The following is a 144,179-nucleotide window of genomic DNA, read 5'->3' as shown; positions in this document are numbered from 1 at the left end:
TTAGCCACCAACGGAGTGAATCTCTGGTCCTTTGATCTACTTGAATCGTCGGAGACAAGTCTGTATAATCCCCATTCCACTGTCTGAGCATGCACAGTTGTAATGGTCTTAGATGAATTTGTGCAAAAGGAACTATGTCCATTGCTGCAACCATCAATCTAATTACTTCCATGCACTGCGCTATGGAAGGACGAAGAACAGAATGAAGAACTTGACAAGAGCTTAGAAGTTTTGATTTTCTGACCTCTGTCAGAAAAATTCTCATTTCTAAGGAGTCTATTATTGTTCCCAAGAAGGGAACTCTTGTTGACGGGGAAAGAGAACTTTTTTCTATGTTTACTTTCCATCCGTGAGATCTGAGAAAGGCTAGGACGATGTCCGTATGAGCCTTTGCCTTTGACAGAGACGACGCTTGAATCAGGATGTCGTCCAAGTACGGTACTACTGCAATGCCCCTTGGTCTTAGAACCGCCAGAAGGGACCCTAGTACCTTTGTGAAAATTCTCGGAGCAGTGGCTAACCCGAATGGAAGTGCCACAAACTGGAAATGCTTGTCCAGAAAAGCGAACCTTAGGAACTGATAATGTTCCTTGTGGATAGGAATATGGAGGTACGCATCCTTTAAATCCACCGTGGTCATGAATTGACCTTCCTGGATGGTAGGAAGGATCGTTCGAATGGTTTCCATTTTGAACGATGGAACCCTGAGAAATTTGTTTAGGATCTTGAGATCTAGAATTGGTCTGAACGTTCCCTCTTTTTTGGGAACTATGAACAGGTTGGAGTAAAACCCCATCCCTTGTTCTCTTATTGGAACTGGATGAATTACTCCCATCCTTAACAGGTCTTCTACACAATGTAAGAATGCCTGTCTTTTTATTTGGTTTGAAGATAATTGAGACCTGTGGAACCTTCCCCTTGGGGGTAGTTCCTTGAATTCCAGGGGATAACCTTGAGAAACTATTTCTAGTGCCCAAGGATCCTGAACATCTCTTGCCCAGGCCTGAGCAAAGAGAGAAAGTCTGCCCCCCACCAGATCCGGTCCCGGATCAGGGGCCATCCCTTCATGCTGTTTTGGTAGCAGTGGCAGGCTTCTTGGCCTGCTTACCCTTGTTCCAGCCTTGCATCGGTCTCCAGGCTGGTTTGGGGTTGAGAAGTATTACCCTCTTGCTTAGAGGATGTAGAAGTAGAGGCTGGTCCGTTTCTGCGAAAGGGACGAAAATTAGGCTTATTTCTAGCCTTAAAAGACCTATCCTGAGGAAGGGCGTGGCCCTTTCCTCCGGTGATGTCTGAAATAATCTCTTTCAAATCAGGCCCAAACAGTGTTTTGCCCTTGAAAGGGATGTTAAGTAATTTTGTCTTGGAAGACACATCCGCTGACCAAGACTTCAGCCAGAGCGCTCTGCGCGCCACGATAGCAAACCCTGATTTTCCGCCGCTAATCTCGCTAATTGCAAAGCGGCATCTAGAATAAAAGAGTTAGCCAGTTTAAGTGCATGAACTCTGTCCATAATCTCCTCATACGAAGATTCTTTATCGAGCGACTTTTCTAGTTCTTCGAACCAGAAACACGCTGCCGTAGTGACAGGAACAATGCATGAAATTGGTTGAAGAAGGTAACCTTGCTGAACAAACATTTTTTTAAGCAAACCCTCTAATTTTTTATCCATAGGATCTTTAAAAGCACAACTATCTTCTATGGGAATGGTAGTGCGTTTGTTTAGAGTAGAGACCGCCCCCTCGACCTTAGGGACTGTCTGCCATAAGTCCTTTCTGGGGTCGACTATAGGAAATAATTTCTTAAATATAGGGGGAGGCACAAAAGGTATGCCGGGCCTTTCCCATTCCTTGTTTACTATATCCGCCACCCGCTTGGGTATAGGAAAAAACATCGGGGGGCACCGGAACCTCTAGGAACTTATCCATCTTACATAATTTCTCTGGAATGACCAAATTGTCACAATCATCCAGAGTAGATAATACCTCCTTAAGCAGTGCGCGGAGATGTTCTAATTTAAATTTAAATGTTACAACATCAGGTTCAGCTTGTTGAGAAATTTTCCCTGAATCTGAAATTTCTCCCTCAGACAAAACCTCCCTCCTTGCCCCTTCAGATTGGTGTGAGGGTATGTCAGAAGCGTTATCATCAGCGTCCTCTTGCTCTTCAGTGTTTAAAACAGAGCAATCGCGCTTTCTTTGATAAGTAGGCATTTTAGATAAAATATTTGCAATAGAATTATCCATAACAGCCGTTAATTGTTGCATAGTAATAAGTATTGGCGCACTAGATGTACTAGGGGCCTCTTGTGTGGGCAAAACTGGTGTAGACACAGAAGGGGGTGATGCAGTACCATGCTTACTCCCCTCATCTGAAGAATCATCTTGGGCACTATTATTATCTGTGGCATCATTGTCCCTACTTTGTTTGGACACCATGTCACAATTATCACATATATTTAAATGGGGAGACACATTGGCTTTCATACATATAGAACATCGTTTATCTGATGGTTCAGACATGTTAAAAAGGCTTAAACTTGTCAACAAAGCACAAAAAACGTTTTAAAATAAAACCGTTACTGTCACTTTAAATTTTAAACAGAACACACTTTATTACTGAATATGCGAAAAAGTATGAAGCAATTGTTCAAAATTTACCAAAATTTCACCACAGTGTCTTAAAGCCTTAAAAGTATTGCACACCAAATTTGAAAGCTTTAACCCTTAAAATAACGGAACCGGAGCCGTTTTTACATTTAACCCCTATACAGTCCCAGGAATCTGCTTTGCTGAGACCCAACCAAGCCCAGAGGGGAATACGATACCAAATGACGCCTTCTATAAGCTTTTTCAGTGGATCTTAGCTCCTCACACATGCATCTGCATGCCTTGCCTTCAAAAACAACTGCGCATTAGTGGCGCGAAAATGAGGCTCTGCCTATGACTAGAGAAGGCCCCCATCTGAAAAAGGTGTCCATACAGTGCCTGCCGTTTTTTTAACAACAATCCCCAAGATTATAATAACTATAAAGCGCTATAATCTGTCAAATATGCTTAGCAAGTAATCGTTTTAGCCCAGAAAAATGTCTACCAGTTTTTTAAGCCCTTATAAAGCCTTTATTCTTATACTTAATCTAAGAAAATGGCTTACCGGTCCCCATAGGGAAAATGACAGCCTTCCAGCATTACCAAGTCGTGTTAGAAATGTGGCCATCATACCTCAGGCAGAAAAGTCTGCCAACTGCTTCCCCCAACTGAAGTTACTTCATCTCAACAGTCCTGTGTGGAAACAGCAATCGATTTTAGTAACGTTTGCTAAAATCATCTTCCTCTCACAAACAGAAATCTTCTTCTCTTTTCTGTTTCAGAGTAAATAGTACATACCAGCACTATTTTAAAATAACAAACACTTGATTGAAGAATAAAAACTACATTTAACACCAAAAAACTCTTAGCCATCTCCGTGGAGATGTTGCCTGTGCAACGGCAAAGAGAATGACTGGGGTAGGCGGAGCCTAGGAGGGATCATATGACCAGCTTTGCTGGGCTCTTTGCCATTTCCTGTTGGGGAATAGAATATCCCACAAGTAAGGATGACGCCGTGGACCGGACACACCTATGTTGGAGAAAACTGTTTTAATTCAAAACAAACGACAGCCATGTGGAAAATAACGCCCAAAACAATTTTTTCACCAAGTACCTCAGATAATTAAACGATTTAACATGCCAGCAAACGTTTAAAATCTAATTTATGAAATGTCATTAAAAAGCCTGCTGCTAGTCGCTCCCACTACAGATTAGGCTAAAAGTTATATGCATACAGTATTTTCCCAGTGAAGTGCCATTCCCCAGAAATACTTAAGTGTAAACATACATACATATCAGCCTGATACCAGTTGCTACTACTGCATTTAAGGCTGTACTTACATTATATCGGTATTAGCAGTATTTTCTCAGTCAATTCCATTCCTTAGAAAATAATATACTGCAACATACCTCTTTGCAGGTGAACCTGCCCGCTGTCCCCTGTTCTGAAGTTACCTCACTCCTCAGAATGGCTGAGAACAGCAAATGGATCTTAGTTACGTCCGCTAAGATCATACACAAAACTCAGGTAGATTCTTCTTCAAATGCTGCCTGAGAAAAAACAACACACTCCGGTGCAGTTTAAAATAACAAACTTTTGATTGAAGAAATAAAAACTAAGTTTAATAACCACAGTCCTCTCACACATCCTATCTATTAGTTGGGTGCAAGAGAATGACTGGGTATGACGTAGAGGGGAGGAGCTATATAGCAGCTCTGCTTGGGTGATCCTCTTGCACTTCCTGTTGGGGAGGAGTTAATATCCCATAAGTAATGGATGACCCGTGGACTGACTACACTTAACAGGAGAAATAGAGCATCACGCTTTATTTTTCCTTCATTTCTCGCATCAGACTTGAAGTTTAAGAGCTGGCTCAAACTCAAGTTTGCTGAATATCTCTCTTATAACCAACATTATATAGATTCTCCTCTGCTTTTCTGGGAGGCCGCAAAGGCTGTTCTTAGGGGGGAAATAATAGCCTATACCGCCATGAGAACGAGGAAAATAAGATTAAGAGAAAAGGAAGTCACTAACTCAGTAATCAACTTCTACAATTCCTATCTCTTGGAAAATTCTCCAAGAAACTGGGCGAAATACATCAGAGCTAAGAATGTCAGACACCTTTGCGGTCTTCCAGGAAACACAGAGAGATTTAAAACTCCAAGCCAGACTATACAGATTTGGGAACAAATCTGGCAAACTTCTTGCAAATTTGGTCAAAAAAGAAAAAAAAAACATCTTTTATCGAGCATATACAACAGGACGGTGTTTCTTTAGAAAAACCTGAAGAGATAGCACAAGCATTTGTTAACTACTATCAGGATCTCTATTCTTATAGAAGCTCGGACCCTCTACAGAAAAGGCAATTTTGGGATGAAATCTCCTACCCTAAAATCTCAGCTGAATTGCTCCAAACGCTCAATGCCCCACTATTAGAGAACGAGATCACAAAGGTCATCCTTAGAAACATAGATATTGACGGCAGATAAGAGCCATAGGCCCAGCAAGTCTGCCCGACCTTACCTAACAGTATAAATTTATCTAGTTCGTAGGATAGCCCTATGCTTGTCCCATGCATTTTTAAAGTCCCCCACAGTGTTTGTTGCTACTACCTCTTGAGGAAGTTTATTCCATAAATCAATCACTCTTTCTGTAAAGAAGTGCTTCCTCAAATTACTCCTGAATCTACTACCCTTTAGCTTGAGCTCATGACCCCTTGTTCTTGAATTTTCCATTTTATGTAAAATACCCACAGCCTCAGTTTTACTAAACCCTTTAATGTACTTGAAAGTTGCTATCATATCACCTCTTTCCCTTCTCTCCTCTAAGCTATACATATTTAGGTCATTGAGCCTATCCTGGTAAGTTTTATTTTTTAGACCATGTACCATTTTGGTAGCCCTCCTTTGCACAGATTCAAGTTTGTTAATATCCTTCTGAAGATATGGCCTCCAGAACTGCACACAATACTCAAGATGAGGCCTAACTAATGATCTATAAAGTGGCATAAGAACCTTACTATTTCTGCTGCAAATACCTCTACCAATACATCCAAGCATTCTGCTAGCCTTACTCGCTGCATTACTACATTGTTTACTAAGTTTTAAATCATCTGAAATAATAATTCCCAAGTCCTGTTCCTCGTCTGTAACAGTCAGTAAAGTGTCATTGAGTCTGTAATTAACATTTGGATTTTTCTTCCCTAAATGCATTATTTTTAAAATAGAAATCCTGCCTGATCTGGATGGATCCTTGATCTTCCTGCCAATAAATCACCAGGCCCAGATGGCATGCCGAATGAATTCTTTAAAATTATGAACATGGAGATAGCACCCTATCTTAACAACCTATATAACAGCATTTATGCTAAGGGTGAGCCAGTAGCTACTTCCTTCTCCGCTTCTAATACGATCCTGATCTTGAAGGGAGGGAAGGATCCTACATTAAAGGAATCTTATAGACCAATAGCCCTCCTAAACGTGGATTACAAAATTCTCTGTTCTATTCTTGCCAGGCGCCTACAGCTATCATTGGCTAATATTATCCATCCAGATCAGGCAGGATTTCTATTTAAAAGAAATTCCTCCGCAAAAATCAGAGAGGCATTAGTCACAACAGAATACTTTGAAGCGATGTCGTGGAGCCGGGGGGAGGGGGACACACCTGATCTGGCCATTGTCTCAATAGATGCTGAAAAAGCCTTTGATTCAATTCACTTTGATCACCTCTTTACATCGCTAGATAAGTTTGGGTTCAAGGGAGAATTTCTAAGATTTATCACCAATTTATATAAAGAACCACACACAAGATTGATTGTGAACAATATTATCTCTCCACAAATAACTCTCGGAAGAGGGACCAGGCAGGGCTGCCCCCTCTCTCCCCTGCTCTTCGACATCGCAATAGAACCCCTGGCGATTATGATTAGGCATCACCTCTCGGGAATCAAAATTGGAAATCAGATTATAAAAATAGCTCTCTATGCGGACGATGTCCTATTATACTTATCTGACACCCGAACTAGCATACCAAAATTTTTAGACATTGCCACTAGGTTTGGATCTTTTTCAGGTTATAAAATTAACCAAGCAAAATCTGAATTATTATGGCTTAGAAAAAATAAACACTCTCCTGCTAACATTCCTTTTAGCTTGGCAATAAATTCTTTTAAATATCTAGGAATTTTTATCTCCTCTAACTCGGCAGAGCTGTATGATCTCAACATCACCCCAATCTTAAAAACCATAAGGGAAAAATTGAAGAATTGGCAGGGTCTTCCAATATCTATCCCTGGTCGGATAGCCCTATTTAAAATGATATTGTTACCAAAACTCCTTTACGTACTCCAGAACACCCCCTTAATTATGTTAGAAAGGGATATTCGCTCACTTAATAGTGCACTTAATAAATTTATTTGGCAAGAGAAGAAACCAAGGATTTCGCTAAAGAAACTCTCTCTTTCTAAAGAGCACGGAGGTCTTGCCTTGCCCAACATTCGCTTCTATAATTATGCATTCCTTGTGCGAATAGTTGCTGACTGGATTTTCCGGAGCAATTATGTAACAAATAATTTATTAGAGGAATCTATATCTTATCCGTATACCCCCTTAGCACTAATTCACTGTCCACTTAAATAATTACCAAGGGAAATTAAACTATGTAAATCTATCATGAGCCCATTAAAGGCATGGTGGAAAGTAGGGGAACTTTTATCCCTAAACTGTAAAGTTTCGCAATTTTTGCCACTTTTAGGAAATCCGAAATTTCCGGCAGGGCTAAGTTCACCACTTTTTAAGACCTGGAACATCCAGGGCTTGGATAGGGTGGTATGTCTGATCGATCAAGAGAGAAAATGCATTAAAGCTTTTGAAGAATTAAAAACAGAATTTAAAATTAATAATAAGGATTTCTATGCATATTTACAAAGTAGACACTTTGTTACAGGGCTTATGAAAGAAACAGATTGGACTTGGTCCCTGGGAAAATTGGAAAGCTGGTTAAAACTCTTCGAAAATGGGCAGAGGTCAATCTCTTTATGTTATCAACTGATCAATTCTAGTAAAGGGAACCTGGAATTAGAGAAAATTAGTATACTATGGAACCAGATGATCCCTCACTCCAACATTGATACTGAATTCATTCAACTATCAATTCAGAAAGTGACTCAGGCTACTTTGTCAGCCACCTGGCGAGAATCACATATTAGACTAATACATAACTCTTACTTTACTCCCAAAAAAGGCAGTAAAATCCGCAACCATTGCTTTAGTCACTGCCCAAAATGTTCATTGCCGGCAGCAGATCTAATGCACATGGTTTGGGACTGCCCTAAAATAAAACACTTCTGGTGGAAGTTAGAGTTCTGGCTTACCAAAACACTTAAAATCTCTCTATCAGCAATAACACAGTTACAAGTAATATTTGGGCTACCGAATCGTAATTCACATCAAATAAACGATAAGTTAACTCTTCTGTCCATATTGGCATCTAGATATCTTATATTTAAAAAATGGAAGCTTAAGACACCACCATCTATTCCAGAGATTAAGCATCGTCTAAAGAAACAATGCCTGTTAGAACAAAGAGACACTAACTTAGATAAAGAAGAGGACATTAGACAATTTTTTAGTAAATGGTCAGTATTTATCAAATCTCTGTCAGACACAGAGATGAATGATATAATCTTCCCGTTTAGAAATTCTGAACTGATACTCCTAGGAGTTTGGTAACAATTTAGCAGAGAGTACCAATCCACCAGGATGCATTGGCATCTACTCTGTGAGGTCCTGCTAAAACATAGTACCCTGGGTGGATGGGGGGAGTGAGGGGGGACTGGAGGGGAAACTTTTTCCGTTTCCCCCCCTTTTTTTTCCCCTCTTTCTTCTTTTCTTCTCTCTCTCTTGTTGTTTATTTCAGTTGTTAGGTTTAGGATTAAAATCATTGGGAATAAAATACAAACCCCAATAGTGTCCATGTAACTGAAGTTAGGTTGAATTGTCAAGATGTATGCAAATTGCAGGACAATTGTCTAATTGTATTTCATTTGATACTTGGCCCAGAGTTTTTTTTCTTTTGTCCCTTCTTTTGTTTTTGTTTTGAAATTTTGTACACTACTGGATATAAATAAAATTAAAAAAAAAAAAAAAAAAAGAACACGGCAAGAGTCTAGAAGTTTTGACAATCTGGCCTTCGTTAGGTAAATCTTCATTTCTACCGAATCTATCAGAGTCCCTAGGAATGAAACTTTTGTTAGAGGTGAGAGCTCTTTTCTTCGTTCACCTTCCACCCATGGGACCTCAGAAATGCCAGAACAATGTCCGTGTGGGACCTGGCGACTTGAAAAGTCGACGCCTGTATCAGAATGTCGTTTAGGTAAGGGGCTACTGCTATACCCCGCGGCCTTAGGACCGCTAGAAGGGACCCTAGAACCTTTGTAAAGATTCTTGGTGCCGTGGCCAACCCGAAGGGAAGAGCCACAAACTGGTAGTGCCTGTCTAGAAAGGCAAACCTGAGAAAACGATGATGATCTTTGATCTCCTGGATCATAGGAAGGATGGTTCGAATAGTCTCCATCTTGAAGGATGGAACTCTGAGAAATTTGTTTAAGATCTTGAGATCTAAGATTGGTCTGAATGTTCCCTCTTTCTTGGGAACTACAAACAGATTTGAATAGAATCCCTGACCCTGTTCCTCCTGCGGAACTGGGTGGATCACTCCCATAATTAGAAGGTCTTGAACACAATGTAACAATGCCTCTCTTTTTATCTGGTTTGCAGATAAAAGTGAGAGATGAAATCTCCCTTTTGGGGGAGAGGTTTTGAATTCCAGAAGATAACCCTTGGACACAATTTCCAATGCCCAGGGATCCTGGACATCTCTTGCCCAAGCCTGGGCAAAGAGAGAGAGTCTGCCCCCTACTAGATCTGTTTCCGGATCGGGGGCTGCTCCTTCATGCTGTCTTAGAGGCAGCAGCATGCTTTTTGGCCTGTTTCCCCTTGTTCCAAGCGTGGTTAGGTCTCCAGACCGGCTTAGACTGGGCAAAAGTTCCCTCTTGTTTTGTGTTAGAGGAAGTTGAAGCTGCGCCACTCTTGAAGTTTCGAAAGGGCCGAAAACTAGACTGTTTGGTCCTTAATTTGTTGGACCTGTCTTGAGGAAGGGCGTGACCTTTTCCTCCAGTGATGTCAGAAATGATCTCCTTCAGTCCAGGCCCGAATAGGGTCTGTCATTTCAAATGTTGAGAAGTTTAGACTTTGAAGTCACGTCAGCTGACCAGGATTTAAGCCATAGCGCCCTGCGCGCCTTATTAGCAAAACCTGAATTTTTAGCTGTTAGCTTGGTTAAATGAACAACGGCATCACAAACAAATGAATTGGCTAGCTTAAGAGCCCTAAGCTTGTCAATAATATCTTCCAACGGGGTTTCAACCTGTAGAGCCTCCTCTAGGGACTCAAACCAGAAAGCCACAGCAGCAGTGATTGGGGCAATGCATGCAAGAGGCTGGAGAATAAAACCTTGTTGAAGAAAAATTTTCTTAAGGTAACCCTCTAATTTTTTTATTCATTGGATCTAGAAAAGCACAACTGTCCTCGACAGGGATAGTGGTACGCTTAGCTCCCTCCACCTTAGGGACCGTCTGCCATAAGTCCCGTGTAGCGGCGTCTATAGGAAACATCTTTTTAAAAACAGGAGGGGGAGAGAACGGTACACCTGGTCTGTCTCATTCCTTAGTAATAATTTCAGAAAACCTTTTAGGGATTGGAAAAACATCAGTGTAAGTAGGTACTGCATAGTATTTATCCAATCTACATAATTTCTCTGGGACTACAATAGTGTCACAGTCGTCCAGAGTTGCTAAAACCTCCCTGAGCAATACGCGGAGATGTTCAAGCTTAAATTTAAACGTAGACATATCAGAATCAGATTGAAGTATCTTCCCTGAAACAGAAAATTCACCCACAGATTGAAGCTCCCCTGCTTCAGCTTCAGTATAACGTGAGGGTGTATCAGACATAGCTACTAAAGCGTCAGAGAGCTCTGTATTTATTCTAGTCCCAGAGCTGTCTCGCTTTCCTTGCAATCCTGGCAGTTTAGATAATACCTCTGTAAGGGTATGATTCATAACTGCCGCCATGTCTTGCAAGGTATACGCAATGGGCGCGCTAGATGTACTAGGCGTCCCCTGAGCGGGATTTATAGGATCTGACACGTGGGGAGAGTTAGACGGCATAACTTCCTCCTTGTCAATTTCTTCTGGTGATAAATTTTTTAAAGCCAGAATATGGTCTTTGTAATCTATAGTAAAATCAGTGCATTTGGTACACATTCTAAGAGGGGGTTCCACAATGGCTTCTAAACATAATGAACAATGAGTTTCCTCTATGTTAGACATTTTTAAACAGACTAGTAATAAGACCAGCAAGCTTGGAAAACACTTTAATAACAGTGAACAAGCAGAAAATAAAAATGGTACTGTGCCTTTAAGAGAAAAAAACAATCACAGAAACTGCAAAACAGTGAAAAAAGCAGTAAATCTTACAAAATTTTTATAGTGTGTATAATAGGCTAAAAGAGCATTGCAGCCATTTGCAAATGGATGATTAACCCCTTAGTTTCAAAACCGGATAAAAAAAACGATAAACGTTTTTAAACAGTCACACCAAACTGCCACAGCTCTACTGTGGCCCTACCTGCCCACACGACGACTTTGGAAGGCACAAAAACCCTTTAGAGAGAGGTCCTAAATGTTCAGGGGACTCCTTCAGGGAAGCTGGATGTCTCAAACTGCAAAAACTAATGCACAATTTAGGCCGAAAATAGGCCCCTCCCAACATGTACTCACAGTGAGAGGGCCTTAAAAAACTATCCCTAGGCAAAATCTAGTCAGCCATGTGGAAAAAACTGGGCCCCAAAATAAAGTTTTATCACCAATATGTAATAAACGTTCATACACCTTCAAGCAAACATATCTATTCAGTAATGTGAGTAAATAATAAAAATATTACCCTTTACAGCAAGCATGATACCAGTCGTTATTAAATCACTGTAATCAGGTTTAAATAAATCCGGAATTGTCAGCATTTTCTAGCATATTCATTTCTCTAGAAAAATTTAAAACTGCACATACCTCAGAGCAGGAGACCCTGCACGCTATTCCCCCAGCTGAAGTTACCTCATCTCTTCAGTTATGTGTGAGAACAGCAATGGATCTTAGTTACAACCTGCTAAGATCATCAAAGACCACAGGCAGACTCTTCTTCAACTTTCTGCCTGAGGTTAAAAATAGTACAACTCCGGTACCATTTGAAAAACAGAATTTATGCTTACCTGATAAATTACTTTCTCCAACGGTGTGTCCGGTCCACGGCGTCATCCTTACTTGTGGGAATATCTCTTCCCCAACAGGAAATGGCAAAGAGTCCCAGCAAAGCTGGCCATATAGTCCCTTCTAGGCTCCGCCCACCCCAGTCATTCGACCGACGGACAGGAGGAAAAAATAGGAGAAACCATAGGGTACCGTGGTGACTGTAGTTAGAGAAAATAATTCATCAAACCTGATTAAAAAACCAGGGCGGGGGGCGTGTCCAAGCAGTGTCCTGAACAGAACGCATATTCTGAGAGCTCCAAGCAGAAGCCTTAATAATCCGCCGATTATTAAACAATAGCAGCAAGATTGAATATATATTGTTTGAAGACATCACAATCTTGTTAATTGTGACCCCACATTTATTTTCTTTGCTGTTTGAATGACGCTGGGGACCCAGATTGGTACATAAAGGCCTATGGCGGCGGCCTACTACTAGGCAACCCCCCCCCCCCCCCCGGGAAGAGCCGGGTCATCAGTGCCGTCAGGTAAACTGGCTTACTGAACCTCTTCACATTCTATCACTCAGTCATCAAGCTCAAATATATCTGCCCCATATTACTATCATTTCACACAACACAACCCTTTATCACAAAAATATTGTATGCACGACCAGTCCGTTATGATGACCACGTGGGAAATAGATCTTGCAAGAGACCTGGACCAGCGTTTCTCTAGATTAGAGAACTTACTTCTCAAAATCTACAACAGGTCGCTACCTCTAGACCATGTGGAGAACACTTCAATACTGCTGAAACATACAAGTACTGGGGACTCATCGCAAAAAATTGCAAAACACGTTGCCAAAGAAGGAGACTGGAGAGAAAAAAGGAAGGAGGACAAGCTTCTACATGAAACATACCCTCAGACGCAGCCGGAGGAGCTAGACTCTGCTAAAAAAATCACCAAACAACCCACACAGCAGAAAAACTGCCCCGTCTGACTTTAACTCACAGGCTGTGCCATCTTGGTCGAAGAACCCCGGCATGGCTGACAAATTACTACACTTCACCGGGCAGTCGGATGAGAAAGTACTTGATCACTTGGACCCCATACCGCAGTCAGATGAAAGGGGAAATCTCTCTAAAAACATATCACAGTGCCTACAAAGCCCAGAACGACCTAAACTACTGAACACCTGCCTTGTGAAAATTTATGGTGTCAAACCCTCTTGCGGCAGTACCTGGCTTGATAAGCTGGATCGTTACATAGCTGCATACTGCACGGCCATGCAGGAGTCTCGGCCACTCAATCCCAGCACTGCAGCGCCCATTACACGACCTGCAAACAACTCAAAACCTCTGTCTCTAAATGAGGCCGATGGAGCCAATTTTTGCATACTCAGGACTCCCGGTACCCCACAGGCTCACCAAGAACTCTGTAACATCAAAAAGGGACACAAAATATATTCTTCGATTAAGGATACCTATTGCTCCCACAGTGATGGACGCTTCCCAGCCACAGGAGAGGGGTAGTCGGCAGATACCCCTCCCAAGCAGATCACACCTGACTGAGCTCACTGGGGTAAACCGCTAACTATCTGCTAGCTTAGATTTTACTTTCCCCATGGACTCTCTGGAGGAACGTCTCTTGCCAATTTATATAGTTAAGCCTCCCTTTCTTTTACTTTATGTTTTGTTATATATTTAAAAGTTGACTGGTTATTACATGTATTGATGCGATGGCAAATTTTTTTTATAATAATACCAAATACCGGCGGGTAGTAACTGGCGATAGATAAATGTACTGATCGCTCCTAATTGCAACATTACCAAATGGACGCTGATAATTCACTTTAAATCTTGAGAGCCCAGGTATTGTAACATGATTCACTTTAAATCTTGAGAGCCCAGGTATTGTAACATGTTAAGGCTAATTCTGTTTATCACACACACTTTAGCAGTCCTGGACACATTGAAAGTGCTGACCCACTCGCAATTAGAAACACCGGTAGAATGTAACCCTTTATCTGCCGAATGTCTCATCTCCTCAGTTTCCAATATTAGGCTTAGCTGAATAGCATAGTGGCACTTTGGCCTCTTACACAACACTGACTCGTATTATTTTTATTATTATCTTTTGTTTTCTTTACGCTCCCCAGCTGGGTCCCTGTGTCACTAATTGTATTTGCATATAGATTTTAAAGACATGGATCGGTCTTTCTCACACTGAGGGGCGAACATGGTAATGAAGTAATTTCCCTTAAGCATAACTGCGCATACCAAATATCTCTTAAATATAGATTGACCTTATAATTCTTAGTTATCCCCAATTATGGCCAATACAGCTGTCTCCTATATCTGATCAATTTTAATATAATTTCTATCAGGGATGCATATGCCAGTGTATGTGTATTCTGCCATGACTCCTGAATAACATGACTTATCAATATAAGAGCATTTTCAAGCACATTAATGGTTTGTCAATTATTTTATGATATTGTACAACCCTGTGCATCAAATATGACATGAATATTTGAGCTCTAACCTGTACCCTACATTTCGTTACCCAGTTTTGTGTATGTTCTGTTTATGCTTATTTATCCCTACATGTTTCCTATATATTATAAATAAGGATCCAAGAGCGGTCCATAATATGTTTTAAAGGGACTAAAATGAGGAAAATCAACCAAGAACCACCAGAATGTTTTCCATACCGCTCAATACATAATTTTTGTCTTTATTTATTTGTTTTCTTATATATGTATTTTCTCCCCATTTTGATGTCCCAAACCACTGTATTATGCAACTCCTCAATAAAAATGTTTTTTAAAAAAAAAAAACCAGGGCGGGCCGTGGACCGGACACACCATTGGAGAAAGTAATTTATCAGGTAAGCATAAATTCTGTTTTCTCCAACATTGGTGTGTCCGGTCCACGGCATCATCCTTACTTGTGGGAACCAATACCAAAGCTTTAGGACACAGATGAAGGGAGGGAGCAAATCAGGTTACCTAAACGGAAGGCACCACGGCTTGCAAAACCTTTCTCCCAAAAATAGCCTCCGAAGAAGCAAAAGTATCAAATTTGTAGAATTTGGCAAAAGTGTGCAGTGAAGACCAAGTCGCTGCCTTACATATCTGATCAACAGAAGCCTCGTTCTTGAAGGCCCATGTGGAAGTCACAGCCCTAGTGGAGTGAGCTGTGATTCTTTCAGGAGGCTGCCGTCTGGCAGTCTCGTAAGCCAATCTGATGATGCTTTTAAGCCAAAAGGAAAGAGAGGTAGAAGTCACTTTTTGACCTCTCCTTTTACCAGAAGAGACAACAAACAGAGAAGATGTTTGTCTGAAATCTTTTGTAGCTTCTAAATAGAATTTTAGAGCACGGACTACGTCCAAATTGTGTAACAAACGTTCCTTCTTTAAAACTGGATTCGGACACAAAGAAGGTACAACTATCTCCTGGTTAATATTCTTATTAGAAACAACCTTTGGAAGAAAACCAGGCTTAGTACGCAAAACCACCTTATCTGCATGGAACACCAGATAGGGCGGAGAACACTGCAGAGCAGATAACTCTGAAACTCTTCTAGCAGAAGAAATAGCAACCAAAAACAAAACTTTCCAAGATAACAACTTAATATCTATGGAATGTAGAGGTTCAAACGGAACCCCTTGAAGAACTGAAAGAACTAGATTTAAACTCCAGGGAGGAGTCAAAGGTCTGTAAACAGGCTTGATCCTAACCAGAGCCTGAACAAATGCTTGAACATCTGGCACAGCTGCCAGTCGTTTGTGTAGTAAGACAGATAAGGCAGAAATCTGTCCCTTTAGAGAACTCGCAGATAATCCTTTATCCAAACCTTCTTGTAGAAAGGAAAGGATCTTAGGAATCTTTATCTTATTCCATGGGAATCCCTTGGATTCACACCAGCAGATATATCTTTTCAATATTTTATGGTAAATTTTTCTAGTTACCGGTTTTCTGGCTTGAACCAGAGTATCTATCACAGAATCTGAAAACCCACGCTTTGATAGAATCAAGCGTTCAATCTCCAAGCCGTCAGCTGGAGGGAAACCAGATTTGGATGTTCGAATGGACCCTGAACAAGAAGGTCCTGTCTCAAAGGTAGCTTCCATGGTGGAGCCGATGACATATTCACCAGGTCTGCATACCAAGTCCTGCGTGGCCACGCAGGAGCTATCAAGATCACCGAGGTCCTCTCCTGCTTGATCCTGGCTACCAGCCTGGGAATGAAAGGAAACGGTGGAAACACATAAGCTAGGTTGAAGGTCCAAGGCGCTACTAGTGCATCCACTAGAGTCGCCTTGGGATCCCTGGATCTGGACCCGTAGCAAGGAACCTTGAAGTTCTGACGAGACGCCATCAGATCCATGTCTGGAATGCCCCATAATTGGGTCAACTGGGCAAATATCTCCGGGTGGAGTTCCCACTCCCCCGGATGGAAAGTCCGACGACTCAGATAATCCGCCCCCCAGTTTTCCACTCCTGGGATGTGGATCGCAGATAGGTGGCAGGAGTGATCCTCCGCCCATTGTATTATTTTGGTCACTTCTTTCATCGCCAGGGAACTCCTTGTTCCCCCCTGATGATTGATATAAGCAACAGTCATGTTGTCTGATTGGAATCTTATGAATCTGGCCTTTGCTAGCTGAGGCCAAGCCCTGAGAGCATTGAAAATCGCTCTTAGTTCCAGAAAGTTTATCGGGAGAAGAGACTCTTCCCGAGACCATAGTCCCTGAGCTTTCAGGGATTCCCAGACCGCGCCCCAGCCCACTAGACTGGCGTCGGTCGTGACGATGACCCACTCTGGTCTGCGGAAGCTCATTCCCTGGGATAAGTGGTCCAGGGTTAGCCACCAACGGAGTGAATCTCTGGTCTTTTGATCTACTTGAATCACTGGAGACAAGTCTGTATAGTCCCCATTCCACTGTTTCAGCATGCACAGTTGTAATGGTCTTAGATGAATTCGCGCAAAAGGAACTATGTCCATTGCTGCAACCATCAACCCTACTACTTCCATGCACTGAGCTATGGAAGGACGTGGAACTGAATGAAGAACTTGACAAGCGCTTAGAAGTTTTGACTTTCTGACATCTGTCAGAAAAATACTCATTTCTAAAGAATCTATTATTGTTCCCAAGAAGGGAACTCTTGTCGACGGAGACAGAGAACTTTTTTCTATGTTCACCTTCCATCCGTGAGATCTGAGAAAGGCCAGAACGATGTCTGTATGAGCCTTTGAAAGGGACGACGCGTGTATTAGAATGTCGTCCAAGTATGGTACTACTGCAATGCCCCTCGGTCTTAGAACCACTAGAAGGGACCCGAGTACCTTTGTGAAAATCCTTGGAGCAGTGGCTAACCCGAATGGGAGGGCCACAAACTGGTAATGTTTGTCCAGAAAGGCGAACCTTAGGAACTGATGATGTTCTTTGTGGATAGGAATATGTAGGTATGCATCCTTTAGATCCACGGTAGTCATAAATTGACCTTCATGGATTGTAGGTAGAATCGTTCGAATGGTTTCCATTTTGAACGATGGTACACTGAGAAATTTGTTTAGGATTTTAAATTCAGAATTGGTCTGAAGGTTCCCTCTTTTTTGGAAACTACGAACAGATTTGAGTAAAATCCCATTCCTTGTTCCGCCATTGGAACTGGGTGTATCACTCCCATCTTTAACAGGTCTTCTACACAATGTAAGAATGCCTGTCTCTTTATTTGGTTTGAGGATAAATGAGATATGTGAAACCTTCCCCCCTTGGGGGTAGTTCCTTGAATTCCAGAAGATAACCCTGAAAAACTATTTCTAGCGTCCAGGGATCCTGAACATCTCTTGCCCAAGCCTGAGCAAAGAGAGAGAGTCTGCCCCCCACTAGATCCGGTCCCGGATCGGGGGCTACTCCTTCATGCTGTTTTGTTAGCAGTAGCAGGCTTCTTGGCCTGCTTACCCTTGTTCCAGCCTTGCATCGGTTTCCAGGCTGGTTTGGTCTGTGAAGCATTACCCTCTTGCTTAGTGGATGCAGAATTAGAGGCCGGTCCATTCCTGAAATTACGAAAGGAACGAAAAACATAATTTATGCTTACCTGATAAATTTATTTCTCTTGTAGTGTATCCAGTCCACGGATCATCCATTACTTATGGGATATTAACTCCTCCCCAACAGGAAGTGCAAGAGGATTCACCCAGCAGAGCTGCTATATAGCTCCTCCCCTAACTGCCATTACCAGTCATTCGACCGAAAACATGCAGAGAAAGGAAAACCATAGGGTGCAGTGGTGACTGTAGTTTAATGGAAAAATTACCTGCCTTAAAGTGACAGGGCGGGCCGTGGACTGGATACACTACAAGAGAAATAAATTTATCAGGTAAGCATAAATTATGTTTTCTCTTGTTAAGTGTATCCAGTCCACGGATCATCCATTACTTATGTGATACCAATACCAAAGCTAAAGTACAAGGATGACGGGAGGGACAGGCAGGCTCTTTATACGGAAGGAACCACTGCCTGAAGAACCTTTCTCCCAAAAACAGCCTCCGAAGAAGCAAAAGTGTCAAATTTGTCAAATTTGGAAAAAGTATGAAGAGAAGACCAAGTTGCAGCCTTGCAAATCTGTTCAACAGAAGCCTCATTCTTAAAGGCCCAAGTGGAAGCCACAGCTCTAGTAGAATGTGCTGTAATTCTTTCAGGAGGCTGCTGTCCAGCAGTCTCATAGGCTAACTGCATTATGCTACGAAGCCAAAAGGAGAGAGAGGTAGCCGAAGCTTTTTGACCTCTCCTCTGACCAGAATAAACGACAAACAGGGAAGACGTTTGTCGAAAATCCTTAGTTGCCTGTAGATAAAATTTCAGGGCACGGACTACATCTAGATTGTGTAGCAGACGTTCCTTTTTCGAAGAAGGATTAGGACACAAAGATGGAACCACAATCTCTTGATTGATATTCCTGTTAGTGACCACCTTAGGTAGGAACCCAGGTTTAGTACGCAGAACTACCTTGTCTGAATGAAAAATCAGATAAGGAGAATCACAATGTAAGGCAGATAACTCAGAGACTCTTCGAGCCGAGGAAATCGCCATTAAAAACAGAACTTTCCAAGATAACAACTTGATATCAATGAAATGAAGGGGTTCAAACGGAACCCCCTGTAAAACATTAAGAACTAAGTTCAAACTCCATGGTGGAGCAACAGTTTTAAACACAGGCTTGATCCTAGCTAAAGCCTGACAAAAAGCTTGAACGTCCGGAACTTCTGACAGACGTTTGTGTAAAAGAATGGACAGAGCTGAAATCTGTCCCTTTAAGGAACTAGCGGATAAACCCTTTTCTAAACCTTCTTGTAGAAAAGACAATATCCTCGGAATCCTAACCTTACTCCATGAGTAACTCTTGGATTCGCACCAATATAAGTATTTGCGCCATATCTTATGGTAAATCTTTCTGGCAACAGGCTTCCTAGCCTGTATTAAGGTATCAATAACTGACTCAGAAAAACCACGTTTTGATAAAATCAAGCGTTCAATTTCCAAGCAGTCAGCTTCAGAGAAATTAGATTTTGATGTTTGAAGGGACCCTGGATCAGAAGGTCCTGTTTCAGAGGTAGCGACCAAGGTGGACAGGATGACATGTCCACTAGATCTGCATACCAAGTCCTGCGTGGCCATACAGGTGCTATTAGAATCACTGATGCTCTCTCCTGTTTGATTCTGGCAATCAATCGAGGAAGCATCGGGAAGGGTGGAAACACATAAGCCATCCCGAAGGTCCAAGGTGCTGTCAAAGCATCTATCAGAACCGCTCCCGGATCCCTGGATCTGGACCCGTAACAAGGAAGCTTGGCGTTCTGTCGAGACGCCATGAGATCTATCTCTGGTTTGCCCCAACGTCGAAGTATTTGGGCAAAGACCTCTGGATGAAGTTCCCACTCCCCCGGATGAAAAGTCTGACGACTTAAGAAATCCGCCTCCCAGTTCTCCACTCCCGGGATGTGGATTGCTGACAGGTGGCAAGAGTGAGACTCAGCCCAGCGAATTATCTTTGATACTTCCATCATTGCTAGGGAGCTTCTTGTCCCTCCCTGATGGTTGATGTAAGCTACAGTCGTGATGTTGTCCGACTGAAACCTGATGAACCCCCGAGTTGTTAACTGGGGCCAAGCCAGAAGGGCATTGAGAACTGCTCTCAATTCCAGAATGTTTATTGGTAGGAGACTCTCCTCCTGATTCCATTGTCCCTGAGCCTTCAGAGAATTCCAGACAGCGCCCCAACCTAGTAGGCTGGCGTCTGTTGTTACAATTGTCCAGTCCGGCCTGCTGAATGGCACCCCCCTGGACAGATGTGGCCGAGAAAGCCACCATAGAAGAGAATTTCTGGTCTCTTGATCCAGATTCAGAGTAGGGGACAAGTCTGAGTAATCCCCATTCCACTGACTTAGCGTGCAAAGGGTACTATGTCCATTGCTGCTACCATTAAGCCGATCACCTCCATGCATTGAGCTACTGACGGGTGTTGAATGGAATGAAGGACACGGCATGCATTCTGAAGCTTTGTTAACCTGTCTTCTGTCAGGTAAATCTTCATTTCTACAGAATCTATAAGAGTCCCCAAGAAGGGAACTCTTGTGAGTGGAAAGAGAGAACTCTTCTTTTCGTTCACCTTCCATCCATGCGACCTTAGAAATGCCAGTACTAACTCTGTATGAGACTTGGCAGTTTGAAAGCTTGAAGCTTGTATCAGAATGTCGTCTAGGTACGGAGCTACCGCAATTCCTCGCGGTCTTAGTACCGCCAGAAGAGCACCCAGAACCTTTGTGAAGATTCTCGGAGCCGTAGCCAATCCGAATGGAAGAGCTACAAACTGGTAATGCCTGTCTAGAAAGCCAAACCTTAGATACCGGTAATGATCTTTGTGAATCGGTATGTGAAGGTAAGCATCCTTTAAATCCACTGTGGTCATGTACTGACCCTTTTGGATCATGGGTAAAATTGTCCGAATAGTTTCCATTTTGAACGATGGAACTCTTAGGAATTTGTTTAGGATCTTTAAATCCAAGATTGGCCTGAAAGTTCCCTCTTTTTTGGGAACCACAAACAGATTTGAGTAAAACCCTTGTCCTTGTTCCGACCGCGGAACCGGATGGATCACTCCCATTAATAAAAGATCTTGTACGCAGCGTAGAAACGCCTTTTTCTTTATTTGGTTTGTTGACAACCTTGACAGATGAAATCTCCCTCTTGTATCTCCCTGAGATATGATCTCTAACGCCCAGGGATCCTGGACATCTCTTGCCCAAGCCTGGGCGAAGAGAGAAAGTCTGCCCCCCACTAGATCCGTTCCCGGATCGGGGGCCCTCGATTCATGCTGTCTTAGGGGCAGCAGCAGGTTTCCTGGCCTGCTTGCCCTTGTTCCAGGACTGGTTAGGTCTCCAGCCTTGTCTGTAGCGAGCAACAGCTCCTTCCTGTTTTGGTGCAGAGGAAGTTGATGCTGCTCCTGCTTTGAAATTACAAAAGGAACGAAAATTAGACTGTCTAGCCTTAGGTTTGGCTCTGTCTTGAGGCAGGGCATGGCCTTTACCTCCTGTAATGTCAGCGATAATTTCTTTCAACCCGGGCCCGAATAAGGTCTGCCCTTTGAAAGGTATATTAAGCAATTTAGATTTAGAAGTAACGTCAGCTGACCAGGATTTTAGCCACAGTGCTCTGCGTGCCTGAATGGCGAATCCGGAATTCTTAGCCGTAAGTTTAGTTAAATGTACTACGGCATCTGAAATAAATGAGTTAGCTAACTTAAGGGCTTTAAGCTTGTGTGTAATCTCATCTAATGGAGCTGATTCAAGTGTCTCTTCCAGAGACTCAAACCAAAATGCTGCTGCAGCCGTGACAGGCGCAATGCATGCAAGAGGTTGCAATATAAAACCTTGTTGAACAAACATTTTCTTAAGGTAACCCTCTAACTTTTTATCCATTGGATCTGAAAAGGCACAGCTATCCTCCACCGGGATAGTGGTACGCTTAGCTAAAGTAGAAACTGCTCCCTCCACCTTAGGGACCGTTTGCCATAAGTCCCGTGTGGTGGCGTCTATTGGAAACATCTTTCTAAATATCGGAGGGGGTGAGAACGGCACACCGGGTCTATCCCACTCCTTAATAACAATTTCAGTAAGTCTCTTAGGTATAGGAAAAACGTCAGTACTCGCCGGTACCGCAAAATATTTATCCAACCTACACATTTTCTCTGGTATTGCAACTGTGTTACAATCATTCAGAGCCGCTAACACCTCCCCTAGTAATACACGGAGGTTTTCCAGCTTAAATTTAAAATATCTGAATCCAGTTTGTTTGGATCAGAACCGTCACCCGCAGAATGAAGCTCTCCGTCCTCATGTTCTGCAAATTGTGACGCAGTGTCCGACATGGCCCTAATATTATCAGCGCACTCTGTTCTCACCCCAGAGTGATCACGCTTACCTCTTAGTTCTGGTAATTTAGCCAAAACTTCAGTCATAACAGTAGCCATATCCTGTAATGTGATTTGTAATGGCCGCCCAGATGTACTCGGCGCTACAATATCACGCACCTCCCGAGCGGGAGATGCAGGTACTGACACGTGAGGCGAGTTAGTCGGCATAACTCTCCCCTCGTTGTTTGGTGAAATATGTTCAATTTGTACAGATTGACTTTTATTTAAAGTAGCATCAATACAGTTAGTACATAAATTTCTATTGGGCTCCACTTTGGCTTTAGCACATATAGCACAGATATCTTCCTCTGAATCAGACATGTTTAACACACTAGCAAATAAACTAGCAACTTGGAAATACTTTTCTAGTAATTTACTATAATATGAAAACGTACTGTGCCTATAAGAAGCACAGAAAAAGTTATGACAGTTGAAAATTAATAAACTGAAAAGTTATAGCATCAAATCTTTGTAAAAAAACACAATTTTAGCAAAGGATAACTAACCCTGATATCAGAAAAAAAAAATACAGAAATAAACGTTTTTTTTTTATCACAGTCAACTACAATCTCACAGCTCTGCTGTGAGTGATTACCTCCCTCAAAACAAGTTTTGAAGACCCCTGAGTTCTGTAGAGATGAACCGGATCATGCAGGGAAGACAAACTTCTGACTGAATTTTTTGATGCGTAGCAAAAGCGCCAAAAAAGGCCCCTCTCCCTCACACATAACAGTGAGAGAGATCAGTAAACTGTCATAAATTAAATAAAACGACTGCCAAGTGGAAAAAAATAGTGCCCAAAACATTTTTTCACCCAGTACCTCAGAAAATTAAACGATTTTACATGCCAGCAAAAAACGTTTAACATTAAATAAATTAAGTGTTATTAAAAAGCCTGTTGCTAGTCCCTGCAAATTAGGCTAAAGTCTTATGCATACAGTATAATTCCAGTGAAGTGCCATTCCCCAGAATACTGAAGTGTAAAAACAGAATTTATGTTTACCTGATAAATTACTTTCTCCAACGGTGTGTCCGGTCCACGGCGTCATCCTTACTTGTGGGATATTCTCTTCCCCAACAGGAAATGGCAAAGAGCCCAGCAAAGCTGGTCACATGATCCCTCCTAGGCTCCGCCTACCCCAGTCATTCGACCGACGTTAAGGAGGAATATTTGCATAGGAGAAACCATATGTTACCGTGGTGACTGTAGTTAAAGAAAATAAATTATCAGACCTGATTAAAAAAACCAGGGCGGGCCGTGGACCGGACACACCGTTGGAGAAAGTAATTTATCAGGTAAACATAAATTCTGTTTTCTCCAACATAGGTGTGTCCGGTCCACGGCGTCATCCTTACTTGTGGGAACCAATACCAAAGCTTTAGGACACGGATGAAGGGAGGGAGCAAATCAGGTCACCTAAATGGAAGGCACCACGGCTTGCAAAACCTTTCTCCCAAAAATAGCCTCAGAAGAAGCAAAAGTATCAAATTTGTAAAATTTAGTAAAAGTGTGCAGTGAAGACCAAGTCGCTGCCTAACATATCTGATCAACAGAAGCCTCGTTCTTGAAGGCCCATGTGGAAGCCACAGCCCTAGTGGAGTGAGCTGTGATTCTTTCAGGAGGCTGCCGTCCGGCAGTCTCATAAGCCAATCGGATAATGCTTTTAATCCAGAAGGAGAGAGAGGTAGAATTTGCTTTTTAACCTCTCCGTTTACCAGAATAAACAACAAACAAAGACGAAGTTTGTCTGAAATCCTTAGTAGCTGCTAAGTAAAATTTGAGAGCACGAACTACATCCAAGTTGTGCAACAAACGTTCCATCTTTGAAACTGGATTAGGACACAAAGAAGGCACAACTATCTCCTGGTTAATGTTTTTGTTAGAAACAACTTTTGGAAGAAAACCAGGTTTAGTACGCAAAACCACCTTATCTGCATGGAACCCCAGATAAGGAGAAGAACACTGCAGAGCAGATAATTCTGAAACTCTTCTAGCAGAAGAAATTGCAACCAAAAACAAAACTTTCCAAGATAATAACTTAATATCAACGGAATGTAAGGGTTCAAACGGAACCCCCTGAAGAACTGAAAGAACTAGGTTGAGACTCCAAGGAGGAGTCAAAGGTTTGTAAACAGGCTTGATTCTAACCAGAGCCTGAACAAAGGCTAGAACATCTGGCACAGCTGCCAGCTTTTTGTGAAGTAACACAGACAAGGCAGAAATCTGTCCCATCAAGGAGCTTGCAGATAATCCTTTTTCCAATCCTTCTCGAAGGAAGGATAGACTCTTAGGAATCTTAACCTTGTCCCAAGGGAATCCTGTAGATTCACACCAACAGATATATTTTTCCCAAAATATGTGGTAAATTTTTCTGGTTACAGGCTTTCAGGCCTGAACAAGAGTATCAATAACAGAATCTGAGAACCCTCGCTTTGATAAGATCAAGCGTTCAATCTCCAAGCAGTCAGCTGGAGTGGGTCGAACGGACCTAGAACAAGAAGGTCTCGTCTCAAAGGTAGCTTCCATGGTGGAGCCGATGACATATTCACCAGATCTGCATACCAAGTCCTGCGTGGCCACGCAGGAGCTATCAAGATCACCGACGCCCTCTCCTTTGATCCTGGCTACCAGCCTGGGGATGAGAGGAAACGGCGGGAACACATAAGCTAGTTTGAAGGTCCAAGGTGCTACTAGTGCATCCACTAGAGCCGCCTTGGGATCCCTGGATCTGGACCCGTAGTAAGGAACTCTGAAGTTCTGACGAGAGGCCATCAGATCCACGTCTGGAATGCCCCACGGTTGAGTGACTTGGGAAAAGATTTCCGGATGGAGTTCCCACTCCCCCGGATGCAATGTCTGACGACTCAGAAAAACCGCTTCCCCACTTTCCACTCCTGGGATGTGGATAGCAGACAGGTGGCAGGAGTGAGACTCCGCCCATAGAATGATTTTGGTCACTTCTTCCATCGCTAGGGAACTCCTTGTTCCCCCCTGATGGTTGATGTACGCAACAGTTGTCATGTCGTCTTGATCGAAACCGTATGAACTTGGCCCTCGCTAGCTGAGGCCAAGCTTTGAGAGCATTGAATATCGCTCTCAGTTCCAGAATATTTATCGGTAGAAGAGATTCTACCCGAGACCAAAGACCCTGAGCTTTCAGGGATCCCCAGACCGCGCCCCAGCCCATCAGACTGGCGTCGGTCGTGACAATGACCCACTCTGGTCTGCGGAAGGTCATCCCTTGTGACAGGTTGTCCAGGGACAGCCACCAACGGAGTGAGTCTCTGGTCTTCTGATTTACTTGTATCTTCGGAGACAAGTCTGAATAGTCCCCATTCCACTGACTGAGCATGAACAGTTGTAATGGTCTTAGATGAATGCGCACAAAAGGAACTATGTCCATTGCCGCTACCATCAAACCTATCACTTCCATGCACTGCGCTATGGAAGGAAGAGGAACGGAATGAAGTATCCGACAAGAGTCTAGAAGTTTTGTTTTTCTGGCTTCTGTCAGAAAAATCCTCATTTCTAAGGAGTCTATTATAGTTCCCAAGAAGGGAACCCTTGTTGACGGAGATAGAGAACTCTTTTCCACGTTCACTTACCATCCGTGAGATCTGAGAAAGGCCAGGACAATGTCCGTGTGAGCCTTTGCTTGAAGAAGGGACGACGCTCGAATCAGAATGTCGTCCAAGTAAGGTACTACAGCAATGCCCCTTGGTCTTAGCACCGCCAGAAGGGACCCTAGTACCTATGAGAAAATCCTAGGAGCAGTGGCTAATCCGAAAGAAAACGCCACGAACTGGAAATGCTTGTCCAGGAATGCAAACCTTAGGAACCGATGATGTTCCTTGTGGATAGGAATATGTAGATACGCATCCTTTAAATCCACCGTGGTCATGAATTGACCGTCCTGGAAGGAAGGAATTGTTCGAATGGTTTCCATCTTGAACGATGGAACCTTGAGAAACTTGTTCAAGATCTTGAGATCTAAGATTGGTCAGAACGTTCCCTCTTTTTTGGGAACTATGAACAGATTGGAGTAGAACCCCATCCCTTGTTCTCCTAATGGAACAGGATGAATCACTCCCGTTTTTAGCAGGTCTTCTACACAATGTAAGAATGCCTGTCTTTTTATGTGGTCTGAAGACAACTGAGACCTGTGGAACCTCCCCCTTGGAGGAAGCCCCTTGAACTCCAGAGAATAATCTTGGGAGACTATTTCTAGCGCCCAAGGATCCAGAACATCTCTTGCCCAAGCCTGAGCGAAGAGAGAGAGTCTGCCCCCCACCAGATCCGGTCCCGGATCGGGGGCCCGCATTTCATGCTGTCTTGGTAGCAGTGGCAGGTTTCCTGGCCTGCTTTCCTTTGTTCCAGCCTTGCATAGGTCTCCAGGCTGGATTGGCTTGAGAAGAATTACCTTCCTGCTTAGAGGACGTAGCCCTTGGGGCTGGTCCGTTTCTGCGAAAGGGACGAAACTTAGGTTTATTTTTGGTCTTGAAAAGACCTATCCTGAGGAAGGGCGTGGCCCTTGCCCCCAGTGATATCAGAGATAATCTCTTTCAAGTCAGGGCCAAACAGTGTTTTCCCCTTGAAAGGAATGTCAAGCAATTTGTTCTTGGAAGACGCATCCGCTGACCAAGATTTTAACCAAAGCGCTCTGCGCCACAATAGCAAACCCAGAATTTTTCGCCGCTAACCTAGCCAATTGCAAGGTGGCGTCTAGGGTGAAAGAATTAGCCAATTTAAGAGCACGAATTCTGTCCATAATCTCCTCATAAGAAGAAGAATTACTAATAATCGCCTTTTCTAGCTCATCAAACCAGAAACACGCGGCTGTAGTGACAGGGACAATGCATGCAATTGGTTGTAGAAGGTAACCTTGCTGAACAAACATCTTTTTTAGCAAACCTTCTAATTTTTTATCCATAGGATCTTGAAAAGCACAACTATCTTCTATGGGTATAGTGGCGCGCTTGTGTAGAGTAGAAACCGCCCCCTCGACCTTGGGGACTGTCTGCCATAAGTCCTTTCTGGGGTCGACTATAGGAAAACAATTTTTTAAATATGGGGGGAGGTACTAAAGGTATACCGGGCCTGTCCCATTCTTTATTAACAATGTACGCCACCCGCTTGGATATAGGAAAAGCTTCGGGGGGCCCCGGGGCCTCTAAGAACTTTTCCATTTTACATAGTGGTTCTGGAATGACCAGATAATCACAATCATCCAAATTGGATAACACCTCCTTTAAGCAGAGCGCGGAGATGTTCCAACTTAAATTTAAAAGTAATCACATCAGGTTCAGCTTGTTGAGAAATTTTTCCTGAATCTGAAATTTCTCCCTCAGACAAAACCTCCCTGGCCCCCTCAGACTGGTGTAGGGGCCCTTCAGAAACCATATCATCAGCGTTCTCATGCTCTACAGAATTTTCTAAAACAGAGCAGTCACGCTTTCGCTGATAAGTGGGCATATTGGCTAAAATGTTTTTGATAGAATTATCCATTACAGCCGTTAAATGTTGCATAGTAAGGAGTATTGGCGCACTAGATGTACTAGGGGCCTCCTGTATGGGCAAGAGTGGTGTAGACGAAGGAGGGGATGATGCAGTACCATGCTTACTCCCCTCACTTGAGGAATCATCTTGGGCATCATTTTTACTAAATTTTTTATGACATAAAATACATATAGTTAAACGAGAAGGAACCTTGGTTTCCCCACAGTCAGAACACAATCTATCTGGTAGTTCAGACATGTTAAACAGGCATAAACTTGATAACAAAGCACAAAAAACGTTTTAAAATAAAACCGTTACTGTCACTTTAAATTTTAAACTAAACACACTTTATTACTGCAATTGCGAAAAAGTATGAAGGAATTGTTCAAAATTCACCAAAATTTCACCACAGTATCTTAAAGCCTTAAAAGTATTGCACACCAAATTTTGAAGCTTTAACCCTTAAAATAACGGAACCGGAGCCGTTTTTATATTTAACCCCTTTACAGTCCCTGGAATCTGCTTTGCTGAGACCCAACCAAGCCCAAAGGGGAATACGATACCAAATGATGCCTTCAGAAAGACTTTTCTATGTATCAGAGCTCCACACACATGCAGCTGCATGCCATGCTGTTCTCAAAAACAAGTGCGCCATACCGGCGCGAAAATGATTAGGGAAAGTCCCTAAAGAATAAGGTGTCTAAAACAGTGCCTGCCGATATAATCTTATCAAAATACCCAGATTAAATGATTCCTCAAGGCTAAATATGTGTTAATAATGAATCGATTTAGCCCAGAAAAAGTCTACAGTCTTAATAAGCCCTTGTGAAGCCCTTATTTACTATCTTAATAAACATGGCTTACCGGATCCCATAGGGAAAATGACAGCTTCCAGCATTACATCGTCTTGTTAGAATGTGTCATACCTCAAGCAGTAAGAGACTGCACACTGTTCCCCCAACTGAAGTTAATTGCTCTCAACAGTCCTGTGTGGAACAGCCATGGATTTTAGTTACGGTGCTAAAATCATTTTCCTCATACAAACAGAAATCTTCATCTCTTTTCTGTTTCTGAGTAAATAGTACATACCAGCACTATTTTAAAATAACAAACTCTTGATTGAATAATAAAAACTACAGTTAAACACTAAAAAACTCTAAGCCATCTCCGTGGAGATGTTGCCTGTACAACGGCAAAGAGAATGACTGGGGTAGGCAGAGCCTAGGAGGGATCATGTGACCAGCTTTGCTGGGCTCTTTGCCATTTCCTGTTGGGGAAGAGAATATCCCACAAGTAAGGATGACGCCGTGGACCGGACACACCTATGTTGGAGAAATATACATACATGACAGCCTGATACCAGTTGCTGCTACTGCATTTAAGGCGGAGTTTACATTATATCGGTATGGCAGAATTTTCTCATCAATTCCATTGTCAGAAAATAATAAGCTGCTACATACCTCTTTGCAGATTAATCTGCCCGCTGTCCCCTGATCTGAAGTTTACCTCTCCTCAGATGGCCGAGAAACAGCAATATGATCTTAACTACTCCGGCTAAAATCATAGAAAAACTCAGGTAGATTCTTCTTCAAATTCTACCAGAGAAGGAATAACACACTCCGGTGCTATTATAAAATAACAAACTTTTGATTGAAGGTATGAAACTAAGTATAATCACCAAAGTCCTCTCACACATCCTATCTATTCGTTGGGTGCAAGAGAATGACTGGTAATGGCAGTTAGGGGAGGAGCTATATAGCAGCTCTGCTGGGTGAATCCTCTTGCACTTCCTGTTGGGGAGGAGTTAATATCCCATAAGTAATGGATGATCCGTGGACTGGATACACTTAACAAGAGAAACTACAACTAAACACCACATACTCTTAACCATCTCCGTGGAGATGTTGCCTGTGCAACGGCAAAGAGAATGACTGGGATGGGCGGAGCCTAGGAGGGACTATATGGCCAGCTTTGCTGGGACTCTTTGCCATTTCCTGTTGGGGAAGAGATATTCCCACAAGTAAGGATGACGCCGTGGACCGGACACACCAATGTTGGAGAAATAAACTTTTGATTGAAGATAAACTACATTAGTGCACCACATCTCTCTAGCTACTTCCCTTGTCGAGAGCTGCAAGAGAATGACTGGGAGGTGGCAGTTAGGGGAGGAGCTATATAGTCAGCTCTGCTGTGGGTGATCCTCTTGCAGCTTCCTGTTGGGAAGGAGAATATCCCACAAGTAATGGATGAATCCGTGGACTGGATACACCTTACAAGAGAAAACAAAACAGCGTTTAAAGGTTAACGTTTTTTTTTTTTTTTTTTTGCAAAAGCAGTGCTCAGTTGTGGCTTTCTATTACACATGCAAAACCTATTGTGCTATTAAAAGTTATTTTAGCAAGCTTTGAAACATTTGCATGTGTCTCCCAGTTGTATTTAAAAGGAAACGAACACTGCTGTATGACACAGTAAATGTATATATATGCCCAGCTAATCCCAGAGAGCGGCTGTCAATTTTGTACTTTAGCCCAGTGAAAATGCCAACATTACTAAAACAAAATGTAATATCAGAAATGAATACATCTGAATTGCTTTTTTTTTACCACACCCTTAAAAGTTATATTCATATAATGCACAATCCGATCATCGTAACATACATCATAAATTGTGCAAGGTGATGAATTAACTATTTCTACCATATATATGAATAATAGATTTGAAGCTAAAGTTGTTGAAAATTGAGAATGAAAATGTTGGCTATGCTGAACAAGCTCAATTTTCCATATGCCTGGTTGAACAATAGCTTACTCAGACTGAAATTAATTTGCAATGTAAGAATGCATTACTTTATGATCTAGAACATATTTAAACTTTTACCAGTCCAACCACCAGAGGTTAATGTCCCACAGTTATCTGCTAATTCATAGTAGCCCGGTGACAGCAGTAAATCATATAGTGCACGAATTTGTAATATATAATCCTGGTGGTTCTTGTCAGCGTATGTGTATGCTTTATTTTAATACGCATTCTCAACAGAATATTAGTATCCAACATGTTATGTTCACTCCACATTACTGTCTACATTGTCATTGTAAGTAAGCATGTAATTGTAAACATTTGATCTGTTGTACCTGTGCTTTCTTAATAAAAAGAATTAAAAAAAAAAATTGAGAATGAACATGTCTGTCTTTATAGCACTTTTTTTTGTTTTTACTAGTGTCCCTTTTAGCTCTGAGTATTACTGCAGTTTCCAGTGTAATGCAATTTCCCAACTATAAACATTTACAAAGGGTTTTCAAAAGATGTAGCCAATGACAGAAAAAGGCACATTTTTTTTTTTTTTTTTTTAAAGTGATTGGTTTGTATTTCTTACCAAAATGCATAGATAGAACTAACACTTTTGTAGATTTAATGCAAACAATATGCACTAGACAAAAACACATCATGAAGACAAAACTCCACTTTTAGATCAGTATTTCCTAAACGGACACATCAATGGAATCCTTTTAGAGATTCAAACACAATGACAAAACCCCCAGTACCCATGAACAATCCATGAGCCCTCTCAAGCAGCATTAAAAAACAGTCACAACTTTACTGTCTCATACAGTTTCCTAAACAGTGCTTGGAGCTTTTAAACTACAGCTGTTCCGTTCATTCTCATTTGCACAAAGAATTATTTTGGTTTTAGTTCCTTGTGGAACAACCTATCTATAACTATATAGAACAGGGTTTAACAGAATAGTTTAGGAAACACTGTTTTACAAATATTATACATATGCAATAAAAACCTGTCTAAATTTCAGTAGGGCAGAGTATAACATTAGTTACAATTTGGACAATCACAAGGCTTGAACTCACATACATTAAAATAAGTTACATACCAGAAAAAGGAAGCTACTTTTAACCAGTTAACATGATCACTTCAAGCTTTCATTTTAAATTATTTTAAATTACATAAAAAACCTAAAGCCAGAAGAACTTAATCACCAGGCACCTAAAATGTAAACATATCTGTTCTGAGAAGCCGCCCAAAGAAAACAGTTTAAGACATCTTAAAATACACACATATCCAGCAAGCAAGTCAACTAATTGCTAAAAATGTTTTTAAAATAGTCAGTTTACCTAATGAACTATTTTTTCTTGGATGATAATCTAGCAAGCGATGAAAAGTTACTTTCAAATTTTCCAGCCAACTGTAAAATCTGTTTCATGTAAAATCTATAGTGTCAGTCTGTACAGTATACATCATGTAGGCTAAATAGCAAGCTCCAGGCTTGTTCTTCAAGTTGCAAGTCAAGCAGATGGTTCAGTTTTAATGAATGAAAGGATTTACAAGTGGCTGAACATTTTAGAAATAGCACGATTTGCATACTTTTTTTCCATTGTTTAAAATCATAAATTATTCATGAGCATTAAAAAAAAAAAATGTTTAACCATTTTAACTCCAGATTATTTCTTCAGGAATTCTAAACTGCCTCTAGGCATAGGCATCAATAACTGAAGGCAGTATTGAAAAGCTATTGTATGTGTAAACCGATATAGTCTAAGTACATTATTATGAAACAAAGTACAGGAGATCAAAGCTCCACTGGCTTAGTAGATGGTAAGAAGACTACTCTAGCTATTGGGTTTCTTGGAGAGCCCTTATAACGAATGCGCTCTCGCTCTGATACCCTACCTAATACACCAACATCAGGTGCACTTGTAGTGAAACCTGGTTTCTTGCAGGAAGTGCCTGATAGTTCCTGATTTGTTAGGTCTTCGAATACAGATTTCATGGAGTTTGCAGTCTTTGAGGTGGACCATCCACGTCTCCTGAAGGCCTGCTTGCAAACTTTGGGATCTGCAAGAGATTCATGGGATACAGAAAGTTCCTCATTGTTTGAAGAAATGGACTTATGACTAGAATGTTTCAAGAGATCAGAGGACAGAGATCCATTGTAACTTAAAGATTTAACAATTGGCCCTATAATTGTACCTGATTTAATTTGAGTGCTAGTCACTTGACTCTTAAGCCCAGAAAGAGAATTAATTCTCCTAACAGACTGACGTACGGGAGTTCGTTGAAGTTTAATGGGTGACTTTGTCTTCTGGAGTGAATTGCAGTCATTTAAAGAGAGTTTATTGAAGTGATTAATATGGTCAGAAACTCTGCTCTGTCTACGTGTTGTGGAGGATATAGATCTAAGCTCAATTGAAGAGCTAACCGAAGTACATTCTTTGTTACACTTTGGAAGAATGAGAACTTCTGGAGAAGGCTGCAAGTTGGACATGTGTCGTTCTGAAAATGCTTCTTCAGAAGGCCAGGAATCTGACACACTGGGCAACTCACAGTTGTCAAATGTATTTGACCCGGACTGTGCAGCACACATTTGATTGCTTGCAAGGCGTTCAAAAATGTCCCCCGAAGACGTACATTGATGCACGTTCTCACAGTTTGCCAAACCCTCTTGAGGGATGCTTTTCAGTGTGCATGTTTCTAAGGCCATTTCCTCTTTTCTTTGTGAAAGGGACTCTTTATTTAAACCTTTATTTGTGTTGTCTGTCTGTACTTTTCCGTCTGTGAAATGGACTTGACTATTTGCTTGATTGTCTGCTCCAGTGTTAGAAACAGACTTTAAAGCATCCACCTCTGAAAGTTTACTCTCAGCAACCATATGAAGGTTACTTCCAGATTCTGCAAAAGCCTGAGCAATTCTCAGTACAGTGCACTGTGCCTTACTTTCCTCTTCCTCACAAAGGGACTCATTTTCCCGATTTCTCTGTATGTTATCTCCACTGAAAGACTTCTGATCTTTAGGCATCACTGGAGGTTTTCCAAATACAATAAGAGACTCAGAGCAGCAGTTTTCAGATCTGCAATAATCAGTTACCGGTGTTCCTTCGTCACATTTTCTTTCCAGCTCAAGGGGGCGTGGGCCAGTCCAGGACATACGGTAACTTGATTCAACAGTTAGTTTTGGAGTCAGCAGATTATCTTCTGACTTGCTAATGTTCTTAGTCCCTACAAGAAAAAATGGGAACAATTATCACTTTTATGATGTGTACTAGCTTACTTTTTAAAAATATATAAAATATACATACAATTAAGGTCTGCACATAAATACATAATTTATGCTTACCAGATAAATTCCTTTCCGGATAGGGAGAGTCCACGGCTTCATTCCTTACTGTTGGGAAATATAACACCTGGCCACCAGGAGGAGACCAAGACACCCCAGCCAAAGGCTTAAATATTCCACTTCCTTATTACCCCAGTCATTCTGCTGAGGGAACAAGGAAAAGTAGGAAAAACAGAGTATAAAAAAAGGTGCCAGAAGAATAAAATAGGGGACCGTCCATAGACAAGAAAAAAAAAAAAAACCGGCGGGGGTGGGTGGGGGGGGGGGGGTTTGGGGTTTAGTGGACTTGATCTGGTAATCATAAATTAGGTTTTCCTTCTTAAGATAGGGAGAGTCCACGGCTTCATTCCATACTTTTGGGAAAACTATACCCAAGTTCCAGAGGACACTGAATGAACGGGAGGAAACAAAAAGGAAGAGGCGGACCCTATTCTGAGGTACCACAGCCTGCAAAACTTTTCTCCCGAAAGCTGATTCAGCTGAAGCAAAAATATCAAACTTGGGAAGCCACTGCTCTAGTGGAATAAGCCGTTATCCTCTCAGGGGGACGATGTCCCACTGTCTCGTAAGCTAAGCGGATGACACTTCTTAACCAAAAAGATTGGGAAGTCGAAGTAACCTTCTGCCCTTTAGGCTTCCCCGTATAGACAACAAGCAAAGAGGAAGATTGTCTAAACTCCTTAGTAGCCTGAAGATAGAACTTCAACGCGCAAACCACATCCAAATTGTGAAGTAAGCGTTCCTTCAATGAAAAAAGGATTAGGACACAAGGAAGGAACCACAATCCACTGATTGATGTTGTGATCTGACAGCCTTAGGAAGAAAACCTAAATTAGTACATAAAACTGCCTTATCTACATGAAAAATCAGAAAAGGGGGCTCACATTGCAAAGCAGAGATCTCAGAAACTCTGCATGCAGAGGCAATAGCAAATAAAGAGAGAACCTTCCAAGATAATTATTTAATGTCAACGGAATGCAGAGGCTCAAATAGAACCTGTTGCAAAACCTGAAGAACAAGATTTAGGCTCCAAGGAGGAGCCCCAAATCTAAACACAGGTCTGATCCTAATCAGAGCCTTAACAAAGGACTGCACGTCTGGAAGCTCAGCCAGTCTCTTGTGCAATAAAACCTACAGGGCCGAAATCTGTCCCCTCCGGGAACTAGCAGAAAGGCCCTTCTCCAGCCCATACTGGAGAAAAGATAAGATCCTGGCAACCTTAACTCGGTGCCAGGAAAAACCACGCACTTCACACCAGAATAAGTAGGTCCTCCACACCTTGTGGTAGATACGCCAAGTAACTGGTTTACGAGCTTGAATAAGAGTATCAATGACACTCTCAGAGAAACCTCTCTTGGCTAAGACTAAGCCCTCAATCTCCATGTAGTCAGCCTTAGAGAATCTAGATTTTGATGAACAAATGGACCTTGTATCAGTAGGACTCTGCGACAAGGTAACTTCCACAGAGGAGATGAGGACATCCCCACGATGGAGCAATCAGGATTACTGATACCCGCTCGAGAAAGAAGCGGTAATGGAGAAGAAAAAAAAAAAGATATGAGCTAGTGCATCTATTAGATCTGCTTGGGGATCCCTCGACCCGTACCTGGGTAGCTTGGTATTGAGACGAGACGCCATGAGATCAATCTCCGGTATCACCCACTTGCTGCATATATCTGCAAACACCTCAGGATGGAGGCACCAATCCCCTGGATGGAAGTTGTCCATACCCGGAATGTGGATCGCTGACAGCTAACAACTGTGGGCCTCCGTCTACTCCACAATCGGAGAGTCTACTCCACAATCGGAGATACTTCCGTCATCGCCAAGGAACTTCTCGTTCCCCCCGATGGTCGATGTAAGCCACCGAGGTTATATTGTCTAATTGTAATCTGATAAACTGGGACGAACCCAGAAGAGGCAAAGCCTTCAAGGCCTTGAAGATTGCCCGTAGTTCAAAATATTGATTGGGAGGGAGGACTCCTGAGTCCACAACCCCTGTGCCTTCCTGGCACCTCAAACATCTCCCCATCCGGATAGGCTTGCGTCTAGTCACAATCTCCCAGGATGGTCTTAAGAAGCATGTCCCACGAAACAGATGATCTGGACAGAGCCACCAAGAGAGCGATTCTCTCGACCGGCTGTCTAATACAATCTGTTGAGAAAGATCTGAATGATCGCTGTTGCACTGCCTCAGCATGCACAGTTTTAAAGGTCTGAGACAGAACCTGGCAAAAGGAATTATGTCCATGCAGGACACCAGGAGACCAATCACATCCATACATTGAGCCACAGAGGGACTCAAGGAGATCCGGAGGGCAAGACATGCCGAAGTTAGCTTGTAACGTCTCTGGTCTGTTAGAAAACAAATTATGCTTACCTGATAATTTCCTTTCCTTCTGATGGAAAGAGTCCACAGCTGCATTCATTACTTGGGAATAAGAACCTGGCCACCAGGAGGAGGCAAAGACAAACCAGCCAAAGGCTTAAATACTCCTCCCACTCCCCTCATTCCCCAGTCATTCTGCCGAGGAACAAGGAACAGTAGAAGAAATATCAGGGTGAAAGGTGCCAGAAGAATAATAAGGATGACCCACATAAAATTACAGGTGGGGAGCTGTGGACTCTTTCGATCAGAAGAAAAATAAAATTATCAGGTAAGCATAATTTATGTTTTTCTTCTTAAATGGAAAGAGTCTACAGCTGCATTAATTACTTTTGGGAAAAAAAACCCCAAGCTATAGAGGACACTAAATGCCAAGATGGGAGGGTACAACAGGCGACCAAAACTGAAGGCACCAGGCCTGAACCTCTACCCAAAGAAAAACCCAACTTCGCCCGAAGCCAAGAAAAATTTGAAGAATAAAAGCTCCAATGACACTGACTCGCAGTTAGTCCAGAAGCCAAAATTAGAGACTGCAAACGGACTTGACTGAGCCAACAGTCCTCCAGGAGACACCCTCGCCGAATAAACAGTCCCCCACCACTCATCTCCACAAATGAAGGAGACACCAGCCGAAACCCCCAAGGGAACGAGGCAAAGGAGAACCAAGGAAACAGAAAGGTCCCCTAATACAAAAAAGAACACCTCCAAGAGTGAGCCCTTGTCACAGAGATCCAAAAGGGCCCAAACAGGGAAAGGAGGCCACACCTATACCAAGCGAAAGCCGAGATAAGACAGGGCACAGAGACAGAACAGACGTCTCTCCAACATCCTGCAAGCACGGAATGTAACTGAAGAGGCAAAGTCCTCCCAGTGTCTGACCATAGAATACCAAAGCATTCAACCATGAAAAAGTGTAATATCCCCAGGTGAAAAACCCCAAGTTTGAGAACACAGAGTCCATAAGAGGACAACACAGAGGGTACTTGCGAGGAAGAGAAGCAGTCAAGCAAGAAACAGACCGCAAAAGCAATCCCCAGAAAGAGGGCACGCACCAGGCAACCTAAGTCATCAGACCTACACACAGGTCCCTAAAAAGGGGAACATAAAAACCTCAATCGAAGCCCCCCGAGATGGAGAGTATACCCACAGAACCCGAAGGAAGAGTAAACCCTCTTCTGAAATCAATGGAGCAAGATGAAAGGAAAATCTATACCCTAGCAGACTGAGCTAACAGGATAGACTCAACAAGCTCACACATCCAGAGAAGACTGCGACCCGAACGCAACGTTTTAGACCGCTCGGCCATCCTGACCTGCAGACCCACACTCAGCTGGACCAACCCAGCCTCAGGTATCCAAGACAGGGGAACAAAAGAATCCAGAAACAGGAACGAGCGTAAGGATAGCACAGCCATCCCCACAGAGTACAAGTAGAACCAGACTCTGAAAACAGACAAGGCCATAGACCTAAGGATCTATCAAAATAAAGGCCCAACAAGTCTGCTTGGAGCCAGCAAGATACCAGGGGGAACCAATCCCACCTTTCCGCCTGCCATCCAGGAGAAGCCCCAAGCAAGGACTCAATCTCCCTAGGGAGGAGAATATCCCCTAAAGAAAATGGATGATGCCGGAAGCGCAACAACTGTCCTCAAGGCCCGAAGTCACTGGCTAATGGGAAGAGAAATTCCCCAACACAGATGTCCTAGAAAAGGACCCCCTACAAGTAGCTTGCCAAGCAGAGGCACAGCCAACAAATTCGCCTGCAGAGCAGGGAATCCATGGGAACACTGGCAAGCTGATCAGGGGAACGCAACCCTAAGGCGCACCAGAAATTGGACATCCAGCTCCAGCAGCTGGGTATGAACCAACAACCCTTGAGGCTCAAGCCACACAGCTAACCACCAGATGACATGGACAACTCTGTGGCAAAGAGTAAAAAATACTCTGAAAACTTGGCCAACCATGACCAGGTTAGGTAGAAGGAGCAAGGACATAGCCCAAGTTCCCACTACCGTGGAACACCCCAACCAGCCCTGAGATTCAAGACCCCAAAACCCCCCAAGACTGGGTCAGGAAAAGGCCAAGCGAAGCTTCAGCAACCGGAAGTCTCAGGAAGAAAAACAGGTCCGGGCACCTAATATTTCAGGCAAACATTACCCTAGAACTAAACACCCCAACTGGCCAAAAGGCCCGACACAAGGGATATGGATGCATATCCAGAGAATCCAGATAGCGAGAAGAACTCGAAAGCCCCAAGCAAAGGAAGAAACCACCCTTAGCTAAAGTCCAACGCTCTAAGGAGCAAGGCTAGAAGTCGTATGAAGATACTTCTCAAAGCCTCAGGACAACCAAGGGATACCTTGAGGTAAAAAAAATCCTATCAGGACTAGTCTCCCTATCACCTCCACACAAGCAGAGGACACAAGGAAGAGAAAGGCACTAAGCCCTTACAGCTCCGGAAAACCCAGAGCTAAACAAAGTCCCCGCAGGGAACCACCATCACCCAGAAACACAGATCCCTAAAAGGAGATCCAACTCACCCGGAGACAATGGAAGAAGACCCAAAGGTCTCTTATAACTCAGACAGACAGTACACGTCAAAGAGTAAGAGCTGCATCTAGATACACTATAAACAGAGTACACGTACACCTGCAAGGTGTCAAGAGCTGCAACTGGTCTCAAACTGCAAACCTTCCACATGCTAGACAGCTAGCCTGTACAAGCTGTTGAATCAAGCCCAAAAGGACAAATCCATAGGCCTAAAAATGAAGGTCAAAACGCTCAACTGCGGTAAGGGGCGTTAAGACCTCCACCCCATGGGGAAGGAAAAGGTTCTGATGAAATTAGATGTTAGATAGAATGACGCAGTGGAAAACTTCCCTGCCCGGCCATCTATGACTGAAGGCTAGAAGGACTGAAACAATCTGTCCCACCTCACGGACCCACAGGACCTCTCAAATGCTTAGTTGAACATGAAAAACAATGAGAACCTGAGCATTTGGCGCTTCTACCGAACCAGCCGAGCAGAACAGTGCCCCGTGTCTGAAAAGCCGCCAAACCGAAAAAATGGGACAGGACCAGCCTGCACCTAGGGTCTTAACCAGCAAGCTGCATAAATTCTCCCTCATAGGGGAAAAAAACCCCAGAAAACAGACATTTTTAACATAGGACTAACATGTTCAAAACAACTTCCGAAGTAATACAGAGTATCAATCCCAGAAGGTTCCCGAAGAAAACAAAAAACAAATAAAGAAATCCCATCGGATATAAATAAAATATAAGGCAACCCGGAGGTTAATGCCCAAAAAGACACAGGCCTACACGCAGGACCAGCCAAACTGAGCACCATCTTTCAAAACTGGGAAAGATCTCAAACAAATGACAATCAGGAGATTACTTCATCCCCACATGTCTAATGAGGTGCACCATTCGAATGAGCAGATTGAAAATCCCCGTATCTGGTAATGATAGGGTCATTCAATAACTGAAAAACGATGTCTGAGCAATACACAAAGACGCGCAATCCCGTAACGAAAGGCACAACACTCAGGGACAGTTACACCCGCGGGGTACTGTAGAGGCCCTCCCCAGGATGGAAGGCCCTGGACAATAGGGCACGAGCACATTCTCAAATAAACGTCTGGACTCTGCAGACGAACAATCGCCAACATTATGTGGAAGCGAAAACATGCTGCAACCTCCGGGGGGGGGGGGGGAACACGCCACCCTGCATGGAGGAATCAGAAACTGAGTTACCCACATGTGTAGAAGTATGAATTGGTAGGGAACTGTCCAATTGGACAGGACCAGGACCCCCAGAGGCGGATGGCACAGCAGTCCCTTAATTCTCCGAGCCCGAGGAACCAGGTGCTCTGAAATGGCATACGGAACAAAACTGGTTGACATGTGTCAACGAGGCCAATCCTGATTCTTCACCGGACACAGAATCTGAAATCAAAATAGTCTCAGTATCAGAATCCTCCGTAACTGAATCTGAAATTAGCACAGTCTCAACATCAGAATCCTCCATAACTGGATAGATCTAAAAATATGGACTAAAGTAGTAAAAACAAAAACGGCACCTGACACACCCAATGGCAGGGACACTCACCACCTCCTATGACCAGACACCTGCGGACTAGAAAATTTCCATCGCCACACGGTCGGGAATGCGGAAATGGAAAACGGAAAGTAACCACGCCCGAAAACAAGGTGAACCGTACAGTCCAAAAAAGCCAAGTCACTTCCAAAGGCCTCAATCTTCCAAACCATGAGTCCATAAACATCACACATAAGCAGGTTGAATCACATAAACATGATTATAAACCCCCCTGTTCAATAACCCCCCTCAGGAGATATTAACCCTTGATTCCAATATACTGCAAGAGACTCACTGAGACGCTTATGGTAAGTTAAATACGCAAGGTGGTAGCCTCTCAGGAAAACTTTCACATTACAGTACTTTGATGAATAAAGTAAAACTAAACGATCTTACCGGAATCGGTAAGAACAGGAACACGGCCTTTCAAGTGTGACAAATAGTAGCATTGCCTCCGCCATGGACTTGAGAGAAGAAAGCAGGCAGCGGAGCGAAGTTAGACAACAATGATTGCTTGAGGAGCTGTTAATCTGAGTCGGGATGGTTTCACAGAAAGACACTACCTGCATCTCCAGACTAACTTTCATCCAAGCCCTCACTGAGAGACTGACAGGACTACTTAAAACTCTTGTCCCATGCCGAAGAGTACTACCCTCCAAAAGAGACAAAAACAAAAATTCTGACACTTCTCTGCCAACCTCCTGGGACGAAAGGCAAAGAATGACTGGGGGATGAGGGGAGTGGGAGGAGTATTTAAGCCTTTGGCTGGGTGATCTTTGCCTCCTCCTGGTGGCCAGGTTCTTATTACCAAAAGTAATGAATGAATGCATGCAGCTGTGGACTCGGACTCCCCCCCCCCAAGAAAATATCCTCATGGATATGGAGTCTATCCAGGAATTCCACCCTGGTACTTGGGATAAGAGAACTGTTTTCCAAGTTTATCTTCCATACATGTGATCGAAGAAGACCGAGAAGGGACTCCGAGAATTCTTCCACAAGACGAAAAGATGGTGCTTGCACCAGCATATCTTCCAAGTATGGGGCTACTGCAATACCCTGAGTTCTGGCAACGGCTAGAAGAGCCCCCAGAACCTTCGTAAAGATTCTTGGAGCAGTAGCTAGGCCAAACGGAAGGGCAATGAACTGGAAGTGCTGTTCCAGGAATGCAAACCTCAGGAACTGAAAGTGTTCCCTGTGGATTGGAAAATGAAGGTAAGCGTCCTTCAGATCTATAGTGGTCATAAACTGGCCTTACTGAATTAAAGGAAGGATGGACCTTATCGTCTCCATCTTGAAGGAAGGAACACTGAGAAATTTGTTTAACCACTTTAGGTCCAGAATTGGGAAGAAAGCTTCCTCCTTCTTTGGGAAAAGGTTTGAATAAATCCCCAAACCTTTCTTCGATAGGCACCAGGACAACAACTCCTGAGAAGGATAGATCCCGAACGCACCCTAGAAAGGCATTCTTCTTTTCTGGTCTAGTAGACAGATTTGAGAGAAGGAATCCGACCCTTGGCGGATGAGATTTGAAGCCTATCTTGTATCCCTGAGATACCACCTCCAGGACCCACGGATCCTGTACATCCTTGAACCAGGTGACTGAAAAAAAGAGAGACAGTCTGCCCCCTACACGATCCCGGATCGGGGGCCGCCCCTTCATGCTGATTAGTTTTTGGCAGGCTTCTAATTCTGCTTGGATTTATTCCAGGACTGAGCCGGCTTCCAAGTACTCTTGGGTTGCTCTGGCTTGGAGGATTGTTGTTGTTGGGATTTATCAGAACGAAAATTAGAAGATTGTCGTCCCTTAGACTTGTTCTTATCTTGCGTTAGGAAGGCACCCTTGCCTCCGGTAACTGTAGAAATAATGGAGTCCAGGCCTGGACCAAATAAATCTTTCCCTTGAAAGGAAGAGAAAGGACTCTAAACTTGGAAGTCATATCCGCAGACCAAGACTTCAACCAGAGCGCCTGGCGAGCTAGGACCGCAATTGCATTTAGGCAAATAATTTGCATGTTCGCATGCCATCTAAAATAATTAGCAATTCTCAGGGCTTTAATTCTGTCTTGAATATCCTCTAGGGGAGATTCCACCTCAGTGAGTTCCAACAAAGTCACACCAGTAGGTAGCTGCTCTGGCAACCGCAGCTGCCGGTTGAAACAAAAATCCTGTATGTTGAAACATCTTTCTCAGAAAGGTCTCTATTTTCTTATCCATCGGCTCTCTGAACGAAGAACTATCCTCAAGAGGTATAGCAGTACGTTTAGCAAGCCTAGAGATAGCACCATCCACCTTAGAAATGGAGTCCCACAAATCCTGTTGAGAGTCCGGGACCGGGAACAACTTTTTAAAAAGTAGACGAGGGGGAATGACTCTGGGTCAGGAGAGCTATGTTTAACCTTTCTCTTGCGTTTGATAGAGCAAGGTAATGCACTGAGAGCCGCAGACACCGCCGTTTGTAACTGCACAGCAAAGTTCGCAGGAAGAAGGCCCCCTCCGGATGGAGGATTAGATGTGCTACGGGCATGTGGAGTGGACAATGTAGCAAGGGTAGTAATCTCACGGGACGCCGAGTCCTGAGGGGTAGACGGCTCAGAGGGACTAAGAGCCTTAGCAGGCTTGTCTCCCCTTTTTAGACTTTATAATGGTGTTTAAGGCATGTGGAACATAATTGAGTGGGCGGGAAAACCACGGCCTTCTCACAATATACAGGTATGATTTAGTACAGAAGGAGTACCTTCTAACATGTCAGAGTCCTCCATAGCTCAGGTTATACCCACAGAAGTACACAAATAAAAATGTTTTTTTATTATAGAAAACTGCACCTTTATACTCCCAATGGCTGGGGCACTCACCTCCTCCTAGACTCAGAAAGTTAACAGAGGAAATTTTTAAAAAGTATGCAAAGACCACCAAGTTGCAGTCTTGCAAATCTGTTCCACAGAAGCTTCATTTTTGAAAGCCCAAGCAGAGGAAACTGCTCTTGTGGAATGAGCCGTAATTCTCTCAGGAGGCTGCTGACCAGACAAAAAGATTGCACGTCTGCTAGCTGCTTGTGTAGTAAAATAGACAATGCAGAAATCGGACCCTTCAGAATACTGACAGACAAACCCTTATCCAGACCTTCCTGGAGAAAGGACACAATCCAAGGAATCCTGACCCTACTCCAAAGAGTAGACCTTGGATTCATACCAATAAAGATATTTACGCCATATCTTATGGTAAATCTTTCTGGTAACTGGCTTGCGAGAGCCTGAATCATGGGCTCAATGACTCAAAAAAAAACATAATTTAAGTAAGAACTTACCTGATAAATTCATTTCTTTCATATTGGCAAGAGTCCATGAGCTAGTGGCATATGGGATATAATACCCAAGACGTGGAAATCCACAGAGTCACTAGAGAGGGAGGGATAAAATAAAAACAGCCATTTCTGCTGAAAATAATTAAGTTTTCTTAAAATTTCAAAAACTCAAATACGCCCACTCGTTCACCCCTGATGATTGATGTAAACCACCGAGGTTATGTTGTCTGATAAACTGGGATGCACCCAGAAGAGGCCAAGCCTTCAGAGCATTGAAGATTGCCCGAAGTTCCAGAATGTTGATTGGGAGGAAGGATTCCTCTCAAGTCCACAGGCCCTGTGTGCCTTCCTGGCACCCCAAACAGCTCCCCATTCTGATAAGACACGTCAGTCACAATCTCAGAGGATGGTCTCAAGAAGGATGTCCCTTGGCACAGGTGACCTGGACAGAGCCACCAGGAGAGCGACCGGTTGTCCAGAGAACTCTGTTGAGACAGATCCAAATGATCGCTGCTCCACTGTCACAGCATGCACAGCTGTAGTGGTCTGAGATGGAATCTGGCAAAAGGAATGATGTCCATGCTGGACAACATGAGAGCAATCACCTCCATACACCGAGCCACAGAGGGCCTTAAGGAGGTCTGGAGGGCAAGACATGCGGAAGTTAGCTTGTAATGTCTCTGGTCCGTAAGGAGTATCCTCATGGATATAGAGTCTATTATAGTACCCAGGAATTCCACCCTTGTACTGGGAATAAGAGAACTCTTTTCTAAATTTATCTTCCATCCATGAGATCGAAGAAGAAACAGAAGAGATTTCGAATGGTCTTTTGCCAGACGACAAGATGGTGCTTTAACCAGAATATCGTCCATGCATGGAGCTACTGTTATACCTCTGGTTCTGGCAAATGCAAGCAGAGCCCCTAGAACCTTCGTAAAAAATCTTGGAGCAGTAGCTAGACCAAACGGAAGTGCAATAAACTGGAAGTGCTGGTCCAGGAACGCAAACTGTTCCTTGTGTATTGGAACGTGAAGGTAAGCATCCTTCAGATCTATAGTTGTCATGAACTGTCCTTCCTAAACTAAGAGAAGGATGGACCTCATCGTCTCCATCTTGAACGAGGGGACAAATAGGAATTTGTTTAAGCACTTTAGGTCCAGAATCATGTGTAAAGTTCCCCCATTCTCCCAAACCTTTTTCTGTGAGAGGTTCCGGGACAATGACTCCTAGGGAGGATAGATCCCTCACGCACCCCAGAAAGGCTTCTCTCTTTTCTGGCCTGGGAGACAGGTTTGACTTGAAACCTATATTGTATCCCTGAGCGATGACCTCCAGGACCTACGGGTCCTGCACGTTCCCAAACCAAGTGTCCCTACTGTCTTGACAGGCTTCTTGCTCTGCTTGGATTTATTCCAGGACTGAGCCGGCTTCCAAATACTCCTTTACATTGTAACCAGGAGCTAGTAGCCTTTTTTGTATTGGGTAACTGTTAGGGAAAGTAGTGTTCTGGTTTTCATGTATGAGTACCTGCACCCCATTTCCATTCTCATTAGCTCATGGTTGTCTGCAGTAAGACAGGAGAGATGTCTATGCACAATATAGCAAATCTCCTGATTTTCATCACTGTATTGTGTTATAAAGTTCACTCCTTTCCAGTCAGTTGCCTTCCTAGTGTTTTTTAATAAGGTCCCTTCTATCTATGGTGTCCACCCATGATTTGGCTTCTCTTATTAAACTTTTTTTAAATAACCCCTCTCACTGAGCCATTCAGAAATATCAATAGCTTGTTTCCGATAGCTGATCTCTTGGGAATTATTCCTTTCAGTCCTTATAAACTAGCCCTTGGTCACTGCTCTAAATAAACTTTTGGGTTGAGAACTATGTTCATGCAACAAAGTATTCCCTGTGATGGGTTTCCTAAATAATTCTACTTGAACTGACCCTTAATCCACGGATAATCCATTGACTCGTCACTGAATTCCCAGGTAAACTCTAATCCCATTTGGTTATCATTCAAATACTGTACAAAAATAGATGCTTCCAATTTACTACCTTCCCAGACCAACAACATTCTAAAGGGATGTAGACCTCAATAGATGTGAGACAGCTCCCACCAACCCATTACTAGGTTGGCATAGGAGGGAGCAAACTTTGCCCCCATAGCTGTCCATCATCTCTGTAGGTACAACACCCCCACAAATTGGAAGAAGTTATGCGTAAGCAAAAAAAAAAAAATCAGTGACCCCAAGTACATATCCGCAAAACTCAATCAAACTGGGAACTTCTCTTTATAAAGCGATGCCATAGAGGGATTTTCAATATATTTTTTGATGTTTGTCACTAAGGACAGTTGAATGCCTCTTGCACGTAGGTGATGCTGGGGCACAATAAAGGGAGTTTATCTCAAGACAGGCTCCATATGATTAAGGAGAAATGTGTATATACTAGCACCCATTTGGGAATATTTACAAGTATCAGAGCGTTGCATCCACTAGGTTTAATACAGAGTGGTGCCCAAAACACACTTGACTTTTTATATAAGTGTTAACTTCAGAAACAAAGTGTGCAATATTTAAAATATACAATTTTAACTGCAATAAAAAACACAGAATTTGGCAGTTCATTTAATAGGAACTAGCAGTATTCAGAATCTGTATAGCCAAACTCACCTGCACTTACAGATGGGCTTTTTGCCAAAGGGGACGACAGATTCAGTTTACCATCAGGAGTTACATTCAGCTCTTGAGAGTTTGCAAGCCGCCAACCAATATTTTGGGATCGGCTGCTGGAGGGAAATCCACTCAATACACTCTAGAGAAAGAAAACATCAAACATAAAAGGAAATTAAAACCATGTCATTTAAAAAATTGCAACCAGGTAATGCTATGTGTAATTCAAGCAAATGGGTTAAACACAGTTAAAAGTATCACTTGGGAGCTGCAGAGAACTGCTGATCAAATGGAATAAGATTGCTGTCAAAAAGGAAATAAAAATATTTGTATTCAAAAGAAAAAAAATATTGTAATTATAAATACAATTTTTTTTTCGGAAGTACAATCTTTTTTGGAAATACAATTCAAATATGGAAATACAATTCAAATATATTTTGGAAGTACAATTTGTTTTTTGCAGCACATGTCAAAACACTAGTTCCAATTTAGCTAAAGGATTTGTGATTTGACAGCAGTCATTTCAGTAACTTGCCTCCTGGAAACTAGTTACTGTTTTTTTTCCACATTTAATTGAAACCAAAGGAAAAAAATGACAACCCCAGCATATATTAGAATCTCAGGAAAACTTTAACATTTATCATGCAACATACAACATTGCTCAACATGTCAAATGATTAATCTCATTTGCATAATACATTATTTAAAACATCAAAATCAATATTCTTTTGTATAGTAAAGTTCTGATGGCAGCAACAAAACTCCTAGCATGTGGTCTTTCAGAATATGTTACCATACAACATGCCTAAAGTGCTTATTCTGCTTGTTTTCTACAATAATGTACTTAGGAATATTGATTTTTATAGCAATTTCTCCACATTTAATTGACTGCAGTGACATCACAGGCCTTTTAGCAAAACTAGCATTTAACTTATTTTACAGTGTTTTGACACATACTGAAAGTGTAATTCCCCCCCTCCAAAAAAAATAAAATAAAAAAAGTGGTATTGTATTGGTGCTGAACCAAAAATGGGCCAGATCCTAAGCTTAGAGTCCTGCTTTTAAAATAAAGATAGCAAGAGAACAACGAAAAATTGATAATAGGAGAAAACATTTGGGTTTAGTATCTCTTTAAAGACCAACACTGAAAAGCCCTGTATTCTATGCACAGTTCTAAGATGTTGACTGAGGACCTGGAGGTACCTGACTTGAGACACTGAGGAGGAGGATCTTTGGGTCTTGGAATGAAGAAAGGAGTGAAAACGTCCAGTGGACTTAAAAGGTACATGAGAAACAACATTTTTCTTACACTACTTTCAAATTTACTTCTATTATCTATTTTGCTTAGTTCTTTTAGTATCCTTTGTTGAAAAGCCAAAACATCACATCAAATATCACAATCACTCATTGCTGGAGGCAAAAAATATTGACTGAGGGACCATGGAAAATTATTAAAAACATACATTATGCTTACCTGATAATTTCATTTCCTTTTGTATGAGGAGAGTCCACGGCTTCATTCCTTACCGATGGGAAATACTGAACCTGGCCACCAGGAGGAGGCAAAGACACCCCAGCCAAAGGCTTAAATACTCCCCCTACTTCCCTCATATCCCAGTCATTCTGCCAAGGGAACAAGGAACAGTAGGAGAAATATCAGGGTATAAATGGTACCGGAAGAGAAAAACAAATTTTGGTCCGCCTATCTAAGTTTACGGACGGGGGCCATGGACTGTCCTCATACAGAAGGAAATGAAATCAGGTAAACATAATTTATGTTTACCTTTTTAATATGAGGAGAGTCCATGGCATCATTCCTTTCTGTTGGGAAAAACTATACCCAAGCTCTAGAGGACACTGAATGATAACGGGAGGGGTAAAAGAAAGGAGGAACCTAATCTGAGGGCACCACAGCCTGCAAAACTATTTCTCCCAAAAGCTACTTCAGCCGAAGAAAAAATAAAAAATTTGTAGAACTTGGAAAAAAATATGTAAGGAGGACACGGTAGCCGCCTTACAAATCTAATCCATAGAGGCCTCGTTCTTAAAGGCCCAAGAGGAAGCCACCGCTATAGTGGAATGAGCCGTAATCCTTTGAGGTCTAAGTCCCGTAGACTCTTAAGATAAGCGTATAACACTCTTCAACCAAAAACAACAACTTAATGTAAACCGAATGCATAGGCTCACACGGAGCCTGTTGCAAAAATTTAAGAACAAGATTTAAACTCCAAGGTGGAGCGTTGGATCTAAACACAGGTCTGATCCTGATCAGAGCCTTAATGAAGGATTGCACGTCAGGGAGCTCCACGAGCCTCTGGTGCAGCAAAACAGAAAGGGCTGAAATCTGTCCCCTCAGGGAACTGGCAGAAAGGCCCTTCTCCAGACCCTCCTGGAGAAAGCAAAGAATCCTGGCAGCCTTGAACTTATGCCTGGCGAAACCACGCTCTTCACACCAGAATAAGTAAGCTCTCCATACCTTATGATAGATGCGACAATTTAACAGGCTTACGAGCCTGACTGAGTGTGTCAATAACCCTCTCAGAAAAACCTCTTTTAGCCAAGACTAAGTGTTCAATCTCCACGCAGTCAGCCTCAGAGAATCTAGAATGATGAACAAAAGGTTCCAGCAGATCCCTGTGACAAGGTAACTCCCACGGAGGAGATGAGGACATCCCCACCAGATCCGCAAACCACACCCATCACGGCCACGATGGAGCAATCAGTATCACTGATGCCTGCTCCTGCTTGATGCGGGCCACTACACGAGGGAGAAGTAATAACGGTGGAAAAATGTAAATTCGATTGAACCTCCAAGGCACTGCTAATGCATGTTAGCTCCACATGAGGATCCCTGGACCGTGACTCATATCTGGGCAGCTTGGAATTAAGCCGGAACGCCATGAGATCTATCTCCGGTGTCCCCCATCTGTTGCAAATCTCCACAAACATCTCGGGATGGAGAGACATTCCACGGATGAAAGGATTGTCTGCTGAGGAAATCCGCTTCCCAGTTGTCCACACCCGGAATGTAGATCTCTGAGAGCGAACAGTTGTGGGCCTCCGCCCACTCCAGAATCCAAGATACTTCCCTCATTGCTAGGGAGCTCCTCATTCCCCCTGACGGTCGATGTAAGCCACCGAGGTTATGTTGTCTGATTGGAATCTGATAAACTGGGACAAATCCAAAAGAGGCCAAGCCTTTAGAGCATTAAAGATGGCTCAAAGTTCCAAAATGTTGATCGGGAGGAGGGATTCCTTGAGTCCACAGGCCCTGTGCCTTCCTGGCACCCCAAACAGCTCCCCATCCTGAGAGACATGCGTCCGTAGTCACAATCTCCCAGGATGGTCTCAAGAAAGATGTCCCTTGGGACAGGTGATCTGGTCAGAGCCACCAGGAGAGCAATTCTCTCGACCGATTGTCCAGAGAAATCTGTTGAGACAGATCCGAATGATCGGCGTTCCACTGTCTCAGGATGCACAGCTGTAGTGGTCTGAGATGGAATCTGGCAAAAGGAATTATGTCCATGCTGGACAACATGAGACCAATCACTTCCATACACCGAGCCACAGAGGGCCTTAAGGAGGTCTGGAGGGCAAGACAAGCGTAAGTTAGCTTGTAACGTCTCTGGTCTGAAAAGAATATCCTTATGGATATGGAGTCTATTATAGTACCCAGGAATTCCACCCTGGTACTTTTCTAAGTTTATCTTCCATCCATGAGATCGAAGAAGAGATAGAAGGGATTTTGAATGGTCCTCTGCCAGACGACAGGATGGTGCTTGAAAAAGAATATCGTCCAAGTATGGAGCTACTGCTATACCCTTGGTTCTGGCCACTGCAAGCAGAGCCCCTAGAACCATGGTAAAAACTCTTAAGGCAGTAGCTAGACCAAACTTAAGTGCAATAAACTGGAAGTGCTGTTCTAGGAACTCAAATCTTAGGAACTTGAAGTGTTTGTGTATTGGAATGTGAAGGTAAGCATCCTTCAGATCTATCGAGGCCATAAACTGTTCTTTCTGAACAAAGGGAAGGATGGATCTTATTGTCTCCATCTTGAATGAGGGGACAGATAGGAACTTGTTTAATCACTTTAGGTCCAGAATAGGGCGGAAAGTTTCCTCCTTCTTTGGGACCGCAAAAAGGTTTGAATAGCATCACAGACCTCTTTCTGTAAGAGGTACCGGGACAATGACTCCCAGGGAGGAGAGATCCCTCACGCACCCCAGAAAGCCTTTGCCCTTTTCTGGCCTTGAAGACAGGTTTGACAAGAGGAATCTGCCCCTGGGTGGATAAGACTTGAAACCTAACCTGTAACCCTGAACAATTGACCTCCAGGACCCACGGGTCTTGTATGTCCCCAAACCAAGCGTCTGAAAAGAGCGACAGTCTGCCCCCTAGGTGATCCAGATACGGACCGGGGACCGCCCTTTCATGCCGACTTTGCCTCGGCGGGCTTCTTGTTCTGCATGGATTTATTCCAGGACTGAGACGTCTTCAAAGTCCCCTTGGATTGCTCGGGCTTTGCGGAGGGCTGCTGACATTGGGAAAGAAAATTAGGACCTTGTCCTTTAGGTTTGTTCTTCACCTTTGCCTCCAGTAACCTTGGAGATAATAGAGTTCAGGCCTGGACCAAATAGAATCTTTCCCATATATGGGAGGAAAAGTATTGACCTCTAAGTCATGTCCGCAGACCAGGACTTTAGCCAGTGTGCCCTACAGGCTTGAACAGAAAAACCTGAAGCCTTGGCATTCAGGTGAATAATTTGCATATTTGCATCACAAATAAAAGAATTAACCACCCTTAAGGCCTTAATGCTTTCCTGGATCATGTCAAGGGGACCCTCCACCTCAATCAACTCAGATAAGGAGTTGCACCAGTAGGTAGCCGCTCCAGCAACTGCAGCAACAGCCACTGCCGGTTGAAACAAATATCCTGTATGTTGAAACATCTTTCTTAACAGAGTTTCTATGTTCTTATCCATGGGCTCTTTAAAAGAACCAAGCGGGATAGTAGTGCGTTTAGCAAGCGTGGAGATAGCGCCATCCACCCTAGGGATGGAGCCCCACAACTCCAATTGATAGTCCGGGAACAATTTTTTAAAGGAAGGAGGAGAAAATGAAGAACCAATTCCATCCCATTCATTCTTAATAATGTTCACCATCTTTACGGGAACCGGGAAAGTTTGTGGCACAACTCTGTCCTCATAAACCTTATTGGAACCTCTAACGAAGTCAAAACTTCCTTCAACAGAAAGTGTAAATGCTCAATCCTAAATCTAAAAGTCTGGTTCCTCCGCAGCTGGAGGCCTAGGGGCAGCAGATTCCGACCCAGAAAGAGCACCCTTTGAAGTATCAGAGGCACCTTCATCATCGGATAATCTTGTATCAAGTAAATCCAATAATGACCCCTGGGAAGGATAGCAATATTTAACCTTTCGCTTGCACTTAGCAGGGCAAGGTAAAGCACTAAAGGCTGCAGACACTGCCGTTTGTAATTGCTCAGTAAAGTTTGTCGGTAAAAGGGCCCCTCCAGATGGAGTATTACAAGTGCTACGGGAAGCTGCTTGTGTATTAGGAGATGACTGTAGGGTGCACACCTCACGGGACGGAGACTCCTCAGAGGTGGACGGCTCAGTGGTATCAAACATTAACTTTCTTTGACATGATTACTTTATCAAGGCATCTGGAACATAATTGAGCAGGCGGGTATACCGCGGCCTCCTCACAATATAATAATGGTATTAGATTTAGGTAAAGAGGGAGTACCCTCTAATGCATCAGAATCCTTCATAGCTTACGCTTATAAAGCAGACTATAGACAATAAGAAATTGACAGCTTTATACCCCCAATGGCTGGGGTACTCACCACCTCCTATGACCGAGGCCAAACAGAGAAACTGCTACTTCTCTGGTAAGCCGCACGGTCAGGAAAACAAAATTTAGGCTTACCTAATAAATGTATTTCTTTCTTGACACGATGAGTCCACGGATCATCTAATTACTATTGTGAATATCACTCCTGCCCAGCAGGAGGCGGCAAAGAGCACCACAGCAAAGCTGTTAAATATCACCTCCCTTCCCTCAAACCCCAGTCATTCGAACGAAGCAAGGAAAGAAAGGAAGCAAAAATGTGCAGAGGTGTCTCAAGTTTATAACATACCAACAACCTGTACAAAAAGAACAGGGCGGGCCGTGGACTCATCGTGTCAAATAAATTTATCCGGTAAGCATAAATTTAGTTTTCTTTCTAATGACACAATGAGTCCACGGATCATCTAATTACTATTAGGAATCAATACCCAAGCTAGAGTACATAGATAAGGGAGGGACAAGACAGGGAACCTAAAGGGAAGGCACCACTGCTTGAAGAACCTCTCTCCCAAGAGGCCTCAGCCGAGGCAAAAAAGTGTCAAATTTGTAGAATTTTGAAAAAGTGTGAAGAGAGGACCAAGTTGCAGCCTTGCAAATCTGTTCCACAGAAGCTTCAGTTTTGAATGCCCAGGAAGAGGAAACAGCCCTCGTAGAATGAGCCGTAACTCTCTCAGGAGGCTGCTGTCCAGCAGTTTCATAGGTCAATCGAATGATACTCTTCAGCCACAAAGTAAGAATTAGCTGTAGCTTTCTGCCCCTTACGTTTCCCAGAGAATACCACAAACAGAGCAGAAGACTGACGGAAATCCTTAGTCGCCTGTAAATAGAATTTTAATGCACGCACCACGTCCAGATTGTGCAGAAGCCGTTCCTTTTGAGAAGAAGGATTAGGACACAAGGAAGGAACAACAATCCCCCGATTAATGTTCTGATCTGAAACTACTTTAGGGAGAAACCCCAACTTAGTACGCAAAAATACCTTATACGAATGAAAAATAAGGTAAGGAGATTTATACTGTAATGCCGAAAGCTCTGACACTCTACAAGCAGATGAAAAAGCAACAAGAAACAAAAAAAACTTTAAACTTTCCAACTTAATATCTAAGGAATGCATAGGCTCAAACGGAACCCCTTGAAGAACCTTAAGAACAAAATTAAAGGGCCACTAAACCCAAAATCTTTTTTTCATGATTCAGATAGAGAATACAAATGTAAACAACATTACAATTTACTTCTATTATTTATTTTGCTTCATTTTTTAGATATCCTTAGTTGAAGAAAAAGCAATGCACATGGGTGAGCCAATCACATGAGGCTTCTATATGCAGCAGCTACTGAGCATATCTAGATATGCTTTTCAGCAAAGAATATCAAGAGGATAAAACAAATTAGATAATAGAAGTAAATTAGAAAGATGCTTAAAATTGCATTCTCTTTCTAAATCATGAAAGAAAAAAATGTGGATTTAATGTCCCTTTAAGACTCCAGGGAGGAGTAACTCGCTTAAAACATAGGCCTGATCCTGACCAAGTCCTGACAAAATGATTGCACGTCTGAGACGTCCGCCAGACAAGGCAGATATTTGACCCTTTAGGGAACTTGCCGATAAACCCTTCTCCAAACCTTCTAGGAGAAAGGGCAGAATTCTAGGAATCCTAACTCTACTTGGATTCACATCAATAGATATTTACGCCATATCTTATTTAACTAGATTTGGATGAAGGAAATCTCTTCTCAACAGAAGTCTCCAAGGTGGAAGAGATGACATGTCCACCAGGTCTGCATACCAAATCCTGCGAGACCACGCCGGTGCAATGAGGATCATCGCCGCCCTCTCCTGCTTGATTTGAGCAATGGCCCGGGATAGAAGAGCGAACGGAGGAAATAGGTATGCAAGACTGAAATTCCAAGGTACCGCTAGGGCGTCTATCAGTACAGCCTGAGGGTCCCTTGACCTCGACCCGTACCTCTGAAGCTTGGCATTCTGCAGAGATACCATGAGATCCCATTCCGGCTGACCCCATTTGATGATCAGGCTGGAAAACACTTCCGGATGGAGTTCCCATTCCCCCGGGTGAAAGGTCTGCCTGCTCAAGAAACCCGCCTCCCAGTTGTCCACTCCTGGGATGTGGATCGCCGACAGACAGCAATTGTGGGTCTATGCCCACTGAATTATCTTGGCTACCTCTGTCATGGCCAAGGAACAGGCCATAAGAGCATTGAAGATTGCTCTCAGCTCCAGAATGTTTATGGGTAGAACAGACTCCAACCAAGTCCATGTTCCCTGAGCCTTTAGAGAGCCCCAGACTGCTCCCCATCCCAGAAGGCTGGCGTCTGTTGTCACAATCACCCAAGAGGGTCTGCGAAAGCAGGTTCCCTGGGAGAGATGATCCTGAGACAACCACCAAAGAAGAGAATCCCTTGTCTCCTGCTCCAGCTGTAATCGCGGAGACAGATCGGCATAATCTCCGTTCCACTGTCTGAGCATGCTTTACTGCAGAGGTCTGAGGTGGAAACGGACCAACGGGATGATGTTCATTGCCGCTACCATCAGACCAATTACCTCCATGCACTGAGCCACTGATGGCCAAGGAGAGGACTGAAGCGCTAGGCAAGAATCGAAAATCTTTGATTTCCTGACTTCTGTCAGAAAAATTTTCATTGAAAAGGAATCTATTATGGTTCCCAAGAAAATTACCCTTGTAGTTGGAACTAAGGAACTCTTTTCCAAATTTACCTTCCACCCGTGAGATCGCAGGAAAGATAACATTTCCGTGTGGGATCTTGCTTGTTGAAAGGATGGCGACTGAACCAGAATGTCGTCCAGATAAGGCCCCACTGCAATCGGAGCACCGCCAAACAGGGATCCCAGAACCTTTGAAAAAATTCTGGGAGCTGTGGCAAGGCCGAATGGAAGAGCCACAAACTGGAAGTGATTGTCTAGAAATGCAAACCTCAGAAACTTGTGATAGTCCCTGTGGATGGGAACATGCATGTACGCATCCTTTAAATCTACCGTTGTCATAAATTGACCCTCTTGAACCAAAGGAAGAATGGAACGAATAGTTTCCATCTTGAAGGACGACACTCTGAGTAACTCGTTTAGACTCTTGACGGGTTTGACTGAATTATTTCCGTCAAACCCGGCCCAAACAAGGTCTTTCCCTTGTAAGGAATCGCCAAAAGTTTAGACTTAAATGACACATCCGCAGACCAAGATTTTAACCATAAAGCTCTGCGGGCCAGTACGGCAAAACCAGAAATCTTAGCTCCTAGCTTAATAACCTGAAGGGAAGCATCGTGATAAAGGAGTTGGCCAACTTAAGGGCCTTTATCCTATTCTGGATTTCTTCGAGGGGAGTGTCTGTCCAAATAGAAATCAGGCAACGCATCAAACCAGTATGCTGCTACACTAGTGACAGTAGCAATACAAACCGCAGGTTGCCATTGTAAACCCTGGGGTACATACAATTTCTTAAGCAACCCCTGTAACTTTTTATCCATAGGATCCTTAAAAGAGCAACTATCCTATGGGAATTGTTGTTCTCTTGGCTAGAGTGGAAAACAGAATTTATGCTTACCTGATAAATTACTTTCTCCAACGGTGTGTCCGGTCCACGGCGTCATCCTTACTTGTGGGAATATCTCTTCCCCAACAGGAAATGGCAAAGAGTCCCAGCAAAGCTGGCCATATAGTCCCTCCTAGGCTCCGCCCACCCCAGTCATTCGACCGACGGACAGGAGGAAAAATATAGGAGAAACCATATTGTACCGTGGTGACTGTAGTTAGAGAAAATAATTCATCAGACCTGATTAAAAAACCAGGGCGGGCCGTGGACCGGACACACCGTTGGAGAAAGTAATTTATCAGGTAAGCATAAATTCTGTTTTCTCCAACATTGGTGTGTCCGGTCCACAGCGTCATCCTTACTTGTGGGAACCAATACCAAAGCTTTAGGACACGGATGAAGGGAGGGAGCAAATCAGGTTACCTAAACGGAAGGCACCACGGCTTGCAAAACCTTTCTCCCAAAAATAGCCTCCAAAGAAGCAAAAGTATCAAATTTGTAAAATTTGGCAAAAGTGTGCAGTGAAGACCAAGTCGCTGCCTTACATATCTGATCAACAGAAGCCTCGTTCTTGAAGGCCCATGTGGAAGCCACAGCCCTAGTGGAGTGAGCTGTGATTCTTTCAGGAGGCTGCCGTCCGGCAGTCTCTTAAGCCAATCGGATGATGCTTTTAAGCCAAAAGGAAAGAGAGGTAGAAGTCGCTTTTTGACCTCTCCTTTTACCAGAATAGACGACAAACAGAGAAGATGTTTGTCTGAAATCTTTTGTAGCTTCTAAATAGAATTTTAGAGCACGGACTACGTCCAAATTGTGTAATAAACGTTCCTTCTTTGAAACTGGATTCGGACACAAAGAAGGTACAACTATCTCCTGGTTAATATTTTTGTTAGAAACAACCTTTGGAAGAAAACCAGGCTTAGTACGCAAAACCACCTTATCTGCATGGAACACCAGATAGGGCGGAGAACACTGCAGAGCAGATAACTCTGAAACTCTTCTAGCAGAAGAAATAGCAACCAAAAACAAAACTTTCCAAGATAACAACTTAATATCTATGGAATGTAGAGGTTCAAACGGAACCCCTTGAAGAACTGAAAGAACTAGATTTAAACTCCAGGGAGGAGTCAAAGGTCTGTAAACAGGCTTGATCCTACTCAGAGCCTGAACAAATGCTTGAACATCTGGCATAGCTGCCAGTCGTTTGTGTAGTAAGACAGATAAAGCAGAAATCTGTCCCTTTAGAGAACTCGCAGATAATCCTTTATCCAAACCTTCTTGCAGAAAGGAAAGAATCTTAGGAATTTTTATCTTATTCCAAGGGAATCCCTTGGATTCACACCAGCAGATATATCTTTTCCATATTTTATGGTAAATCTTTCTAGTTACTGGTTTTCTGGCCTGAACCAGAGTATCAATCACAGAATCTGAAAACCCACGCTTTGATAGAATCAAGCGTTCAATCTCCAAGCCGTCAGCTGGAGGGAGACCAGATTTGGATGTTCGAATGGACCCTGAACAAGAAGGTCCTGTCTCAAAGGTAGCTTCCATGGTGGAACCGATGACGTATTCACCAGGTCTGCATACCAAGTCCTGCGTGGCCACGCAGGAGCTATCAAGATCACCGAGACCCTCTCCTGTTTGATCCTGGCTACCAGCCTGGGAATGAGAGGAAACGGTGGGAACACATAAGCTAGGTTGAAGGTCCAAGGCGCTACTAGTGCATCCACTAGAGTCGCCTTGGGATCCCTGGATCTGGACCCGTAGCAAGGAACCTTGAAGTTCTGACGAGACGCCATCAGATCCATGTCTGGAATGCCCCATAATTGAGTCAACTGGGCAAAAATCTCCGGGTGGAGTTCCCACTCCCCCGGATGGAATGTCTGACGACTCAGATAATCCGCTTCCCAGTTTTCCACACCTGGGATGTGGATCGCAGATAGATGGCAGGAGTGATTCTCCGCCCATTGTATTATTTTGGTTACTTCTTTCATCGCCAGGGAACTCCTTGTTCCCCCCTGATGATTGATATACGCAACAGTCGTCATGTTGTCTGATTGGAATCTTATGAATCTGGCCTTTGCAAGCTGAGGCCAAGCCCTGAGAGCATTGAATATCGCTCTTAGTTCCAGAATGTTTATCGGGAGAAGAGACTCTTCCCGAGACCATAGTCCCTGAGCTTTCAGGGATTCCCAGACCGCACCCCAGCCCACTAGACTGGCGTCGGTCGTGACAATGACCCACTCTGGTCTGCGGAAGCTCATTCCCTGGGATAGGTGGTCCAGGGATATCCACCAACGGAGTGAATCTCTGGTCTTCTGATCTACTTGAATCACTGGAGACAAGTTTGTATAGTCCCCATTCCACTGTTTCAGCATGCACAGTTGTAATGGTCTTAGATGAATTCGCGCAAAAGGAACTATGTCCATTGCTGCAACCATCAACCCTACTACTTCCATGCATGCACTGAGCTATGGAAGGACGTGGAACAGAATGAAGAACTTGACAAGCGCTTAGAATTTTTGACTTTCTGACATTTGTCAGAAAGATCCTCATTTCTAAGGAATCTATTATTGTTCCCAGGAAGGGAACTCTTGTTGACGGAGACAGAGAACTTTTTTCTATGTTCACCTTCCATCCGTGAGATCTGAGAAAGGCCAGAACGATGTCTGTATGAGCCTTTGCTTTTGAAAGGAACGACGCTTGCATTAGAATGTCGTCCAAGTATGGTACTACTGCAATGCCCCTCGGTCTTAGAACCGCTAGAAGGGACCAGAGTACCTTTGTGAAAATCCTTGGAGCAGTGGCTAATCCGAATGGGAGGGCCACAAACTGGTAATGTTTGTCCAGAAAGGCGAACCTTAGGAACTGATGATGTACTTTGTGGATAGGAATATGTAGGTACGCATCCTTTAGATCCACGGTAGTCATAAATTGACCTTCCTGGATAGTGGGTAGAATCGTTCGAATGTTTTCCATCTTGAACGATGGTACCCTGAGAAATTTGTTTAGGATCTTTAAATCCAGAATTGGTCTGAAGGTTCCCTCTTTTTTGGGAACTACGAACAGGTTTGAGTAAAATCCCATTCCTTGTTCCGTCATTGGAATTGGGTGTATCACTCCCATCTTTAGCAGGTCTTCTACACAATGTAAGAACGCCTGTCTCTTTATTTGGTTTGAGGATAAGTGAGACATGTGGAACCTTCCCCTTGGGGGTAGTTCCTTGAATTCCAGAAGATAACCCTGAGAAACTATTTCTAGCGTCCAGGGATCCTGAACATCTCTTGCCCAAGCCTGAGCAAAGAGAGAGAGTCTGCCCCCCACTAGATCCGGTCCCGGATCGGAGGCTACTCCTTCATGCTGTTTTGTTAGCGGTAGCAGGCTTCTTGGTCTGCTTACCCTTGTTCCAGCCTTGCATCGGTTTCCAGGCTGGTTTGGACTGTGAGGCATTACCCTCTTGCTTAGAGGATGCAGAATTAGAGGCCGGTCCGTTCCTTAAATTACGAAAGGAACGAAAATTAGACTTATTCTTGGCCTTGAAAGGCCTATCTTGTGGGAGGGCGTGGCCCTTTCCCCCAGTGATGTCTGAGATAATCTCTTTCAATTCTGGTCCAAAGAGAGTTTTACCCTTGAAGGGGATGTTAAGCAATTTTGTCTTGGATGATACATCCGCTGACCAAGACTTTAGCCAAAGCGCTCTGCGCGCCACAATTGCAAAGCCTGAATTTTTCGCCGCTAATCTAGCTAATTGCAAAGCGGCATCTAAAATAAAAGAGTTAGCCAACTTAAGTGCGTGAACTCTGTCCATAACCTCCTCATATGGAGTCTCTCTACTGAGCGACTTTTCTAGTTCCTCGAACCAGAACCACGCTGCTGTAGTGACAGGAACAATGCACAAAATGGGTTGCAGAAGGTAACCTTGCTGTACAAAAAAAATCTTTTAAGCAAACCTTCCAATTTTTTATCCATAGGATCTTTGAAAGCACAACTATCTTCGATAGGAATAGTAGTGCGCTTGTTTAGAGTAGAAACTGCCCCCTTGACCTTAGGGACTGTCTGCCATAAGTCCTTTCTGGGGTCGACCATAGGAAATAAATTTCTTAAATATAGGAGGGGGAGCAAAAGGTATGCCGGGCTTCTCCCACTCCTTATTCACTATGTCCGCCACCCGCTTGGGTATCGGAAAAGCGTTGGGGTGCACCGGAACCTCTAGGAACTTGTCCATCTTGCATAATTTTTCTGGAATGACCAAGTTGTCACAATCATCCAGAGTAGATAACACCTCCTTAAGCAGTGCGCGGAGATGTTCTAATTTAAATTTAAATGTCACAACATCAGGTTCAGCCTGTTGAGAAATTTTTCCTGAATCTGAAATTTCCCCATCTGACAAAACCTCCCTCATGGCCCCTTCAGATTGGTGTGAGGGTATGACAGAACAATTATCATCAGCGCCCTCCTGCTCTTCAGTGTTTAAAACAGAGCAATCGCGCTTTCTCTGATATGCAGGCATTTTGGATAAAATATTTGCTATGGAGTTATCCATTACAGCCGTCAATTGTTGCATGGTAATAAGCATTGGCGCGCTAGAAGTACTAGGGGCCTCCTGCGTGGGCAAAACTGGCGTAGACACAGAAGGAGAAGATGTAGAACCATGTCTACTCCCTTCATCTGAGGAATCATCTTGGGCAATTTCATTATTTGTGGCAGTACTGTTCTTACTTTGTTTGGACGCTATGGCACAATTATCACACAATTTTGAAGGGGGAGACACATTGGCTTTCATACATATAGAACATAGCTTATCTGAAGGCACAGACATGTTAAACAGGCTTAAACTTGTCAATAAAGCACAAAAACCGTTTTAAAACAAAACCGTTACCATCTCTTTAAATTTTAAACAGAGCACACTTTATTACTGAATATGTGAAAATATATGAAGGAATTGTTCAAAATTTACCAAAATTTCACCACAGTGTCTTAAAGCATTCAAAGTATTGCACACCAATTTTCAGAGCTTTAACCCTTAAAATAAATAAACCGGAGCCGGTTACAGATTTAACCCCTATACAGTCCCAGCTACAGCCTATGCTGTGACTTTACCAAGCCCAGAGGGGAATACGATACCAAATGACGCCTTCTAGGAACTTTTCCAACTACTTTCAGATCCTCACACATGCATCTGCATGTCTTGCACTCAAAAACAACTGCGCAGTAATGGCGTGAAAATGAGGCTCAGCCTACAACTGGGAAGGCCCTTCCTGACTGGAAAAGGTGTCTAACATAGTGCCTGACGTTAAAAAACGTTCCCCAAGTTCATAAGTGTGAATTATCAGCATAAACATGTATAAAATGTCCAAATAAAGCAATCGATTTAGCCCATAAAAGTGTCTACCAGTTTTATAGCCCATATTAAGCCCTTTATTCTGTTTGAGACTAAGAAAATGGCTTACCGGTCCCCACAAGGGGAAATGACAGCCTTCCAGCATTACACAGTCTTGTTAGAAATATGGCTAGTCATACCTTAAGCAGAAAAGTCTGCTAACTGTTTCCCCCAACTGAAGTTACTTCATCTCAACAGTCCTATGTGGAAACGGCAATCGATTTTAGTTATTGTCTGCTAAAATCATCTTCCTCTCACAAACAGAAATCTTCATCTTTTTCTGTTTCAGAGTAAATAGTACATACCAGCACTATTTTAAAATAACAAACTCTTGATAGTAGAATAAAAAAACTACAACTAAACACCACATACTCTTAACCATCTCTGTGGAGATGTTGCCTGTGCAACGGCAAAGAGAATGACTGGGGTGGGCGGAGCCTAGGAGGGACTATATGGCCAGCTTTGCTGGGACTCTTTGCCATTTCCTGTTGGGGAAGAGATATTCCCACAAGTAAGGATGACGCCGTGGACCGGACACACCAATGTTGGAGAAATTGCCCCTTCCACCTTGGGTACCGTCTGCCAAGACTCCTTCTATAGGAAACACCTTTTTAAATATAGGGGATGGAGAAAAAGGGATACCCGGTCTTTTCCATTCCTTAGCAATAATCTCTAGCCCTATCTGGTACAGGAAATACCTCCACCATGGAAAGCACATCAAAATACTTGTTTAATTTACTAGACTTCTTAGGATTGACTACGACAGTAGTGTCAGAGTCGTCCAGGGTAGCTAAAATCTCCTTAAGTAACAAACGGAGGAGTTCGAGCTTAAACCTAAAAGAAACAACTTCAGTATCAGCTAAAGGAATTACACTTTCTGAGTCTGAGACTTCACCCTCAGATGCTACCGCAGTATCTTCCTCTTCAGGCTTCTGGGAAGGAACATTCGGAATAGCCACTACTGTGTCAGCAACCTTATTCACTGATTGATTACATTTCCTCTTGCACTTTCCCTGCAGCATGGGAAAAGCAGACAATGCATCAGATACCGCTGATGACATTAGGGAAGCAATGTCTTGCAAGGTAACTCCAGGTGGATTAATCGAGGAAGCGCAGGGCACTGGCTGTATGGACACTAAGTTTTGGGATGCTTGAGGAAAAAGCTGCGGCATATCTTAAACATTGTCAGAAGACTCCTGAACAGTATCCGCCTTAGACAATGTTGGCTCAGTAAAAAGTCTATCCCTGTAATGTAAAGTTCTCTCAATGCATGAGGAACAGAGAGGGACTGGTGGTTCTACATTAACATCAAAACATAAAGAACATGTAACATCTTGCAGGGTTTCTTGGTCCATATTTATTCACCAATAAAAAGACAAAACTGATATTTTTATTTAGAAAATAGCCCCCCCCCCCAAAAAAAAAATAGTTACTGTGTCTTTAAATTTTAAACGAAAAAAACAAAACAAAAAAACACTGCTTTATTTTTCTGTTATTTGAAATAAACAATTGCCCCCAAAATAACACTCCAGACAACTCTACACCTCAGCTTAGCCTTGCTGAGGTGCTTACCTGCCTGCCTACTAACGAAGTATATGACTTGTAGTTGATCCGGACTCAAATCTTTTAACAATTACGGTCCGTAACCGCAACACTGCTTAATCTGTGACGCAGCTGATTTCCAATGCGGAACACAGGAAGTGTGACAGGGCCAGAAAAACATAATTTATGCTTACCTGATAAATTTATTTCTCTTGTAGTGTATCCAGTCCACGGATCATCCATTACGTGTGTGATATTCTCCTTCCCAACAGGAAGTTGCAAGAGGATCACCCACAGCAGAGCTGCTATATAGCTCCTCCCCTCACTGCCATATCCAGTCATTCGACCGAAACAAGCCGAGAAAGGAGAAACCATAGGGTGCAGTGGTGACTGTAGTTTAATTAAAATTTAGACCTGCCTGAAAAGGACAGGGCGGGCCGTGGACTGGATACACTACAAGAGAAATACATTTATCAGGTAAGCATAAATTATGTTTTCTCTTGTTAAGTGTATCCAGTCCACGGATCATCCATTACTTGTGGGATACCAATACCAAAGCTAAAGTACACAGATGATGGGAGGGACAAGGCAGGCACTTAAACGGAAGGAACCACTGCCTGTAGAACCTTTCTCCCAAAAACAGCCTCCGAAGAAGCAAAAGTATCAAATTTGGAAAAAGTATGAAGGGAAGACCAAGTTGCAGCCTTGCAAATCTGTTCAACAGAGGCCTCATTTTTAAAGGCCCAGGTGGAAGCCACAGCTCTAGTAGAATGAGCTGTAATCCTTTCAGGAGGCTGCTGTCCAGCAGTCTCATAGGCTACACGGATTATACTCCGAAGCCAAAAAGAAAGAGAGGTTGCCGAGGCCTTCTGACCTCTCCTCTGTCCAGAGTAAACAACAAACAGGTTAGATGTTTGGCGAAAATCTTTAGTAGCCTGTAAGTAAAACTTCAAAGCACGGACTACGTCTAGATTATGCAAAAGACGTTCCTTTTTGAAGAAGGATTAGGACATAATGATGGAACACCAATATCTTGATTGATATTCTTGTTAGAAACCACCTTAGGTAAAAACCCAGGTTTTGTACGCAGAACAACTTTATCTGAATGAAAGATCAGATAAGGAGAATCACAATGTAAGGCAGATAACTCCGAGACTCTTCGAGCCGAGGAAATAGCCATCAGAAAAAGAACTTTCCATGAAAGAAGTTTGATATCAATAGAATGAAGGGGTTCAAACGGAACCCCTTGAAGAACTTTAAGAACCAAGTTTAAGCTCCATGGAGGAGCAACGGGTTTAAACACAGGCTTAATTCTAACTAAAGCCTGACAAAATGCCTGAACGTCTGGAACTTCTGCCAGACGCTTGTGTAAAAGAATAGACAGAGCAGAAATCTGTCCCTTTAAAGAACTAGCTGATGATCCTTTGTCCAAACCCTCTTGGAGGAAGGACAATATCCTAGGAATCCTAACCCTACTCCATGAGTAATTCTTGGATTCACACCAATGAAGATATTTACGCCATATCTTGTGGTAAATTTTCCTGGTGACAGGCTTTCCTGCCTGTATTTAGGTATTAATTACTGACTCGGAGAAGCCACGCTTTTATAGGATCAAGCGTTCAATCTCCATGCAGTCTCAGAGAAAGTAGATTCGGATGATTGAAAGGACCTTGTATTAGAAGGTCTTGTCTCAGAGGCAAAGTCCATGGTGGAAAGGATGACATGTCCACTAGGTCTGCATGCCAGGTCCTGCCTGGCCACGCAGGCGCTATCAATATCACCGATGCTCTTTCCTGTTTGATTTTGGCAATCAGACGAGGGAGCAGAGGAAACGGTGGAAACACATAAGCCAGGTTGAAGAACCAAGGCAATGCTAGAGCATCTATCAGTGCCGCTTCTGGGTCCCTGGACCTGGATCCGTAACAAGGAAGCTTGGCGTTCTGGCGAGACGCCATGAGATCCAATTCTGGTTTGCCCCAACGGAGAACCAATTGAGCAAACACTTCCGGATGGAGTTCCCATTCCCCCGGATGAAAAGTCTGACTTAGAAAATCCGCCTCCCAGTTCTTTACACCTGGGATATGGATCGCTGACAGGTGGCAAGAGTGAGTCTCTGCCCAGCGAATTATCTTGGAGACTTCTGACATCGCTAGGGAACTCCTGGTTCCCCCTTGATGGTTGATGTAAGCCACAGTCGTGATGTTGTCCGACTGAAATCTGATTAACCTCAGTGTTGCTAGCTGAGGCCAAGCCAGAAGAGCATTGAATATTGCTCTTAACTCCAGAATATTTATTGGGAGGAGTTTCTCCTCCTGAGTCCATGAACCCTGAGCCTTCAGGGAGTTCCAGACTGCACCCCAACCTAGAAGGCTGGCATCTGTTGTTACAATTGTCCAATCTGGTCTGCGAAAGGTCATACCCTTGGACAGATGGGCCCGAGATAACCACCAGAGAAGAGAATCTCTGGTTTCCTGATCCAGATTTAGTAGAGGGGACAAATCTGTGTAATCCCCATTCCACTGACTGAGCATGCATAATTGCAGCGGTCTGAGATGCAGGCGCGCGAATGGCACTATGTCCATCGCCGCTACCATTAAGCCGATTACTTCCATGCACTGAGCCACCGTGGGGCGCGGAATGGAGTGAAGAACACGGCAAGCATTTAGAAGTTTTGATAACCTGGACTCCGTCAGGTAAATTTTCATTTCTACAGAATCTATTAGAGTCCCTAGGAAGGAAACCCTCATGAGAGGAGATAGAGAACTCTTTTCTTCGTTCACTTTCCACCCATGCGACCTCAGGAATGCCAGAACTATCTCTGTATGAGATTTGGCAATTTGAAAGCTTGACGCCTGTATCAGGATATCGTCCAGGTAAGGAGCCACCGTTATGCCTCGTAGTCTTAGGACTGCCAGAAGTGAGCCCAGAACCTTTGTAAAAAAAGTCTTGGGGCTGTAGCCAACCCGAATGGAAGAGCTACAAAATTGGTAATGCCTGTCTAGAAAGGCAAACCTCAGGAACTGATGATGATTCTTGTGAATCGGAATGTGAAGGTAGGCATCCTTTAAGTCCACTGTGGTCATGTACTGACCCTCTTGGATCATGGGTAAAATGGTTCGAATAGTTTCCATCTTGAATGACGGAACTCTGAGGAATTTGTTTAGGATCTTTAAATCCAAAATTGGTCTGAAGGTTCCCTCTTTTTTGGGAACCACAAACCGATTTGAATAAAACCCCTGTCCTTGTTCCGTCCGCGGAACTGGATGGATCACTCCCATTACAAGGAGATCTTGTACGCAGCTTAGGAATGCCTCTTTCTTTATCTGGTTTGCAGATAATCTTGAAAGGTGAAATCTCCCTTGTGGAGGAGAAGCTTTGAAGTCCAGAAGATATCCCTAAGATATGATCTCCAATGCCCAGGGATCCTGAACATCTCTTGCCCACGCCTGGGCGAAGAGAGAGAGTCTGCCCCCTACTAGATCCGTTGTCTGATAGGGGGCCGCTCCTTCATGCTGTCCTAGAGGCAGCAGCAGGCTTTCTGGCCTGCTTGCCCTTGTTCCAGGACTGGTTAGGTTTCCAGGCCTGCTTGGATTGAGCTCCCTCCACCTTAGGGACACAGTCTGCCATAAGTCCCGTGTAGTGGCATCTATTGGAAACATTTTTCTAAATATAGGAGGTGGGGAAAAGGGCACACCGGGCCTATCCCACTCCTTACTAATAATTTCTGTAAGCCTTTTAGGTATTGGAAAAACATCAGTACTCACCGGCACTGCATAGTATTTATCCAGCCTACACAATTTCTCTGGCTCTGCAATTGTGTCACAGTCATTCAGAGCAGCTAATACCTCCCCAAGCAATACACAGAGGTTCTCAAGCTTAAATTTAAAATTAGAAATCTCTGAATCAGGTCTCCCCGATTCAGAGACGTCACCCACAGACTGAAGCTCTCCGTCCTCAGGTTCTGCATATTGTGACGCAGTATCAGACATGGCTCTTACAGCATCTACGCGCTCTGTATCTCGTCTAACCCCAGAGCTATCGCGCTTGCCCCTCAATTCAGGCAATCTGGATAATACCTCTGACAGGGTATTATTCATGATTGCAGCCATGTCCTGAAAAGTAATCTCTATGGGCGTCCCTGATGTACTTTGCGCCATATTAGCGGGCGTCCCTTGAGCGGGAGGCGAAGGGTCCGACACGTGGGAGAGTTAGTCGGCATAACTTCCCCCTCGACAGACCCCTCTGGTGACAATTCTTTTATAAATAAAGACTGATCTTTACTGTTTAAGGTGAAATCAATACATTTAGTACACATTCTCCTATGGGGCTCCACCATGGCTTTTAAACATAATGAACAAGTATCCTCTGTTTCAGACATGTTTGTACAGACTAGCAATGAGACTAGCAAGCTTGGAAAACACTTTAAAGCAAGTTAACAAGCAATATAAAAAAATGTTACTGTGCCTTTAAGAGAAACAAATTGACAACATTTGAAATAACAGTGAAAAAAGGCAGTTACACTAACAAAATTTTTACAGTGTATGTAACAAGTCAGCAGAGCATTGCACCCACTTGCAAATGGATGATTAACCCCTTAATAACAAAAACAGAATAATAAATGACAAAAACGTTTTTTAAACACATTCACAATAACTGCCACAGTCTACTGTGATTGTTACCCTCCTCAAACACGACTTTGAAGCCTTTTGAGCCCTTCAGAGATGTCCTGTATCATGCAGAGGGAAGCTGAATGTCTCTGTCAGTATTTTTATCTGCACAGAAAAGCACTAAAATAGGCCCTTCCCACTCATATTGCAACAGTGGAAAGCCTGTTAATAGGCAAAAATCAAGCCAGCCATGTGGGGAAAAAAAACTAGGCCCCAATAAGTTTTGTCACCAAACATATATAAAAACGATTAACATGATAGCAAATGTTTTATATTACACTTTTATAAGAGTATGTATCTCTGTTAATAAGCCTGATACCAGTCACTATCACTGCATTTAAGGCTTAACTTACATTAATCCGGTATCAGCAGCATTTTTCTAGCAAATTCCATCCCTAGAAATATGTTAACTGCACATACCTTATTACAGGAAAACCTGCACGCTATTGTTACCTCACTCCTCAGAATATGTGAGAACAGCAAAGAGTCTTAGTTACTTCTGCTAAGATCATAGAAATCACAGGCAGATTCTTCTTCTAATGCCTGAGATGAAACAGTACACTCCGGTACCATTTAAAAATAAACTTTTGGAGCTAGCCAGCAACAGGAGCATAAGCAGTTTGCAGCAGCTCTGCTCAAATAATACTAAGAATAAGCTACAAAGGTGATATTTTCAGTAGAATCTGTCCAAATCCCAACCTTTGGGCACCTGTGTATTGAGGAGGATCAATTTTCACAAAAATTTGCAGAGTTTGAGGAAGATCGTGGCGGGCCGGTTCACAGAACCAGAGAAAAAGTAGGAAAGGCCGGGGCTGCGGCCTACACCGGACCCCAGATCACAGTTCGTCACCGGCGAAAAAAAGAAGAAAATTGGATTGTCTCAGATCCAAGGGCTTCAACGGACATACACCAGAGGATTGGGGTAAGAACCCACTATTTTTATTCCCAATTTTTTATTGAAAAAGACATAACAGCTCAGAGATCACAGAGTTAAGCTGCGGTTCTCTAACAGCAAATAGAGGTGAAATACAGTTAGGATACACTTGGGGAGACTGCTGGCTTGTTTTGGGGACTTGCAAATCATAACTACTACATAGACTGTGTGGCAAGAGGATACAGGAGAGGGGCTTGTGGCGGGAAAGTCACCATTTTCTATCTGTCCTGTACATATCACTTCATCATCAAAGCCCAAATAATTTGCAAGAGTATTTATAGTATCTGGAGTGCTAACCTAATAGAACTTTTTATATTCTCACTAAAAAGACTGCTAATCTGATAGCTTGTGCAACATTACAGCGTAACACAGTACAACAGCTTTGAGTTTTTGGAACTTTGAAAACAACTAGATTTTTATCTCCCCCCCCCCCCCTTTCCTGCCATCCTCTGTGGTGGTGGGTCATATCCCCAATTCCTTTTTCCGTGATCGTCCTGTGAGGACAAAGCTCCTGTGGAGAGAGATTATATGGCAGGACAAGCTTAAGTAACTTGCCATACCTGAGAGGAGTGTTTGCTACAGTTAAAGGACTTTACAGACACTGGTTGCCTGTTCCCTAGCCCCACAGGAGTTAGTTGGGCCTGGGATACCAAGGGAGCAGCATTCAATAAGCCTCAAAAACTGGCACCCTCTAGGTACATACTGATTTATAAGCTGCAATCTGTTCTACATTGACATGAAGCTGAATTAAAAGCATATTCTACAAGCGGACTAAGTGGGAACCCTTTCCTATGCATTTATTATAACTGCCCTAAATATTGTGGTCTGCCAGTGCTTTGTCAATAATTATTGATTTCCAGTTTTTGTTATCTACTGTAATCTATCTAGTTTGCCATGATGAAAGGAAGAAATCAGTCAGTCAAAGACTGTCTCTCCAAATCTCAGCTAAAAAAAAACCAAAGTGCTGGGGAACTATCTATAGACGCAGAGTCCCAACCATCCTCCCCAAAAAGCCCCCACACAGCTGCAGAGGGGGGTTCACAGAGTAGTGATCTCCTATTACAGATTAAGCAAATGTTTAAGGAAGAGATGAGGGCAGCTCTCTCAGAATTAAAACAAGATATATCAGAAATTGGATATAGGACGGCAACTTTGGAGGATAAAATGGACGATATTGCAGAAGAAATACCTATTTTGCAAAACACTATACAAACACAGCAGGAGCAAATACAGAAGTTGGAGGATGCATTAGAGGATCTGGAGAACAGATCCAGAAGATCCAATATTAGAATTTGAAACCTGCCAGAATCATACAACAATTTACCGGATACATTACAAAAAATATTTCAACAATTAGTACCGGATACAGATCCTTCATTGTTTCTGATGGACAGAGCACACAGAGCACTGGCCAGACCACCCACAACAGCGACAGCAAGAGATGTGATCACCAAGTTACATTATTATCATATCAAGGACCAAATCATGCAAGCAGTACGCAATGTTCCTAGAATAACATTTGAAGGTCATGCCTTGCAGCTTTTCACAGATCTTTCGCCAACTACCCTCAGGAGGAGAAGAGAGCTCAAACCAGTGGTTTCAGTGTTGATCAAGGCACAGATCAAATATCGTTGGGGTTTCCCATTCAAGCTTATTTTTATGTATGAGAAGTCATCATACTCTTGTTCATCTCTTTCAGAGGGACAAAGCATTTTGGAGAAACTAAAGCTAGAGAAAATAAACGAAGCAGAGTCCTCTTCCCCAAAGCCTCAACGTAAAGCGATTACGAAAGAATGGACATCTGTGGGCAAGAACAGCAAAAATGCTCTGCCTAGTAGAAATCAGGAGAGTCCTACTTGAGGAGAGCAGTTGGGGACACCCCTGATATCCATTTTTGATACTTCAACTCTAATTCTTCATGAGTGGAGAAACCAATAAAGAGTGGCTAATGTCATTATTCTTCATTCAGTTCACTGGTTCAGCTTGGAGTTCCTGGCGGACTTCTTTTCATGATAACCCTCTTGCTGGACCTTTCCCCTTGTCTTTCCTTCCCCCTTTCCCTTCCCACTGAGTCCGCTAACAGTTTTCTTACAGGTTTTTTCCTGGTTGTTTTTTGTTATCCTTTTATTATGTTCTCAAACCCGGATGTCGGGGTACAAATAATGTTGTTTGTATATTCAGTTCTACAATTTTATGTTACTGTTGGCAATGATTATTGTCTTTTCCTCGGCAGGTCAAGGTCTTCTAAGTCGTTGGTTTTCAGGTACCAAATGTATCAGAATGTGTTTAGGGTCCAATCCTTATCTTGTTTATTGTATGCAGGTTCACGTCTCTTGTCAGGGAGAGGTGCACTATGGTTATTTAAAGAAATGTATAGCAATGTACACATGTTGAAAGCAGATATTAATCGTTACACATATGTCACTTAAGGTGCTTACGCATAATGTTAAAGGTCTTCATTCCAATGTAAAAAGACGCAAATCCATTAGCATGTATAAATCCCTAGGGGCACACGTTATTCTCATGCAGGAGACACATTTCACCAAGACAGCAACCCCTAAATATTGGGACAGAGCATATCCATTACAGTATCACGCCACTTGTAGTAAGAAAAAGTGTGGGGTCTCTATTTTTATGCACAATAGTATCAATTTCCAGGAAGAAGAGTCTTTTTTAGATACACAGGGTAGATACATAATTCTCAGAGGTAAGATTCATGACACCCCAGTGGTAATAGGTAATATCTATGCTCCTAATGAATCTCAGGCCCCTTTCTTGGCTAAACTCAGTAAGTTACTAACGTACTGGAAACAGTATAGGCTAATCATTGGGGGAGATTTTAACACGGTGGTAGACCCCGAAATGGACAGATCAGGGACGAGGTCAGCTTCTCAAACACAGAAATTTAGAAAAGTACTATATGATTTTTTGTTAGATCACAACCTATTAGATAGCTGGAGAGTTCATAATGGAAATAATAGGGATTATACCTTTTATTCCTCAGCCCATAAAGTTTATTCACGAATTGACCATATTCTTGTGAGCCAAATATTGGCACCATTAATTATGAAATCAGACAAAATAGTTAGCACCTGGTCAGACCATAATGCGGTTTTGACAACACTTTCAGGCTTAATAGACCCGCTTAGAAACAAGAGTTGGCATTTGAACCCTACCCTATTCAAAGATAAATTGTTCTTAGAGTTTTTGAGAAGGGAAATTGGAGTTTTTATTGGCTCTAATCAACAGTCAGTAGAAAATCCTTCATATGTGTGGGGGGCGCTTAAGGCCTTTACAAGAGGCATATTAGAGAATCTAGCTCCAAATTAAAAGCGGCACATGCTTATGGTGAGAGGCTAAAGGAAGAAATTAAGCAATTACACAATCTTCACTGCACCACTCAGCGCAAATACACTTAAAAGGCTAAATAGTAAAAGGGAGGAATTGGATAAATTGTTATCTCAGGAAGCATCTAGATCTTTAAAACTTATTGATACACAATATTTCATCCACGCTAACAAGCCTGACAGAATGTTGGCTTGTAGGCTGAAAGATATGACAAGGCTCACAACGGTCCCTCAGTTGCAGAAGCCAGATGGTTCTACCACTAACCATCCTCAAATTATAGCAGATACCTTTGCATCATATTACCAATCATTATATGCACTCCCTCGGGGAGACAGGAATCCCTGACAATTTGAAAACTACCAGGAATTTTTGGGCCATGACGATATGCCTAAGCTTGACGCAGATGATGTAGATGGGCTAAACGCACCTATCACATTAGCTGAAATTAGACAAACAATCAAACAAATAAAAATCAATAAAGCACCTGGTCCGGATGGATACACTGGTATTTTTTATAAGACATTTCTAGACGAATTAGGCCCCTTATTAGTGAACACCTTTAACCATATGTTAAAAGGGGGATATATCCCGAAAGAATTCTTACTAGCTCGAATTTCAGTAATTCCGAAGCCGGGCAAAAACAAGCAACACTGCAAAAATTATCGGCCTATATCTCTTATTAACCAAGACAAAGATTTTCTCTAAAAGTTTAGCCACCAGACTCAACAAACTAATGCCTAAACTAGTCCATCCGGATCAGGTGGGGTTCATAGCAAACAGGGAGGCCCCGGATAATGTGAGAAAGGTGATTGATTTGATTAATCTTGCGTCGGTTAAAGGGATGCCTTCTCTGTTCCTTTCCTTGGACGCAGAGAAGGCATTCGACCGTATTTACTGGGACTACCTCGATAAGGTGTTAGATGCATTTGGCATAACGGGAAACTTTAGAAAAGCGATCGCCACGATATACTCTCATCCCTCAGCATTTGTTAAAATTGCAGGGTATAAGTCAGGACCCATTGAAATAGTAAATGGTACTAGACAGGGATGCCCTCTTTCCCCGCTTCTATTTGCCCTGTGTATCGAACCCTTAGCAGCCAGCATCAGACGAAATGTAGATATTACAGGCATACATATAAAGGCAAAAGAATATAAAAATCAGTCTTTTTGCAGATGACATTATTCTTTCGATCACAAAGCCACTTATTTCTCTTCCAGTACTGTATTCCACTATAGATAAGTTTGCAGCAATATCAGGTTATAAAATTAACAATGACAAGTGTGAGGCTGTTAGTGTAAATCTACCAGCACACACTAAAAAACTCATGGAGATTAATTTCTCTTTCTCATGGGCTGAGAAGGGAATGAGATATTTACGAGTGATACTTACAAATAGGACTGAAGATCTTTATCATTTAAACTACACGCCTTTGATATCACAGATTAAAAACTTGCTACAGAAATGGGAAAAGTTGAAAATTTCGCTATATGGCAGAATAATTGGAATTAAAATGACAATTCTCCCAAAAATATTATACCTATTTAGATGCTTACCAGTCTCTGTGCCATCCAAAACACTCACACAACTCCAGAAGTATGTAATTTCGTTTATTTGGCAAGGTAAAAGAGCAAGAACTAATAGACAAACTCTCTGCAGAAGTAGAAGAGGGGGAGGGATGGGATTGCCAGATTTTCTAGCATACTACCATGCGGCCCGTGTGGCTCAGACTGCGTTATGGCATAACAAGACTGATAATATTCAGTGGGTACAACTGGAGTCAGATATGGCTGGGGTGGAGCCAATTTATAAACTTCTATGGACTAATAGAACTCATAGGCCTAACATATGGAAAACTTTTGCAGCAGTTACACACTCAGTCTCACTATGGGACTCTTTGTCTACTAAATTTAAGCTAATCTCAGATACTTCTAAGGCAATGCCATAAATAACGCTGTCTACTACACTTGACGTGGGGCTTCAGAATAAGTGGGCCAATAGGGGGCTGTACAGAATTGCTGACACTTTAAGGGGACAGAACTTTATGGACTTTAACACATATGCTAGCCTTAATGAACAAGATAGACCCAGTTGGTATCAATATCTTCAGTTGAAGGCAAGAGTTTGCGAGGTGATAGGTAACTCATACAAAGGGAGCACCACATACTTAGAACAAATTTGCTTAGCTGGACAGAGAATGAGAGGGACCATTACTGAACTGTATGCCATTTTTAACTCTCCACCAAAGACTCATAAGCTTCCTTTTATGCACAAGTGGGAAGAAGAATTTCAATTTACTTGGTCTCTAGAAAAATGCAATGATGTTTTGTTTAGGGGACCCTCCTTTTCCATATGTGCTCATTTAAAAGAAAATTACATGAAGACTGCTTTTCGTTGGTATTTTCACCCATCGAGATTACATAAATTGGAGATAGGTAATAGAAAATGTCTAAGAGGGTGTGATGAGTTAGGTACTTATTCGCACATGTGGTGGGACTGCCCACGGGTAGCAAATATCTGGTCACAAACCTTCAGTCTGTTGGGCAACATTTTTGGGCGCACTTTAAGAGTGTCGGCCTCTCAAGCCCTTCTGCATGAGCCTATTCCAGGGTTTAACAGGGCACGAAACAAGTTTATTTTTACCATCTTTACTATAGTAAGATTAACAATAGCCCAGTATTGGAAAGTTGAGATCCCTAACTTTCAGATTATTCTAAATAAAATTGGTTACTACTACCAAATGAGTAATAATGCAGCTAACATGCTTGACACTGAAGAACAATTTGTTTCTGTCTGGGAACCATGGATTATGTTTTCTGAAGCCAGAGTTGTTAGTTAACAACCTAAGTTTCCGAGAGTATTTTTTGCTTAATGAGTATTGGTTTATAATGTGACCTGAAATGTATGGTAAAATTTATTGATGTTTATATGACATGCTGACCTGCCGAGATATACCTCAATATGTTTCAAGTTATGTTGATGTAACATTTGCATTTACTTTGTTATGTAATTAAGAAGAAAAATTCAATAAAAATCTTTTCAATTAAAAATAAACTTTTGATTGAAGTTAAAAAACGAACTATAATACACCACTCTCCTCTTACTACATCCATCTTTGTTGAGAGTTGCAAGAGAATGACTGGGTATGGCAGTGAGGGGAGGAGCTATATAGCAGCTCTGCTGTGGGTGATCCTCTTTCAACTTCCTGTTGGGAAGGAGAATATCCCACAAGTAATGGATGATCCGTGGACTGGATACACTTAAGAGAAAAAAGGCGTGCAATAGGAACTGCCGCCGTAACTAACTCCACCCATTGTGGGCGTAACCACCTGAAACTCCCGATCGGCTAAATGTATTATCACAGCCGACGGGAGTAAAGTAAAAAATACACCACCATCACTGAGCCAGATTCTCCTTGTCCCCAGTGCCTGCTCTGCTGCCCTAAATAAACATTCCCCTATCATAGGTGAATGTGACTTGTCCCTCAATTTTTTGAATGTGAAAGTGCTATCTATTTTCTCTGTATGTGTGTCCCAGAAAAAATTAAAGTTAGCACTTACCTTAAGACTTCTGCCAGGCAGCACGGCAGCTCACTAGGTTTGAGAGGCAAGTTCCCTCACATGGACCTGTGGATAGAAACAAAGACTGAGTAATCTTACTCAGGCTTGCACGGTTAGGGCAGCATAAATATATGTGAGGCGCAGTGAGGATTGTACCCCACAAGTTCCCATTGCTTGAAAGCCACCACTGCTCTACTGAAGAGACTGATATGAACAACGGCTACACCCTAGAACAAAAAAGCACAATCTTGCACTGCTGAAAAAATTAAATCTTGCTTGAAGAATCTTCTAACACATAACTTTACCACTTCCTTGCTCTATTGTAGGCAAATAGAATGACTGGGGTTGGAGGGAAGGGAGGTGATATTTAACAGCTTTGCTGTGGTGCTCTTTGCCGACTCCTGCTGGGCAGGAGTGATATTCCCAATAGTAATTAGATGATCCGTGGACTCATCGTGTCATTAGAAAGAAAGATAAAATCAGTGTAACCACACCCGGTCACATGGTGCGCAATGCAGGACCGCCCCTGCTATAGGAAAAAACATAATTTATGCTTACCTGATAAATTTATTTCTCTTGTGGTGTATCCAGTCCACGGATCATCCATTACTTGTGGGATATTCTCCTTCCCAACAGGAAGTTGCAAGAGGATCACCCACAGCAGAGCTGCTATATAGCCCCTCCCCTAACTGCCATATCAGTCATTCGACCGAAACAAGCCGAGAAAGGAGAAACCATAGGGTGCAGTGGTGACTGTAGTTTAAATTAAAATTTAGACCTGCCTAAAAAGACAGGGCGGGCCGTGGACTGGATACACCACAAGAGAAATAAATTTATCAGGTAAGCATAAATTATGTTTTCCCTTGTAAGGTGTATCCAGTCCACGGATCATCCATTACTTGTGGGCCCAGCGGCAGAACTTTTTTTCACTTTCTGCAATGAGATTTTTTTAGTGAAAATTTTTCTGCAGGTCATTTTTAAATCAAGTTCAATTTTAAATTAGGCAGTTACACTAAAGCACTAGATCAATTGCAATGTGTTAGGTAAATGGAGAATAAAGCAATATTTAAAGTTTTATAATATAGTGCAGTAGTTGAAAATTACATTGGGTTACATTGCAAATTAGCTGCAGACATAGTCTAACATAGAAGTAGTAATAAAAAAGGTGCATTGCTCATACAAACGTCTTACATTCAGATATAAAAACAGCTTTGCAGACAGTTAAAGGCTAGGGTATGGGCTTGAAACAATCTCTGAGAGCCAGTCAATCAATGCACTACTGCTTTGCAGTGCTACTGCATATTTCACTGTTCACTTAAAACAGCACTTTGCTCTGGATGAACTGTGATAAGGAAAACTTACACAGAAAGTGCAGCCAGAGAACAGCCTAATGTGCAGCAACGCTGAAAAGTTAAATCGCTAACAATTCCTGCATGTATCCTGTTCTTTCTGCAGACATGCTGCATTTTCTGCGATGACATCTCAGATCACTGCATGTTCTGCCTTGGGGCTTGTGGGATACCAATACCAAAGCTAAAGTACACGGATGAAGGGAGGGACAAGGCAGGCTTAAATTGAAGGAACCACTGCCTGTAGAACCTCTCTCCCAAAAATAGCCTCCGAAGAAGCAAAAGTATCAAATTTGTAAAATTTTGAAAAGGTATGAAGCGAAGCCCAAGTCGCCGCCTTGCATATCTGTTCAACAGAAGCCTAATTTTTAAAGGCCCAGGTGGAAGCCACAGCTCTAGTAGAATGAGCTGTAATCCTTTCAGGGGGCTGCTGTCCAGCAGTCTCATAGGCTAAGCGTATTACGCTCCGAAGCCAAAAAGAAAGAGAGGTTGCCGAAGCTTTTTGACCTCTCCTCTGTCCAGAGTAAACAACAATGTAGATGTTTGGCGAAAAACTTTAGTAGCTTGTAAATAGAACTTTAAAGCACGGACCACGTCCAGATTATGTAAAAGGCGTTTCTTCTTTGAAGAAGGATTAGGACACAATGATGAACAACAATCTCTTGATTGATATTCTTGTTAGAAACTACCTTAGGTAAAAACCCAGGTTTTGTACGCAGAACTACTTTATCTGAATGGAAAATCAGATAAGGAGAATCACATTGTAAGGCAGATAACTCAGAGACTACCCGAGCCGAGGAAATAGCCATCAAAAACAGAACTTTCCAAGACAAAAGTTTGATATCAATGGAATGAAGGGGTTCAAACGGAACCCCTTGAAGAACTTTAAGAACCAAGTTTAAGCTCCATGGGGGAGCAACAGGTTTAAACACAGGCTTAATTCTAACCAAAGCCTGACAAAAAGCTTTAACGTCTGGAACTTCTGCCAGACGCTTGTGCAAAAGAATAGACAGAGCAGAAATCTGTCCCTTTAAAGAACTAGCTGATAATCCTTTTTCCAAACCCTCTTGGAGAAAGGACAATATCCTAGGAATCCTAACCTTACTCCATGAGTAATTCTTGGATTCACACCAATAAAGGTATTTACGCCATATCTTATGGTAGATTTTCCTGGTGACAGGCTTTCTTGCCTGTATAAGGGTATCAATGACTGACTCTGAGAAGCCACGCTTTGATAAAATCAAACGTTCAATCTCCATGCAGTCAGTCTCAGAGAAATTAGATTCGGATGATTGAAAGGACCTTGTAGTAGAAGGTCTCGTCTCAGAGGCAGGGTCCATGGTGGAAAGGATGACATGTCCACTAGGTCTGCATACCAGGTCCTGCGTGGCCACGCAGGCGCTATCAAGATCACCGATGCTCACTCCTGTTTGATTTTGGCAATCAGTCGAGGGAGCAGAGGAAACGGTGGAAACACATAAGCCAGGTTGAAGAACCAAGGCGCTGCTAGAGCATCTATCAGTGCCATTTCTGGGTCCCTGGACCTGGATCTGTAACAAGGAAGCTTGGCGTTCTGGCGAGACGCCATGAGATCCAGTTCTGGTTTGCCCCAACGATGAACCAATTGAGCAAACACCTCCGGATGGAGTTCCCACTCCCCCGGATGAAAAGTCTGATGACTTAGAAAATCCGCCTCCCAGTTCTCTACACCTGGGATATGGATTGCTGATAGGTGGCAAGAGTGAGTCTCTGCCCAGCGAATTATCTTGGAGACTTCTAATATCGCTAGGGAACTCCTGGTTCTCCCTTGATGGTTGATGTAAGCCACAGTCGTGATGTTGTCCGACTGAAATCTGATGAACCTCAGGGTTGCTAACTGAGGCCAAGCTAGAAGAGCATTGAATATTGCTCTTAACTCCAGAATATTTATTGGGAGGAGTTTCTCCTCCTGAGTCCACGATCCCTGAGCCTTCAGGGAATTCCAGACTGCACCCCAACCTAGAAGGCTGGCATCTGTTGTTACAATTGTCCAATCTGGCCTGCGAAAGGTCATACCTTTGGACAGATGGACCCGAGATAGCCACCAGAGAAGAGAATCTCTGGTCTCTTGATCCAGATTTAGTAGAGGGGACAAACCTGTGTAATCCCCATTCCACTGACTGAGCATGCATAGTTGCAGTGGTCTGAGCTGTAGTCGCGCAAATGGCACTATGTCCATCGCTGCTACCATCAAGCCGATTACTTCCATACACTGAGCCACCGAAGGGCGCGGAATAGAATGAAGAACACGGCAAGATTTTAGAAGCTTTGATAACCTGGATTCCGTCAGGTAAATCTTCATTTTTACAGAATCTATCAGAGTCCCTAGGAAGGAGACTCTTGTGAGTGGGGATAGAGAACTATTTTCCTCGTTCACCTTCCACCCATGTGACCTGAGAAATGCCAGAACTATGTCCGTATGTGACTTGGCAATCTGAAAGCTTGACGCCTGTATCAGGATGTCGTCCAGATAAGGGGCCACTGATATACCTCGCAGCCTTAGGACCGCCAGAAGCGATCCCAGAACCTTTGTAAAGATTCTTGGAGCTGTAGCTAACCCGAAGGGAAGAGCCACAAATTGGTAATGCCTGTCCAGAAAGGCAAACCTTAGGAACCGATGATGATCTTTGTGAATCGGTATGTGAAGGTAAGCATCCATCAAATCCACTGTGGTCATGTACTGACCCTCCTGGATCATAGAATCAAAATAATGGAAAACAGCACACCAATCTTCCTCTTTCAGTGGGGCACAGAGTAAAAGACTTGCCAAGTCTCACCAAAGTCCATGAATTTCAAGAAACTCCAGCCACCAATTTCTTTAAAAGACCTTTATTCTTTTGTCATGGGTCCCATAGATAATACAACGTTTCAAGCCAGCATTAGGCTCTTAGTCATGTACACTTTAGCTATACAGGTTTCTGTTACTTATACCTGCACCTGTTAATCATTCACCTGATGTGTGCCGTTTTCCATTATTTTGATTCTACTGCATGCTGCCCTGGGATTAACGTGCACACCAACATGGCTGAAGGTATTGCCTCTAATACAATTACTAACATGCAATTGGGACCCACTGTGTTTGGGTATGATGAGGAGACTGCCCAGCATATTAATGCCACAGTAGTGGGAAATAGAGACTTTTTAAACATCACTCCCTCAGAAACCACAGGGAGATTTTTGGAGAAAGAGAGTAAGAAAAAAATGGTACTTGAACTACATGCTATAACCCTGTCTGAGTACCATAAAGTCCAGCGCATACCCAGGGGGTTAAGAATGTCCACATGTCCAACACTATTTGCTGACAGAAAGGAATACACTGACAAATTCGAAAGTATATTGAACAAGTGTTCCTTTGATATCATCACTTGGACAGTGGAGTTTGCACAGCAGGAAATAAATGCATACAAGGAGAAAATCAACTTACAGAAAGAACAACTTGTAAAAAACTTACCCCTGGATGAATACAAAAAGCTGGTCATGGACTTGGAGAAATCTGTAAATGACTATAGAAAGCAATTGGAAAGCCGAAAACGACAGAAGTTCATAAGAGATGAGCAGGACTACTGCCATGGAGTCGTCTATAGATGGCGCCAGAACACAGGATTCAACAAAAACCCAAATGGCGGTATGCGAGGCCAGAGAAGATTAATGAGACAGACCGCAACTCAAGGAGATGTCCACAGTGGATCCGAATCCTCTGCTAGTTTTTTAACCGAGGACTCGGATATCGACATCACCGGGCCGGGAGGAAACACAGGAAATAGCAGAGCGGGCCCAGTGATGACGTCACAACGTCAGCGACCATGCCGCACGCGCGGCGCACAGAGAGGCGGCTATCGCTACTGAATATACACAGACCGGAGGGGATAGGAGAGCAGCCCAGCACAAGTGTCAGGTATGAAGAGGCCAAAGATACTCCGACTGAGAGACCGACACAATGTGAGGATACATGGGCTGATACCCCGGACCAGCTGTTGGTAAGAAATATAACAAGGGGGACTGTTGAAAGAACTGTGTCTGGAAATGTTGTGAGAGAGCATGATACAAACGCTGACCATGGTGATGTTTTCGGTGGTGAGAATTCATGCAGGCATATACAGAAATCTACCATTGGGGCAAAGACTGATATTGCCATTTATTCTAATAGTGACTTTCTGAACGATCAAATGTTGGGACATGTTACTCATAATTCTAATCACGTTTTTTCACAGGAGGTTAATTCACAATCAGCATTTATGAATGTGCACAATAATGTTACTTATGACACTGATAATTTGGTATATAATCTGTCTGATTATGTCCTCAGTGATGAGGAACACTTTGTATTAAATAAGGGATTATCGTATTGTTTAGATGATTCTTTTAATGATTTCACAATTTTTCAAGACTTGCACAGGTTTTTTAGGAAACTTAAATTAAAGATATATTTTTCTTTACAGAAAGACACCAATTTGACACACACTAAGGTCACTGATAAGAATATTAGATTTAATAACATTAAAGATTTTGGAATAACTAAAAAAAGTAAATTTACACCTTCAACTACCCACAGTGTTACAACTTATATGAATTTGGTTCAGAGAGAAATTAAAAACTTGCTTAAGAAAGAAACAAAAAGAAAGTTGGTACAAAAGAATAAGAAGGATAAATTGGTAATTCAGTCACTAAAAAACAATACTGATATAATCATTAAGGAGGCAGACAAGGGCGGGGCTGTAGTTATCCTTAACAGGTCTGATTACATACAAGAGATTGAACGCCAGTTAGCAGATAGCCAAGTGTATGAGAAATTACCTAGGGACCCTACTGGCCAGATCAATAAGGAGATAGAGAATATATTACTACTAGCGGTTAAGAGGGAGATCATTTCAGAAAAATTTAAAGATGCCTTGTTTGAAAAAAATCCTATTAGACCTGTCATTTATGTGTTACCTAAGATCCATAAAACCATGATTAAGCCACCTGGGCGCCCTATTGTGGCTGGAATAGGCTCTGTATTTTCAAATATTTCAGTTTTTTTGGATAAGGTTCTACAACCCTTAATACAGAAGACCACTTCATATATAAGAGATACAAATGACTTCCTGTCTAAACTTAAAGATTTGGGCCAGGTTGGTGAGAAAACATAATTTATGCTTACCTGATAAATTCCTTTCTTCTGTTGTGTGATCAGTCCACGGGTCATCATTACTTCTGGGATATAACTCCTCCCCAACAGGAAATGCAAGAGGATTCACCCAGCAGAGCTGCATATAGCTCCTCCCCTCTACGTCAGTCCCAGTCATTCGACCAAGAATCAACGAGAAAGGAGTAACCAAGGGTGAAGTGGTGACTGGAGTATAATTTAAAAAATATTTACCTGCCTTAAAACAGGGCGGGCCGTGGACTGATCACACAACAGAAGAAAGGAATTTATCAGGTAAGCATAAATTATGTTTTCTTCTGTTATGTGTGATCAGTCCACGGGTCATCATTACTTCTGGGATACCAATACCAAAGCAAAAGTACACGGATGACGGGAGGGATAGGCAGGCTCATTATACAGAAGGAACCACTGCCTGAAGAACCTTTCTCCCAAAAATAGCCTCCGAAGAAGCAAAAGTGTCAAATTTGTAAAATTTGGAAAAAGTATGAAGCGAAGACCAAGTTGCAGCCTTGCAAATCTGTTCAACAGAGGCCTCATTCTTAAAGGCCCAAGTGGAAGCCACAGCTCTAGTGGAGTGAGCTGTAATTCTTTCAGGAGGCTGCTGTCCAGCAGTCTCATAGGCTAAACGTATTATGCTACGAAGCCAAAAAGAGAGAGAGGTAGCAGAAGCTTTTTGACCTCTCCTCTGTCCAGAATAAACGACAAACAGGGAAGAAGTTTGGCGAAAATCTTTAGTTGCCTGCAAGTAGAACTTGAGGGCACGAACTACATCCAGATTGTGTAGAAGACGTTCCTTCTTTGAAGAAGGATTTGGACACAGGGATGGAACAACAATCTCTTGATTGATGTTCCTGTTAGTGACTACCTTAGGTAAGAACCCAGGTTTAGTACGCAGAACTACCTTGTCTGAGTGAAAAATCAGATAAGGGGAATCACAATGTAAGGCTGATAACTCAGAGACTCTTCGAGCCGAGGAAATAGCCATTAAAAACAGAACTTTCCAAGATAACAATTTAATATCAATGGAATGAAGGGGTTCAAACGGAACACCCTGTAAAACGTTAAGAACTAAGTTTAAACTCCATGGCGGAGCCACAGCCTTAAACACAGGCTTGATCCTAGCTAAAGCTTGACAAAAAGCCTGGACGTCTGGATTTTCTGACAGACGCTTGTGTAACAAGATGGACAGAGCTGAAATCTGTCCCTTTAATGAGCTAGCTGATAAACCCTTTTCTAAACCTTCTTGTAGAAAAGACAATATCCTAGCGATCCTAACCTTACTCCAGGAGTAACCTTTGGATTCGCACCAGTATAGGTATTTCCGCCATATTTTATGGTAAATCCTTCTGGTAACAGGCTTCCTAGCCTGAATCAGGGTATCAATAACCGACTCAGAAAAACCACGTTTTGATAAAATCAAGCGTTCAATTTCCAAGCAGTCAGCTTCAGAGAAGTTAGATTTTGATGTTTGAATGGACCCTGTATCAGAAGGTCCTGTCTTAGAGGTAGAGACCAAGGCGGACAGGATGACATGTCCACTAGATCTGCATACCAAGTCCTGCGTGGCCATGCAGGTGCTATTAGAATTACTGATGCCCTCTCCTGTTTGATTTTGGCAATCAATCGAGGAAGCAGCGGGAAGGGTGGAAACACATAAGCCATCCCGAAGTTCCAAGGTGCTGTCAAAGCATCTATCAGAACTGCTTCCGGATCCCTGGATCTGGAACCGTAGCGAGGAAGTTTGGCGTTCTGGCGAGACGCCATGAGATCTATCTCTGGTTTGCCCCAACGTCGAAGTATTTGGGCAAAGACCTCCGGATGAAGTTCCCACTCCCCCGGATGAAAAGTCTGGCGACTCAAGAAATCCGCCTCCCAGTTCTCCACTCCCGGGATGTGGATTGCTGACAGGTGGCAAGAGTGAGACTCTGCCCAGCGAATTATCTTTGATACTTCCATCATTGCTAGGGAGCTTCTTGTCCCTCCCTGATGGTTGATGTAAGCTACAGTCGTGATGTTGTCCGACTGAAACCTGATGAACCCCCGAGTTGTTAACTGGGGCCAAGCCAGAAGGGCATTGAGAACTGCTCTCAATTCCAGAATGTTTATTGGCAGGAGACTCTCCTCCTGATTCCATAGTCCCTGAGCCTTCAGAGAATTCCAGACAGCGCCCCAACCTAGTAGGCTGGCGTCTGTTGTTACAATTGTCCAGTCTGGCCTGCTGAATGGCATCCCCCTGGACAGGTGTGGCCGATAAAGCCACCATAGAAGAGAATTTCTGGTCTCTTGATTTAGACTCAGAGTAGGGGACAAATCTGAGTAATCCCCATTCCACTGACTTAGCATGCATAATTGCAGCGGTCTGAGGTGTAGGCGTGCAAAAGGTACTATGTCCATTGCCGCTACCATTAAGCCGATCACCTCCATGCATTGAGCTACTGACGGGTGTTGAATGGAATGAAGGACACGGCATGCATTTTGAAGCTTTGTTAACCTGTCTTCTGTCAGGTAAATCTTCATTTCTACAGAATCTATAAGAGTCCCCAAGAATGGAACTCTTGTGAGAGGAAAGAGAGAACTCTTCTTTTCGTTCACTTTCCATCCATGCGACCTTAGAAATGCCAGAACTAACTCTGTATGAGACTTGGCAGTTTGAAAGCTTGAAGCTTGTATTAGAATGTCGTCTAGGTACGGAGCTACCGAAATCCCTCGCGGTCTTAGTACCGCCAGAAGGGCACCCAGAACCTTTGTGAAGATTCTTGGAGCCGTAGCCAATCCGAATGGAAGAGCTACAAACTGGTAGTGCCTGTCTAAGAAGGCAAACCTTAGATACCGGTGATGATCTTTGTGGATCGGAATGTGAAGGTAAGCATCCTTTAAATCCACAGTGGTCATGTACTGACCCTCTTGGATCATGGGTAAAATTGTCCGAATAGTTTCCATTTTGAACGATGGAACTCTTAGGAATTTGTTTAGAAACTTTAAATCTAAGATTGGCCTGAAAGTTCCCTCTTTTTTGGGAACCACAAACAGGTTTGAGTAGAACCCTTGTCCTTGTTCCGACCGCGGAACCGGATGGATCACTCCCATTAATAACAGATCTTGTACGCAGCGTAGAAACGCTTCTTTCTTTATCTGGTTTGTTGACAACCTTGACAGATGAAATCTCCCTCTTGGGGGAGATAATTTGAAGTCTAGAAGGTATCCCTGAGATATGATCTCTAGTGCCCAGGGATCCTGAACATCTCTTGCCCAGGCCTGGGCGAAGAGAGAGAGTCTGCCCCCCACTAGATCCGGTCCCGGATCGGGGGCTCTCGGTTCATGCTGTCTTTGGGGCAGCAGCAGGTTTCCTGGCCTGCTTGCTCTTGTTCCAGGCCTGGTTAGGCTTCCAGCCTTGCCTGTAACGAGCAACAGCTCCTTCCTGTTTTGGTGCAGTGGAGGTTGATGCTGCTCCTGTTTTGAAATTCCGAAAGGGACGAAAATTAGACTGTCTAGCCTTAGCTTTGGCTTTGTCTTGGGGTAGGGCGTGGCCCTTACCTCCTGTAATGTCAGCGATAATTTCTTTCAAACCGGGCCCAAATAAAGACTGCCCCTTGAAAGGTATATTAAGTAATTTGGACTTAGAAGTAACATCTGCTGACCAGGATTTTAGCCACAGCGCCCTACGTGCCTGTATGGCGAATCCTGAGTTCTTAGCCGTAAGTTTGGTTAAATGTACTACGGCCTCCGAAATGAAAGAATTAGCTAGTTTAAGGACTCTAAGCCTGTCCGTAATGTCGTCTAGCGTAGATGAACTAAGGTTCTCTTCCAGCGACTCAATCCAAAATGCTGCCGCAGCCGTAATCGGCGCGATACATGCAAGGGGTTGCAATATAAAACCTTGTTGAACAAACATTTTCTTAAGGTAACCCTCTAATTTTTTATCCATTGGATCTGAGAAAGCACAGCTATCCTCCACCGGGATAGTGGTACGCTTAGCTAAAGTAGAAACTGCTCCCTCCACCTTGGGGACCGTTTGCCATAAGTCCCGAGTGGTGGCGTCTATTGGAAACATCTTTCTAAATATTGGAGGGGGTGAGAACGGCACACCGGGTCTATCCCACTCCTTAGTAACAATTTCAGTTAGTCTCTTAGGTATAGGAAAAACTTCAGTACTCGCCGGTACCGCAAAATATTTATCCAACCTGCACAGTTTCTCTGGTATTGCAACGGTGTTACAATCGTTGAGAGCTGCTAAGACCTCCCCTAGTAATACACGGAGGTTCTCCAATTTAAATTTAAAATTTGAAATATCTGAGTCCAATCTGTTTGGATCAGAACCGTCACCCACAGAATGAAGCTCTCCGTCCTCATGCTCTGCGAGCTGTGACGCAGTATCAGACATGGCCCTAGCATTGTCAGCGCACTCTGTTCTCACCCCAGAGTGATCACGCTTGCCTCTTAGTTCTGGTAATTTAGACAAAACTTCAGTCATAACAGTAGCCATATCTTGTAATGTTATCTGTAATGGCCGCCCAGATGTACTAGGCGCCATAATATCACGCACCTCCCGGGCGGGAGATGCAGGTACTGCCGCGTGAGGTGAGTTAGTCGGCATAACTCTCCCCTCGCTGTTTGGTGAAATTTGTTCACATTGTACAGATTGACTTTTATTTAAAGTAGCATCAATACAGTTAGTACATAAATTTCTATTGGGCTCCACCTTGGCATTGGAACAAATGACACAGACATCTTCCTCTGAGTCAGACATGTTTAACACACTAGCAAAAAAACTTACAACTTGGTTATAATCTTTTTTAGCAAAAACGTACTGTGCCTCAAAGAGGTACTAAACGATTAAATGACAGTTGAAATAATGAACTGAAAAACAGTTATAGCATCAACTTTAAAACAACACAACTTTTAGCAAAGGTTTGTTCCCATTAGTAAAATAACAATAATTAAATTTGACATAAAAAATACAAAGCAACGTTTTATTCACAGTCACTCTAAGAATTCTCACAGCTCTGCTGAGAGAATTTACCTCCCTTCAAAGAAGTTTGAAGACCCCTGAGATCTGTCAGAGATGAACCGGATCATGCAGGAAATATAAAAGTAACTGACTGGAATTTTTTGATGCGTAGCAAAGAGCGCCAAAAACGGCCCCTCCCTCTCCCACACAGCAGTGAAGAGAAACGAAACTGTCATAAATAAAAGCAAAAAATGCTGCCAAGTGGAAAATAATGCCCAAATATTTATTCACACAGTACCTCAGCAATGTAAACGATTCTACATTCCAGCAAAAACGTTTAACATGATAAATAGTTAATAAAAGGATTAGTGACCTTTAACAGAGTAGTTCCGGTGAAATACCATTCCCAGAATACTAAAGTGTATACATACATGTCATTTTAACGGTATGGCAGGATTTTCTCATCAATTCCATTCAGAAATAAAAACTGCTACATACCTCAATGCAGATTCATCTGCCCGCTGTCCCCTGATCTGAAGCCTTTACCTCCCTCAGATGGCCGAGAACAGCAATATGATCTTAACAACTCCGGTTAAAATCATAGTAAAAAACTCTGGCAGATTCTTCCTCAAACTCTGCCAGAGAAGTAATAACACGCTCCGGTGCTATTGTAAAATAACAAACTTTTGATTGAAGTCATAAAAACTAAGTATAATCACCATAGTCCTCTCACACATCCTATCTAGTCGTTGGGTGCAAGAGAATGACTGGGACTGACGTAGAGGGGAGGAGCTATATGCAGCTCTGCTGGGTGAATCCTCTTGCATTTCCTGTTGGGGAGGAGTTATATCCCAGAAGTAATGATGACCCGTGGACTGATCACACATAACAGAAGAAATGCATATTATTTACACTAGATGTTTCCAGCTTGTATACTTCAATTAAGCACACAAGTGGAATAGCAGCAGTTGAGAATATCTTAAAAACTGATAGCAACTATACACTTGCAGAAATTGGTTTTTTGATAGATCTATTAACCTTAATATTACATCAGAATTATTTTTTGTTCATGGATACTTACTACATTCAGAAACAGGGGACAGCAATGGGCTCCAACGTCGCCCCCACATACGCCAACATATTTATGAACAGCTTTGAGGAACACTTTGTGTACTCTAACTCACTTTTTCAAACCCATGGGGTCTCCTGGTGGAGATTTATAGATGATGTGTTTGGCGTGTGGGGGGGGGGGGGGCGACGTTGGGAGCCTATTAACATTCATAGAGGATTTAAATTGCTCAGTGAAAGGATTGAAATTTAGTATGAATATGAGTGAAGTGGGTATAGAATACTTGGACACTTATGTATATAAAGAAAAAGGTTTTTTAGAAACTGATCTATATACAAAAAAGACTGATAAGAATAATTTGCTACAATATGGCAGCTGCCATCCAGAGAGTGTGTTTAAAGCAATACCCAAGAGCCAGTTCACTAGGGTTAAGAGAATTGTGTCAGATAGCAATAAATGTAAACAAAGATTAGGGGATATGGCTAACAAATTCATTGCAAGGAAATACCCTAGGAATTTGATAATGGAACAATTGGCAAATGCAGACGTTGGTTTTAAACAAAGTCAGAAACAAGGGAATCTAGGTAAGAAAGGAGAGAACAACATAATATTTGTCACCCAACATAATAGGTTCAGTCAAAAAATAACCGGTATCTTGAAAAGACACTGGCATATAATAAGGGAATGTAATCCACAAGTGGAAGAATTCAAACAGGTGCCCATGGTAGCATATAAGAAAAATAAAAGTATCAAGAATTTGATTGTACACACTGACATAGGTTCTGCTAAAAGAAATATCCAATCAACAATTGGTAGTAAAAACAATGGTTGTTATCCGTGCTCGAATTGCAGTCATTGCAGTTCCATGATAAAAGGAAAAAACTTCTATCATCCAACTAGCGGACGGAAATTTACAATAAATAAATATTTTACATGTAGAACTACTTTTGCTATTTATATGATCAAGTGTCCATGTGGACTTATCTATATAGGCGAGACCTGCAGAGAGGTAAGGGAGAGGATAACAGAACATAAATCAAATATAAGATGTAAAAACATGGAGGCTCCTGTGTCCTCTCACTTCCTCTCTGCAGGTCATAATATTAGTCAACTTAGATTCCTTATCATAGATCAGGTAATGAAACCAAGGAGGGGTGGTGATAGAGAACATCTCCTCAAAATGAGGGAGATGTTCTGGATTCATAAATTAGATTGCCTGACCCCTAGGGGTCTAAATAAAGACTTTGATTTGAGTCTATTTTGTTGACTTCTAATCAATTATGTTGCATATAGATAGGTCAAATAATAAATACATTATGGGTACAGACATTAATATCTAAGGACAACATTAACTGGTCAAATATTGGCAAATAAGATTGGATATTTTTTCTTCTGAAAAAACAGGCGCTTTTGGGAAGGTATATTTCTTTAAATTTTTCTGTATGATTGTGTTTTTGTCTGAATCTATGATAATGAGAATGTATTATGTACATTGATCCCTATCACTGTGGCTTTATAGATATTGGGATTTTATACTCCTCTTTTTAAATTGTATATAGGTTTTATGTGATTTTAAGAATATGTGATGGTGTTTATCCATTCCATGAAGGAACACTGAAAAATTCAGAATAAAAACAGTGGTGTACTATATTTTTCATCCACAAGATGTCACTGTTGCAATAGCAATGGTTGTGTTCCTTATGGAATGGGTTAATTAACATCAGGTGAATGATTAACAGGTGCAGGTATAAGTAACAGAAACCTGTATAGCTAAAGTGTACATGACTAAGAGCCTAATGCTGGCTTGAAATGTATTATCTATGGGACCCATGACAAAAGAATAAAGGTCTTTTAAAGAAATTGGTGGCTGGAGTTTCTTGAAATTCATCCTCCTGGATCATAGGTAGGATGGTCCGAATAGTTTCCATTTTGAACGATGGAACTCTGAAGTATTTGTTTAAAGGGACACTGTACCCAAAAAAAATCTTTCATGATTCAGATTGAGCATGAAATTTTAAGCAACTTTCTAATTTACTCCTATTATCAAATGTTCTTCATTCTCTTGGTATCTTTATTTGAAATGCAAGAATGTAAGTTTAGATGCCGGCCCATTTTTGGTGAACAACCTGGGTTGCCATTGCTGATTGGTGGATAAATTCATCCACCAGTAAAAAAGTGCTATCCAGAGTACTGAAACCAAAAAAAAGCTTAGATGCCTTCTTTTTCAAATAATGATAGCAAGAGAACGAAGAAAAATTGATAATAGGAGTAAATTAGAAAGTTGCTTAAAATTGCATGCTCTATCTGAATTACAAAAGAAAAAATTTGGGTACAGTGTCCCTTTAAGATCTTTAGATCCAAAATGGGTCTGAAGGTTCCTCTTTTTTGGGAATCACAAACAGATTTGAATAAAAACCCTGTCCCTATTCCGACTGTGGAACTGGACAGATCACTCCCATAACTAGGAGGTCTTGCACACAGCGTAAGAATGCCTCTTTCTTTATCTGGTTTACAGATAATCTCGAAAGGTGAAATCTCCCTTGAGGAGGGGAAGCTTTGAAGTCCAGAAGATATCCCTGAGATATGATCTCCAACGCCCAGGGATCCTGAACATCTCTTGCCCACGCCTGGATCGGGGGCTACCCCTTCATGCTGTCTTGGTAGCAGCTGCAGGCTGTTTGGCCTTTGATTTGGCCCTGTCTTGAGGAAGGGTATGACCCTTACCTCCAGTAATGTCAGCAATAATTTCCTTCAAACCAGGCCCGAATAGGGTCTGCCCCTTGAAGGGAATGTTAAGTAATTTAGACTTTGAAGTCACGTCAGCTAACCAAGATTTAAGCCATAGCGCCCTACGTGCCTGAATGGCGAATCCAGAATTCTTAGCCGTTAGTTTAGTCAAATGAACAATGGTGTCAGAAACAAAAGAATTAGCTAGCTTAAGTGTTCTAAGCTTGTCAAGTATTTCAGTCAATGGAGTAGCTGTCTGAAAGGCCTCTTCCAGAGACTCAAACCAGAACGCCGCAGCAGCAGTGACAGGCGCAATGCATGCAAGGGGCTGCAGGATAAAACCTTGTTGAATAAACATTTTCTTAAGGTAACCTACTAATTTTTTATCCATTGGATCTGAAAAAGCACAACTGTCCTCGACAGGGATAGTTGTACGCTTTGCTAAAGTAGAAACGGCTCACTCCACCTTAGGGACCGTCTGCCGTAAGTCCTGTGTGGTGGCGTCTATTGGGAAAATTTTTCTAAAAATAGGAGGGGGGGAAAACGGCACACCGGGTCTATCCCACTCCTTATTAATGATTTCTGAAAACCTTTTAGGTATTGGAAAAACATCAGTACACAACGGCACTGCATAGTATTTATCCAGTCTACACAATTTCTCTGGTACTGCAATTGTGTCACAGTCATTCAGAGCAGCTAACACCTCCCCAAGCAATACACGGAGGTTCTCAAGCTTAAATTTAAAAGTAGAAATATCTGAATCAGGTTTCCCCGAATCAGAAATGTCACCCACAGACTGAAGCTCTCCTTCCTCAGCTTCTGCATATTGTGATGCAGTATCAGACATGGGCCTTAAGGCATCTGCGCGCTCTGCACTACGTCTAACCCCAGAGCTATCGCGCTTTCCTCTGAATTCCGGCAGTCTGGCTAATACTGCTGACAGGGTATTATCCATGATTGCCGCCATGTCCTGCAAAGTAATCGCTATGGGCGTCTTTGATGTACTTGGCGCCATTTTAGCGTGAGTCCCTTGAGCGTGAGTCAAAGGGTCTGACACGTGGGGAGAGTTAGTCGGCATAACTTCCCCCTCGCCAGAATCCTCTGGTGATAAATTTTTTAAAGATTAAAGCTGATCTTTATAGTTTAAAGTGAAATCAATACATTTAGTACACATTCTCATATGGGGTTCCACCATGGCTTTTAAACAGAATGAACAAGGAGTTTCCTCTATGTCAGACATGTTTATACAGACTAGCAATGAGACTAGCAAGCTTGGAAAACACTTTACATCAAGTTAAACAAGCAATATAAAAAATGTTACTGTGCCTTTAAGGGAAACAAATTTTGCTAAAATTTGAAATAACAGTGAAAAAAAGGCAGTTTAACAAAATTTTTACAGTGTATGTAACAAGTTAGCAGAGCATTGCACCCACTTGCAAATGGATGATTAACTCCATAATACAAAAAACGTATTAACAAATTGAAAAAAACGTTTTTTAAACAGTCAAAACAACTGCCACAGCTTCACTGTGGCTTTACCTTCCTCAATATATGACTTTTGAAGCCTTTTGAGCCCTTCAGAGATGTCCTAAAGCATGCAGGGGACTGCTGAGCGAAGCTGAATGTCTCCGTCTGTAATTTTAACTGCGCAAAAAAAGCACTAAAATAGGCCCCTCCCACTCATATTACAACAGTGGAAAGCCTCATGAAACTGTTTCTAGGCAAAAATCAAGCCAGCCATGTGGAAAAAACTAGGCCCCAATAAGTTTTATCACGAAAGCATATATAAAAACGATTAAACATGCCAGCAAACGTTTTATATTGCACATTAATCAGAGTATATACCTCTGATAGCAAGCCTGATACTAGTCGCTATTAAATCACTGTATTTAGGCTTAACTTACATTAATCCGGTATCAGCAGCTTTTTTCTAGCAAATTCCATCCCTAGAAAAACTTAAACTGCACATACCTTATTGCAGGATAACCTGCACGCCATTCTCCCTCTGAAGTTACCTCACTCCTCAGATATATGTGAGAACAGCAGTGGATCTTAGTTACTTCTGCTAAGATCATAGAAAAACGCAGGCAGATTCTTCTTCTAAATGCTGCCTGAGATAAAATTGTACAACTCCGGTACCATTTAAAAACAATAAACTTTTGATTGAAGAAAAAACTAACTATATTACACCACTTTCCTCTTACTACCTCCAGCTATGTTGAGTTTGCAAGAGAATGACTGGATATGGCAGATAGGGGAGGAGCTATATAGCAGCTCTGCTGTGGGTGATCCTCTTGCAACTACCTGTTGGGAAGGAGAATATCCCACAAGTAATGGATGATCCGTGGACTGGACACACCTTACAAGAGAAAAAAGCGTCAAGTCTTTCAGGCTGCACAGCTCCCAAAAACGAACGTAAAACCTGTACATTCCAACATCTGCCAGATCTCACACATGTCGCAGCATAAACATATTAAAATAAAAAACAGAATTTATGCTTACCTGATAAATTACTTTCTCTTGCGGTGTATCCAGTCCACGGATTCATCCTTTACTTGTGGGATATTCTCCTTCCCTACAGGAAGTGGCAAAGAGAGCACACAGCAGAGCTGTCCATATAGCTCCCCCTCTAGCTCCACCCCCCAGTCATTCCACCAAAGGTTAGGAAGAAAAAGGAGAAACCATAGGGTGCAGTGGTGACTAGTTTAAACAAAAAAATGTCACCTGACTTAATTGCCAGGGCGGGCCGTGGACTGGATACACCGCAAGAGAAAGTAATTTATCAGGTAAGCATAAGTTCTGTTTTCTCTTGCAAGGTGTATCCAGGCCAATGATTCATCCTTTACTTGTGGGATACCAATACCAAAGCTTTAGGACACGGATGAAGGGAGGGAACAAGACAGGTACCTTACACAGAAGGCACCACTGCTTGCAAAACCTTTCTCCCAAAAATAGCCTCCGAAGAAGCAAAAGTATCAAATTTGTAAAATTTGGAAAAAGTATGCAGTGAAGACCAAGTCGCTGCCTTACAAATCTGTTCAACAGAAGCCTCATTTTTGAAAGCCCATGTGGAAGCCACTGCTCTAGTAGAATGAGCAGTAATTGTTTCAGGAGGCTGCTGGCCAGCAGTCTCATAGGTCAAACGGATGATGATTTTCAGCCAAAAGGAAAGCGGTAGCAGTCGCTTTCTGACCTCTCCTCTTACCAGAATAGATAACAAACAAGGAGGATGTTTGTCTGAAATCCTTAGTTGCTTGTAAATAGAACTTTAAAGCACGAACCACATCAAGATTGTGTAACAGACGTTCCTTCTTCTAAAAAGGATTAGGACACAGAGAAGGAACAACTATTTCCTGGTTAATATTCTTGTTAGAAACAACTTTAGGAAGAAAACCAGGCTTGGTACGCAAAACTACCTTATCTGCGTGGAACACCAGGTAAGGTGAATCACACTGTAAGGCAGATAATTCTGAAACTCTTCGAGCAGAAGAGATAGCTACCAAAAACAAAACTTTCCAAGATAACAACTTAATATCTATGGAATGTAAAGGTTCAAACTGAACCCCTTGAAGAACTGAAAGAACTAGATTTAGACTCCATGGCGGAGCCACAGGTTTATAGACAGGCTTGATTCTGACTAAAGCCTGAGCAAACGCTTGAACGTATGGTACCTCTGCCAGACGCTTGTGTAAAAGGATAGAGCAGATATCTGTCCCTTTAAGGAACTAGCTGACAATCGTTTCTCCAATCCTTCTTGGAGGAAAGACAATATCCTTGGAATCCTAATCTTACTCCATGAGTAACCCTTGGATTCACACCAACAAAGATATTTCCGCCATATCTTATGGTAGATTTTCCTGGTGACAGTCTTTCTAGCCTGAATCAGAGTATCTATAACTGACTCAGAGAAACCACGCTTTGATAGAATTAAGCGTTCAATCTCCAAGCAGTCAGACGCAGTGTCCATGGTGGGACAGATGACATGTCCACTAGGTCTGCATACCAGGTCCTGCGTGGTAACGCAGGCGCTATCAGAAACACTGAAGCCTTCTCCTGCTTGATTCTGGCGACCAGACGAGGGAGAAGAGGAAACGGTGGGAAAACATAAGCCAGATTGAAGGCCCAAGGCGCTGCTAGAGCATCTATCAATATCGCCTTGGGGTCCCGGGACCTGGACCCGTAGAGAGGAAGTTTGGTGTTCTGACGGGACGCCATCAGATCCAACTCTGGAATGCCCCAAAGCTGAGTCAGCTGGGCAAATACCTCCGGGGGGAGTTCCCACTCCCCCAGGTGAAAAGTCTGACGACTCAGAAAATCCGCCTCCCAGTTGTCTACTCCTGGGATGTGAATTGCTGAGAGATGGCAGGAGTGATCCTCCGCCCACCTGATTATTTTGGTTACTTCCTTCATCGCTAGGGAACTCTTTGTTCCCCCTTGATGATTGATGTAAGCTACAGTCGTGATGTTGTCAGACTGAAATCTGATGAATTTGGCTGCAGCTAGTCGAGGCCATGCCTGAAGTGCGTTGAATATCGCCCTCAGTTCTAGAATGTTTATCGGGAGAAGAGATTCTTCCCAAGACCATAAGCCTTGAGCTTTCAGGGAGTCCCAGATTGCACCCCAGCATAACAGACTGGCGTCGGTCGTTACAATGATCCACTCTGGTCTGCGGAAACATATTCCCTGAGACAGGTGATCCTGAGACAACCACCAAAGAAGAGAATCTCTGGTCTCCTGGTCCAACTGTATTTGAGGAGACAAATCTGCCTAATCCCCATTCCACTGTTTGAGCATGCATAGTTGCAGTGGTCTGAGGTGTATCCGAGCAAAAGGGACTATGTCCATTGCCGCTACCATTAATCCTATTGCATCCATGCACTGAGCTACAGATGGCCAAGGAATGGAATGAAGAACTCGGCAAGTAGTTAAAAGTTTCAACTTTCTGACCTCAGTCAGAAATATTTTCATTTCTACTCACAAGGGTTCCCTTCCTAGGAACGCTGATAGATTTATCAGCGTTCCTAGGAAGGGAACCGTTGTGAGTGGGGACAGAGAACTCTTTTTGATGTTCACCTTCCACCCGTGAGACCTCAGAAAAGCCAATACAATGTCCGTGTGAGACTTGGTTTTTTGAAAAGACGGCACCTGAATTAAGATGTCGTCTAAATAAGGTGCCACTGCTATGCCCCGCGGTCTTAGAACCGCCAGAAGGGACCCTAGCACCTTTGTGAAAATTCTGGGAGCATTGGCAAACCCGAATGGAAGAGCCACGAACTGGTAATGCTTGTCTAGAAAAGCGAACCTGAGAAACTGGCGATGATCTTTGTGGATAGGAATATGCAGGTACGCATCCACGGTAGTCATATTGACATTCCTGGATCATATCTGCAATTGGAACTGGGTATATCACTCCCATCGTATGTAGATCTTCTACACAGCGTAAGAACGCCTCTTTCTTTGTCTGGTCTGTAGACAGACGAGAAATGTGGAACCTTCCCCTTGGAGGGGAGTCCTTGAATTCTAGAAGATATCCCTGGGAAACTCTCTCTAATGCCCAGGGATCGTGAACATCTCTTGCCCAGGCCTGAGCGAAGAGAGAGAGTCTGCCCCTAGCAGATCCGGTCCCGGATCGGGGGCTACCCCTTCATGCTGTCTTGGTAGCAGCTGCAGGCTTTTTGGCCAGTTTACCCTTGTTCCAGCCCTGGTAAGGCTTCCAGGTTGCCTTGGGCTGTGAAACGTTACCCTCTTGCTTTGCAGCTGTAGAGGCTGAAGCGGGACCGCTCCTGAAATTAAGAAAGGAACGAAAATTAGCTTTGTTTTTAGCTTTAAAGGGCTTGTCCTGAGGGAGAGCATGGCCCTTTCCCCCGGTGATTTCTGAAATAATCTCTTTCAATTCTGGCCTGAAGAGGGTCTTTCCTTTGAAAGGGATATTTAATAATTTGGATTTTGACGACACATCAGCCGACCAGGACTTGAGCCAAAGCACTCTGCGCGCCATAATGGCGAAACCTGAATTTATTGCTGCTAACTTAGCTAATTGCAAAGCGGCATCTGTGATAAAAAAATTAGCCAGCTTTAGAGCCTTAATTCTATCCATAATTTCATCATATGAGGTCTCCGTCTGGAGCGAGTCCTCCAGCGCCTCAAACCAGAAAGCAGCTGCAGTAGTTACAGGAATAATGCAGGCAATAGGTTGAAGAAGAAAACCTTGTTGAACAAAAAATTTCTTAAGTAAACCCTCTAACTTTTTATCCATAGGGTCTTTAAAAGCACAACTGTCTTCAATTGGTATGGTTGTGCGTTTAGCAAGCGAAGAAACAGCCCCCTCTACCTTAGGGACCGTCTGCCACGAGTCCCGCATGGGGTCAGTTATGGGGAACATTTTCTTAAAAATAGGGGGGGAAACAAAAGGGACACCTGGTCTATCCCACTCCCTAGTAACAATATCCGCAACCCTCTTAGGGACCGGAAACGCATCAGTGTATACAGGGACTTCTAGGTACTTGTCCATTTTACACAATTTCTCTGGAACCACCATGGGGTCACAATCATCCAGAGTAGCTAATACCTCCCTGAGTAATACGCTGAGGTGTTCTAATTTAAATTTAAAAGCCAATGTATCTGAATCTGCCTGATGAGAAACCTTTCCTGAATCTGAAATTTCTCCCTCAGACATCAAATCCTTCACCCCCACTTCAGAGCGTTGTGAGGGTGCATCAGATAAGGCTACCAAAGCTTCAGACTGCTCATAATCTGTTCTTAAAACAGAGCTATCGCGCTTTGCAGGAAAAACTGGCAGTTTAGATAGGAAGGCCGTAAGGGACTTATCCATGACTGCCGCTAGTTGTTGCAATGTAATAGGGGCAGACGCACTAGAGGTACTAGGCATCGCTTGAGCGGGCGTAACTGGTTGCGACACATGGGGAGAGGTAGACGGACTATTCTCATTACCTTCAGTCTGAAAATCATCTAGGGCCACACTTTTAAGTGCAACAATATGATCTTTAAAATGTATAGACACATTAGTGCAATTGGGACACATTCTGAGAGGGGGTTCCACCATGGCTTCTAAACACATTGAACAAGGATTTTCCTTGGTCTCAGACATGTTTAACAGACTAGTAATATGCAAAAACAGGCTTAGAAATCACTATAAACAAATAAAACACACAATTTGAAAAAAAAAAAACGATACTGTGCCTTTAAGAGATAAAAAGAAGGACACACAATTTTACAAAACAGTGAAAAAATGCAGCAATTTTCTTGAAATTTTCACAGTATGTACCTAAAGCCTTAGTAAGATTGCACCACTAGCAAGAAAAACGATTAACCCCCTAATGCCCAAACCGGAGCAGCCTAAAGCCAACAACCGGTTAAATTACTACAGCACCTTGCCACAGCACTGCTGTGGCCCTACCTTGCCCTTAGGGATCAGATTTGGGGGAATAAAGCTTCTTTTAGGCCCTCAAACAGCAGCAGGACCCTCCACGTGAAGCAGCATGAACTTGTCTTGCAATTCTAATTGCGCATCTGAGGCGCAAAATTAGGCCCCTCCCACTGCACAGCTGTGAGGCCTACAAAAATCACATGGCCTACAAAAACCACATGGGGATATTGTCAGTCTTCTAGCATTATCTCAGTCTTGCATAGAAATAAATGACTGAACATACCTCATTGCAGTCAAGCCTGCAAACTGTTCCCCCCAAATGAAGTTTTCTGGTACTCCTCAGTCCTGTGTGGGAACAGCAATGGATTTTAGTTACAAAATGCTAAAATCATCTTCCTCTCAGCAGAATTCTTCATCTTTTTTCTGCCAGAGAGTAAATAGTACAAACCGGTACCATTTAAAAATAAACTTTTGATTGAAGATAATAAAACTACAATTCTGACACCACATTCACTTTACCCTCCCGTAGAGAGACCCTAGTGCTTAGAGCCGGCAAAGAGAATGAATGGGGGGTGGAGCTAGAGGGGGAGCTATATGGACAGCTCTGCTGTGTGCTCTCTTTGCCACTTCCTGTAGGGAAGGAGAATATCCCACAAGTAAAGGATGAATCCGTGGACTGGATACACCTTGCAAGAGAAATTATGTTATTAATCCCTCCTGTTCAATAATCCCCCTCCGGAGATATTAACCCTTGATTCCAAACAGATAAAAGTAGCCACACTGTGACCCTGTCTTCTTGCGTTATCATATGTGTATAAAAAATAAAAAACTCTTACCGGAATCTATGCCGTGGAACAGAAACACAGCCTCTAAAGTTCGACACAGTCTTGTAGGATCGCTCCTGACATGGACTTGAGTGATGGAAGCAGGAAGTGAAACTCGTCAACACTGATTGCTTAGGAGCTGTTAATAAGAGTCTTGATGGGTTTGCAGAAAGACTCTCCCTGCATCTCCAGACTAACATTCGTCAATGCTCTTACTGAGAGGCTGACAAGACTACTTAAAACTCAAGTCTCATTTCGAAGAGTAGATACCCTTCATAAAGGAACTACTACGAATCTTCTGGACACTTCTCTTTCAACCTCCTGTGACGAAAGGCAAAGAATGACTGGGATATGAGGGAAGTAGGAGGAGTATTTAAGCCTTTGGCTGGGGTGTCTTTGCCTCCTCCTGGTATCCAGGTTCAGTATTTCCCAACAGTAAGGAATGATGCCGTGGACTCTCCTCATATTAAGAAGGAAAGCTCCGTTATGTTGGATGTTTTGCCTCTTCCTAGTAGACTGGTCTTCCACATGTGATGGCTCCTGGACTCTCCCCATTTTGAAAGAAAGAAATCTCATATTTATATTTTCTATTTAAATAACTTCACCTCACGTGAACCCTTAAACCAGAAAAAGGTCAAAGTTCACACTAGAGTTAAAGCAGATCAGTGTTCATTAGTAATGCAATTTGTGTAGTCATAAGATCTGTTACTTAAATAAACAGGTCACTACCAAAGCTAGGGGGTGTTGAACTTTTAGAATCCCCTGACTTTTAGCTTTCACAAGATCAACCAGGTTCCAGCCTTTGAGGGACACTAGACAGTAAATACATTTCATGCCTTTCCCTCTAATCATGGGTGCTGCCATAATGGAACCTAGGCAACACTGCAGGTATCTGAAGGAGCAACGAATTGTAGTAAAAGAAAGATATTTACATGGCCGAACCGACGGCTAGAGGGAGGTGGGGGAATAACCTCAATACTATGTTTATAAAATGTATTTAGTGTTTAATATCCCCTTTATGCACTGGTGTTTGAATATATGGCTTAGTAGAGTAGATGTATATAGCAGAAGAAACTCACCAAATCTTTGTTACTTTTTCCCAAACTGAACCGGATCCGTAGTGACCGACGCACTCTCTCTTTGCGGCTTATTTTAGGAGAGAAGCAGCCTGTTTTTCCTGAATCCACTCTGTAAAGAAGGCCAATGAGGCAATATTGAAAAATCACAAAGGCTTGCACCTAAGGAGTCTGCAAGCAGAAAAAGTGTGTGTGTGAGAGAAATTTACCTCTGTACTTTCCTATTTTCATATCTCTTGCTTCTCCTCAGATTGCCAGAGCCGGAGAGCAGATTCCCACTACCCATGGAAGGGGAAAAAGAGCATTGTGAATTCTCCAAAGAAAAGCAAGGACTTTCATCACATTGAGCTGAAAAGGAAAGAATTTTAAGAAAGTTAAGCAACTTTGTGGGAAACTTTACTGTGGAGAACAGTGCATGCGTACATACATACACACCGTCCAAAGATATAAAGATATGTATTCAATATATATTCAAATGAAGTGCACTCAAAGGAATATTTGTGTCTCAAAAAAAAATTTTCTTCATATACACACATATAATTTATATATATATATATATATATACATATATATATATATATATATATACATACATACATATACATACATACATATACATACATACATATACATATATACACACACACACACATATATATATATATATATATATATATATATATACATACATATATACATACATACACATACACACACACACATATATATATATATACATACACACACACACACAGTATATATTCCACTAAGAAAAAAAGGCACTCACTGGTCTTATATAAATAAAACTGCGCTTATTCCATGAATTTAAAAAAGCATAACGTTTCAGTGCCCTTTGTCAAATGCCAATGTGGTTCACAAAGAATGAACCTAAAAAAAAAAAAAAAAAAAAAAGTGTGTGTGTGTATGTATGTATGTATATATATATCACCCGATCAATCTAGAAGTCTAAAAGCAGAGCCCATGCAGAAATGAACAGGAGAGAAAGCCTAATACATTTCAAACGATACTTCTTATAGCAGACTACTCTGGGAACTCGGCAATTCCTCCTTAGCAATCCAAGTTTTAACTATATTTGACTTAATTAAAAGTTTGATAATTTGGAGTTGCACATTCACTGACTCGGCTTCTATTATTTTTAACCATTTGTGGAAGAACCTTTTTATAGATTTCTTTGCATCAAAACAAATGTCGTATTGTTCCAGAATCATCTGGTTCATCATCTCTCTCACTAAATGTGAGATGCCGGGTGCTTTTGGAGCTTTCCAATTGGCTAAAATCAATGCCCTGCCTTGAAGGATTGCCGTGTTAATGAGACTGGGGTTCTCATGCCAGTCTGTACCCTGGTATAGAAAGAGCACCATTTTACTATTTATTTGTAATTTTTGGTCTAGCCACTTATTTAACCCCTTAATGACCGGACCATTTTTCAATTTTCTTACCCTTAATGACAATGGCTATTTTTACATTTCTGCGGTGTTTGTGTTTAGCTGTAATTTCCCTCTTACTCATTTACTGTACCCACACATATTATATACCGTTTTTCTCGCCATTAAATGGACTTTCTAAGGATACCATTATTTTCATCATATCTTATAATTTCCTATAAAAAAAAATATAAAATATGAGGAAAAAATTGAAAAACACACACTTTTTCTAACTTTGACCCCCAAAATCTGTTACACATCTACAATCACCAAAAAACACCTATGCTAAATAGTTTCTAAATGTTGTCCTGAGTTTAGAAATACCCAATGTTTACATGTTCTTTACTTTTTTTGCAAGTTATAGGGCCATAAATACAAGTAGCACTTTGCTATTTCCAAACAACTTTTTTTCAAAATTAGCGCTAGTTACATTGGAACCCTGATATCTGTCAGGAATACCTGAATATCCCTTGACATGTATATATTTTTTTTTATAAGACAACCCAAAGTATTGATCTAGGCCCATTTTGGTATATTTCATGCCACCATTTCACCGCCAAATGTCATCAAATAAAAAAAAAAGTTCACTTTTTCACAAATTTTGTCACAAACTTTAGGTTTCCCACTGAAATTATTTACAAACAGCTTCTGCAATTAAGGCACAAATGGTTGTAAATGCTTCTTTGGGATCCCATTTGTTCAGAAATAGCAGACTTATATGGCTTTGGCATTGCTTTTTGGTAATTAGAAGGCCACTAAATGCTGCTGCGCACCACACGTAAATTATGCCCAGCAGTGAAGGGGTTAATTAGGTAGGTTGTAGGGAGCTTGCAGGGTTAATTTTAGCTTTAGGGTAGAGATCAGCCTCCCACCTGACACATCCCACCCCCTGATCCCTCCCAAACAGTTCTCTTCCCTCCCCCACCCCACAATTGTCCCCGCCATCTTAAGTACTGGCAGAAAGTCTGCCAGTACTAAATAAAAGGAGTTTTTCTTTTTTTTAATAAAAAAAAATAAAATGTTTTAGCTGTGATGGACCCCTGCCTTAGCCCCAACCTCCATGATCCCCCCCCCCAGCTCTCTAACCCTCTCCCCTACCTAATTGCCGCCATCTTGGGTACTGGCAGCTGTCTGCCAGTACCCAATTTGCCCCAAAAACAAGTGGTTTTTTTTGCAATTTCTTGCAATTTTTAATGTTTTCTGTAGTGTAGCAGCCCCCCACAATACCCCAACCCCCTCCCAGATCCTTATATATTTTTTTATTTTTAATTCATTATTCCCCCCCTCTTCCTTTCTCATTGGTGTCAGTGGCCAGCTAATCGTGCGCGCACGCGCGCCCCCGCACGCTCCCGGCACCCGGCGTGCACATAGCACTTACAGGAACCGGATGCCGGGTAGCGATGGGCCGCCCACCCGCCTCCCTGATATGCTCCCACCCACCAACGAACCGGCACCATCGCTACCGGTGCAGAGAGGGCCACAGAGTGGCTCTCTCTGCATCGGAGTCTTCTGAAAAGGTATTGCAGGATGCCTCCATATGGAGGCATCACTGCAATACCCTGAGAGCTGCTGGAAGCAATTGCGATCGCTTCCAGCACTCTTAGACAACTGACGTACCAGGTACGTCTATTGTCATTAACTGTTAGTTAATGCATGACGTACCTGGTACGTCAGTTGTCATTAACGGGTTAACCAAAATTGTACTTGATGCCAAAACTGCCGAATTTTTGGACAGACACACAAGCAATGTTCTAGGTCTGCTTCTTTGGCACCGCATTTATAGCATACTATATCCATATTCCTATACCACCTTGCTATTTTACTAGGTGTGATATACAATTGATTAATTATTTTAAAATGTGACTCTCTCCAAGTAGTAACCTTGGTTGCCCTAATTGCTGTGTTAATACTATCTACTAATTCCTCCCTTGTCAATATAACGTGCGTCTTCCTCCATTTACTTTTCAGCATCTGTAAATGTGTTTCAATTTTATGGTTCATTTGAAAATTATAGATCATGCTGATTGCATATTTCTTTTGAGCAAACACTGTCATAATTTTGTCTAGTCCTCCTAGTGACCAATCATTCCCATAGCTAACCTGTAATTCATTGTAAAAATGTCTGATTTCCAAGTAGGCAAAGAAGTCTGTATTAGATAACTGGTATTCGCCTTTTAATTCGTCAAATGACTTAACTATATGAGTTATATTATCCTCAAGTTGTGCCATATTAATAATACCCTTCCTACGCCATCTAAGGAAGACTCCATTTTCACTGCATCCTTCTTTAAATTTAGGATTCCCTAGGATCGGTAAATACCTTGACTTACACATACTCACTCCTACTCCTTTACCAAGTTTATGCCAAGCCACTATTATATTGTTAAACGTTAACCGCTGCGTAATCTTTTTTGGGAGGTTTTTTATCTCACAATGCAAAAGTGCTTTCAACGTATAAGGTGCGCAAATATCTGCTTCTAACGCTCCATAAGAGACGTAATTTCCATCAATAATCCAGTCTATAGCATATTTCGCCAATGCGGCTAGATTGTATAGTTGGAGATTCGGTAGCGCTAACCCCCCAGCTTTGAGAGGGAGAGTTACTGTCTCTGCTGAGCATCTTATTTTCCCTCCTGCCCAAATAAAGCTATTACACATCCTATTAAACCTAACATAGTCTGTTTTATTATAATAGGTAAGTTCTGCAGAAGGTATAGTATGCGTGGGAAAATTATTGTTTTGATTAGCATCACTCTGGCTGAAATATTAATAGGTAGAGCACTCCATCTTTTGCAGTCTGCTATGCATTTATCCAGACATGGTGTAATATTTTTGTCATACCATTGTTTCGGATTTCTAGTAATAATTAAGCCTAAGAATTTAATCTGATCTACTTCTCTGAAGGGGCATCTTTTATGCTTCTGGCTTACGCCACACAACCACATAATCTCCGACTTATCTACTTTGACTTTATAGCCAGAATGAGCTAAATTGCTTTATAATCTCCAAAAGTTGCTTAATGCTGTTTGGAGTATTTGAAAGAAATAATAAATCGTCCGCAAATAAAGAGAACCACCTTCTGCTGATAGATTTTAATACCTTCTAGTTCTTTTCTTAACCTGATAGCTAGTGGCTCTATTGACAGATTAAACAGCATGGGAGATAATGGGCAGCCTTGCCTTGTACCTTTTTTGAGCACAATGTCTGGTGTAACTTCATTATTAATAATTAGGTTAGACGTCGGATCCTTGTATATAAGTTTTATGAAGGACTCAATATTCCCTTGTACTCCAAACTTCTCTAGTGATGTGAAAAGATGGTCCCAGGTTATAGCATTGAAAGCTTTTTCAGCATCTATCGCCAGATCAGTCTGGACTATCCTTGCTAACATTTTGCTTTGAGTCTTGGCAGCATTGGTCTAATGTAATAAGAACTTTACGAATATTTCTAGCTGGGTTGCGTCCCATCATAAAACCTACCTGGTCTATATGTATAATTTTATGTAGGATTTTTAAAAATCTATTTGCTATGATAGTGGTTAAAATCTTATAATCGTTGTTTAGCAATGATATCGGTCTATAAGATCCTGGGTCTTCTGGGTCTCTACCTTTTTTTCAAGATTAGTGTGATGGAGGATGCAGCGAAATATTTAGAGTGCATTTCCCCTTTTAAGAAGTAACTATTATAAAGATTGGTAAGAGTAGGTATAATTTCAGTGCTTAGCATTTTGTAAAATTCAGCCGGGAGCATATCAGGTCCCTGTGCCTTATTACTTTTCATCTGACATAGTCTGGGCTACTTCTTCTGTTATTGGTAAATTCAACCTATCTATATCGGTCTCTTCAAGTTTCCTAGTTTCTATTTGGTCCCAGAACTCTGTTTTATGATGAAAATCCACTGAAGAATTTGTATAGAGCTCTTTAAAGTATTTAAACATTATCTGCTTCACTTCATTAGTCGCATTTGCTCTATGTGTACCTAATTTGATGGCTGATATATAATTCCTTTGTCTCTGCATTTTGATTAATCTGGCTATATATTTAGCGGATCTTCCATATAATCCTCTGTATTTGTCTATCTTTCTCATCTTGTTGTATAGCCATTTGTTTTATGAATATGTCTTTCTCTTGTTTACTGTTTTGATATTTAAACCAAGTCTGTGGATTAGCATTACTTATATAGGCTCTGTATGCGTTTTTAAAGTTGGTTATTAAGTTGACACTCACGCACTCTATTTTTCTTCTTCCATTTACACATGTATGCTTTAATGGTCCCTCTGATATATGCTTTGGCTGTTTCCCAATATATCTCCCATTTATCTATATAGCTTCTGTTGAAAAATGTATATTCCTTCCATTTTTCTAAAATATGATTCTTAAAACATTATGCGATAGGTGTCTGGGGTATCTAATTCTGCCATCACCCCCCCCCCCCCCCAGTTTGGGCTATGTTCTGGATTTCTAATGTTATGATCGCATGATCTGAGATACATAGTTCTTTGATATCCGTTTTCATATTCATACCCAGCATATTTTCTGAACTTAAAAAGATATCTATTCTTGAAAGGGTCTTGAATGTTTTTGGTACACATGTTAATGCACGTACATCAGGATTTTGATCTCTCCATATATCCTGCACTCTAAGCCCTTTCATGAAATTTTTCAGAAGTCTGCCTTCCTTTTTGATATTCCTAGTTTGACTGCATTTAAGCCTATCTACTAGGGGCACTGGTGTCAAATTAAAATCCCCCCCCACCCCCCATGATGATATTCTTCCCTATATATTTTATCAGTTTATTATTCAGCCCCTCCCAGAACCCCTCATCCATCTTATTTGGGCCATATACATTAAGCACTACATTTAGATTGTCAATTTGTATATCTATAATTATATATCTCGCCTGAGTATCTATTTCTTGATTCATTATTTTGTATTCGCAATCCTTATTGAGCAGTATTGCTACACTTTTTTTCCTACCGCAATACGGTGACGCTACTACTTGCCCTACCCACTTACTTTTTAATTTCTCAGCTTCAGAGGGCTTTAAATGTGTTTCTTGTAACAGAACCACACTAGGCTTAAATTGTCCTAATTGTTTTAATATTAATTTTCTCTTTATGGGTGATGAAATACCACCTACGTTCCAGGATAAAAAGTTTAGTAGCACAGCACTGTCTGCTTTTTAACAACCTACCCCACCCCCTCACCCCTCCGACACACCAAACCACCTCATCCGACAAACACTCACAAAAAATTGCTTAAAACAGATTCTGCATAAAATTCCAATGTACTTTACAAAAATGAATAAAAACAACAGAAAGACAACTTGTTTGGTCAACACCTTGCCCTTATGGCTTTTCACCTGATCCAGTAAATATACTTGTCACAAACCCTGTTCTAGGCAGAAATCTTTAGCCTCAGTAGTTGTCAGAAGGGTCCTCATTGTACCATTTATTTCAACACAGATTTTTGCTGGGTAAATCATCCGCGCTGGCCATTTAGCTTCAATTAGCTTGGTACAATAGGGAGTCATTTCACGCCTTTTATTACTTGTTTCTGCTGAGAAGTCTTGGAATAGAAAAATCCGACTATTGGCTATTATAAATTCATGTTGTTTACGGTATTGTCTTAATAGGGTGACCTTATCCTGGAAATGTAATACTTTAATCATAATAGGTCTCCCCTTTGTATATTCTTGATCTGTTCTTTTAATACCTATTCTATGTGCTCTCTCTATTTTTATTGGAAGTTCCTCCAAAGGTATTCCTAGATATTGTGGTAAGGTTTGGGACGCAAAGGTAATTAGATCTTTAAATTCACTTGACTCTGGCAGCCCCACTCTCTTGATATTATTTCTTTGGGCTCTATCTTCTAAGTCTTCTATTTTGTTTTGCATAGCAAGCATCTGTTTGTTATGTAGAGTTACTGTTTGATCTACATTTTATACCTGGTCTTCTACATTAGAAATCCTTGATTCTACTTCATTTAGCCTGCTAGCATATTGTCTAATTTCATTGGATAGTGTAGCAATTTCTTGTTTTATATTATTGAACTGAGGTAGTATTAAATCTGAGATTTGTTGCATAAGTGAGTGTGGATCTGTTGTATTTATGTGTGAGTCATCTAGATTAATTTCTGCACCTGTTCAATACCTTTACTTGATATTTTTTTATCTTTGGTTTTGGGAGGCATGGCTGGTGATCTTATTTAAATACACATATATATATATATATATATATATATATATATATATATATATATATATATATATATATATATCTATCAAAATAAGTTCTGTGTTGAAGTATCCGTCAAGGATAGTGAAATATACCTCTCTTCCCTAGACCGTGGTCTTAGCGAAAGTATGGATCCTGCAGGCAGAATCGTCACACCATATAATATATTATCTGTGTCAGTGTTATTTAAAGTGAGAAAAAAGGAAAACAATCAATCCTCTGGTCAGCGCACTCTGCTGGCCAAATTGTGCGTGTTTTTTTTTTTTTTTTTTTAATAAAGTTTATGTGAAATGTCTATATCAAGGAAAAGTAACCTTTAAATTAAGCTTTGCCTTGCCCCAACCAACCCGGGTCTTAGACTGCGCACCCTTGCTTACTTATACCTAATCTGGCTCAAAATCTCAGAGCACAATATCTACCACCTCCATTTGACTCACTGCCAATATATTATCTACTTCTCCTTATAGAAAATAACCAGTCTATTGGTAGTACCTTCTTTGATTATTTTTAAAGATTAAAGTACATATAACCCTTATATCTAGTCCTATAAGTGGTTAAAGCACGTAGGATAATATTCACTTAGTAATCCTTAGATTAATTGAACACTGTATGGCATGTGCAGCCTATTATAGCTGCATTAATTAGTCCTTACATAGCATTTATAACATTTTATCCAGTGAAACTTTCTAATGCATAACAGAGGCTTAATTAACCAGGTATAAATATCGTTTCCATGTACTTACACCTATACCTGCTATACTACATAGTTCCACTGCACATCGGACATATATAACTCAATGCCTCTTAAAAAATAGCTCAAACACACAGAAAGAGATAGGGAGAATAAGGGGATAAAGAGGAGAAAAAAAGAGAAGACCAAAAAGAAATTTATCAGATGCACATTTATGTCCAGAAAGTCTCCCTCTTTTTTTTCTTTTCTACAGATAACTTCTTCCTCTTTTCACATTAGGCTTCTTCCTCTTTCAACATTTAGGCCTTAAAGTTAATCTCCACCAAATTTGGAGTTCCTTAGCACCCTTATGCACTGTCCTGTAAATCAGCTCCCTGTATTTTGGGTGGTATACGCCTGTGAATCTGAAATCAACCACCACCTAACAGGGTCTGACCCTTTACAAGAAATAAATTGGCACACATTAAGTCCATTAAATCTGTTCCACAGACTGCCCTCTTTAATAGATCTTCTTGCAAAAGACTTAGGGGTCCCGCACCCCCCTGAAACTTTAATTGTTGCAATACAACCTTTAGGCAAAGGCTACCACTACTGTCACAGATATTCCAAATGCTATTGTAGTATGTGGATTCTGGCCTTGCCTGTTTCACCTCTTTATTTCTCAGATGTCTGCTTATTTTAAAGTTATGCCTGTTGTAAATGGCAATATCAAGCGTACCCAAGGTATAGTCGCAAAGCATGCAACAAAATATCTTCAAATAATAACAGATACTTGCGATTACTGTTGGGGGTGCCTCGACAGATTTTCGGATCTTAAAGCCTCTTGTTTCTGGCTATTATGGACAGCCATCTCCTCTTTACCAGGAACCTCTTCCTCGGCTTCAGGGGCGGAGCTTAGGGAACACGGCAGCCTTCACGCCGTCGGAGCAACCTGAGCTAATTCTCAAGCACCGTGGCGCCTAAAGCTCTTGTTCGGAAGTCACTGATACCAAACTGGGCGTGCGAACCAGCACCTGTGGTTCGCTGGCGCTGGAAGTCAAGTACAGGCGTCGGGCCGACTTCGCCACGGCCAGCTGTTTGGAACACCGGGAGCCCAGGTGAAAGACGGATAGCCACGATACAGAGGGAAAGCCGGTATAAGCCAGGCATACTGGCACAAGGAGGGTCAACGCAGGAGTACTCTGTTGTAATAAGAGGGACGCAAATCCATGCTGCACAGTTCCCACTGCTTCATTTGTTAATCATACCACTGTCCACTGTTAAAATTACTGTCCAAGAAAACATGACAATGTTGTGTGCCATAAGACCTAATAACTGGCTAGTGGCTACTATTTAATCACATCACAGGCAGCAAATTTTATTTTAACTATTTTGTGGTTTGTATTTTTATGCTCCAAGAGTGTATTGGACATTGAGAAACATGTACATTAAGATGCTGTAGTGTTAAATGAACTTTAGAATGCAAAATGAAGGTGTTCTAGTCATTTATAAGAAAATTGCAATCACGGTTTTTTTTTTTTTGTTTTTTTTTTTTTTAAAAAAAGCAATTTTTTTTTTTGCCCATATCGCCCAGCCCTAATACATACATACACAGTGGATATAAAAAGTCTACACATCCCTGATAAAATGTCAGGTTTCTGCGATGTTAAAAAAACTAGACAAAGATAAATCATTTCAGAACTTTTTCCACCTTTAATGTGACCTATAAAATACACAACTCAGAAGAAGAAAAACATCCAAGCTCAGCTAAATTTAGCAAAAGCACATCTGAAGTCTCCCAAAAGCATGTGAGAAAAGGTGTTATGGTCTGATGAAACCAAGGTTGAACTTTTTGGCAATAATTCCAAAAGATATGTTTGGCGCAAAAACAACACTGCATATCACCAAAAGAACACCATACCCACAGTGAAGCATGGTGGTGGTAGCATCATGCTTTGGGTCTGTTTTTCTTCAGCTGGAACTTGGGCCTTATTCAAGGTAGAGGGAATTATGAACAGTTCCAAATACCAGTCAACATTGGCACAAAACCTTCAGGCTTTTGCTAGAAAGCTGAACATGAAGAGGAACTTCATCTTTTATCATGACAACAACCCAAAGCATACATCCAAAATAAACAAAAGGAATGGCTTCACCAGAAGAAGATTAAAGTTTTGGAATGGCCAAGCCAGGGCCCAGACGTGAATCCAATCGAAAATCTGTGGGGTGATCTGAAGAGGGCTGTGCACAGGAGATGCCCTCGCAATCTGACAGATTTGGAGCGTTTTTGCAAAGAAGAGTGGGCAAATCTTGCCAAGTCAAGATGTGCCATGCTGATAGACTCATACCCAAAAAGACTTAGTGCTGTAATAAAATGAGTGCTGTAATAAAATCTAAAAGGTGCTCCAACACTTATGCAACCATATTTTAGTTTTACTTCCCTTCACCTAAAAGATTTCAGTTTGTTTTTCAATTGAGTTGTACAGTTTATAGGTCACATTAAAAGGTGGAAAAGGTTCTGAAATGATTTATCTTTGTCTAATTTTTATACATCACAGAAACTTGACATTTTAACAGGGGTGTGTAGACTTTTTAGATTATGTATGTATATATATAAATATATATAAATATATATATATAAATATATATATATATATATATAAATATAAATATATATATATATATATATATATAAATATAAATATATATATATATATATATATATATATATATATTTTTTTTTTTTTTTTTTCACTGCTTTTAGCCCCTCTACTGCATTGACATTCAATGCAGGATTTTAATAAGCCATGCTAACTGCACCTGATGCCACTCTAGCCACATGTGGTGTCCCTAGAAAGTGAAAACGGTAATGGTGTACGCTCCCAGATTGGATTGGATGTACTGAGCATGTCGTTGGTAGCAAGGTTTGAAGAACCTGGGCGTTACTCTTATAAACATGGACAGCTAAACCCAAGGCAGACTGGGTGCTAACTCCCTATAAAACAGAAACTAGCTGGCACTCACTGAAAGCAAATAAAACCATAACATGGAAGACTGGTGCTATGTTTGGAAACTTGATTTTTTTTCCTGCTTGTCAATGTGAGCTTTAAAGGGACACTGAACCCAAATTTTTTCTTTCGTGATTCTGATAGAGCATGCAATTTGAATCATCTTTTTAAATGTACTATTATCATCAATTTTTATTTGTTCTCTTGCTATCTTTATTTGAAAAAGAACGCATCTAAGCTAAGGAGCCAGCTAATTTTTGGTTTAGAACGCTGGACAGCACTTGTTTATTGGTGGGTGAATTTATCCACCAATCAGCAAGAACAACCCAGGTTGTTCACCAAAAATGGGCCAGCATCTAAACTTAAATTTTTGCTTTTCAAATAAAGTTACCAAGAGAATGAAGTAAAGTTGATAAGAGTAAATTAGAAAGTTGCTTAAAATTGCATGCTCTATCTGAATCATGAAAGTAAACATTTGGGTTCAGTGTCCCTTTAACTACCAATGATAATTGTGTTGAAAACCTTTGAACCAAGATGTCTTCGCTCATTTTAATACGGTCAAATCTAAAATGCCCAGGTAATCCACAACTTTGTCAAATTAAGTGCAAAAGCACAAACGGAAACAAAATCACACATATGCAGCAAAGCTCTTGTTCTTACGTTGTATTACTCGAAAAACTTAAAAAAATAAAACATACCCCAAAAATAAATATGATTAGTTACAGCTATTGGCCAAAAGAATAAGTCCAAGACCCTCACCACTAATGTATACATATATGAGTGTGTACGAAGAAACTGCAGTGGCACCTATGTAATGAAATCAATTGACAGGGTGTAAACGTCACATCAAAAAAAAAAGCTACAGCAGTAGGCTCACACTGGACAAATAATAAAAAATAAATAGTTTTGAGTGCCTTTATCATTGTGCTGAAACGCGTAGAAAGGAAACTGTGGAGTTGTTCATATCTCTATTCTGTTACCTATCTATCGATAGCACCTAAGGAGATCCAGGAGGGTCCAGGAGGACCAAGGAGACCGCAGTCATTTCAGTCAACGAATAAGCCAAGCGGCTAACCAAAGGTCCAAGTGCTGTAACAGACAGTGAAGCAGCTGTGAGTACTTCCGCCACGCATACTAATCCACGCTGGCTGGGGAGCACAGCAAGGTAAGCCTGTCTAACAGCTGAAAATTCACACTGAATGTTCAAGAACGTTACCTACAAGGTTTTTCCTCAGAACTAAATTCTTTTCTATTTACCATTGTTCACGGAGCCTCACGTAGTGCACATCACAGAGAACTATCTCGTACACCTATATTATATTCGGAACGGCAGATTAGCAGGAAACATATCTACACGGATTGTTTAATAATCTTGCCTGCAGAGTTTTTTTCAGAACTGTACTGGTTTAAAAGTTAACACTTACTGTCACCCACAGAGTTAGACGCAGTACATATAACGGGAACTATCCTGCACATTTATCCTACACCCTAAACGGAATCTTATGAAACTTTATTGCAGCATAAAGGAAACCCTTATCCAAAAGACCATTTATCACTATAAGTGAAAATCACGTATGAACATTCCTTGAACCACCTATTTTATGCTTTTATCATAAGCTGTTATATACGGAATCTTAATTTGTTTTTTCTGCAAACCCAGAATTTTATCATATTGCACTTTACATTTATATTGTGAATTAATTATTAGGATGTTTTATAGTATGACTAGCATAACTATATGTTTTCATTATCATATTCTCTAAAGCAGTATACTTGATTTTATATTTCTTTTAGTTTTAGTTGTGGCCACAACTTGCATTTGAATACGAATTAGTTTTATCTTAATATCGTTTTATCAAATAAACATTTATATACATTTCTATGTTACTCTGTGTATTTATTATACATATAGAGCTATATTGATACAACTTTAATTGTGATACACGGTATTGATACTTGTTACAACACAAGCCAATTCCCTCAGCTGTTTAATTAGCGCCACTCATTAAACCATTTTTATGGAACAAACTGATTATCCCACGAAGGTAAAGTCTGTTATTGTTCAGAGAAAAATAACTACAGTGCAAGATATGTGTAGTGTTCCACAGAGGTAAAAATTATGTTATTGCACAGCAAAAAATAACATTATAATATATGTAAAATACTGTAGAGTCACACACGGGAAAATTATGTTATTGCACAGCAATAAATAACAGTGCAAAATAAATCAAATAAGGCAATAGCCCATAAAGGGAAAATATGTAATGGCATAGCAATGAATAACAGTACAAGATCAGTAAAATACTGAATACCCCATAGAGGGAAAAAAATTAGAAGGAAACATTATTGCATACAAACTTCACTTACAAGAATTACAGTGTACCAGATGTAGAATAAATCCCTATCTTCTTTGAACTATCCACTGAGGGTAAGAAGAAAACTAAATTTATGCTTACCTGATCAATTTCTTTCCGGATATGGTGAGTCCACGACGTCATCAATTACTGTTGGGAATATCACTCCTGGCCAGCAAAGCTTTAAAGTATAATTTCTCTTCCCACAAACCCCAGTCATTCGACCGAAGAAAAATGGAAAAAGGAATAATACAAAAGTTGTAGAGGTGCTTGACGTTAAGTAAAAAATAACTGTCTTAATAAAACGGGTTGGGTTGTGGACTCACCATATCCAGAAATAAATAAAATGTATCAGGTAAGCATAAATTTGGTTTTCTTTCCTAAGATATGGAGAGTCCACGACGTCAATTACTGTTGGAAACCAATACCCAAGCTAGAGGACACAAAATGACTAGGGAGGGAGAACAAGACAGGCAGACCTAAACAGAAGGCAGCACCGCATGAAGAACCTTTCTCCCAAAAGAAAACTCAGCCGCGGCAAAAATATCAAATTTGATTTTTTTTTTTTTTTTTAAAGTATGCAGAGAGGACCAAGTTGCAGCCTTGCAAATCAGTACCACAGAAGCTTCATGTTTGAAAACCCAAGAAGAGAGAGCCCTAGTGGAATGAGCTGTAATTCTCTCTGGAAGCAGCTGACCAGCAGCCACACAAGCAAAACGAATTATACTTCTCAACCAGAGGAAAAGAGAAGTAGCAGAAGCATTCCGACCCTTACACTTCCATGAGAAACAAACAGGGCAGAAGACTGGCAAAAATCCTGTCGCCTGTAGGAAGAATTTTAGAGCACGCACAACATCCAAGTTGTGCAACAGACATTCTTTATGAGAGGAAGGATTGGACCAGAGAGAAGGAACAATAATTTCTATCCTAAACCACTTTAGAGAGAAACCTCAATTTAGAACGAAGAACCGCCTTATCCGCATGAAAGAAAAGGTAAAGCGAATCACACTGCAAGCCAAAAGTTCTGAAACGCCCCGGGCAGAAGAGATAGCATTAAGAAACAAAACCTTCCAAGATAAAAACTTAGTATCTATGGAATGGAATGGCTTAAACGGAGCCTGCTGCAAAACTTTAAGGACAAGGTTAGAGCTCCAAGGAGGAGCAACAGACTTAAAACACAAGCCTGATTCTAACCAGGGCCTGACAAAAAGATTGCACATCTGACACACCTTCCAGAAGCTTGTGTAACAGAATGGATAATGCAGAAATCAGACTGTTCAGAATACTAAAATGATAAACCCTTCTCCAGACCTACCTGGAGAAAGGACTAAATCCTAGGAATCCTGACTACACCAAGAGGATTGGATTCACACCAAAAAAGACCTTTACGCCATATCTTAGGGTAAAGCTTTCTAGTAACATGCTTGCGAGCCTGAATCATGGTCTCAACGACAGACTCCGAAAAACCATGCGTAGACAGAACTAAGCATTCAATCTCCAAGCAGTCATCTTCAGAGAAACAAGATTTGGATGAAGGAATAGACCCAGAGTTAGAAGGTCCTTCAACAGAGGCAACCTCCAAGGTGAGATGTCAACTTCACTAGGTCTGCATACCAGATCCTGCAAGGCCATGCAGGAGCCATTAGATTACCGATGCTCTCTTGTGTGATACGAGCAATGACTCGTGGAAGGAGAGCAAACTGAGGAAGCAGATATGCTAGACTGAAATCCCAAACAACCGCCAGAGCATCTTTCAGGGCAGCCTATGGATCTCTTGACCTTAAACCGTAGCTTAGAAGCTTGTCATTTTGCTGAGACACCATCAGATTCAACCCTGTAAACCCCCATTTGAGGATTTACCTGGAGAACGCCTCCGGATGGAGAACCCACTTTCCGGGATGAAATGTCTGTCTGCTCAGGATGTCTGCTTCCCAGTGTCCACCCCTGGAATGTGGATGGCAGACAGCACTGAATAATCCAAGTCACCTTCTTCATGGCTAAGGAACTCAGAGTTCCTCCCTGGTGGTTGATGTAAGCCACTGAGGCGATATTGTCCGACTGGAACCTGACACTGGGCTAAGGACAACTGAGGCCAAGCCATCAGAGCATTGTAAATTGCTCTCAACTCCAATATGTTAATGGAAAGAGCAAACTCCTCCTGAGTCCCTAATCCCTGCGCCTTAAACAAGTCACATACTGCTTCCAGCCCAACAGGCTGGCATCCGTGGTCACAATCACCTAGGAATGTTTCCGGAAGAACGCCTCCATGAGACAGATATCCATGAAAAACCACAACGGGAGAGCGCCTCTTAACGCTGAACTAGTTCTATCCTCAGAGAGATCCGAATGGTCACTGCTCCATTGCCTGACCATGCATAACTGCAGAGCTCTCAAATGGACTCAAGCAAAGGGAACGATCTCCATGGAACCATCATACCGATTCCCTCCATACATTGAATCTCTGAAAAGTGAATGGAAATTCAAAAGCAGCTGGATTTAAACTCCCAACCCTCCGGTTGCAAGATGACTAAGCTATCTACCGGACCACTAGAGCTTGCTGTTGGCCGACCAGTAGACTACAGAGAGGTAAGGGGAAGAAATCTTTGATTATCTAACTTCTGTTAGAAAAATTCTCATAAAGAATCTAATAACGTCCCTGAAAAACTCTTCCCCAGATTCACTTCACAGAACGTAGAAAAGACAAGATCCTCTTGAAAGAGTTTGCTCGAAGGAAGGATGGCACCAGAACCGTATATAGTCCAGGAAAGCACCCCTGCAACTCCCCGAGCCATGAAAGAATCTTTCTAGGATGGCGAACCCTAGGAACTTGAGAAAATCCTGTAGAATGGGAACATGAAGATACACATCCTTCAGGTCTATGTTAGTCATGAACAGACCCTCTAGAACCAAAGGAGAATGGAATTCTATTTGAAGGACGGTAATCCTTGAAAATAAATACCTAGACCCTGTTCCCTTACCGGAAATGGAACGATCACTCCCTGGGAGGAAGGTCCTGAACCCAGTTCAAGAATGCCTCATCATATCAGGACTGCAGATACTCCAGAAAGGAAAAGACAGCCCCTGGGAAGAAAGCTTAGATTGCTTTTCCCTGAACTAAGTGATTGGGTTTCCAAGAAGACTGGACTGTCCGAGCAGTAAGAGGGAAAAAAAAGACTTTCCTTTAGACTATTCCTCTTGACAAGACCCTTTCCCACCCGTAAAAGTCAGAAGTTAATTCTGCCAGACCAGGTCCAAACAAGGTCTCAACCTTGTAAGGAAGCACCAGAAGCTTGGACTTGGAGGTAACATTAAATATATACCAAATACGACCACAGTTGACACAAGTCTTGGACAAATAGGATATTGAACTTGCATCTGCAGAGTGGTAGAGCCTAGGCTCACTAAGCCATAGGTAGGCTTCTCAGCTGGCCAAGATTTCAGCCACAACGCCCCGCGGGCTAACACAAGTATAATTAGACAAGGCATTGCACCAAAAAGATGCCGCACTTGACACTGTAGCAACAAAACTATAGTTTTCCATGAAACCCTAGCTGATCAAACAAACCTCCAGCTTCTTGTCCATGGATCCATAAAGGAGCAGCTATCCTCTATAGGGATCAAAGTTCTTAGAGCCATAGTAGAAAAGATTCCTTCTACTTAAGGCACTGTGCATTAAACTGAGCAAACGATAGGAAAAATACTTTAAAAAGATGGGAGACAGGGAGAAAGGTATCCCTGGCTTCTACTATCCCTGTGAAAAATCTCCATTGCACGTCTAGAAACACATCCTCATGGAAGGAACATCCTAGAAAGGATAAAGTTTACTAAACTTTCAACGGTTGACAACGACAGGGTTGTCAGTGTCGGCCAAGTAGCTAAAACCTCCTTTAACAATAAACGAGGTGTTCAAGCATACATCTGAAGGTCATCACTTCAGCATCGGATGAAGGAATTATACTTTCCGAATCTGAGATTTTACCCTCAGAAAAATACCGGTGACTCCTCCTCATCAGACTTAGGTTTCTGCTCCACTGGTTGCTCTCTCTCCTATTGCCTTTTATCTGTAGGGAAGGAAAAGCAGATAAAGCTGCAGATACCGCAGAGGATACCTGAGCTGCAACATCTGAAGGCAAATACATTTCTGCAGGAGATTGAGAGGAACCGCAGGGCACTGCATATTAAGCCATAGAGACTTGGGACGTTTGAGAAAGCTGTGGTATTGCCTAAACAGCATCATCCTGAGAGACATGAGGCAAGCACAATATATTTGCTATAATTTTTTTTAAATAAAAAAAAATGAGTACTGTCACTTTAAAAGTAAAGAGACATGCCATATAACAGGATAAACATAAATAAATATAGGAACAGACCCCTGTTCCAATATTATAACTGTATTATGGTATGAAAATAATCCCAATACCCTCAAACAATAGGTTTATAAATTGGGAACATTATGCAAAAGTAACTAAACACTACATGCCATACAACAGCATAGACATAAATAATATGGGAACAGGTAATCCTGATTGCTCCATCATGGCCGCAAAGGACGTAGTTCGCAGGGATACCCTCTCCTGCTTGATACAGGCTACCACTCGAGGAAGAAGCAGTAATTGAGGAAAAAGACACGAGTTTGAACCTCCAGGGCACTGCTAGTGAATCTATTAGATTGGGGACCCTCGACCCGTACCTGGGTAGCTTAGTATTGAGATGGGACCCCATGAGATCTCCGGAGTCCACTTGCTGTATATCTCTGCAAAAACCTGGGGATGTAGAGACCATTCCCCTGGATGGAAGGATTGCCTGCTGAGAAAATCCGCCTCCCAGTTGTCCACACCAGGAATGTGGATCGCTGACAGAGAACGGCTGTGGGCCTCCGCCCACTCCAGCATCAGAGATACTTCCTTCATCGCTAAAGAACTTCTCATTCCCCCCTGATGGTTAATGTAAGCCACCGAGGTTATATTGTCCAATTGGAATCGGATAAACTGGGACGAACCCAGAAGTGGCCAAGCCTTCATGGCCTTGAAGACTGCCCGTAGTTCCAAAATATTGATCGGAAGGACTCCGATCTCCCAGGATGGTCTAAAGAAGCATATCCCTTGGGACAGATGATCTGGACAGAGCCACCAAGAGAGTGATTCTCTTGACCGGCTGTCTAATACAATCTCTTGAGACAGATCTGAATGATCACCGTTCCATTGCCTCAGCATGCACAGTTGTAAAGGTTTGAGACGGAACCAAGCAAAAGGAATAATGCCCATGCAGGACACTATGAGACCAATCGCCTCCATACACTGAGCCACAGAGGTCTGGAGGGCAAGACATGCCGAAGTTAGCTAGCAACGTCTCTGGTCTGTTAGAAATGTCCTCATGGATATCAAGTCTATTATAGTACCCAGAAATTCCACCCTGGTACTTGGGATAAGAGAACTCTTTTCCAAGTTTATCTTCCATACATGTGATTGAAGAAGACTGAGACCTTTGCATTTAGGCAAATAATTTGCATGTTCGCATCACAGATAAAAGAATTAGCAATTCTAAGAGCTTTAATTATGTCTTGAATATCTTTGAGGGGAGACTCCGCCTCAATGAGCTCCGACAAAGAATCGCACCAGTAGGCAGCCGCTCCGGCAACGGCAGCCGCCAGTTGAAACCAAAATCCTGTATGTTGAAACATCTTTCTCAGAAAGGTCTCCATTTTCTTATCCATCGGCTCTCTGAACGAAGTACTATCCTCAAGAGTTATAGTAGTACGTTTAGCAAGCTTAGAGATAGCCCAACAAATCCAGTTGAGAGTCTGGGACCAACTTTTTAAAAAGAAGATGAGGGGGAAAAGGAAGAACCAATTCTTTTCCATTCGTTCTTAATAATGTCCGCCATCTTAACCGGCACAGGAAAAGTCAAAGGAACCTTCCTGTCTTCCTAAACTCTGCCTAATTTAGGTATCATAGGTTCTTCAGGCAGCGCGGCCTCTGGAACCTCTAACGTAGACAGAGCCTCCTTTCATAAAAAACGCAAGTGCTCAATTTTAAACCCAAAGGGCTTAGACGCTAAGGACTACGATCCAGAAAGTTCACCCTCTGAAGCTACAGATGTTAACTCATCATCGGACAAATGGGATATAATAGCTAAATCCGATAAATATTTAGATGACTCCGGGTCAGGAGAGCTATGTTTAACCTTTCTCTTGCGCTTGTTAAAGCGAGGTAATGCACTGAGGGCCGCAGACACTGCCGTTTGTAACTGCACGGCAAAGTCTGCAGGAAGAAGGCCCCCTCTTGATGGAGGATTAGATGTACTACGGGGAACTGCATGTGGAGTGGATAATGTAGCAAGGGTAGTAATCTCACGGGACGCCGAGTCCGGAGAGGTAGACGGCTCAGAGGGACTAAGAGCCTTAGCAGGCTTGTCTTCCTTCTTAGACTTTATTACGGTGTTAAGGAATGTGGAACATAATTGAGTGGGCGGGAAAACCACAGCCTCCTCACAATATAAACAGGTATGATTTAGTACAGAAGAAGTACCTTCTAACATGTCAGAGTCCTCCATAGCTCAGGTTATACCCAAAGGAGGACACAAATAAAAACTTTTTTTATTATAGAAAACTGCACCCTTATACTCCCAATGGCTGGGGCACTCACCACCTCCCAGTCCCAGACAGTTAACAGAGGAAACGCTCTCCTCAGGTTCAACTCTCAGCTGTAATGGAGGAAATTAACATAGACCACACCCAGTCACATGGAGTGGACAGTACTTTCCCTGGTATTACAAGTACAGCAAGTCGTAGGAGCTGTGCAACACTTTCAAAAATGAAAGTGAAACCTGTTTGTTCCAGCCAAAAACACAGTCTATCAGCCCAAAAAAAAAAAAAATCACAAAAAGCAGTATGTAAATAATACACTGATTAATTAACCCCAACTGTTCAATAAACCCCTTCAGAGGATATTAACCCTGGATCCTATCAAGGTATAAAGGAGCCACACTGTGACCCTGTTGTAGCGTTTTGTGTGTAAAAATTGAAACAATCTTACCTGCAGGATCCATGCTGTAGAACAGAACACAGCCTCTCAAGTGTGACAGTCTTATAGCAGCGCTTCCGACATGGACTTGAGTGAGAGAAAGCAGGCAGTGAAACTCGTCAACATTGATTGCTAAGGAGCTGTTAGCAGTAGTCTGGATGATTTCGAAGAAAAACTTTCCCTGCATCTCCAGACTAACTTTCATCAATACTCTCACTGAGAGGTTGACATGACTACTTAAAACTCCAGTCCAATCTCCAAGGGCAGATACCCTTTTTCAGGACTCTCCAAATCTTCTGACACTTCTCTGCCACCTCCTAACGTGACGAAAGGCAAAGAATGACTGGGGTAATGAAGAAGTGGGAGGGATATTTAAGCTTTTGGCTGGAGAGTCGTTTGCCTCCTCCTGGTGGCCAGGTGTTGTATTTCCCAACAGTAAGGAATGAAGCCGTGGAATCTTAGGAAGGAGATTAAATTTATCTGGTAAGGTCAGGTAAATTTTGTTTATCATTAAAAATAAAAAACAACTATTGCAGCCTGTGTATATAATTTAGAAAATGCATATAGAAAGAGATACAGAGAAAGAAAACAAATGAAGAAAGATACATTGAATGTATTTACTTTTAAAGAGAAAAATAATATAAATATATATATATATATATATATATATATATATATATATATATATATATATATATATATATATATATATATATATATATATATATATATATATAAAAATAAATAATGAGAAAGAGAGATAGTTTAATACCTGATGAAGGTGTTGAGCCACTACCAAAGAAACCAGTGGGCAACAGCTCAAAGGCAAAATTATGTTTAAGGGACTTCCTCTTCTTACTGGATATTCCTTGCACAGAATCCACAGGTAGTTTCCTCTTCGTGCTGGGTGTAAGAATTAAAGGAGTCATCTTGGAACCTAAAACTGAAAAGCATAAAAGAAAAAATATATATTTATGGAATATGGGGTAACCAGTTAAGCATAATTTTAATGTTGTATTTGCAAAAGCAGAAACCGTGTTGCAGGAATAAGGGTTTGTCAGCAACTGTTAAAAGGAAACAGAATATTAGAGGTTAGCTGTTTGCTCATTAGAGGTTAGCCGACTGCTTTTTACCTGCAAGATGTGTTATTTTTTATTAAAAAAAAAATGAATAAATACAAAAATATTTAGTAGAAACAAGTAACAGGAAATTGAGCAGATGAAAGCTTCAGACTTAAAAGCATTAAAAGGATTATAAGCTTCAGGGAGGGTGAACCAAACTCCTATTGCCATGCACGTCATCTAATTGATAAGGCAAGCAAAATCTGTGTTCAAACACTGACCACGGCATGAGCTGGTAATGATTGTGCCTAAACAAGAAATACCTACCAGTCCTGTCTGTCTGGGGTGTAGAGAAAGGTGTTCTATTAGTTTTAAGTTTATTCAATGCTCCACTAACAAAATCTGAAACATAAGAAACTATATCAGGGATAGCCGAAACAATTACGTTTTCTTCAGTCAAATGACAGCAGGAACCCAATAGCAATTCATTACTTACAGCTATTCATTTTATGTACAATGCAAGAGGCAGAACCCAAAGCCTTTTGCTCTTCCAAATCCATTACATACATTCCCTCACATACGCCAACAGCTTTTAAAAATAAAGATGAAAAAGGCGTGTGAGGCTTGTTCTTAAAAGGATAGAAAAGTTAAAAATGAAATGTGCATGGGTTCACTTCCATTTGAAATATAAGCATAAATAAAAGACATTACTGGTTTCCTGCAGCATACTCACATATCCTGTAAAGGCCTGTGCACCAGTATTCAAACACCACACCTTCTCAGAGAATCAGCTTGTATGACACGTTACGTTTTCAGAAGCAAAACACACCGGTGCCAGCTCTCTGAGAAGGAGTGGTGTTTGAATATTGAATACTGGTGCACGAGTCTTCACAGGATACGTGTGTATGCTGCAGTAACCAGTAGTAACTTACTAGAAGCAGAATGGAAAAAAAATATATTTCAAATTAAATGCAGTGTTTAAAGGATTCGAAAACTTTATTATTTTCAGCCCAACCTGACTATCGTTTTCAAACAACAAACGTTTATATAACATATCTTACCTATTTTTTCAGTAAAACGATTTTTAAGAAGACTACCAAACACAATCGCCAATCCGATTCCCATTTTATACATATCATTAAGTGACTATGTCGTCACCAGACGCATGCGCTTTGTGTTCCTTGACTCGCATATCCTATCTCGTCACCAGACGCATGCACTTATTTCTAACCCTAATGCTCGTTATTGTTAGGGAGATTCTCTTCTTACCCGATACAAAGGGTCTGCTGGTGACGTACACTATGGACTGAATATCGTGCATAGCGGCATTTGCCATCCATTTTGATAACCTGAGTTATCGGTCCGGATTTGAAGATTGAAAAAAACTAGCCGGTGGTGGATTTGAAATTTGTTAAATTTTCAATCTTGATTTTATAAGAAATGGCATTAATTGGAAACACAAAGCCTATTACAAATATATGTAAACTATAATAAACTTGCAATTGAAGATGACTTTTTTTCATGGTTTAGTGTCCCTTTAATTTTGACCTTTCTATTCCTTTAACTATAAGTATCATAACTTTTTTCTGTTACGCTCAATAGTCTGTAAAACATATTGCCCTAAACAATACCTTTAGAAAAATGCAACTATAGTTAAAGAGGTATGAAACCCCAATTTATTTTCATGATTTTCAGACAGAGCATGGGATTTTAGACAACTTTCTAATTTACTTTTATTATTATCTATTTTTCTTTGCTCTCTTGGAATATTTTGTTGAAAAGCAGGGACGTATACTTAGGAGCCAGCCCATTTTATGGCACAAGTTTTGCAAGAATGTTTTCCATTTGCAGGAGCACAAGATGGCAGCACTATTACCTGCTATGTAGTGCTCCAGATGCCTACCTAGGTATCAATTCAATACAGAATATCATAGGAACAAAGTAAATTTGATAATAGAAGTAAATGGAAAACTTTTTAAAATGATCTGCTCGTCTGAATCACAAAATACATTTTTTGGGGTTCATATCTGTCACAGATACCAGACCACCCAGGCTTCCCCCCACCCCCCTACTACCTGGATAACTCGTTTTAACTTCAGATTTGGCCATTTCATGGCTTACGCAATCTCACTGACTCTTGCTATAGGTTGTTTTTGCTGTGTGTACTTGGTCAGGAAACTGCTAATCTGTGACCGGTAACTTTACCCCTGGACGCTCCAGCGACCCTTTGCCCCAGAGCTCTGCTCTTTTGGGGATTGGTAGCCCCTAGGGAGGACAAGAGGTGGGGGAATTGCCGGAGGGGAGCTCCTTTAGTAACCAGGGGTTTTGGACACCTCTACCCCCCTATTTTTACCGGACTGTTACTCCGGTCCCCAGTAACGAATCACGTCGCTTTTTGGACTGTGGCATCTGGGCTCCCCCGGGATCACCTCAAAGCCACCACCTCTGTGTCCTGGGACTGTGACTACTGTGGCAGGTGCCAGCCTGTCTGGAGGGGCGGAAATGGCAGGTGAGATAAGACCCTTTGTGTATAAAAGGAGTGTGTGTTTCCTAATAAAATTATTTTTTTCTTGTTTCCCCTGAATGCTAGTCTAGTTATTTGGGTGGGAATTGCTATAATCACTTTCTCTGCTACATAGCAGCCTGTTCTCAGGGATAGGAAGGAAACTCTGGCAGAGCTACCCAGTCGGGGTAGCCGAAGTCTGTGATAGGGTGAGATCCTGAATACTGGTGCTGTCTGGTGTCAGGGTGACCTACTGGCTGTAATCACTTGGCGGCTACACAGCTGCGGTCGGCAGGAAGGAATCAGGACCCTTTTGGCGGAGCTACCCAGTCGGGGTAGCCGAGATATCCATCAATATCCATTTAAGATTTATTATTTAAAATGAAGCAAAATTGATAGAACATAAATCTATGCAATGAAGACAAAATTGTCATATACCTAAGCTCAGATAAATCCATAGTTATACATCTACAATATTTTGGTAAAAAAACAAAAAAAAAAAAAAAAACACTTTTTTCACGGTATGCTAATCCAGAAAAAAAAAATGCATACCTCTCATTTAAAAGACTTTTAAGGCCCTAAAAGCTCAGAATTTTAGTCTAGGCCAGGCTGCAAAGATTTAATATTTCCTATCCACCTATGTCAATAATTGCATAACTCCCTATATGGCCTAGTTCTGCAAATATTTACAGTACTTTATTGTATTATTTTTTTTTATTGTGTTACACATTGTGTATATAATAAATTTATATAGTATGAAATTTAAAACTAATAATTTATCTGCCTATTTCCATTTAAATTAAAAATGAATTGGCAAGATTACAAGCAGAGCGCAATCAGACACAAAGAGTAACGTGCATTCTGGAATTACAAGTGGATGGTTACAAATTTTTACTGGAGCTTAACAAGGCCAAAACATTTGTTAGCGTGCCCTTTACTTTTAATGGCTAGTGCATGAAGCATTATTAGCACTCTTGTGGTGAGTAAAGAGACTAAGCAGCCATTCAGGATGCTAGTCCTGTGCAGGCACAGTCATATTATTTTCCTATTCAGATTAAAAAAAGATTACTATGAACTTTCACATGATCACAGCATAGCAATGCATGACCTCAGCACTGATGGCATTTTTTTTCCCGACTTGCAGCTGGACAGCTGCTGAAGTATAACTGTTCACAGAACACTTACTCTGGTGAGCTAAATAAATTGTGAGGTAAAACATCTTTAGCTGATTGAGATATTCATGTGATATTTTAAAGGGACAGTTCACCAAAAAACTTTATCCCCTTTAAATTATTCCCAATGATCCTTTTTACCTGCTAGAGTGTATTAAATGGGTTGCAAGTAACTCCTTTACTCATATTTCAGCATTTGAAATAGCCGATTTAGCTTGTGGTTTCCCAACCTATACTGAAAGTTTTGATACTGGCTTTTTACAGTTATGCTGCATCACTTTCAAGTGATTTAGCATGAGTATTATGTCCTTTCAAGTGTTGTGCACAAGCACAATATACCACTGTAAATATGTTTTTTAAGACTTCAAGTAAACTACTTCGGCACCACCTGCTGAGCGCTTGAGTGATATCGGACATGAAAATTTACTGTGCGCCCCCATGGAAGTTTATTACGTGAAACATGTAGTGCACCACTGCTCTCTTTGACACGTAGACTATTGTGCTAACCTGTTAGTTGTTTGCATATTCTAAACCTGCCCTTATTTCCCCCAAAGAATAACCATGCTATAAACACACAAAAAACAGCTCTCTTGTGATGTATCAAGTCCACGGATTCATCCTTTACTTGTGGGATATTCTCCTTCCCAACAGGAAGTGGCAAAGAGAGCACACAGCAGAGCTGTCCATATAGCTCCCCCTCTAGCTCCACCCCCCAGTCATTCGACCGAAGGTTAGGAAGAAAAAGGAGAAACCATAGGGTGCAGTGGTGACTGTAGTTTAAACAAAAACACTACCTGACTTAATAGCCAGGGCGGGCCGTGGACTCGATACATCACAAGAGAAAGTAATTTATCAGGTAACCATAAATTCTGTTTTCTCTTGTAAGATGTATCGAGTCCACGGATTCATCCTTTACTTGTTGGATACCAATACCAAAGCTTTAGGTCCACAGATGAAGGGAGGGAACAAGACAGGTACCTTAAACGGAAGGAACCACTGCTTGTAAAACCTGTCTCCCAAAAATAGCCTCCGAAGAAGCAAAAGTATCGAATTTGTAAAATTTGGGAAAAGTATGCAGCGAAGACCAAGTCGCTGCCTTACAAATCTGTTCAACAGAAGCCTCATTTTTAAAAGCCCATGTGGAAGCCACTGCTCTGGTAGAATGAGCAGTAATTGTTTCGGGAGGCTGCTGGCCAGCAGTCTCATAGGCCAAACGGATGATGCTTTTCAGCCAAAAGGAAAGAGGTAGCAGTCGCCTTCTGACCTCTCCTCTTACCAGAATAGATAAACAATGAAGTTGTTTGTCTGAAATCCTTAGTTGCTTGTAAATAGAACTTTAAAGCACGAACCACATCGAGATTGTGTAACAGACGTTCCTTCTTCGAAGAAGGATTAGGACACAGAGAAGGAACAACAATTTCCTGGTTAATATTCTTATTAGACACAACCTTAGGAAGAAAACAGGGTTTGGTACGCAAAACTACCTTATCTGCATGGAAAACTAGGTAAGGTGAATCACACCGTAAAGCAGATAACTCTGAAACTCTTCGAGCGGAAGAGATAGCTACCAAAAACAAAACTTTCCAAGATAAAAGCTTAATATCTATGGAATGTAAAGGTTCAAACGGAACCCTTTGCAGAACTGAAAGAACTAGAATCAGACTCCATGGCGGAGACACAGGTCTATAAACAGGCTTGATTCTGACTAAAGCCTGACTAAACGCTTGAACGTCTAGTACCTCTGCCAAACGTTTGTGTAAAAGAATAGACAAAGCAGATATCTGTCCTTTTAAGGAACTAGCTGATAATCCTTTTTCCAATCCTTCTTGGAGAAAGGACAATATCCTGGGAATCCTAATCTTACTCCATGAGTAACCCTTGGATTCGCACCAAAAAAAGATATTTTCGCCAAATCTTATGGTAGATTTTCCTGGTGACAGGCTTTCTAGCCTGAATCAGAGTATCAATAACCGACTCAGAGAAACCACGCTTTGATAGAACTAGGCGTTCAATCTCCAAGCAGTCAGACGCAGAGAAATTAGATTTGGATGTTTGAAAGGACCTTGTATTAGAAGGTCCTGCCTCATTGGTGTCCATGGTGGAACAGATGACATGTCCACTAGGTCTGCATACCAGGTCCTGCGTGGCCACGCAGGCGCTATTAGAATCACCGAAGCCCTCTCCTGCTTGATTCTGGCAACCAGACGAGGGAGGAGAGGAAATGGTGGAAAAACATAGGCCAGATTGAAGGACCAAGGCGCTGCTAGAGCATCTATCAGCACCGCCTGGGGATCCCGGGATCTGGACCTGTAAAGAGGAAGCTTGGTGTTCTGACGGGACGCCATCAGATCCAATTCTGGAGTGCCCCATAGCTGAGTCAGCTGGGCAAATACTACCGGGTGGAGTTCCCACTCCCCCGGGTGAAAAGTCTGATGACTTAGAAAATCCGCCTCCCAGCTGTCTACTCCTGGGATGTGAATTGCTGAGAGATGGCAGGAGTGATCCTCCGCCCACCGGATTATTTTTGTTACTTCCATCATTGCTAGGGAACTCCTTGTTCCCCCTTGATGATTGACGTAAGCTACAGTCGTGATGTTGTCCGACTGAAATCTGATGAATTTGGCCGCAGCTAGCTGAGGCCATGCCTGGAGCGCGTTGAATATCGCCCTCAGTTCCAGAATGTTTATTGGGAGAAGCGGTTCTTCCCGAGACCATAAGCCCTGAGCTTTCAGGGAGTCCCAGACTGCACCCCAGCCCAACAGACTGGCGTCTGTCGTTACGATGATCCACTCTGGTCTGCGGAAACACATTCCCTGAGACAGGTGATCCTGAGACCACCACCAGAGAAGAGAATCTCTGGTCCCCTGGTCCAGCTGTATTTGAGGAGACAAATCTGCATAATCCCCATTCCACTGTTTGAGCATGCATAGTTGCAGTGGTCTGAGGTGTATCTGTGCAAAAGGGACTATGTCCATTGCCGCTACCATTCGCCCGATTCCAGATTTGTGGGGAAAAAGCTTCTTATAGGCCCTCAAACTGCAGCAGGACCCTCCATGTGAAACAGCCTGAACTTCTAGTCAAAATAACTGCGCATCTGAGGAGCGAAATTAGGCCCCTCCCACCTCACTCCGGTGCTTGTGAGGCCTAAAGAAACACTCCCAAGCGTTTTAGTAATAGCCATGTGGGTAATAACCCCTGAAAGAAACCCAAAGGAACCTTCAAAGTGTCTCAAAAAACGATAATTTCAATAAAAACCGTTTGCCCTGAAGTAGTGTCAACCAGCATAAACTAGCCCTGTTATGTAAGCTTGAAATTCCATACTTAGTCTCTGAATACAGCTTACCCTTCCCTCATGGGGATATTAACAGTCTTTTCTAGCATTATCACAGTCTTGTCTAGAAATAAATGACTGAACATACCTTATTGCAGCCTAACCTGCAAACCGTTCCACCCAACTGAAGTTCTCTTGTACTCCTCAGTCCTGTGTGGGAACAGCAGTGGATTTTAGTTACAACATGCTAAAATCATCTTCCTCCCTGCAGAAATCTTCATCCCTTTTCTGCTAGAGAGTAAATAGTACACACCGGTACCGTTTAAAATAAACTCTTGCTTGTAGAAAATAAAAACTACAATTCTAACACCACATTCACTTTACCCTTCCGATTGCTTAGAGCTGGCAAAGAGAATGACTGGGGGGTGGAGCTAGAGGGGGAGCTATATGGACAGCTCTGCTGTGTGCTCTCTTTGCCACTTCCTGTTGGGAAGGAGAATATCCCACAAGTAAAGGATGAATCCGTGGACTCGATGCATCTTATAAGAGAAAAATGCTCAAACATCTCACAAATGGAACACAAAATGTATAAACCTTAAAATTACTGTTATGCCAAAGTTAGTTTGTTATTTCATTATTAGGCATAGCTTTTTAACAAATGTCTTTCTTCTACAGATTTTACAACCAGCTTTTGTATATTTAAAAAAACAAAATGTGTCCAATGTCACGACCACTCTGCCAAGAAAGTCTAGCACTTTCAGTATATTTTAATTTAACTAAAACACTGGCATTTACATAAAATGTTGGTGGTGTTTTTTTGCGCATATTTTACAGATATATATACTAAATTATTTAAATGGACAGTAAACATGTTGTAATTACAAGACATTTTTGTTTGGTTGCTATAGAATAACATCCACTTAAACATTTTTAAAACAAAGCATCATCCTTTTCACTTATTATTTTAACAGCCAAACTCTACTCATCATTTGCCTTATTTGGAGGAGCCAATCATGGCTTTATTCTGCAGACAACAAGGCTAACAAGTGGTCATAAAGTTTCTATAAAGTGAATTGTTTTGCAGTTATCAGTAAAAGCCAATTAGGCAAAGATATATAATAAGATTGTTTACGGTCCATGAAATAATCAGGTGATTAGTAAACATGGTTATTTTACCTGCTCTCATCCTAGGTAATCCTGAAAACCTGGCCTGTTGGGGAGGCCGAGGACAGGTTGGAAAACTAGTGTCTTAGACTTTGAGACATTCTAGTCTAATTTAACCAGTTTTGATTTAAAGCCTTAATTCAATACATTTGTATTGTGAAAGTCTTAAAATCAGGGCTGGATAATCTCATAGACCAGGGCTTCCGTGTCACCTTAAAAACGGACTGGCACCTCAGAGTCCTGTGCTATAGAAACTTAATGTTGCAAGTCGGTGCTGCAACGGCACATAACCTTGACTCTCATAAGCTAAAAGACACTACTTTGTTTCATTACCTCTGGTTCTAGCCCCAGCAGTGTCATTATGCATGGTACCATGTGCCTACTGCCCAGTCCCCAGCTGTCCTTGTCTACTCTAAAAATGGGAACTAGCTTGCTCATTTAGAACAATTGGGTCTTTTAGAAAGATAGAAACAAGCCTGTGCTTAGCCACAAGGGATAGTCATTCCCCACAGGTATTCTCACGGTGGGATTAGATGCTACACCACAAAGCTTCACTTTTGTTTCAGCATCATTCAGTTAATGCTGTGCATGCAGCTGGTTGCCCAAGCACTGTTAGGGGCACTATTTCCAATAAGCAAATGCACACATTAATGACACATTGATTCTATTTTTTTGTCATGTCATCGGGACTGGGTTAAAATAGTATTATACTAATAATAATAAATGCTAAGGATCAGGTTTCTAAAGTTTAATTAATTTAAGACGACCCAATGATTATGAACCGCCAGCACAATCTGCTACCATCCACTGTTTATTTAAATGACAGCACACACACTTTTTTTTTTTTTTTTTTTTTTAGATTTTTTACTTTTTTGTCTGGCTCTTACAACAAATTAACCAAGCCCTGTTTTAAATTAAACAATATAATATAGTTTATGTCCCTTTGATGGTCTCAGATATTGCCTGAATACTGAGCTCATCACCAATTGTGTTTTGTATTTTCCCACTGCAGCTATACCAGGCTTTTGCAAGTATATTATTGTGTCATCTAACCATTAAAGAGATATGAAACCAAAATATTTTCTTTTTGCAATTCAGACAGAGCATATAACATATGATAATAATAAAAATAAACAATTTCCAATTTACTTCTATTACCAAATTTGCTTAATTTCCATGATCTTCTGTGTTGAAGAAATACCTAGATAGGCATCTGGAGAACCACATGGTAGTAAATAGTGCTCCCATTTATTGTTCTTGCAAATTGATAAATTGCTGCTATATAGTGCACTAGAAATGGACTGGCTCTTAAAAAGGATAGTAAATACCAAATATGTTATTGTTTAAAAAGATAGATAATCCCTTTATTACCCATTCCCCAGGTTTGCATAAACAACACTGTTATATAAATATACTTTTTACCTCTGTAATTACCTTGTATCTAAGCCTCTGCAGACTGCCCCTTATCTTAGATATTTTGACAGATTTGCAATTCAGGCAATTAGTGCTGACTAAAAAACTGTCAAATGCATTCAAATAAGAGCCGGCCTTCAAGAGCTTAGAAATTAGCATTTGAGCCTACCTAGGTTTAGCTTTCAACTAAGAATACCAAGAGAATAAAGCAAATTTGATGATAAAGTAAAATTAGAAAGTTGTTTAAAATGACATGCCTTATCTGAATCATGAAAGGTTAATTTGGACTTTACTATCCATTTAAACAAACATCCCTGCTTTTCATAATTAGGACATAATTTACAAATTAAAAAAATTCTACTGCTCATTTAAAGTTTAGACTAACTGCAATTGCATTGTGTTGTTATCATGCAAATCTACTGTATTTACTGATACTTTAATGGAAGTAAATTGGAAAGTTAATTAAAATTGCATGCTCTATCTGAATAATAAAAGTTTAATTTTGACTTCAGTGTCCCTTTACAATTGCATGCTCTATCTAAATCATAAAAGTTTAATTTTGACTTGAGTGTCCCTTTACAATTGCATGCTCTATCTAAATCATGAAAGAAAATTTTGAGGTTACATATCCCTTTAAGACTAAGCACACTGCCGGTTCAGTAAATAATAATGTTTACCTCCAACGCTTCTTCTCCTCCTCCTTTTCTGACCAGGGGTATCTTCACCATCCTCTTCTGCCCCAGGAAAACAAATATCATCATCAATTCCCAGCATTCCTGGGATCTTCTCCTGTATAAAATCTGGCACATAACCTGAAATGATGTAATAAGAATACAAGTTTAAACCACACACATTACAAAACTACAGGCACAGTCATCCGGGAACTCACAGCAGCTATTCAGTCAATACCAGGAGGTAACATTTATTCCTAGCTACATGCTTGGAGGAAGGTATTTCTATACTGAGAGATGAAGAATACTGCAAAAAGTAAGACGGCTGAATAACAATTTTTAGGAACTGCCGCTCTCTAGATCCCAAGATCGTCAAACCCATCAATAAGCAAAAAGATTGCAATCCATCAAATCAAGGTAAACTTTTGCTCAAATGTGGCTGTTCTGCATGTTAGACCTGTAACTACAGGAAGGATGAGATGAAAGGGGGGGGTCAAGGAATTCATGCCTTTTAAATTACTCAAAACATTTTCATCCTTTATATGAAAGAGCACAAGTAAAACATGTTTCACAATATATTCTTGCAAGATGTGAAAAGTGAGCCATTAAAGGGACAGTAAAGTCAAAATAAACTGTCACGTGCTTGTGTCTTTAGCAGTAGTGTTTGCAACCATGTACAGCATTGCAATACACAAAAATATATTTGTAATAATATTGTTGCAAAAACTATTGCCAGAGTACTTAAAAACACATACACACTTCTGAGCCTTCCTAGGTTTACTATCCCTTTAATATTTCTAATAAAGATTCCAATAATTTGCTGGGTAGTTCATCTCACTGGATATTAATTAGTGACAGACTTTAAAATTAAACTTAAAATATATGAGGATACGCAAAGAAAGTTTTCAGTAACATACCAATATCAGCGGCCTGATCTATCAAGGTCCGCACAACTGCTGCCTGTATACGAAGCTTCTTATCAGTGCTGGCAGAAATCTTCTCTGTTTCTTCATTTGTTTGTAGAAGATTAGGTGCAAATATCAGTGCTAGATTACAGCTGTCCATCTTGTTTTTTTCGGACCTTTAGAACGGGCGGAAAAATAAAAAAATGCATTGATTCTTGCTTACAAAAAGCTTTAAGCAATGGAAGATGGTCAGACTATCGTTTTTTAAATTGAAGGTTTACATTTTAAAATACATATTTTGGAGTGCAACCAATGAGACCAAATAGTTATTATTATTATACTTTATTTATGAAGCGCCATCATATTCCGCAGCGCTGTCCATGGATAGTTAATTAAAATAAAATAATAATATAAAACTTCTAAGACACAGGACAAAATTTACAAACACATACAGGAGGAATTGAGGGCCCTATACCCGTGGGAACTTACAATCTGTTACAAAAAACAGGGGGTATTGGCGCACAGCCTCTTGCAAATAAAAACAAATGTAAATACTGTACAAATTCTGAAGATCTAGAACAAAGCACCATAGGCTGAAACTTCTGGATGGATTTGTTATTGGGTATGAACACAAAATGTCTATTTCTGTATTGAAACTAAAGGAAATTGAAATGGTTTATAATTTGATCTAGTATTTATGGTTTAAAAATTTTGTGCACAGAACGTACTGTTCCACCCTAAAACACTTCGATATCAATTTAAAAGCTCTAAATCAAGAGTATATAAACTTAGAAAATAAATTGGGTTTAAGCCAATATCTGCTACCTACTGTTTTAACCAAATCACTCTTCTTACAATTTTTACTGCTACCATTTCTTTAGCAATAGGAGACATGGAATGCAAAATTAAAACTTTCATGAGTCAGAGCGTATATTTAATAATAATAATAAAATCTAATAATTTCTATTGCAGAGCTCAAGAAATCCATCCCACCTGGTTGCAATGGTGACCTAAAATATGGCTGATAGCTATAGATGCCAGCCATAATGCTTTCCTAGTGTCCTATCACCCCTTAAGACATTAGCTATTTTACTACTGTATTCACTCTCTTCTGGCCTGAGTTTTAGTAATATGGCACCACCAAAGAGTATACCAGATTTAATATGGAAGCACAGCACTTACAGATTGGCAGTCCAGTCATGCAATGCTCCCATGTTAAGTGCTAAAAAGGTATCCTGACCATCTTTTATGAGCAGGCAGAGAATAAAGCCTGCACACTGCACCATTTTTCGATTGTGTGTGCATGAGGTCTCAGTTGTCCACACTCAAAGACAAGGGTCTGTGCTGAAAAGAGTGCTTTAGATTAAGGATAATGCTGATTAGGGTTGCACCGATACCGATACTAGTATCGGTACCAATACCAAGTATTTGTATGAGTACTTGTACTCGTGTAAATGCACCGATACTTAAACCGATACCTCCACTTCCTACCCATATGCTATATTGTGACGTTTTTTCAAACAGCATGTTCCCATTTCATTTTAAGCTGGAGTGGAGATTAAACTAAAAATTGTTTACTATTGTTCTGCCAATTCAAATTGTTGTTATTTGTATTATTGTAGGAGAGATCACTGTACCTTGTTCAGACAAACCCCTGAAGTACCGGGCAGTTAATAAACTGAGATTTCCAGCACTGGCTAAAATGGCCCAAAAATATCTTTCTGCCCCATGCAGTAGTGTGGAAAGTGAAAGACTGTTCAACTTAGAGTCGAACCTTCTTACTGATAGCAAAAACAGACTAATAGCTGAACATGCAGAGATGCTTCTGTTCTATTCCTTAAAAAGAACTTGCCACTAACTTTTGAAAAAAATATTTGTATTGCTTTATTGCCTTTTTTACTGCTAGTTCTCATCTTGCACAATTATGCTCAAAACATACTGTACTCTGAGGAACACCCATACCCTTAGATTATATAATTGCAGGAAAAGTACTCATAGGACAAATTAAGTTAATTCCAATGAACACTCATCCTGCAATTATAGGACTAGATTTAGATTACATTTGATTGCTAAGCTTTACCAATGCTCTGTTCACATTTCCAATTCCATCGACTTTAATGGAGTAGGACATGTAATGAGATCATTGGTAAAGTTTGCCAGTCAATCTAGCCCATAGTGTTGTTCCCCATGTGCTATTTTTTACTGTATTGCACTTTTGGTTGGTTGTACTTTTATATTTGTTATTTATTGTTATTAATATATTTTATTGTAATATTTTTATTTATAATGTCTTTTGAGTTACAGTCCTTCATAATTATAAAGAAGGAATCTTAAATAGTTAGTCTGTATTGTGCTTGATAAACTGTCACATGACAGTGACAAAAAAAGTATCAGTAATTGGTATCGGCGAGTATTTGAAAACAAGTATCGGTACTTGTACTCAGTCTTAAAAAAATGGTATCGGTGCAACCCTAATGCTGATACATGCACAGTTCTGCTCCAGAGAAAACTGGCCCTTCAGTTCTACATATTATTATAGGCAAATTGCCTAATCATGGGATGGTGTGCATGCCCTCAAGCACTACAAAAATGTGCATGCAAATGAACTGCTAGAATCTATGGGACATTTATTTATAATAATAAAAAAAAAAATAAAGATACAGAAAAAAAATTGAGGGGAGCATAGACGACAACTTTTTAAATTGTATTTGTTTCAAAAATTAAATTATTTATTTATTACCAAGTTACCATCTGCCGTGTACACATTTGTTTATAAAGTAAAGTTTCCAACAATACTACACCAATAGTCTTTTCTGTGTGCTCCTCTTTTGTTAGGTTTCTTTATTTTCCATAAAAAAAGAAAATCATCAATGGGCTATGTATAATTTTCAATTTTATGAAATAAAATAAGGCAAAATCTGACTCATATCACAGCTGTGTGTTTTAACATTTAATAAATGGAGAAATATTTGTTTCTGATCAAACACATTCCATGATGTGCTTAAAACCAAGAGATTCCCCAACACACTATTTTACAACAGGAATAATCTTGAAAGCAGTGGCACAGAGTACCCGATGGTTCACGTCTGCCTACAATGAATGCTGGAAGCTATGCTTCATTCTAGGGTGTCAAAAATGCCTAACTTTTCAATTAAATTTAAAATACACTCTCTTATGTGCAAGTGACATTATGAGCAATAAAAAAAAATATCCAACATTACTAACCCCTTTTATCAATAAAATAAAAAACAACAGATTACAATGATTACCACCTTAGGTGAACACCAACTCGGTATTAAAAAGGGAAATAAAGGATGACATCCATGTAAATATTCTGATACAAAATTATTGATTACAGGTAATAAGCAAAGAGGGTCATGTTAAAGTACCATAAACAGGTTGAGATATGTGCATATCCTAAAAGGGCTAATTAAGTAAAAAAATAGTTTGTATATAAAAAAAAAAAAAAAAAAAAAAAAAAAATTGCTGGTATTTTTTTAAAAAAAATTAAAAAATAAGCAAAATTTGTTACATAGCCATGCTATCTGGAGTAGTCTGATCCACCCCCCCCCCTTATTAGTGTTTAGGCATTGTATTTCAACTGAGTTCACAGCTGCTTATTTGCTTCTAGGCATGCTTCAGCAGATAATGCATTCCACCAAATCAAAAGGTGGATATAGATACAGCCATAGAAGGAATTGTGTGGTGGGGGAGTTAGAGCTGTATAATTCGGAAACTTAACAGAAAGGGTTAATGGCGAGGCACTGCAGTATAAATTTACAGGTAAAGTAATTAAAAGTACATATTATATTATGTCTCTATCCCAACTTGTTTTATGTCCCTTTAAAGATTTTATATTCTCCAAGTTTCCCCCCCAAAAATGTTTAAAAACCCTGGACATATTCACATTTCTACTATGAAAAAATACAAATTTTACAACACACAAGTTTATATGGAGGAGCAACTTTCACAATCAGATAACCAATACATGCCTTTCAATTATACCGTCTCAATCACAACTACAAAAAGAAATTATTATTTGCCACATACCTCATAGATACAGTATGTAGAAAGCTGAAGAAGTAACGTAAAATGTTGATGGCCTTGTCCGGCATTAGGCAGGATATGAGTATAGTAGCAGAGGACTTCTCTTCATCACTAGCCAGTTGCTGGGCCTTGAAGAAGGCATCCTGAAGGTCTGTATGGAGTACAGGCTCTGGTAGTTCTCTAAATAATTGCTTGAGAATACCAGCAACATCACAAGGGAGAGAATCTGATAAACAGTTTTCACCACTATCAAGTTTGGCCTTTTAAGAAATAACAAAAAAACAAAAAACACATACACTGTGGTCAGGTCATTATTAGAAAATAGCTTTACAGTAAAATAATATTAAAATAAAGGGATAATCTGGTCAAAATTAAAAGGGACACTGAACCCAAATTTTTTCTTTTGTGATTCAGATAGAGCATGCAATTTTAAGCAACTTTCTAATTTACTTCTATTATCAATTTCTTTGTTCTTTTGCTATCTTTATTTGAAAAAGAAAGTCCAGAACCTTGGACAGCACTTGTTTATTAGTGGTTGCATTTATCCACCAATCAGCAAGAACAACCCAGGTTGTTCACCAAAATGGGCCGGTATTTAAACTTACATTCTTGCTTTTCAAATAAAGATACCAAGAGAATGAAGAACATTTGCTAATAAGAGTAAATTAGAAAGTTGCTTAAAATTGCATGCTCTATCTGAATCACAAAAGGAAAAAAATTGGGTTCAGTGCCCCTTTAAACTTTCATGATTCAGATAGAAAGTTACTTAAAATTGCACACTCTAATTTACTCCTATTATCAAATTTTCTTCATTCTCTTGGAATCTTTATTTGAAAAAGCAAAAATGTAAGCTTAGGAGCCGGCCTATATTTGGTTCAGAAACCTGGGTAGCGCTTGCAGATTGGTGTCTAAATGTAGCCACCAATCAGCAAGCGCTATCCAGATGCTAAACCAAAAATGGTCGTCAAGAGAATTAAGAAAAATTGATAATAGGAGAAAATTAGAAAGTTGCTTAAAATTGCACGATCTGAATCATGAAAGTTTAATTTTGACTGGACTTTTCCTTTAACTGTTAGCCAGTAAATAGTGGCATAACATGGACTGCTGAATATCATTTGGTGGTGGGGGGGGATTGCTCACCTTTAAGAGTTTTAGTCTTACAACAGATCCTGACTTTCTGAAAAGACCTTCTGTGTGTGCATGCTGCTCCAGATGTTTGCAAATGTCAACAAGGATACTGTGGCAGAAAAGAAAGGATCATTCAAATGTGTAACCTGAAGCTTCCAACTGGAAAACTAAGAGTTCTGCTTTAGGAATTTGAGAAAATATTGGCTAGTTTAGATTTAATAGTAATTCATAGCTCTAAAATATCTAATAAAATGACTGACAAACAGATTTCCAATCCCAGCCCTCAGCGTACGATGAATTTAACACCTATGCTTTAGCCATGTTTTAATCTTTGACAAATACGTGCAGCCTCACAAGACTGGGAAGTAATAATTTCAGTTATACTGCGGCAAAAACATTTCCAATACGTCTGATGTTATAGGGACAGTAACATACACCATCCTGCTAACCCAGATTCACACTGTTACTTACGTTGGAATTGATCCATAATCAGGTAAGTGAGATTGGGGTAATGAATGTAGAGATATACCAAACACTTTACCCTAAAATAGAAAATACAATTACATTCAACAAAATCGTCATTACAATGACAGATGAGATCAACAGTTAAACCACAATTTACGCAGAACTTAAATTTATGACAAAATATTAATTCAATAGGTAAATTATATATAAAACTGTTTGGCTTTATGAATTATAACAGTGCACCACAGGGGGAGGCTTGTGATTGGTAGCTACACTCATGTGCCTCTTGCCATTGTCTCACCAGATGTGTTCAGTAAGGTCCTAGCAGTGCATTGCTGCAGTGGAGAGGACCTTACCGATGTTCAACCCCCTTGTAGAATGCTTGATTAGATTTGAAAAGGTTAGTGATTTAGTAGCATAAAATATATTATTGCTAATTACAAGGACTGTAAACACTTAGAGATTTGTGTATAAAATGTGTAATTATGCATAATAAAAGTACTTTGCAATATATTTGATCACCTTTTAATGTTATTTAGCTTTAAAATTGGAGGATTTTTTTTTTAATTCTTCCCGCTGACTAATTAAAGCTAACACTGCTACATATCTTTCCCTAACTGGCTTTATCAACCATGTTTACAAAAAATAAAAATAACTTCCAGCAGTTCATAGCTGTTGCTGAGGATTTGTACATCTGTTATCAAATTTCCTTTGTAAGCATAAGTGAAAAAATGATCTGCCAGGCTCATGAAAGTTTAATTTTGACTTTCATGGCTTTTTTTTTTTTTTTTTTTATCCTAAAACCCAAATATAAGCCAGTCTAAAGAGACACAGAGCTTAATTTATCAATCCATGGTGCACAGGGGCGTACATATTCGCATCTGTCCGTCCAAGCTCTCCTCTGGCGGGCAGCAATTCGCTGCCTGATTTAAAATTTCACACAAGCACTCCTATGCAACCCCACCTCCTGCCTGTGCAAAGCCAATCATGTGTGGGCAGGAGCTGTCAATCTCCCCGGTCGGATGAGACTGAGGAGATTGAAATTCTCCACTTACAAGGGGGAGAACAGGGAAGGGAAGCAGCGGTCTGATGAGCGCTGCTTGATAAACACTGACTGCAGGTGCTCTTGTTCAAACCCGCAATCATAGAGAGGACAAGGGCTTGATAAATTGAGCCCATAGTATCAAACAATTTCAGTCATGCATATACATAAAAGTAGCAATTAAAGGGCAATTAGACATTCTCCAATTCGTTAGAACACTTAATTTTAAGACTATTGAGCCTTTAATAATAACTAGTATTTAAACAACGCTTTTTCAGCGCTCGGTCTCGGAATTAACCAAATCGGCAGCTGACTATTAATAGTTGTTATTACCCAATTTAATGGTACTCACTTTATTGACCTTGGAAGGATTAAGGGCTGAGTCGGCCCTGCCGGGATTTGAACCTGTGACCTTTAGATCTATGAATAGGCTTTTGTAGTCAGGGCAATTTACCAACTGAGCTACCTCACCAGCTTAATGCTGCATGTTTAACCTCCCACAAAAGGGTTAAACATGAAATACAAATACAGCTCGAGACCCACAGAGAACTGCTAGTCCAGAGCGGAAACTGCTACTTTACTACTAGTCACATAGCCGAGTCGTGAGACCAGCGCTGCTGACTAGGTCAGTGGCAGTTTCCACTTTTGATCAGCAGCACTCTGAGGGTCCCAAGCAGCACTAATAATATGCGTTTAATCAATTTGTGAAGATTAACACAGACTTGTTCTAACAAATTGCTGTACTATAAATGCATTAAACAAGTTGCATTAGAACTGTATAAACTAAAAAAAAAACACTGAATTCAAAATGTTTCAGCAAAAACATTATTTAAAATGCATTTAAAGTATTATGCTGAATAATGCACAGTAAAATGCTGTTGGACTCACTTTACCTTTAACACAAAATATGTCATCAATGACACACTTATTGGTAAGTATTTTTCAAACAACCCCCCCCCCCACCAAAAAAAAAAAAAAAAAAAAAAAAAAAAACTAATGTGCCAACATGTTGCACTGCTGTCACTATTAACAGAATGGCTAGTTTTCAGGAAGGTTGATAAATGCTGTATATTCTAAAAAAACTTGCGACCTGGTCATGTTCTTAATTGTCTGGTTATATTGTCAATGTTTTTATTTCTGATGGTTAACTATGATGTATGGATTTAGTACATTTACCTTTAAACATATATACAGGTACTTATTGCCAAAATAATGAACTACCAAATATAAAGAATAAAAACAGGTGTTATATTGAAAAACGTCAAACCTAAGTAAAGCAGTATCATTCATACACAAAAAAATATTAAAAGGCTAGAATAATTAAAGCAATGACATGCACCAATTCCTTAGAGCAAGTAGTTTTAACAGTAGTGATGCCCCAACCTTGTTTGTTTAAACACATAGTTAAGGTACCATTCGGGAGCCACAGAGTAATGCTGGTTCTGAGCAAAAACAGAAGCCCAATCAGCAGCAGTTCTCACACAGCTGAGTCGTTCAGCTACAGCTGCAGATAGGGTCAACGGCAGTTTCTGCTCTGGACTAGCAAGGCTCTGAGGTTCTTAAGCAATATTAACTATGTGTTCAATCAATTTGCAGGGGTTAAAAACAGAGTTGTGACGTCGCTAGTGTTAAAGGGACAGTCTACCCAAAAAGTGCGCTCCCTGTCACGGACCTGTAGTAAGAGAAAGATCAGTCACCAACCCTGGCTTTAAACAAAGGGGTAGCAAACTTATTAGAAGTAAAGTAAGGACTACCTCACCACCTTCTAACTGCTAAAAGCCACCACTACTCTTACTCAAGATATTGACATGGGCACAGCTAGAACCCAGTCCTTCCTTGCAGGAAAAAATACCCATAAAAGGACAAACTATCTTCAGACACTGACTTTGCACAACCTACATTGACAGAGGCAAAGAGAATGACTGGGGATTATGAGTAATTAGCATATGAACCTCCTAGGTTTAGCTTTCAACTACGAATACCAAAAGAACAAAGCAAAATTGGTGATAAAAGCAAATTGGGAAGTTGTTTAAAACTACATGCCCTATTTAAATCATTTAAGTTTTTTGGGACTTTACTGTCCCTTTAACAGCTTTGCTGGGGTGCTCTTTGCCTCCTCCTGCTGGCCAGGAGTTGAATATCCCACTAGTAATTGGAATGACGTTGTGGACTCTCCATGTCTTAGGAAAGAAAATGTTATTGTTTAAAAAGCTAGATAATGCCTTTTCTACCCATTCCCCAGCTTTGCACAACCAACATTATTAGATTAAAATACTTTTTAATTTTAACATTTAAACCTCTAAATTTCTGACCGTTTCAAAGGCTCTACTGACAGTCTCTTAATCACATGCTTTTGTATTTGCTTTTCACAACAGGAGACTTATCTATATGGCCCACGTGAACTAGCATTGTGCTCACCCCGAGGAGTTAAAGGGACACTGTACCCAAAATTTTTCTTTTGTGATTCAGATAGAGCATGAAATTTTAAGCAACTTTCTAATTTACTCCTATTATCAAATTTTCTTCATTCTCTTGGTATCTTTATTTGAAATGCAAGAATGTAAGTTTAGATGCCGGCCCATTTTTGGTGAACAACCTGGGTTGTCCTTGCTGATTGGTGGATAAATTCATCCACCAATAAAAAAGTGCTGTCCCGAGTACTGAAACCAAAAAAGCTTAGATGCCTTCTTTTTCAAATTATGATAGCAAGAGAACGAAGAAAAATTGATAATAGGGGCAAATTAGAAAGTTGCTAAAATGACATGCTCTTTCTGAATTACAAAAGAATGTAATGGACACTACTATAAAAAAAAATAAGATGCACAGATACTGATATAAAAATCCAATATAAAACTGTTTAAAAACTTAGAAGCTCTCAGTTTAGCTCTGTTAAAAAGGTAGCTGGAAAGCCCATTGCAAGGGGGAAATAAGACCCCCCCTTCTTTTGCATATTAAAAGACCCTTTACAAAAAGAGGAGCAAGCTGGAGTAGGTATCTGACGGTATTCTCATAAAACTTTGTGGCTTGGTTTGGAGTCTGAAAATCAGAGCAATATTATTTAAAAATAATCAAAACTATACATTTAAAAAAAAAAAAAAAACTTTTATGGGCTATATAAATAGATCATCTGCAAAACATTTATGCAAAGAAAAAATGAGTGTATAATGTCCCTTTAAATTGACATGCTCTAACATTTTTTTTCTTCATTGCACTGATTACACGTCATCTCAGTTAGGACATCTAAGCTTTTGAATAAAACAGAGTGTGCGTATTTGTAAGCAACACTGCCCTAACAGGACTGCATACTCACTGGCCCCAGGTCCCCTGAAGCCCCACGCTCTGCCTCTGACCGCTGTCTGCAGTTCCAATGCTTAATTTTGATTCCAGATGAGCGAAGGTGCTGGACAACAGCAAGCCTGGCTAGGTTTCGATAATCTGGGGATTGTTTCTTCATGATGATCTTCTGGGATTGCTATTCTATATTTAACATATAACTGCAGCAACTGTTGTGCCAGTTGTATGTGCCCTCTTTATACCACCTCCTTGCACAGGTTATTTACCTCCCTCAACTTTACCTAAGAATCCTATCCTGCAACCCTAGTACAAATCTGGTGCCAAGTGTCATCTACAGAGTTCCCAGCCTTATTGAAATGCACTTCAGTGTACTGCAGCATGTACTGTTCATACTCTTTAGGCTGTGATCTCAGAGATTTCTACAAGCACTTGGCACATACTGTAATGACATCCACAGTCTAATATTGCCTTCTAGTCTAATACATATTCAAACAGTCCAACATGTTATGCACTCACTCCGATATCTTAAATACAATAATACTCCTACACATACACTATACACACTTATGCAGCTCTCATACACTCTGCACTCCCCTCCTGATTATGCGCTGTAGATTACATGAACTGTCTTCGCTTCCTTCCTGCCTATTAACCGTTTTGCTTTCTCAGTACAACGCCTCTAGAAATCATATCTGATTATCCAACTTGTCACTTTCCTCTCCCACTTAGTTACGATCACTTTCTTATCCTTGCCATCTAACTGCTGAACTCACTTTCCTAACCCTCCATCTTCGTTCGCTAACTCTTTCCTGTCTCTCTAGCTGTTCATTTCTGCCGCTTTCCTGTCTGTGCTCTCATTGGCCAATACCAGTTCAAATCTAAGGCCCCCAGAGTTTCCATAGGGACTAAGCTGTCCTTGCTGTGCCTGCTACGAGTAAACAAGTCTGGGTTCTGGGACTCAGTATTACACCAACACCAGCGGTTTGTTTGCTCTGGGGAGAGGACGGAGAAACGTGCTGACTTGAACTTCCGTTGTTTTTAATCACTCGTCTGGCCATACAACAAATTGTTACAACTACACCGGTTTCAACACTTATTCATTTGTACAAGAGAGATCACTGGGTGCATTGTGTTAGGTTTCAAAGGTCCTGTTATTTGTCAACTGTTTGTTCTGCAGACCTATTTCCAAACGCTACTGCTAAACGTGGTAATTGAACTACAACAAACATGTTTATTTAATAAGTTAGAAATTCAACCGCGATCCCCTTAAATTTTTATATAAACGTTTAGTTATTTGTATTTTAAAAAAATAATAATAATAACTTTGGAATTTATTTTGTTCCCCTTTCACATAATTTGCCTCTTAAAATGTATTTTTTCCCCCCCTTGTAATTATCAGAGCTGAAAAAGCACACTACTTCTTAAGGCTAAC

General features: G+C 41.3%; 1 protein-coding gene across 1 annotated transcript; it reads right to left on the bottom strand.

Moving 5' to 3' along the window:
* Positions 1-31,444: 31,444 nt before the first annotated feature.
* On the bottom strand, positions 31,445-143,575 carry ARHGAP11A (Rho GTPase activating protein 11A). The gene is made up of 12 exons (XM_053697966.1): positions 142,764-143,575; positions 138,418-138,488; positions 137,959-138,055; positions 136,822-137,078; positions 132,784-132,947; positions 131,873-132,007; positions 122,000-122,074; positions 121,384-121,554; positions 100,089-100,227; positions 99,883-99,991; positions 46,449-46,590; positions 31,445-33,876 (listed from the first exon to the last, which is right to left on the bottom strand). The coding sequence occupies exons 1-12, from the start codon at positions 142,905-142,907 to the stop codon at positions 32,450-32,452; spliced, it is 2,931 nt and encodes a 976-aa protein (XP_053553941.1). The 5' UTR covers positions 142,908-143,575; the 3' UTR covers positions 31,445-32,449.
* Between the last annotated feature and the right edge of the window lie 604 nt (positions 143,576-144,179).

This window comes from Bombina bombina, chromosome 1 (assembly GCF_027579735.1).
Source record: "Bombina bombina isolate aBomBom1 chromosome 1, aBomBom1.pri, whole genome shotgun sequence".
In the NCBI taxonomy this organism is placed as follows: domain Eukaryota; kingdom Metazoa; phylum Chordata; class Amphibia; order Anura; family Bombinatoridae; genus Bombina; species Bombina bombina.
This window is presented reverse-complemented; position numbering and strand designations above follow the sequence as displayed.

Coding starts and splice junctions, on each gene's coding strand:
- ARHGAP11A (XM_053697966.1), bottom strand. CDS start 142,907: ATGAAGAAACAATCCCCAGATTATCGAAACCTAGCCAGGCTTGCTGTT. Junction 138,489..142,763: donor CTTCAGGGGACCTGGGGCCA/GTGAGTATGCAG, acceptor TTTCTATTTTAG/GGTAAAGTGTTTGGTATATC. Junction 46,591..99,882: donor GAAAAAGTAACAAAGATTTG/GTGAGTTTCTTC, acceptor TTCTTTCTCTAG/AGTGTATTGAGTGGATTTCC.